General features: G+C 50.3%; 1 protein-coding gene across 1 annotated transcript; it reads right to left on the bottom strand.

Annotated features, from left to right (window-relative positions):
• Positions 1 to 31,580: 31,580 nt before the first annotated feature.
• On the bottom strand, positions 31,581 to 127,421 carry FOXO3 (forkhead box O3). Its single transcript, XM_038760775.1, has 4 exons — positions 127,242 to 127,421; positions 125,391 to 127,079; positions 43,498 to 44,977; positions 31,581 to 36,976 (listed from the first exon to the last, which is right to left on the bottom strand). Exons 2-3 carry the CDS (start codon positions 126,036 to 126,038, stop codon positions 43,532 to 43,534), a joined length of 2,094 nt encoding a protein of 697 aa, XP_038616703.1. The 5' UTR covers positions 126,039 to 127,079; positions 127,242 to 127,421; the 3' UTR covers positions 31,581 to 36,976; positions 43,498 to 43,531.
• Positions 127,422 to 144,179: the final 16,758 nt, after the last annotated feature.

Raw genomic sequence — 144,179 nt, 5'->3', positions numbered from 1 at the left:
CGTCAGCATAATTTAATCTAGATTGTAGAATCCTGCCCCAACAGCAGAGTTTCAAGTGATATTTCACTTTCTCCAATCCCTTTGGGCTTTCTGAGCTTCATTAGGGCCACGATCAAGCGTTAAAGTTTTGCATCTGCTCTTCCAGCTTCTGTCAGGGTGGTTTCAAGGCAGGAAACATTCTCAGAGACTTTTAGTGATTCAGAGTATGAGGGGTGGCCCTACCTGGATGCAGGGGAGGCAGCTAGATGCCCACCCGGCCCTATGGAAAGATGATAATCACCCTATGAATACCTGAAAAACGCTCAATAAATACTATTGAGTGAATGAAACTGGGGAAAATGTATTGTCAGTTCATTTGCAAACTGTTATTACACGTTCTCACCCGTAGCCGGCGGACTTCCTTCACAATCAGCGGCACGTTACATAAATTCTGGGGCCTCACACTGCAAGGAATTCGATGATCAGCTTGGATTTTCTTTCTCCTGTGGATAAGAGCACGTGATGTACACAAATATGGCAAGAGACCGAATCCAGAGAAAACAATGCTCACTGAACTCTCCCTCAGGGTTCACCTTCTCTCTGTTCTGCCAGACGGAGAGAGAGGAAAAGGGCCAAATTGATGCCAAGGATAATGACGCAAGGGTTTCAGAGACAAGAGTAGCAAGGGTTAATAATGCAAGAGTTTCAGAGACTGTAGTTGTAGTTTCCCTGGCAGGGAACATCTGTCCGACAACGCAACCCTTCCTGGATACACTGCGGCTTAGGGATGGAAGAAATGCCCTGTCAACCAGTGATATTTAATGAGCATCTCCTGTGTGCAAAGCACTATGCTAAGCTTGTGCTTGGCACACATATGGGCATTTATCATCATCATCAATCGTATTTATTGAGCGCTTACTATATGCAGAGCACTGTACTAAGTGCTTGGGAAGTACAAATTGGCAACATATAGAGACAGTCCCTACCCAACAGTGGGCTCACAGTCTAAAATTTATGTGCATGTGTGCAACTTTGAAATGGGTGAGTACCGCAGTGTGGGTTTTCCCTAATGAGGGTTTTGCAAGAAAAATCAAATGTATTTATCAAGCGCTTTCTAGGTGCAAAGCACTGTACTAAGTGGATGCAACACAGTATAGAGGGGGATACAGACATTAATATAAATTACGGATATGTACAAAAATGCTGTGGGAGGGGTGAATAAGGAATGCAAATCTAAGTGCAAAGGCCACACAGAAGGGAGTGGGGGAAGAGGAAATGAGGGCTTAGATGGGGAAGGCCTCTGAACACAACTCCTGGTTTGTGCTGAGGTGGAGAGAGGCTGAATACAGGGAGGCCAGTGAGAAGGCTGCCATGGTAGTCTAGCCAGGAGAAGAGTTGGAGTTTGAGCCAGGGTGGAAGAAGAGGCAGATCTGTCAAAAAAAGGTTTCACTTCTAACATGGGATGGCCAGGAGACCGTCTATTTGGGAAGGTCTCGCCCCATTTTCCCCCAAAAGCCCAGCAAGGCAGGGCATATCATTGCCCTGGATCTAAGGATTACAAACTCTTTCCCCTTCTAAAACAGGGGCAGGTGAAGCTGTCGTGAAGCCGTCGTGCCATGCTTTGCTCAAAACTGGAATCCGGAAACCCTCCACCAGATGGAGCTGCTCATTAGCACAGTCGAGGACCAGGCAGACCACAATCAAGTTTTTCCATGGACAACACAGAGCTGGCCTCTCAGTGAATTCTGCTACCTGGGCAGAGCCAAGCAGGAAAAAAACAATGCACTGTCTGACGTTACAGTGATGGGTGGAGAAGTTTCAAAGAAAGGATCACAAGGTCCTTTGGGAGACTGCTGGAGTGTGATCATCAATCATCATCAATCGTATTTATTGAGCGCTTACTGTGTGCACAGCACTGTACTAAGCGCTTGGGAAGTACAAATTGGCAACATATAGAGACAGTCCCTACCCAACAGTGGGCTCACAGTCTAAAAGGGGGAGACAGAGAACAAAACCAAACATACTAACAAAATAAAATAAATAGAATAGATATGTACAAGTAAAATAAATAAATACATAGAGTAACAAATATGTACAAACATATATACATATATACAGGTGCTGTGTGGAAGGGAAGGAGGTAAGATGGGGGGGGGATGGAGAGGGGGACGAGGGGGAGAGGAAGGAAGGGGCTCAGTCTGGGAAGGCCTCCTGGAGGAGGTGAGCTCTCAGCAGGGCCTTGAAGGGAGGAAGAGAGCTAGCTTGGCGGATGGGCAGAGGGAGGGCATTCCAGGCCCGGGGGATGACGTGGGCCGGAGGTCGATGGCGGGACAGGCGAGAACGAGGTACGGTGAGGAGATTAGCGGCGGAGAAGCGGAGGGTGCGGGCTGGGTTGCAGAAGGAGAGAAGGGAGGTGAGGTAGGAGGGGGTGAGGTGATGGACACACTCCAATGTTATGTTGCCAACTTGTACTTCCCAAGCGCTTAGTACAGTGCTCTGCACACAGTAAGCGCTCAATAAATACGATTGATTGATTGATTGATGACAAAGGGGCATCTATCTTCGTACCAAACGGAAGATGTACAAAGCAGAAAGTGTGTCCACTCTTCATTGTTCTGGGTTCCCTTCTATTTTCCATCTACTCCCGCTCCCTTGGAGAACTCATTAGCTCCCATGGCTTCAAGTACCGTATCTATGTGGATGATTCCCAAACCTACATCTCCAGCCCTGACCTCTCTCCCTCTCTACAGTCTCACATTTCCTCCTGCCTTCAAAACATCTCGACTTGGATTTCCAGCCGTCACCTCAAACTTAACAAGTCCAAAACAGAACTTCTTTTCTTCTCACCAAAACCCTGTCCTCTCCCTGACTGTTGACAGAAATTGAGCCCTTTAAGAGATCAGGGGGAGGAGAGCAGAGGACAGCAGAGAAACGCTGTTGGGCATATAGGGGGAATAAGCCCATGAATCTCAGTGGGAGTTACCCACCTCCCTCCAATCCTGGCAGGCCAGAGTCTGGCTTGCCCGAAAAGAGAAAGAATGTTGGGCACCACACATGTGGGCCACCCGGCCCACCCGACTGGGCTGTTCCCAGATTTCCACCCATGCAAAAGCCAGGTCTCAATCCAAAAGGGTCAATGAATAACCACCATGGGGTCAGTCTCCCAGGCAAAGTGGGTGCCAAGGGAGGGTCTCTGGCCCACCCTTGATCTCCTAACCGGCCCCAAGCCTGGCCGTCTGGGGACGGGGGCACCACTAACCCTGAGAGGCAGTGGCAAGAGCTCCACCTTCAGAAATCTGTCCCAACTCCACTCTGCACCTGCCCGGGACAGGCAGGCATGGCAGCGGCTCAAAACAACACTGGGACCCCAGCTCAGTGGAAAGAGCACAGGCTTTGGAGTCAAAGGTCATGGGTTTGAATCCCGGCTCCGCCACGTCTGCTGTGTGACCTTGGGCAAGTCACTTAACCTCTCTGAGCCTCAGTTACCTCATCTGTAAAATGGGGATTAAGACTGTGAGCCTCACGTGGGACGACCTTATCACCTTGTATCCCCCCAGCGCTTAGAACAGTGCTTTGCACATAGTAAGCGCTTAACAAACGTCATCATTATTATTATTATCTGGAGGTCCAGTGGGACCGTCCCTCAGGCAGGTCCGGTCATCTCGGTCTGGCTCCACCTCACGCGAGCTCATGGGGGGTTAACCTAAAGGCTCTGCCGTGACTGCCAGGCACCTCTGTCACATGGGAAGAGGGTCTGTGGAGGTCTCAGATATGAGCGAATCTTGAGCAAGGCTCATGATAATTAGCTCAGTGGAGCTTCACCTGGTCTTGGAATTTTTGGAAAAAAAATTGACTCCTCTGAACTTCAAGAATGCATGAACCATGGAAGTGCCATCTAAATTCCTCAGAACGCTTGGAGTCAGTGGCGGTTTAGGGCTCATAGTACAAGACCTTGTACAAAACCTGCACTTACTCAACTGATAACCCTGAGCTAGCAGTGACCCTGGCACCAGTCCAGGGCCAATATTTACAAAAGGATGAACTATTCTTGCACAATGTCTCCAATGTGCAAGGAACAAACAGGCTTTTCTTCAATTCCAGGCTTGCATGTCTTCTTGTTCCAGCTCTGCTCTCCTGTACAAAAGTGCCCTCAATGGGCAGGGGCTCCTTCCATTTATTGCTGAGCTTCCCTTTGTCCATATGACAGTGTCTCAGAGCAGTGATGCAGTCACTGTATTGGTCCAAGCCCTGCCTGCTTTTGCTAATCTCATTTTTAAAAGTCTGGGACAGAATAATGGAGGGTATTTAATGGCCTCTGCACCATTAATCCGGCCTTTTAGGCACTCGCTGAATTATTTTCCTCCTGCTAGTTAAAGAAGAGCTCAAACCTGTCTCTTTCCTCCCCGCCCCCCACTGCCCAACGCCCCACCCATGGTTCCAGGCTTTTTCTTCTCAAGGCCCCTGGCAGTAGAGGTTTTGGTGCCAGGAGCCTTTGAGGCAGTGTAAAAGGAAGCACCTGGACCCTGGGAATGAATAGGCCGTGCTAAGGCAAATCTCCCACGCTGACGCATGAAACCGTCCTGTTCATGCCTAAGCCCCACCAATAAAGGCCACTTCTTTGTTGACTTGGACCAGTTCCCCGGTGTGATCCAGAATCTGATGAATGGAAGGGTTTGAGGGAAGCCCCCTTGCCCAAAAATTCACTGGGAGCAGCAAAGACTATTCTGTATCGCTCCAACAGAAAGAGGCAGGCGAGGCAGACCCTCTGGACAAAGCCAGTTGCTGGCTGATGCCGAGTAGCGGCCACCGGCCCATTCATCCACCGCGTTCCCAAGCTCTCCTTCCCGAACCCTGTGACCGAGGAGACGAAAGCCACTCTTGGATCAGATCCCGTTGTCTCAAAATGCCTGGGTATCCTTTCTCCTAGTCTCAGCAGTGCCGGATTTTCAGCCTCTGCAAGCACCAGTTGTTTCCCTCCCTTAGCGGGGAGAGCTCCGGGGGTGAGCAAGCCCTGGCGGGAAATTCCGTTCCCCATCCGCTGGCCCGAGTGGCCAGGTTGGTTGCCCGGCAGAATGTGGCCAATTTAAGGCATGGCCAGTTTAGACTGCTTGAGCCTTTCCTTTCAGGCCGGGCAGCCCTCAAAAAGGAATGTTGCCCTCTGTCACACACACACACATAAGCCCCCATGAGCAGGAGTCGGTGGCTGTTTGAAGTCCGTGGGTGTTTGAAGGCTGAGCCCCAAGCAGCCCCAACAGCTTGAGGCCAGGTGAAGGAGAAAGGTGTAGTCTTCTAGCAGCCAAATGGGCAGGACCCTTGTGTGACCTCAATTCTTGGGCACCTTGTGGAATGGGCTTCGAAACTGAAACATGAACTTCAGTAAAATCTTTATATGGAACACTGGCACTTCTTCAGGTGCTCTGCCTATCAGCAGGAGCCTGCCTGTTGGTGGGGCCTGCAGAGCCTCTGTGTTCGACTGATTTCCGGCCCACGGGCCTGAGCCTGCTTCGATGACAGGGCCTGCCCCAGGGAGTCCTTATGGCCTTGGGGAGGGGAAAAAGAAAGGTGCTACAAACCCCCGGGAGGAGGGGAGGGGATCCAACTCTTTTTTTCCAGGCCGGATCTCTCAGGTGCTCGAGGTCTCTGGGTGCTCGAGCTCAGAGGCCCGGAGTCTTTGACACACCACTTTATTAGTATTCTCCTCAACTGCTCCAATCAATCAGTCAGTTGTCTTTATTGAGCACTTACTCTGTGCAGGGCAGCATACTGAATTCTTGGAAGAGTCCAGTAGAATAAGTAGAGACAATCCTTTCCCTCCAGGAGCTTACAGTCTAGTAGGGGAGATGGAGACTAAAATAATTACAGGACTACGGAAGCAACAGAGTTAAGTTTCGAGATAAGCAAATTAGTGTTGTAGGGTGGGGGGGTGGGGGAGAGGAAATAGCCGGTGGGGGGGGCGGAGGGGAGGTGGGGGAGGAATATAAAGCCCTGTAGCACCTCTCCAAAGCACTTATGTACATATTTAGGTACTCTATTGCTTCCTTCTAACTGTAATTTATTTTAGTGTCTGTCTCTCCCACTGCACTTGAGGGCAGGGATCATGTCTTGTAGTTCTGTTTATCCTCCCATGTGCTGAATACACAGTAGGCGCTCAATCAACACTAGTGATTGATTGAGGAGACATCCTCCCTGACCTCAAGGAGCTTGCAATTTAATGGGCGTGACAGAAAAGCAAAAGTTGCTTACAGACAGTGAAAGCAGAAGGACAAACAAGGATAAAGCAGGAAGCAGGACAGATCGATGATCACCACTGCAGGTCTAACAGGCTAGAGCTAGGGTGTCTACCAAGGCTTTTATATTATACTCTCCCAAGCAGTCAGCACAGTGCTCTGCACACAACAAGCACTCAATACATAGGATTGATTGACTGATTGAGTAGGAGTGGGTCTGGGCACAGATTTTGAAAAGACTAAGGGGAAAGGTAAGATTTCGGGCCAGCAATAAATCTGGTTTCTGCAACCACTTTCTCCCTTCTGAAAATCCATCTTGAACCTGGAGAAGAACTGGCAATGATAAGCTCTGCGTGGCTTGGCAGGGGGTTGAGCTTTTATTACTGCTGCAGAATAGTGTAAAAGTGAAGTCAGAAAGCAACCAACTACACTAGGTGGGGAGAGAAATGGGAAATTGGAGACAGAATGCTAGCAACTTCAGGCAAAAGGGAAAGAACACAACTATGCGATAAAACCATAAAGTAGAAGCATTTGAGCTCTTAGTTTAAAGGCAAAATAAAAGAAGAGTCCAAACAGCAGCCCGGCCGACCAGATGACAGAGACTGGCAACACTTTCCTTTGGCTCCAGGGATTGACTCAGCAGACAGACAGACAGCCAGTCAGCCAGGCTCCAACTACCATAAGGGCCGCTGCTCCAGCTTCTCTCGCTGCTGTTGGGCAGAAGCAGGAGAGCTGTTCACACAGTGCACTTCACTTAAAAATTTAAATTTAGAAACACCAAAGAAACCTCGATTTCACTCTGGGACCATTTTTCCTGAAGACCAGAAAGCGCTCCGCTCTGCTGCTCCTCGGGGAAGAGGGAGCCCCACCCGCCCACATGCCCCCACTGCCCAGCCTGCTGAAACAGGGCCACTTTGGCAGCTGCTGAACTTCAATCAATGATACTTGCTGAATGCTCACTGTGTATTATGGGAGGGGGAAGGAAGAAGGCAGGACAGGAGAGAGGTGCGAGACAAGTCAAAGGATACAGAGGAGCTTATTTGGGAAGTGGCATCAGAGGTCCCTTCCCATCCGGTTTCATCTTTCCTTTCCAAGATGATCATGTGCTTGTTGAACAGGAACCATGTCCAAAGGTGAGCCTGTGCTTGGAAAGAGTGGAGAGGAGGGCAGGAGAAGGAGCGGGGTAGGAGAGGGAGGGGGCAGGAGAGGGAGGGGGACAGGAGAGAAGGACGAAGTGGGTCAGCTGTCAGACCGCAGAAATGAGCTTGTTTGGGAAGCAGCATCAGAGGTCCCTTCCCACCCCTGGATCTATGGCAGGTCACAGCCATCCCCTGGGTGAGGAGGAAGTGCCGCTCCCTTGGCGAGCCTTGCAGTCGCCGGGGCCTGCGGGCACCCCAGCTCTCAGGAGGCTCTTCCCCTGCAGCCAGGATGCTGCCATCCCTCTTCCGGGGTGCACACAACTTTCGAAAACAAGGCTAGGAATAGCGATGGGACTCAAGTGGAGGGAATTTGAGTAAAGAACCAAACAAACCCACAGAGAAAGACAGTGAACATTAGCCCCGACACTCTGAATACTTGGTTACTGCTTCGAAGCAATCCGATCCATCAGGAGGCTGCACCTGGGTGGGAACCGGCAAGGCCCGAAGTTACTCTCGCCATTTGCTTACCATTAAAACTTTTGGCAACGTCTGGACTATGCCACTGGACCCTAAAAAGCTGGGAGCACCTTCATTTCTGAATAATCACATTTATAAGATAAACGAGGGCTAAGCATTGCATCAGCAAGATGAGGTTAGAAAGGAGGAGTTAAAAAATATGTAATTGGCATCAACAAAAGATCCACCAATGCTTTTCCCTAATTAAGATCAAAACTGTTCCTCTCTGCTGTAAGTTTAAATATGGGAACAAAAACAATCCCCATATCCACGCCAATTTATGAAAATATCCAGACCCGCTGCCTTGGCTCTATTTTAAATAGCAGATGGACAGGTGGGAGGGGCAGTGGAAACCAACAGGATTAAAAATCTGCACCCAAAGAGGGGAATGCCACTGGCCACGGTCTCCTGAAATATCCAGCTATTGCTTTGTTTGTAAGGTTCACAGAAGGCCCCCAATCGGCAAGTCTCACTGAGCTCAAGCACCTGTTCCACCCCTAGTGGAGTGACTGAGTGTGTGTATGTATGTGTCACTCCCTTGCATGCTGGTAAAACTAAGTAAAAAACTTTCCACAGTAACCTTGGTGATCAGAGGTGTGGTCTGAACTCCACTATATGTCACTGAGGCTCCCCCGGTCTAGGAAGGTTCTGGTTGAGACAAACTGGGGGCTCGCAACACACAAATCCCCACCCCTCGTGCAACCAATCCTCCAGGGGCCACTCTGGGCCGGGTTGAGCGGGTGGGTGGCTGGGAGGGCAGCAAACAGCACTATGGGGGCCCTGAGGCAGCAGGCCACAGCAATGGCCAACAGGGATGTAGGAAGGCACCTAAGACTGCCCTCGCCCACCTCCCCCTGGCCCCTCCGCCACTGCCCTGCTCACCAGCCCAGCAGTCTCGCAGCCCCACAGGTGTCAGATAACTCCAGGCAGCCAACCGCAGTGGCGGCAGCCCAGATGAGCATGATGATGGAAGCATCGGTCACCTCCTCTATTCCCTCATTCACTCAGTCAACTGTATTTATTGAGCGCTTACTGTGTGTAGATCACTGTACTAAGTGCTTAGGAAAGTACAATACAACAATAAATAGTGCCATTCCCTTCCCACAACAATCCACTACTGCTGTGGTTGGCCATCCGCCGCCAAAGACGTCAGGGAAATTGACCTCTTCCGTTTGTACCGGTGGCTCAGGTTTTTCTGTTGGCCTCTCCTTTTCCTGCTGTTTGGCCACTGTTCCTGAACCTTTGCTCTTGGTTCTGCCCCACAGGGGCCCTGCTTTAGTCTCAGAAAGGTGGTCACTTTATTCAGCTCATCAAACCTAATAATAATCATCATCATCATCATCATAATACTCGTGCTATTTGTTAAGTGCTTACTATGTGCCCAGCACTGTTCTAAGCACTGGGGTATATACAAGGTAATCAGATTGGACACAGTCTTTAGCCCCATTTTACCAATGAGTTAACTGAGACACAGATAACTTAAGCGACTTGCCCAAAGTCACACAGCAGACATGTGGCAGGGCGGGGATTAGAACCCACATCCTCTGACTCCCAGGCTTGTGTGCTTTCTATTAGGCCGTGGCTGCGTCTCAACCTACCAAATGTGACAGTAACAGCTGGGAAAACAAACATGAGATCTTGGCAAGACGCAATCCTGTAACCCTTCTGGGCCCATTCCACACTCTTGGCTGCCTAACCCCGTCACACCCGTCCTCTCTCTTCGAGTGGAGTCCTATCCCAACCCAGATTTCAGTCTTCGTGTTTTCCCTCCCCCTGGAACGTGCCACAGCTAGGGGACATGCCACTAGGGGTCACATCGCACTAGAAGAGTCCTAGTTCCTGACTCCCTGGAAGAAAGCACCAAATTCAAAAGGAGTTTTCCAGTCCCTGGGCTTTCCTCTCTTTCCCATGTCTCCCCTAGTTCAGGGGCTACAATATTTTCATAGGCCAGGCGCAATGCTAGGTTCCACGGCAGTCTGGCACAATTCACTTCCTGATGGGGTGATCTGTGCTCAGTCGCTGCCTTTGCAGAATCTCCCCATCAATCTTCACTGCCTTATCCCTATCCCTGCTTGCCTCCTCCTTGCCCCACCTGCCTCTAAGCCACTGGTGCAGCTTTTCTTCCCCCTCCCCCTGCCACTCCCCAAACTCATCCCCACCCCCACGGTACCTTACATCCTCACCACACTGGTCCAACACTCATATCCACCCTACCTTTTCTTTTTAATGCAGTGGTCACTACTCCCTTTCCCCTTCCCTGAGACTGTAAGCCACATGTAGATCAGGGGCAGGTCATTGTCCAGTCTTATTATCTTGTATCTATCCCAATACTTAGCACAGAGTTAGCATTTAAATATCCTAATTATTGTTATTATTCCCCCCTCTCTCCCTTGTTTGGAACATCCCCTCCCCTCCCCATCAATCCTCACTGCCTTATCCCTAACCCTGCTTGCCTCCTCCTTGCCCCACCTGCCACTGAGCCACTGGTGCAGCTTTTCTTCTCCCTCCCCCTGCCACTCCCCGAACTCACCCCCACCCCCACGGTACTCCACTTCTCAGCCAGGACACAGTGGAATGGGGGTTGTCAGGCAGAAAGGCTCTGCACACAGTAAGTGCTCAATAAATACGATTGATTGAATGAAAGTCAGGTGCAAGACTGAGCTGTATATTTCCAATTGGGTTTACTATATACTTTGAGTATCAATCCATTCCTTGCAGTGCCCCAGAGTGACCTTCTACTGGCTAAGGGGTAGAAATTTGGAGGGGGGGGGCGCCCAGCCTGGACCATGGACCTGGGCATGAGAACATGTTGTGAATGGGGTTCACTGCTCCTCATATCACTGGCCAGTGTTGGGCAAGGAATGGATTTCTCTGCAGTCCCTTAGGTCAACACCAACCTCACACCTGCTCATCAACAGGCAACAGTGGAAAAGAGATTAGCAACAATACAGGATCTGGAGAGTACATTTATGCCCGTGCGATCTAATCACCTTCACATCTGTTATCTTTTTTGCCTCCTCACCCTCCTTGCGAGGCCGAGGGAGACTGTGATCCCACCACGTCCTTTGTCTAGATGGGTCGAAGAAGCACGGTACAGAGGTGGGACTCAGAGCCAAGGACAAGAACCCAGAGCTCCTGGCTCCTCCCTCATAGCCCAGGGTACTCTCAACCTGACCAAATGCCTTGAAACTTAGCCACTATTCTGTGAGCCCAGCAGTCCAGTTCCTTTGGAGAACCGCAGGTCTCCCAGGCCTGCTCAGGAGGAGGAACTCTGTGTGTGTGTGTTGGGGGCGGGGGGGGTGGGGGGGGGGGAGCCTGTGGTCCAGGTCACCTATTCCGCCTGGGCCAGCCACATGGGCATTCTCCGAAAACGCCTTTGCTGGGGTACCCGGCCAGGCAACCCTGGTACATGAGCCAGTGGGAGGAAGGGGGCTAGGTCATCCCAGAGGCCACGCCAGCTTCACCCTGGGGTTCGCCCATGCCAGATCGCCTGGCAGTTCTACCGCCCCCTCCCCTTCCAGGCATCATCCTGCCCCACCCTGACCTGGAGCATGATTCTGGCGCCACCCCATCTCAATCCATTCAGCGTGGCTCCACTCAGAGAAGCAGCGTGGCTCAGTGGAAAAAGCAGGGGCCTTGGATTCAGAGGTCATGGTTTCAAATCCCAGCTCTGCCAATTGTCAGCTGTGTGACTTTGGGCAAGTCACTTAACTTCTCTGTGCCTCAGTTACTTCATCTGTAAAATCGGGATTAAGACTGTGAGCCCTACGTGGGACAACCTGATCACCCTGTAACCTCCCCAGCGCTTAGAAAAGTGCTTTGCACATAGTAAGCGCCTAATAAATGCCACCATTATTATTATTATTATGTCAGCTGGCAGGGGCACAGGGGAAACAGCTGGGACGGCAGCACAGGCCTTCAGTGGAGAACTTGGAAGATCAAGCCCAGGAGCCCAAGGCTCTTCCCTGCCCCCATGGCCCTCCCCCTCAGCAGAGGGATGTAGGACCACAATTGGCCAATGACCCACTCAGCTCGGCACCCGGCAGCCTCACCTCAGAGGGTGAGACTCTCTGCGGGGGCCAGATGGCCCTGGGCGGACTGGCCCGCGAACCCCAACAGGGTGCACGGTGAGGGTGGTGACAGCCCAGGGAACTGCTTCGACTCAACTCAGACCTGCTTGGTCAGGGCCTTAAGGGTCCACGCTGAGCGGTGCCAGGTTGCTCCTGGAGGACGTTCCCTAGTCATATGGCATCAGCCATCACTCACTGGATCCCGTCTCTCTCTAGTCCACACTTCATTCTGCTGCCTTTATCATTTTTTTGAAAAAACAGTTTAGTCCACATTTTCCAACTCCTCAGAAACCTCCAATGGTTCCCTCCCTATCCACCTCCATTTCAAACAGAAACTCCTCACCACTGGCTTACAGGCACTCAATCAGTTCTCTCCGTGCTCCCTCACCTCACTGATTTCCTATTACAACCCAGCCCACATGCTCCCCTCCTCTAACACCAACCTAATCTCTGTGCCGCCGACTCATCTATCCCGCCACCGACCCCTTGCCCAGATTCTCCTTCATTCCTGGAACTCCCTTCTGTTTCATATCCAACAGGCCACTACTCACTCCATCTTCAAAACCCTCCTAAAAATCACATCTCCTCCAAGAGGCCTTCCCAGGTATACCCTTCGAGCACTTGGATACTCACCCCTCCCCCACAGTACGAATGCAAATATTTTTATATTCTACTATTTCCTCTATCCCTAATCTATTTTATTGTCTGTCTCCTCCTATATAATGTAAGCTCTTTGTGGGCAGGGACCACATCTACCATTTGCTATTTTATTGTACTTTCCCAAGCACTCAGTACAGTGCTGTGTACACAGTAAATGCTCGATAAGTACCATTGATTGATCGGTGCTCGAATTACTATTTCGTCCTCCAAAGTACCAGGCGAGAAGTCAATCGACAGTGCCCTTGCCTTAATGCTTGGGGGACATGGGGGCCGGGACAAGCTTCTGTTTTTATTGACAACATCCACACCATTACTTCTCTCTCTGGGAAAACTTCTTGGCATAGAGATATAAAACTCCTGGAAACTGGCACATCCAGAACCTAATTTCCCATGCCAGCCTAGATGACGGATAGACTTATGAGGTCTTGCTCAGGTTGTTGCGGGAGATGCCCAAGGTCATCTTTTCCCCGTTCAACTGGCTTCCTCCCCTAGCACCATCCCAGGCTGGTGGCTGAAGGTGACAGGAGCTGCATATTGAGTTAGCATTTCTGCTTCTTTAAAATGAAGGGGAGGTCCTCGGCCCACTCAGAATTGGGGAAATAGCAAAGAAAATGCTGAATACCACCAAAATCACTGCTGAAAAGCCAAAGAACGCAACAGAGGCAAAGACTTCTCAAATTCAAATACTTTCATCATCATCATCACCATCAATCGTATTTATTGAGCTCTTACTATGTGCAGAGCACTGTACTAAGCGCTTGGGAAGTACAAATTGGCAACATATAGAGACAGTCCCTACCCAACAGTGGGCTCACAGTCTAAAAGGGGGAGACAGAGAACAAAACCAAACATACTAACAAAATAAAATAAATAGAATAGATATGTACAAATAAAATAAATAAATAAATAAATAAATAGAGTAAAAAAAATATGTACAAACATATATACATATATACAGGTGCTGTGGGGAAGGGAAGGAGTTAAGATGGGGGGGATGGAGAGGGGGACGAGGGGGAGAGGAAGGAAGGGGCTCAGTCTGGGAAGGCCTCCTGGAGGAGGTGAGCTCTCAGCAGGGCCTTGAAGGGAGGAAGAGAGCTAGCTTGGCGGATGGGCAGAGGGAGGGCATTCCAGGCCCGGGGGATGACGTGGGCCTACTGCAGCGTTGAAGATTAAAAACTTTTCAGGATACACTGGATTTTCTGAATGGCAGAGTTGTTTCCAAAAGCCCGGATGCATCCCCAGGAAAAGCAAGAATTAAGTCCAAACTGGTTTGTGACTAACAAAGAGTCCAGGAATAAAGGGAGCAGGAGAGTCAAAAATTCTCTAAGATGTTTGGGCTCCAGATGCCTAATTGAACAATGGTAACTTTTACCAGAAGAGAAACAAAAGTGAATCTCTATGTATCAATATTGTATCTATATGTAATGAGAGCGAGAGAGAGAGAGAGAGAGAGAGAGAGAGAGAGAGGAGAGAGCATAAGTGAGAGGAGCAGTGGGCCTAGTAGTAAGAGAGAGCATAGGCCTGAGAGTCAGTAGAGCTGGGTTCTAATCCTTGGCATCACCACTTGCCTGTTGTGTGACCTTGGGCAAGTCACTTAGCTTCTCTGGGCTTCAATCAATCAATCAATCAATAATAATAATAATAATGGCATTTATTAAGCGCTTACTATGTGCAAAGCATTGTTCTAAGCGCTGGGGAGGTTACAAGGCGATTGGGCTCACAGTCTTAATCCCCATTTTACAGATGAGGTAACTGAGGCACAGAGAAGTTAAGTGACTTGCCCAAAGTCACCCAGATGACAATTGGCAGAGCCAGGGTTTGAACCCATGACCTCTGACTCCAAAGCCCGTGCTCTTTCCACTGAGCCACCTTGCTTCTCTTAGCCACGCTGCTTCTCTTAATCAATAGTATTTATTGAGCACTTACTGTGTGCAGAGCACTCTGTAAGTGCTTGGGAGAGTACACCACAACAGACTTGGTAGACATATTCCCTGCTCACAAGAAACTTGCAGTATCAGTTTCCTTATCTGTAAAACAGGGGCTAAATATCTGTTCCCCCTCCCCCTCAGACTATAAACCCCACATGGGACAGGGACTGTGTCCAATCTGATTGTCTTGTATCTACCTGAGTGCTTAATACAATGTTGACACATAGTAAACACTTAAATACCACAATTATTATTCTGCTAAGAAAATAAAACATGAGCACTGAAAAGTCATGATAAATTAAATTCAAGGGAAACTCAAAACAGACAGTTCCAATGCCCAGTTCCACTGGTGGCTATAGGAGTTGGCAAAGCTGTTTGCCCTCCCAGTCCCACGCTCCAGAGCCAGGGAGGTGGACAATGACGAGGCACAGGACTAACCCAAAGCTCAACAGCCACCACCACATTCAAAATGTGGCTTAATGCCACTATTATTATTTTTATTATCATTACTATCATCTGAGAAATGCTTTATTTTCCTCCAGCCCAGGCCTGTTCGGGGCAGGTCAATCAATGGATCAATGGATCAAGAAGCAGCATGGCTCAATGAGAAGCAGCATGGCTCAATGAGAGGCAGCGTGGCTCAGTGCAAAGAATACTGACTTGGGAGTTAGAGGTCATGAGTTCGAATCCCAGCTCTGCCACTTGTCTGCTGTGTAACTTTGGGCGAGTCACTTAACTTCTCTGTGCCTCCGTTACCTCATCTGCAAAATGGGGATTAAGACTGTGAGCCCCATGTGGGACAACCTAATCACCTTGTATCCCCCCCAGTGTTTAGAACAGTGCTTCGCAAATAGTAAACGCTTAACAAATACCAATCATCATTATTATTATTACTATTATCTATAATATTCTAGAGCACCTCGTGTCGCTGGGTCCAGAGGCTGCCACCCTTTCCAGGGCAGCAGATTTGTGGTTTCCTGTCTGCTTTCCGGCCTGCATTCCCACTCCTGCCTGCCTGGCTGAATTTCTTCTTTCCTACCCGTCATTCTCCACAACTATTCTCCTGGGAGGGGGCTTCACCCTCCACCAGCCCAGCTCAACCTGGGATTATGCAACAGAGCTTCTCCACTCAGTGTCCGCTTCCTCCCTCCAGCTTCCCCACCTCACCGGGTTCTGACTCCTGCAGGACGCCTGGGGCTGGGTGGAGAGTGGGGAGGGAGTGCAGAGGTCATTCTGCCCAGTGACAACTGGTGGCATTGTTCACCCACGGGAGCCACCCAGGAGGTGGGCCACCCAGGAGGTGGGCAGGCGCTTCCAGGTGAATGAGCAGAGCCAAGAGGAAAGCTGCCTGGCCCATGGTGCTGGCCCAGCTGGCCTGGCAAATGCAGTCATTGTTTTAAAGAAACCACTGCACTCATGGGAGGGTAGTTCCCTAAGCCTTAGCCATGTGGCCAGTTGAGACACCATCAATAAGGCTCCAGACCTCCAAAACCTCTTGAAAAGTGCTATTCACTTGTTGCTGACTGCCCCAAGGGAAGCTTAGGTCCTGGGGAAGGGAAGTAAGTTGGGGGGGGGGGGGGGGAGAGGAAATGGAAGGAAGGAAAGGAAGGGGAGGAAGAGAAGTAAAGATTGCTGCTCCTAGGGGAAAAGCTGGGAGCCAGGAGGCCATTCACAGATTAGGCAGTCTGGGTCTACTTGGTTGGGAGGATTCTAAGAGAGCAGGAGGGAAGGAAGAAGAGGGAAAGGAGTGGGAAAAGGGAGCAAGAAGGGGGCAGGGAAATGGGAGGAAACGGGACAGCGGAAGAGAAGGGGAAGGATGAGGAAGAAGGCAGCATCATTTCCTCTGATGCCTTCAGAGGGCCCCGACCCCAGACCTCCAACCCTGCCCCAGTCCCAGGTATCTTGGGCTCCAGGGCTGGGAGAAGGAGGAACCTCCCGTGTCTGTGGATGGCCAGGAAAGTGGTAGAAATGGCATCCTCCTCCCCCTCCTCCTCCTCCTCTCCTCTTCCATCCCTGCCCTCCTGCTGGCAGCTTCTAAGCCCCAAAGGGTGAGAAGGGTGGGGCAGGCAGGGACCTCTGGCTATGGCTGCCCATCCTGCCTCAAGAGCTCCAGCCCCTCAGGGCCAATCCCTTGGTGGGAAAGGGGGGCAACGACCTTCCCCCACCCCCAGGAGTGGGCATCGACAGGGAGGGTGCTTTTAGGGCAGGTACAGGGGGCAGGGTGGTCTTGCAGGATCCTTGGGCTAGAGTACCTGTCTGGGAGGGGCGGGGAGGCAGGAAGTTGAGTGGCCGGTCCCTCTAGGGAAGGACAAACAGAAGGTAAGCAGGAAGTGACCAAAAGAGTCCAGAGATGGATGGATTTGATCTGTCGAATCCTGGCTGGGTGTATCGGCTGCACAGAAGCCAAGGTCCAGGAGGTCATGAGCAGTGAGGCCGGAGCCATCAGGGGGAGGAGTTCGGCCAGACAGTAATTGTGGAGTGTGGTGGAGCTGGTCATGCCCCGATTGTATCTCTGGCTGCTCTAAGAGCCTTTGACCAGCCACCACACTTGAGGTGGGTCATGTGGGCTTGGAATGTGTTTCCTGGATGAGTCAGGACTCTGAGGCAGAGAAGGGCTCAAGCCTCTGTGGAGCCTCTCGGAAGAAGAGAGACATGGGTGCAGGTCAGATTCCAGAGTGCTCAGCCAGGATACACCCAGGGGCTGCCTTGGTCATCGGCAGAGTGCAACTCCACACCCACCCCGGGTCACAATGCATCACACCACCAGTTGCATAACAGTAACCTGTGTCTCCACCCTGCACAACTGAAAGCACGTGGGTGGAACCACTGGCTGGGCAAAGGGGCAGGACTGGGTCGCCCCCTGGCCAAAGGTCTCAAGGAAAATGGCCCATCCCTTGGCCTTAACCTTAGCCACTCTGTCCATCTGCCAGAACCAGGCCCCTGCCTCCGCATCCCATCCCTCTGGGGCCCAGGCAGCTCAAAGTGGGTCCTGAGAAAGTGGGAAGATGAAGAAGAGCTAGGAGCTGGGGGCATCAGGGCTCTCCAGGGGCGGCAGGTTGGAGGCAGAAGAGGCTTTCTGGGTTCTGACTCCTCAAACTTTCGTTTCTCTGATCCACAGCTCCAATGCTCAAAATTCCTCCCCAAACTGAAGGAAGGTGAAAAAGAAATCCAAAGTGACTCTCTTCTCCTCAAACACCAATTAAGCTCCTCCACTTGATTAGGAGTTCCTTGAGGGCAGGGATCAGGTCTCCTAACTACCCTACTCTCCCAAGTGCTTAGTACAGCGCTCTGCACAGAGCAGGCCCTCAGTAAATTCCATTGATTGGCTGACTCTGGTCATGAGACAGGGGTAGTCTTCAGGAGGGGCTCAGCAGCCAGCGGAGGAGCGGGGCTGGGCGGCAGCAGCAGAAAGCTGGTACTATACAGGAGCCAGAGCACTCTACCCACCCTACCCCAGCTCACAATCTTTGCTTCTCTCAGGCCAACCTACTCACTGTTCCTCATTCTTGCCTCTCCCATGGCCAACCTGCTGCACATGCCCTTCCCCTCTCCTATCCGACAGACCACAGCTCTCCTATCTTCAAAGACCTTCTGAAATCACACCTGGTCCATTTTCAGTTCCCCATTCTAGATCCTCCTCCCATCTTCCACGTCAGCACTTCTGTGCCACCTACATGCTTGCATACTCACAACCTCCCGTAGCCCTTCTGTAAATGCATGGGGAAGCCTTTGAAGAGTTTCCCTCTAAGTTTGGGGGGTGGGAGACAAGCAAGATGACTTGGGGTCGGGAATATTATTATTATTATTGCTACTACTGATAGTAATAATAATAAACGTAGTATCTGCTAAGTGCTTACCAAGTGCCAATCATGATACTAAGCACTGATGCAGATAACTGATAGTCAGGTTGGGCACAGTCCTTGTCTCCCATGGATCTCACAATCGAAAAGGGAGGGAGAACAGGTATCCAAACCCCATTTTGTGGTTGAGGAAACCAAGGCACAGAGCAGTTAAGTGAACTGACCAACACTACACTGAAGGCAAGTGCAGAACTAGGATTAGAACCCAGGTCCCCTGGCTCCCAGGTTCATTGCCCACTGAGCCTGTCTTTGATTCTGAGTGTCAGAGTACAGATTAACAACCAGTCCCACTGAGGAACTTAAAACTGTGCAAGGGAATTAATTTAGTTGGGGGGGGGGGGGGGGGGGGGGGCGGGGTCAATAGCATTTGTCACAGCCAGCTAGTGACAGGGCTGAATTCAAACTCACAACCACAAGTATTCTTATCATTGAACCTGTTTGAATTCTCACAGCAGTCTGACTCCAGAGGAATTTTGCTTACAAGGACATTTTTCTGAATGGAACTGGTAAGTGTTGGGCACAATGAAAAACATTCATTCTGGATTAGGATTTTTATCCAATCCCTGGGTGTGCCTACACTAATAATAATGATAATAATAATAATCAATGGCACCTAGCCCTTTGTTAAGGCAGATGAAGAAAGGGGTAGACGAGCCCTGGGCACCTTGGAAAGCTGTACTGCAATTAACCGACAAAAACAAACTGCAGAGACGCCAGCACCTCTGAATCTCCCCACTTCAGTCCATACTTCACCCTGCTGGCTGGATCACTTTTCTAAAAACCCTTCCAGTCCACATCTCCCCTCTCCTCAAGAACCTCCAGTGGTGGCCTGCCCATCTCCACAGCAAACAGAAACTCCTTACCATCAGCTTTAAAGCACTCAATCAATTCGCCCCCTCCTCCCTGGCTTCAATGATTTCCTATTGCAACCCAGTCTGTGCACTTTGCTCCTCTAATGCCAACTTATTCACAGTACCTCCATCTCGTCTACCTTGCCGCTGATCCCTTGCCCATGTTCTCCCACTGGCCTGGAACTTCCTCCCGCTTCACTACTCTCCCCACCTTCAAAGCCTTATTAAAATCACACTGCTTCCAAAAGACCTTCCCATATTAGGCCACCTTTCCCCGCTACTTCCTCTCCCATCTACATTACCTGTGCACTTGGATCTGGACCTTTTAAGCACCTGATATTCACCCCGGCCTCAGCTCCAAACCACTTATGTACACACCCACAGTTTATTTCTTTTAATGTCTGTCTGCCACTCTAGACTGAGAGCTCCCTGTGGGCAGAGAATGTGTTTACCAACTCTATTGTTTTATCTCCCAGTACTCAGTACAGTGCTCTGCCCACAGTAAGCACTCAGTAAATACCATTGCATAATTATCATTTATGCACGATCACAAATTAAAACCTGTGTGCAATTCTAGTCCCTCAGATTGAAAGCTCCTAAAAATGCCTAGTACAGCACTCTGGGAGTTAACACTCAAGAAACCCCACTGAGAGAATGATGGTTAAAAGAGATCCAGTGACAAAATAACCACCCCCACCCCCCGACTCAAGGACCATTTTAGAATGAAGGTTCACGTCATATTTCACCAGGCCTTTCATGTATCCCAATAAATCCCAATCACTGAGTGACTGGACTCATTCTCCAAGCCTGGAACACCAGGTTCTGTTGCAAAATTGGTCACTTTCACCTCACTTCTGCTCTCTGCTAAACTGGGCGAATATCACCTGGAGGTGAAGGGAGATGGGACCGGGACTCTCGCCCAGCCCTTGTAGGTCTCTTGGATGGGCAGTGGAAATGTCTAAGGTCACCACAATGGGCACACATATATATATCCCCACTGAAACGGCAGCGCATCAGGGTCAAACGTCTAAAGGCCAGGTGTGCAGGCTCACTGGGACAACTCTTGGGCCAGGTGCAGCTGACTCACACCTATTAAATGCCAATCTCCCTCGCTCCACCACACTCCACCACATTCGGGGCAGCGGGAGAGGAATTAATGAGTAAACTTGGAGAGGACTTTGAGCAGCTTGGACAAAGGGGCTTTGTTTTCTGGGGAGACCAAATATTTTCAGATGGCTAATGGGCCCAGGCAACTGTAACTGATTGGCCCATGTCTGTGAAGAGTTGAAATGGAAAACTTAAAAAAGCAAAAGAGAAAGGGAAAACTACGAGGATATGAACTGGTGAGGAGAGAAAAACCAAAATCGGAGGAATCCATTTACGAGGAGGGGGCTTCTCAATTCTATTGGGAAACAAGCTACAGGAGGAGAGGAGAGATGGGACAGTTTCTCCATCAATCCTAGAATAATATGACCAAGAAAGGCAGGATTGGTATTGCCTGAAATATTGAAAATTTGACTTCAGTGTCGCTGGAGGGAGACCCCATTTGCTCCAGCAGTATTTGACCTTCAGACACTGCATGATCAATTCACGATTTCCAAATTTGGTCCTTTAAGGACTCAGAGCTGTGATGCAGATGCAGAAAACTCGGTTTGGCCATTTCTAGGAGAACAGGGAAGGTTAGAGGAATGCAGGTGCAGGTTTCCCAAGTCATTAGGCAGGACTTTAGGTCACCAAAGGGAAGTGGTACAGCCAACAATAAAAATAAAACAATTTCCATGGTGGTGGGATAACTCAGAGCCAAAAATCACCCCCAATTACGAGCCAGGTCAAGATCCCATTCTTTTACATGGGAGCCACAGGACCAAATTCAAACTTTGAAAACAAAACATTCTAGTTCAGACATTTTCCTAGCTTTTCAGATGATCGACATAAGACAATCTAAGAAATAAATTCTGAAACTAAGTTGAATAATTTTTCCACCTAATCTTCTTCTGTATTAAATACTGACTGCACCAGGTAACCTCTCTCCCCATAGGCAACAAAACCTCTAAAGGGATGACAGGGAGTGGGAAGACAGAAGGGAAGAGGGATGGAAAGATGGAAGGATGGAGGAGAGGGGAAAGAAAAGTGGGAAGGAGAAAAAGAGGACGGCCCGCCATGGACAGAGATGGCAGTGAGGCACTCAGCAGGCATCAGCTAGTGAAGGATGTCATCATAATAAAACACCTACACGTCTACAAGCTGCCCAGTCCTGGGAACTTCAAGGGGTCGAGGCCCCTTGTGACAACAAGGGGGGAGGGGGCAATACCTCAAAGCCGGGGAACCACCGTTCTCTGGTCACACACTGGGCCTGCCTCTGAATGAAGACATCACCCATTACATAGTCCATGAAGCATCCTCCCGCACCAGGGACTGCCTCTGAGCCAAACCATTACATATTCTATACGTCCTCTTCATACAGAACCTGCCTCTGAACTACTACATGACATGTAACACAGTACATGTCATCTTCACACAAACACCGTTCAATACATACTACACACGACATTGTCACTCGGCGGGAATTGCCTCTGAAGCACCGGTGGCAGTAATAATGGGCTTGCAATGCGCAGAACTAAGCACTTGGAAGGAGGAGTTGTGAATTTCTGCTAATCTCCTGGGTGAACCGGGAGGCCGAGGATTGTCTTGCAAATGTTGAAAGCAACTTCAGCTCCGGAAAAGAGCATACTGAAAGATTAAATACAGGTGGTGGCAGACCGAGAAAAATGACCGATCAATCAATGGCATTTACTGAGTGCTTACTGTGTGTAGAGCACTATACTAAGCACTTGTTTAAGTACTAGCTTTTATCACAGAAAATACTTAATGTGCCAATACTTGTGCTTTATCAGTGAATGGAAAAAGCCCCAAGAGAGGGGAGCCCTTTCAGTCAGTCAGTGGTATTTATTGAGCGCTTACTGTATGACAACTGAATTTAAGCATTTGGGAGAGTATAGTAACGTCTCCCCCTCGTCCCCCCTCCATCCCCCCATCTTACCTCCTTCCCTTCCCCACAGCACCTATATATATGTATATATGTCTGTACATATTTATTACTCTATTTATTTATTTATTTATTTTACTTGTACACATCTATTCTATTTATTTTATTCTGTTAGTATGTTTGGTTTTGTTATCTGTCTCCCCCTTTTAGACTGTGAGCCCACTGTTGGGTAGGGACTGTCTGTATATGTTGCCAACTTGTACTTCCCAAGCGCTCAGTACAGTGCTCTGCACACAGTAAGCGCTCAATAAATACGATTGATTGATTGATTGATGATAGAGCACGGGCCTGGGAGTCAGAAAGACCTGGGTTCTAATCTCCACTCTGTCACTTGCCTGCTGTGTGACCCTGGGCAAGTCTCAACTTCTCTGTGCCTCAGTTACCTCACGTGTAAAATGGGGATCAAGAGTGTGGGCCCTATGTGGGACAGGGACTGTGTCCAACCCGATTAACTGGTACCTACCCCAGGGCTTAGTACAGTGGGTGGCATACCGTAATCACTCAGTAAAAGCCTTTGATTGATCGGTCATTTTTCTCGGTACATGTACACAGTACATGTCATCTTCGCACAAACACCGTCCATTACATACTACACATGACATTGTCACTCGGTGGGAATTCATCATCACCATCATCATCAATCGTATTTATTGTGCGCTTACTGTGTGCAGAGCACTGTACTAAGCGCTTGGGAAGTACAAGTTGGCAACATAATTGCCTCTGAAGCACCGGTGGCAGTAGTAATGGGCTTGCAATGCACAGAACTCAGCACTTGGAAGGAGGAGTTGTGAATTTAGGGCTTAGTACAGTGGCTGGCACACTGTAAGGGTTTAGCAAAGGGCGTAAAAGAATCAAATCAAACCAAACTAATCCAGACAAGGCGCTTACGGTCTAGTGAAGCGGTCCGCGGGGTGGGATGGGCCCACTCCTGCCCACAGCGGCGGCCACAAGGCGGGATCCGTTCCCGCTTCTGGGAAAACTGCAGAAACTGGGAACCGGGACATGGACGGCGCGAAGCTGCCACAGGCCGCCAGGGGCGCTAGGGAGCTGGATGGAGCGGGGCTCTCGGGACTGGGCGGGGAAATGACGGCTCCCCCTGGAGGCCACAGAGAGAATACACCGCCCCCGGGCCCGGGCCCAGCCCTCATTCATTCATTCATTCAATCGTATTTATTGAGCGCTTACTGCGTGCAGAGCACTGTACTAAGCGCTTGGGAAGCACAAGATGGCAACATATAGAGACGGTCCCTACCCAACAGTGGGCTCACAGTCTAGAAGGGGGAGACAGACAACAAAACCAAACATATTACCAGAATAAAATAGATAGAATAAATATGTACAAGCAAAATAAATAAATAGAGTAATAAATCCGTACAAACATATATACATACATACAGGTGCTGTGGGGAAGGGAAGGAGGTAAGGCGGGGGAGAGGAAGGAGGGGGCTCAGTGTGGGAAGGCCTCCTGGAGGAGGTGAGCTCTCAGTAGGGCCTTGAAGGGAGGAAGAGAGCCAGCTTGGCGGAAAATATGGAACGCTTCAAGAATTTGCGTGTCATCCTTGCGCATCTCCTCATTCACGACCTTGAGGGACCTTCCGACGGAGAAATGGGTTCCTGGTGATGGGGGAGCGGAGGGGGAGAGAGCGTGAGTCTGAGCAAGGAGCAGAAGCGTGTGTATGTTTGTGCGTACACATGCACGCAGGCACGCCCACACTTGTTCTCTTGCTCATGCCCCTCAGCCCCTTGGGCTTGTGGAACATGAGCCCTGCGCTCCCTCCCTGACAACCAGGAGGCCCCGGCCCCGCCACTGGCCACGGGCCTGCAGGGGCAGTTTCCAAGATGAGGCCCTCCGTGATCCGATCCCAACGGCGGCAGTCCAGGTTATAGGCTTGTGGGATAGGGAGGAGAGTGTTGTTCTCTAGGGATGGGAAAGCCAGGAGAGCGCACGGTTTGGGTGGAATTGATGAGGAGTTTTGTTTTGGACACGTTAAATTGGAGTTGTCAGTGGGACGTCTAAGTCGCGATGCCCGATGGCAGGAGGAAATGCAACACTGCAGAGAAGGTGAGAAGTCAGGGCCGGAGAGGGGATTTGGGTACCCCGGCTAATCCCGGCTCCGCCATATTCATTCATTCATTCAGTCATATTGATTGAGCGCTTACAGTGTGCAGAGCACTGTATTAAGCGCTTGGGAAGTACAAGTTGGCAACATATAGAGACGGTCCCTACCCAACAGCGGGCTCACAGTCTAGAAGGGGGAGACAGACAACAAAACATGTAGACAGGTGTCAAAGTCGTCAGAACATATAGAATTAAAGCTAAATGCTCATCATTAACAAAATAAATAGTAAATATGTACAAGTAAAATAGAGTAATAAATCTGTGCAAATATATATATACAAGTGCTGTGGGGAGGGGAAGGAGGTAGGGCAGGGGGGATGGGGAGGAGGAGAGGAAAAGGGGGGCTCAGTCTGGGAAGGCCTCTTGGAGGAGGTAGAGCTCTCGGTAGGGTTTTGAAGGGAGGGAGGGCATTCCAGGCCAGGGGGAGGATGTGGGCTGGGGGTCGACGGTGGGAAAGGCGAGAATGAGGTACAGTGAGGAGGTGAGCGGCAGAGGATCAGAAGGTTCGGGCTGGGCTGTAGAAGGAGAGAAGGGAGGTGAGGTAGGAGGGGGCGAGGTGATGGTGAGCCTTGAAGCCAAGAGTGAGGCGTTTTTGCTTGATGCGTAGGTTGACAGGCAGCCACTGGAGAATTTTGAGGAGGGGAGTAACATGCCCAGAGCGTTTCTGCACACAGATGATCCAAGCAGCAGCATGAAGTATAGACTGAAGTGGGGAGAGACAGGAGGATGGGAGATCAGAGAGGAGGCTGATGCAGTAATCCGGTCGGGATAGGATAAGAGATAGAACCGGTAAGGTAGCGGTTTGGATGGAGAGGAAAGGGCGGATCTTGGCGAAGTTGTGGAGGTGAGACCGGCAGGTTTTGGTGACGGACTGGATGTGTGGGGTGAATGAGAAAGCGGAGTCGAGGACACCATATATCTGCTGTGTGACCTTGGGCAAGGCATTTCACTTCTCTGGGCCTCAGTTCCCTCATCTTTAAACTAGGGATTAATATGTGAGCCCCATGTGGATCAGAGACTGTATTCAACCCAATTATCTTGTATCTGCCCCAGTGCTCGGCACATAGTATGCTCTTAACAAATACCACAATTATTATTAATTACTATTACCTTTCTTAAACTTCAAGAACCCTTCTTGGTTGGAAGGCCATTCAAGAATGGGGGATGGGTGTGAGTACTTCCCCCAAGAGCTCACTCTTGGCCCCACCCCTTCTCCCCTACTCATATCTTTCATTCGTTCATCCAATGTCGTATTTATTGAGTGTTTATTGTGTGCAGAGCACTGTATTAAGTACTCTTAATACAACAATAAACATATTCCTTGCCCAAAATGAGTTTACAGACTGACAACTGTCATAACCTCATAGTCTCCTTGCTAAACTGGTCTGAGTCCAAGTCCCCAGTGATCTCCTTCTTGCCAAATCCAAAAACCTCTACTCCACCTTAATCCTCATCAATCTCTCTCCTGCTTCAGACACAGTGGAACACCCTCTTCTCCTGGAAACATAGCTAACCTTGGCTCACTGACACCATCCTCCTCTGGTTCTCTTCTTCTGTGGGAGTTCCCCTGTTGTAGATAGAGCCCAGGCCTGGGGGTCAGAAGGTCAATCAATCAATCAGTCGCATTTATTGAGCGCTTACTGTGTGCAGTGCACTGTACTAAGCGCTTGGGAAGTACAAGTTGGCAACATATAGAGACAGTCCCTACCCAACAGTGGGCTCACACTCTCATGGATTCTAATCCCAGCTCACCATTTGTTTGCTGTGTGGCCTTGGGTAAGTCATTCCATTTCTTTGTGCCTTAGTTCCCTCATCTGTAAAGTAGGGATTAAGACGGTGAGCCCCATGTGGGACAGGGACTCTGTCCAACCCGATTTGCCTGTATCCACCCCAGTTCTTAGTACAGTACTTACAAATACACGTCCTCCCCCCCAAGGGGGCGGGGGACCCAGAAGTGCCCTAGAGCACTTATGCCCATATCCATAATTTATTTTAATGTCCATCTCCCCTTCTAGGCTGTAAGCCCCTTGGGCAGGGAACGTGTCTGCCAAGTCTTTCAAGCTCTTAGAGTGCTCTGCCCACAGCACTTAATAAATATCATTGATGGACCAAAGCAGGAGCCCACCACCTGACACAGCCCCGAGCATCTCCAGACCAAGTGTTCACAATCACTTCTTCTGAGAGCTCAGTCAGTCAGTCTTCGTATTTATTGAGCACTTACCGTGTGCAGTACTAAGCACTTGGGAGAGTACAATATAACAATATAACAGACATTCCCTGCCCACAATGAGCTCAAGAGGGGGAGAAAGGCATTAATATAAATAAATGAAATTACAGATAAATACATTGAGAAGCAGTGTGGCTTAGTGAATAGACCACCAGCCTGGGAGTCAGAAGGACATGGGTTCTAATACCAGTTCTGCCACTTATCTCCAGTGTGACATTGGGCAAGTCACTTCACTTCTCCATGCCTCAGTTACCTCCTCAGTAGAATAATGCGAGCCCTAAGTGGGACAGGGACTGTGTCCCTACCCCAGTGCTTAGAACAGTGCTTGGCACATAGTAAGTTCTTAACAAGTATCTCATTATTAATAAGTGCTATGGGGCTGTGAGGGGCAATGAATAAAGGGAGTAAGTCAGGGCAACACAGAAGGGAGTGGAAGAAAAGGAAAAGAGTGCTTAGTAAGAGAAGAGCTCTTGGAGGAAATGTACCTTCAATAAGGCTTTCAAGGCAGAGGAGAGTAATTGTCATATATGAGGAGGGAAGGTATTGCAGGCCATAGACAGGGTGTTGGCGAGAGGTCGATGAGATAGATGAGATCAAGGTAAAGTGAGAAGATTAGCATTAGAGCAGTGAAAGATGCGGGCCGGGTTGTAGTCAGAAAGTAGCAAGGTGAGGTAGGAGGGGGCAAGGTGATTGAGTGCTTTAAAGTTGATGGTAAGGAGTTTCTGTTTGATGTGGAGGTGGATGGGCAATCAATGGAGTTTCTTGAGGAGTGGGGAAACATGGCCGGAATGTTTTGGCAGAAAAATGATCCGGGCAGCAGAGTGAAGTATAGACTGGAGTGGGGAGAGAAAGGAGGCAGCGAGGTCAGCAAGGAGGCTGATACACTAATCAAGGCAGGGTGGGATAAGTGCTTGGATTAACATGGTATCAGTTTGGATGGAGAGGAAAGGGTGGATTTTAGTAATGTTGTGAAGGTCGAACTAGAAGGATATAGTGATGGTTTGAGTGAGAGAGAGGAGTCAAGGATGATGCCAAGGTTATGGACTTGTGAGACAAGAAGGATGGTGGTGTCATCTACAATGATGGGAAAATCAGAGGAGGGACAGGATTTGGGTAGGAAGATAAGGAGTTCTGTTTTAGACATGTTAAGCTTAAGGTGACAGCAGGACACCCAAGTGCTGAGTATCTCTCCTTCACCATTGATCCCTCCTCCATCTTGGCTGTGGACAACACCTATTCCCCTTCATCTTGGAAAATCCTGATTTCCTGTCCAGCTAGAACCTGTCCCTGGAAGGCTGCTCTCTCTTTCCTCCCCACCCCCAACCACCACTCCAAAGAAGGCAGGCATCGCCAATGACATTCATTCATTCAATCAATCGTATTTGAGCACTCACTGTGTGCAGAGCACTGTACTAAGCGCTTGGAAATGGCAGGACTACATAAATAAGTTCAAACATAACAACTCCCCTCTGGGCAATGGCACCAAGTTCAAAAGTAAGAAAAACAAAGTTCCTTACCAAGTTTCTTTCAGGCGGGCGGCCTACCCAGTCCCACCTCACAGCTGCCAGCGGCTGCTACCTCCTCCTCAGGGGGATCCTGGTTCCTTCCTAATGATCTCCAGCTGTGCCAGCTCCCTGGGCCAGGGACCTTAACCCCACGACTGCCAAATCCACTTGTGAGAAGAGGGGATGGGCAGGCAAGAGGGGGGAGGAAGGGAAAGGCGAGGAAACGAAAACGGGGGAAACGAAAAGAGAAGGAAAGAGGGGGAGAGGAGGAAGGGAAAGGGGCACAAACGAAGTAAGGGATTGTAAATTCCTTTAGAGCAGGGATCAACTCTCTCGCTTTTTTGGGGGGCCCCAGGTGCCTAGTACAGAGTTCTATTCTGAATAAATTATTTTCACATTGCTGCCAATCCCCTCTACTTTTCTTCACCCAGCTCACCGTTCTCACTGGCTGCCTGGGGATTAGCTAGGGCAAAACTCAGCCAGTGGCCGGGACCTGAATTTTGCTCCTTCTCCCCATCCACCGGGGGCTTCAGGATCCTATCTAGGCTCTTGGAGGTTACACCTTCTCTATAGTCCTGTGTTCTGGCTCTGTGCCAAGCAGAGGGTACCAACGGGCAGAAATGGGGCAGTGGGAGAGGGGAGAGCTGTGACAGGCACGATCACAACCCGGCCAAGTTGGAGTCGTAAGCCCAAGGTCCCCAGGCAGTTGAGCCTCTTCTGTCGGGGAACTAAGACTTTCTGCCACTGTCATCACGACAGAGTCTTTGTAGCTCCACCTCCAGCTGCTTTTAGGCCCCTCCAGGGTGGGCAGCTTCTCCCTGCCTCCGTTTCATCATCTGTAAAATGGACAGTCAAAACCTGTTCTCCCACCTATGAGCCCATGTGGAGCAGAGACTGTGTAGGATTTGAAGGTCTGGTATCCACCCCAGCCCTTAATACAATGCTTAGCACATAGTAGGTACTCAACAAATACTATTGCCATTATCATTATTATTACCATTCTCTTGCTTGCTTTCTGCCTCTGCCTCCTCCTCACAGTCTCTGTCTCATTCATCCCTGCAGACCTTTCCCCTATCCCTTTTGCTCAGGAGGAGGAAGTGGCTACAGACAGCCTTGCCAGGAGAGCAGGGGACAGCAAGGGTAAAGTAGACAGATGGGTTCAAGATCAGAACCCATATAGATGAGACGTAATCTCTCCCTGCTTTGGCTTCTCCACATGAAAAACGGATGCAACAACATTAACTACCTTCCTAGCACACAGAGATGGTGTGAGGGGTAAAGCCATGTCGGTAATGTGCCTCAGAATCCATCAGTAGCATTTTCTAAGCACCTACTTTGTTCAGAGGACTATACTACCAGCATGGGAAAGTACAATAGAGAGACCTGGAGGAAGTAGCACCACCGAAGCCCACAATGATAGATAGCTTCATCAAGTGAGTGGTCTCATGTCATTGGTAGTTAAAAATGGGAATTTTTTTATGTGTTGGCCTGACCCACCCCTGACACTCAGCTTGTGGGCATTATTTGCACTTCTCAATGCTCCTCCATCCCCAGCGGACCCAGCCATTCCTGGAAATGTTATTTCCTCTCAGCTAGGCTTGAGCAGCTCATTCTTGCCACAGGAATATCTCAGCGCCAAGCATGTGTGGACATTCTCCTGCAGCCTTTTGTGATTTGTGTGGACAGTGACCTGAAAGGGAAAGTCCCTCCTGCCTCCTCAGTAGAGACAAACCCTAGACCTTTGGGCTGAGAATGGGTGAGGCTTCAAGGGCAGGCCAGGCTGGGAACTAAGAAATGCCTATTTCAGTGGCACTGATGTCCCATGTCACTATGCCACCAGTGTCCCACAGCCACCCCCTGGACCCTCCCTTCACACGCCACCTGGCATCAACAAGTCGGAGGGCCTGGAAGAGGGAACTGTGGTGGGGGGCAGTGACCTGCAGGAATCAGTAACTAAATCCAGCACCCAGGGCTGGCAGAGTTTGCCCGGCCTGGAGAGTTCACCTTGGAATGGCCAGGTTTCTGCCCAGCCTGAGAAGAGGCTGCTGGGCCAGAGCCTTCCACTAAAAACCCACACATGGAGCACAAGACCTGCTGCATTGCTTTGTGATCGTTTGTTCGTTCAATCAGTGCTCTGTGCACAGTAAATGCTCCATAAATACCACTGATTGATTGACTGACTGAGCCACAGGGACTGAAGTCAGTTTGCCTTGATGGACACAGCAGAAGCTGCTCAGGGCTGAGTACCCTGGGTTCGAGCAGTCCCGTCCTATGAGGGTTCCACGAGCTGAATTAATTTTCAATGAATCTGCCTGTTCAGAGAAAAAGAGTGAGGTTTCTAAAAATAGTTTTTACAACAGGGTGGAGCTGAGCCACAAGGTTAGCATAGCCCTAAATAGACCAGGGGAAATATTTATGCTGTCACCCCATAACCTGTGGTTTTGTGTTTGAGCTAAAATATGCCCAAGTTCATAGTTCACAGCTAGCGTGAGCTCTTGTTCCAGGTCAGAGACTGTAAGCTCCTCAAAGGCCAGAACTTTGCCTTTCCCTTCTAGTCTATGTTCACCAAACACATAGTACTGATGGCGGTGGTTGTTCTGGATGGCCACCAAGGTCGCCGGGCAACTAAAGAATTAGTCAGACAGCATGTGACTACCAAGTTTTAATAAAGTTTTATTGGTAAGGCCGAAGACCGAAAAGGGGGTAACGCAACCAGCAGGCTCATTTCCTTGAGGGAAAAGGCCCCGAGTGCCCAATGCAACGAGCTTATATACCACTGTTGCTGATCACAGTGATTGGTAGGTTTGAAAACAGCGGGGACTGGATTGGTGCAGATTTGGTGCACATTTGGTGCAGAGCTGGGCGGAGTCTTATCTCCGTATTTGGTTTGGTCCCCGGACCCAGCCCATGGGCTGCAGGGTCTAAGGCCCATACCAAATATGGCGACAGGACCGCGTACATTCAAACAATATCTGCAACCTTTCCATGGTACATGGGGTCCCCATCAGTACTACAAACAGGTAGTACAGTGTTTTTTCTGTCCACAGCAGACACTCGGTAAATGATGTCAAAGACTTCCCTACTTCAGTGTTTGCAACCCCAGTCTTGGGGCAGTGACAGCTCACCATCATTCAAATGCACAGTGCCTTTCAGCACAGGGTACCCTCACCTTCCACTCCGTCAACATGGTCTACTTGAGTTGTGCGAGTCTTCGTGATGGCCAAATCTGGCCCCGTGAGAAAACTGGCTGCCTTCTGGTCGGTTCAAAGATTCTGGCCATCCCCTCCTGCGTTTGAGGTCTGGGCACAAGGTTGCACCCGGTGGGTTACAGCTCACTGGGCTGGGGGCGGGGAGGGCAGGAGAGGGAAGGGGGATACTAGCTCTGGCATCACTTCAATTAAGTGTCAGGCCTAACCCTCAGGTACCTCCCAAACAAGACTTCCTTTTGCAAAGTAGAGATCCATTATGCTTTATTTACATGCGTCACCATCTCGTTTACAAACTAGATTACAATTGAAAATGGAATACACGGGGTGGGGGTAGGGGAAGGGGGCAGTATCTACAAACACGAGGGCAGTCAGCCCTGTGACTCTACTTCATCTGGAGAGGGACGAGTCCCAAAAATCAAACTGGTTTCCAACTCTGTGAAGAAAGGTCATCTATGGATCCACGGCAGCGACTGGTGGGGCAAGAGCCTGAGGAAGAATGCTATGACAATGACGGCTCGACGGAACGAGGGTTTATAAACTTCCCCCAAATGTGGGCCAACCTGGGCACTCAGACTGGCCCAAGGTCACCCTGAGTGGCGGCCTGGCTGGGCCGGGCCTGTGATGGGGCCTCCGCGTCTTCTCACAGCTGCTGGTCACATTTCCCTGTAGGCAAAGCATGGTCTCCCGAGGCCCCCCAACCCCCAACCTCCCCAGCGGCCAGCCTCCGGAGAAAGGCCCAGACAGCACCAAGGCAAGGCAGAAACCGCTCAGCTCTCGGGATGGCAAGAATGGCTGCCAAACACTGAGGCTGAGAGTTTCAGATCCTTTAAATTTTTAGGAGTTGTTAGCAAGAAACTGAAAGAGATAAGACAGTTTTACAGATACTGTATACATAGCTTTTCCATTCATGCAACTTTTTTTAAAAAAAGTTTAACATGTGAAGCCAAAATGCACAATACATTTTTTAATATTGACTACTTTATCTGGTCCTCCTTCACATCTGTTAACATTTCCAATGTACATAATGTACTATGATGATTATGAGGAGACTGACTGCCAAGCAATGACATCATTTTAGAGAAATAAATGTCCTAACATATAGCTTTTTAAAGCAGTGGTACAAATATTTCTGGAGTTAGGCGAGGGCCTAAAAACCAATCGTTCATAAAAGCAAATAAACCACAAAATTAAATAAGAGGAAAAGTATACAATCATTCAAACAGTATACATGTTATCCATTTTTATAAGTTTGTTTTGTTTTTTTGAAATAGAACACTACACTCTTTCCTGTGTGCCTGCCCTTCAATTTCATTGGATGACTTGATTTCAGAAACTTTTCATCTCTGCTCAGTTTTTCGATCCTGGAGACATTGTTTAGGACCTCCCTGCCATTGGTTGTTTCTGAGAATCAATTCCCTTGTTTGTAAACACTTCTGTTCAGGCATATAGTGTTCCAGAGCTATCCTCAAAGAAATTACAATTTAGAATTGTGATAAAAAAGAAAGGCTTTGGGGTAGGAGAGATCATGTCACATTTTGTTGCCTCCCTCTTCACATGCCCAAGAAGTTCCTGCCTACAGCAGTGGCTTGGATATTCTACGACCATAGGATCCTAGCTCCAAGCATCCCTGTGGGTAAGATCATGTTTGGTAGAGGGTAGATGTGTTCCTACTCATGATCAATATGAAATCACTCCCCCCCACCCATCTCCCATGAGTGGGACTGTCAGCTTCTAGGAACAAGCCAGGACCAATCCTCTCCCTGAGGGCAGAGAGGGACAGGTGCTACACACACACATTACTTTTAAACCCCCCAACAAGCACAAAGCCTGCTCTGTACTGTATGTGGGCATTATTTTCCCCATTAAGAGGAGGAAGAGACTTTCAAAGTGGAAAAAAGGGTATTCGGCAAGGAAAAGGGACATAGCATAAGAACCACGTCTAGCTGAGGATGGAACCCGCCCGGCTAGAGCCTCGGCACCACGCTAGGGACAGCAAAACACGTTAAAGCTCTTGTCTAACTTTGGTAAAGGTAGGTGTCTGCATCTGGACTCAGGTAGCTGGGGGGAGCTGTTTCCCACAGAGTGCAATCAATCGCCTAATTCCCCCTATACACACCTGCCTTCTGGTGGGGGTGGGGGGAGGATGGAGAGAGGAAAGGAGGGGAGAACAGAGGGAAGGAAAGAGGAAGGTAGGGAGAGATGGAGGGTGAGGAGGGGGAGGAAGGGAGGGAACGAAGTGGCGAGGAAGACCCTAGGTCTGCTTTGGGTGGTTTCGGAACTCAAAAATTACTGGTTAGGCCAGCTTGACTTAGGCACTGGGCTCTGGACACCAGCCTCGAAAGCCACATGAGACTCACCCTGGCCACACTCTACTTCCATGCCTGGAGAAGGGCGACTGGGACACTCTGTGGTGGGGGGGGGGGGGGGGGGTGTCTGTCCACCTGAGTGACCAATGAAAGGCACAGGATTCCCCCCACATGGGGCCCATGCAGCCACCTCTCCTCCCCTATCGCCCTTACCGGCACAGCCTGGGGCCTACGGTGGGCACGGAGGGTCCAGGAGTCACAGATGGCTCCTGACTGACTTGAACCCCAGCCCCTAGCCTCTGTCCCAGGGGGTCACTGCAGCCCGGGGAAGCAGGGGAGAGATATCTGTGTCTGTTCCAAAGAGCTTGCTTCGGGTGGTGTCACTGAGTGTTCTCTCCTCTCCTACACTGCAGCCCAGGCTCCATGTCCTTCCTTAGCTCTGGGAGATTGAAAGCTCTTGGAGGGCAGGGTTGAGTCTACTTACTCTATTGTTCTCTCGAGTGCTTATTATAGTTTTCTCCACATCACCACTGATTGACTGACTGATTAGAGCACACATGCTAGCCTGGGCACAGGGCACAAGGAGCATAATGGGTGGAGAAGGTTCCATTCAGTGGCATTCCCAGGTCCGCCTTTTCCCCTTTCAGGCCTGAAGCCCCTCACTCAGGAGAGGCCTCCTTCATCCAGGGGCAGTTGCTGGCTCAGCAGCACAGCTGAGAAAAAGTGCAACTTTGTATCTTTGATTTACGAGGAGGAATTTGAAATGTGAGCCTTTCCATTGGCCACTGGCCCTCCTCTGGAGGTGGCCACCTCTACCCCTGCCCCCACCTGGCTCTCCTCCCACTCCAAGGCTCCCCACTTTTTCTGTTCTCACCCCTTTACCACCAGAACCACCCTCCCCTGCTGCCACCCAGACCGCCTCTGCCAGAAGAGTTACCTCTAGGCCCAGCATTAGCTTCTGTCATCTAAGCAAGGGCTCTGGGGGAAGGGAAGGCAAGAGGGAGGAGGAGGAAGGGGATAGAGGGAGGGAGCAGAAAAACAGGAAAAGTAAGGGAAGAAGAGAGGAAGGAGGCTGAGGGAAGTTCTCCTCTACTTATACCAGATCTTCCAGTGATTATATTTACCCAGGTGGCTAGCAAGAAATTAGATTTGGACTAGCACCTACTCTCTGGGCCACGATCATGACAAAATAACGTACACAAAGCAGATCTCTGCCACTGAGAGGCCATTTGAATACTTTAAAAATGATACATACATACACACACACACACACACACACACACACTCCCCCCCTTTTTAATGAAAGTGAGAAACTTAGTTATTCAGGGAGTTGACATGCTACAATGTTACATGACCACAACTGCACAAGTTTGCAGATTCAGGAAAACGCACAATGCAGTGAACTGGACTGTCACTGAGACCGGGGAGCTGCTAACATCACAGATGAAATTTCCCCTTTCCTAGGCCCACTCTCTCAATGTGTGGGCCCCTGGGGGGCTGCAAGCCGGAAATGCCCCTGTCCTGACCACTGATGGCAGGTGCAGGCAGAGAGTGTATGTCCGCTGGAGGAAACACACATACACACACACACACTCTCTCTCTCTCTCTCTCTCTCTCTCTCTCCCCCACTGCTTCTCCCCGCCACATAGGGTGAGGAGGGCATCCCCCCCCCCAACACAGTGACGCTTGGGGTTGATGGGAGTCTGTACTCCTACAGTCCATGCATAATGATCCATTCTGAGTTGTACACCATAAAAGCTATTTATATATTTATATGCAGAATGTTTTATGCAAAGAAAAAAGGGCTTCCCATAGTTCTGGAGAAGTGTGCAAACTCTGCGCACGTCATTCCAAACTCTCATGTACCACTGTGGTTTCCTTTCACCTCCCCGCCGTGGCAAGTCTAGTGGAATAGTCACACATTCCAGGTGGAACAGAAAAGCACCGAATCAGCACCATCTTTTTTTTTTTCATAGAACCAAAATAAAGTCCTTAAAATCAGGTATAACAAAATGGAAAACCCTTAGCTACTGCGCCTTGCGCTTCCACGGCGTTGGTCGTCCGGTTACGATCCAAGCTTATCCCCAGGTCACTCGGTTCTTCATATGCCCTCGTTCACTCCCAGTGGGAGGCTAGATTACTGCCACGAGTTGGGAAAAGAACCACTGGAAGTTGTTGAGAAAACTCTGAAGGAAGAACCACCTCTGCAGTGACTGGGGTTTGCCCTCCTACCTTCCTGATTGTTTGACTGCTAGTTGTGCTTTCAGCTCATCTACATCATGCACAGAGATGATCCTTCTTCCTCCTTCAGAACACAACTCCTCTGGACTCCTGGCTAGGAGTGGACAGTTTTGTTTCCATCTCTCCTTGAAACGGTGTAGTCTCCTTATTTCCACTGCACAGACTGGCACTGTTCACCACACCGACTAGGAATTACCGACCAGAGGCCCCAGCCGGGCCGACCTGAGCATTGGCCAGCCGGACCCCTGGCTGGGCTGACCTGAGCGTCGGCCAGCTGGGCCCCCGGTCGGACCAACCTGAGCTTTGGCTGGTCCCCGGGCAGGTAGACCGTCCTCCAAAGAGCAGGCCCTCCCACAGAACCAGTGAACCAGCATACTTGGACGGCGGCAGCTTCATCTGTTTCTCCTGTGATGTATCCAGTTGTGAACTGGTGCTTACCGAAAACATCTGTGCCACTGTTCAAGCTTCAGAAAAGGAATTTTCTAAAAGAAAGAAATAAAACGAGACACACAATTCTCCTTCGTCTATGCCCTTGGTTAGTCCTCGGAGTATGGCAGGCTCCAATGCTTGTGACGTCAGTAGTGGGGATGGCAACTGGCAGAAACTCCCCTCCAGGGACAGGAGAGTGAAAATATCAAACAGAAAAATACTGCACATGGGTGAGTGAGAGAAACCCAAAAAATCAAAAACAAAAAACTTAAAACATCCCATAAACCATTGATATATTAAAACACCACATACTCTTCAACAAACAACTACAGTTAGAGGCTACACAGTGTGTTCTCGAAAGGATGGCATTGAGTGCTGTCTTCACGCCCTGCCCCGGGGAGGGCAGGCGGGTGGGTGGGCGGGCAGATATGGGGGGGAGAAAGCGCGAGGCCTTCCCGCAGGAGAAGATGTTGCATACTTCAGAGTCCAGGTCCAAGGAGCACAGTTGTCTCACTGTTTGGCTGGGAAGGGGAGGCCATGACCAGTCTCTGCTTGTTAGGGAAACGATGCGGGATTCACAAAGGTCGTTAAGCTGTAAACGGTCGCACTGTCCACTCGCTGAAAGCAGATTTGGCAAAGGGTTTTCTCATGTCAGTTTCAGGGTCTGGGGAGAGAAGGAAGAAAAGCAAGAATTTTAAGGCATTTTCACGGCTCCACAGGACTTCACCCTAAACCAATTCCTGGTGTTCCTCCCTCTACTGGAATTGATCAGTCCTCCCTTTCCAGGAGGAAACCCTCGTCCACTGAACCTGTCTCGGCGGGGCTCAACTTCATCCCATGCTCCCTTCTTCTGCCACTGCAGAAGTGGCCGGCCGCTACCCATTCCCAAGGGGCTGGTGACAGCCTATTCTAGTGCCACCAAAAGAGGGCAGTCAGACCCATGGGCCCAGTGCAAGTACAAGATCAGCATCCGGCCTATTCCTAGGAGGAGGGGAGGAAGGACATATCAGGGTAGTGTGGTCGGGGGAGGCGATCTTAAGGACAGGCTGGGATTTTTCTGGAGAGGAGTTTCTTCTCGAGATAGGATTTCACTGTCCCTGTCCCCCATGGTACCACCTTTCAGCCTGTGCCTGAAATGGTCTCGTTTGGGGGACAGGAAAAGGTCTGCAGGCCTTTCCAAATGGCCACATTGGTCACTGCTGAAAATGTGGGTCCTGAAAATACAAGCCCAAAGGCAGATGAAGACCTGCTTTAGTGGACACTCCTCCACCCATCCTGGAGTGCCAATGTGAGAACAGAGAAGATACGTTCATTGAGCATTCATTCATCATATATATGTTGCCAGCTTGTACTTCCCAAGCGCTTAGTACAGTGCTCTGCACACAGTAAGCGCTCAATAAATACGATTGATTGATTGATCTTACCAACAGCCCCACAAAATTCATGTAACTATTTTTATACTCTTCTGTTTCCCCGGTCTTTAATCTATTTTAATACCTGTCTCCTCCTTGTAGACTGTCAGCTCCTTGTGGGCAGGATCACATCTACCAACTCTGTTGTACTGCATTTTCCCATGTGCTTAACAGTGCTCTTCACACAGTAAACAGTCAAGAAATACTATTTATGTGTAGCAAGGGATATCCTGCCTGGATGTGAGTGGACTGTTTCAGGATTGGGTTGGCGGGGTGACATGCTGTGCGATGAAGGTGAAGGGGGTGACCGACCAGGTGGTTGGCCTGCTCCCCCAGTCTCTGGGTTAGGTCTACTAAGTCGATTTTCTCCCAAGCACTGAGTGCAGGGCTCTGCACAAAATATTCAGTAAATACTACTGATTGATTGGCCAAAATGAAAGAGAGGAAAGAAATATGGCTCCAGGCTCCACCCAGTTGTCTTCCCCTCTTCTCAGCCACTTAAGTATAGCTCCTGGCAGGAAATGCCACACCAACCTGCCCCCCCACCCCGGGTCACAGGATGAGCAGTATCTGGGGGTCCTGCAGGTCTGGGTAAGAAAGAGGGGTGGATTTTGATCTGGACTCCACCCAGAGCTTCCAGGGATCAGCTTTCCAAAAGCTTTCCATGAGCCCTCAAGGCAGGAGGCTTGATTAATATCAGGATCATTTGGGGAGACGAGGCCATCAATTGACCATTGGGATTTCCTGAGTACTGACTGCGGGCAGGGCACTGTACTATGCGCTTAGGAGAGCCATATAAAAGAGTTGGTAGACATGTTCCCCGACCACAAGGAACTTACAGTCTACAGGGTCTCCAGGTACCTGAGAGGAAAGGAGTCTGTGACTGCGGCTCTCGGCACCAATACCAGCTGGGCTGGGCCGGCCATGACCCCGAGGTTCCCTGCTCCCTCCTACCAACTGTGGAGCTTTCTGCAATTCCATCTGACCATCCGGTGGCAGGGACCTCAATTCTTGCAGGTCCCCCCCCAGGTCCCCCAGCTGCTTTCTGGATTGACTCCATGGGCTGCTGGCCCTGGGAGCCCCGCCCCCAACACCAAAGGAGCAGGCGGAGCTGCGAGCTTCTTGCAGGTCCTGCCCAGGAATTCTGCTTGGTCTGGCTCCCATCAGCAGACAGACAGTATTCTCCCCTTCTTTTCATTAACTCCCTCAATGCCAACTGTCTGGGAACTCACCATCCTCATGGTAGATTCTGCTGGGGAATCTTAGCTCCCTGAACCATGGGGTTAATGATCAGAAAAATAGTTATTTTTAGGAATTTGATTCTCCAAATGATAACTATTAGATACAAAGCAAAACAGTCACCCAACACAAAACAGTACATGCTAACAATGAATGTTTTGGGCTTTCACCCTTTCTCAGTGGGCATTAGTGAGAGCCAGATCATTGGAGCTACTCAGTTTCAGCCTCAGCATAACAACATAAAGATGGGGAAGAGGAGCACATATGGAGAGGAGAGGAGTGTGGGTTATGCCCGGGGCTGGGGAGACAGACCCAAGGCACTCATCTTAACAACAGCTTACAAACTCTACAATCCTCCCAACAAAAGTTTTGGAGGACAAGAACACTGTAAAGGAAATGGGAGAGAAACTCCACTAACTTAACTCTTTTCCCTAGTCTATAGGAGGAAGGCGATTCAGTGCAGTCACACACACAGTACACATATTACAGATAAGACCCCAAGGAGGTTGCAGATGCATCCTGAGTACACCTGGAATTGTCACAAAATAACTGGTGTCTTTGCATGTTGAATGTTCAATGCTGGCCCCTTTGAAATGGTTTTCCTGCTGAAATCTTATCCTGTACACATTCCAAAAACCTCCTTTTTACTATCCATGGCACATTTGCTGTCACTAGCTGCCTCCCAGCCTAAGGCAGAAAAATTGGGGGTCTTTTCCTGGGGAATAAGACTGAAAGTAAACTGACCTTTTCTTCCCAAGCAGTTAAACAATTTCTCTAACCTAGGGTTGTTCAACATGGCAGAAGTAACTCACAATATTATCTCTGACTCTAAAGTCTGGGCTCCATTGATTGTACCAAGTGAAAAGGAGAAAAAAGGCATACGTTTTCTGTGACCGCAAATAATTGGCCTTGCCCTTTTGTGACCTAGTATATTGCTGCCCAGTGAGAAGAGTGTGTGGGTGCACATGAGAGAGAGAGAGAGAGAGAGAGAGAGAGAGAGAGAGAGAGAGAGAGAGAGAGAGAGAGAGAGAGATAAATCCCCCAGGACTTCCAAGCAGCTCTGGCGGAGAGGAACTGGGTCCTAAATCGAATAGACGGGGGTCTGGGATCTGGGGTCTGCAGCAGGCCGGGAAAGGGCCCAGGATTGGACTCAGGTCCCTCTGGGTTAATGACGCAGACCAGGGATGGGTCTGGAAAGGAGAGGCGGCACCCTGTGCCTTCCACAAGGAGCGAGTTGGGCTGGGGGCTTGGATTTGTGGAGGGTGGAGGACCGGGCTGATGGATTTCGGGGAGGTGGATTGGGGGGTGGGAAGGTCTCGGGCGAGACCTCAAGTCCCCTTACCACAGGAGGTAGGCATGGGGGTGCAGGGCACAGAACAAGTGCTTAATCAATGCAATTATTAGTAAGAGGGTCTCAGTGGTATAAATATAATGCTGTAAAATACCGGGAATCTAGGGAGACAGGAAATATGTTAGCACATAATCCAATCAAATTGACAATGTGAAAACACCAAAGTCAGTTAAGGAGGCCTGGAATCTTAAAATGAGAGGAGTGAACTCTTTGCCAGTCTACACCAAGAGTTCAAATCTCTCTTTTTCATTCAATGCTCACACTTAGACATGGTTCTTTGACTCAGGCTGGGGCTGGAAGAACTGAAAAAAGGATGAATATTCAATTTTGGTGACCTGGGAATTTAACAATACCTGGAGTTGTGTTTATATTTGAGATTTTTAATGAGGCAAAAATTTTTCTTGCAGTTTGCAGTTTTTAAAGCGGAATGTTAAGGCCACGAAGAGTGAATGGGTGGTGTTCCTCTCTCTCTCGCTCTCTCTCTCTATATGTGTGTGTGTGTGTGTGTATATATATGTACATATATAAATAATATCTAATATCAGATTCATCCCACGACATTACTGTTATAGGAACAGAAACTGCTTGCTGAAAAACAATTCCATGCCAATAAGCTGTCTCAGAATGAACACCAACCCTGCTCCAGTCCATTCACAAGGAAAACCTCCCACGTGTTCCAGGCACACATTCTTTCCACCAAAATTAGACAAGTGTTGTCACAAAGACACAACAATGGGGAGACCAAATGATCCCACCTGTTCTCAAAATTCCACCCTGAGCTGTTTCTGGGGAAAGCCTACCCTCTCAAAACCCCGATGGCCCATTACCACTCCTGAATCTCATGACGAACCTCAGTGCAAGGGAAAAACCCTGAATAAGTTACCAAAACCCTAAACCAACCACTCAAGCTGAAGAACATCAGACCACTAATGTTCTAATGAGGTAGGTGTGCATTTTTATGGGGTTTTTTTGTAGCGAGAGGAAAAGCGGCAGCAGTTGCCAAGGCCCTCAGCTGGTGCGAAAGTTGCCACAATCCAATGGTCACCCAATCAATAGTATTGACCAGCACAAGACTGTGCCAGGATATATGAGAGCAGTCGAGGAATGTTTACTCCCATCCAGAAACCAACAGTGACCCCAGCTCCCATGAGAAAAACAACTGGTATCCATAGAATCCCATGCCAGCAGCAGCTGCTCCCAAATGGTGAAGTGGGGGAAGTCACGGAGGAAAGGCAGGGGAAGGATCCTATAACGAGAGGCATTTAATAAGGGGACAAAGAGCTGAGGAATGTTTCCTTCCTCTCTGCACCCACGCCCTGACTTCACCTCCCGCTCCCACTGGGGACAGCTTCCTCCAGGCTGGCCCAGCAAGCCATGAGGCAGGGATGGCTCTCAGGCAAGGATGGCTCTCCCAGGCTCTGGGGGACTCTCTTGGGAGTGGTGGGAACACATGGCCTCTCTCCCAGGCTGGGCTCCACTCCCTGAGCTATGATCTCTCCATCACTTGCGGGGGAGTGAGGGAGAAGGGGTGCGGAGGCGGCTGATCCTGACCCAGAGAAGCCTCCCATTCAGGCAGGCTGCAGTCAACTTGCAGCAGCTGCTGCTGAACAAACTGGAAAGTCGAGGAGGCTCACAGAAGATCACAAACCCGAGAGGCAGAACTGGAAAATAAGTCGAGCCTGCGGATGCCAAAGGTCGATCCCTGAAGGCTCTCAGTGATGGAGAATTTGGAGGGCCCATATCAGTCTAGTTGGACACACACACACCCCCACACACACCCACACCCACACACACACCCAAAATCAGAAGTGTCATTTCTTGGTCCCAACGGCCCCCATGAAGTGTGATGGATTGGCATTTTCTTGAATTTCTGTCCTTGGGGATTCTGGTTCTTAATCAGAGTCTACTGGGATGGAAACAAACTCAACCACCCAATTAACTGTTTTGTTTTGTTTTCAGTCCTTAAGACAAGCCTCCTCTTTCTCATCATTTCTATTCTTTTCCCCATCTATTTGTACAAAAAGCTAAGCCTAGAGAGTCCCATACCTTCTCCTATTAAAGTTAACAATCAATCACGGGCCCAAAGGAATGCCTTGGGCCATAAAGCCTCTCCTGAAATATCAGGATGCTATATTCTCTGGGTGGCAACTCAAACAAGACCTCATATCAGCACATCTTGAGAGAAATTCCCTCCCCGCACCTCACATTTAGCGAAATTGTGGCTTCTGGGTGGGGAGGCCAGGGGACGAGGCCAGAAGGAGAGACCAGGAGTATCCCCCTCCTGTGGGCTGGGGCTGGGCCTTTTGGTCACCCAGCTCCAGGAAAATGATCTTTGTCAAGGGGTCTAGGATACACATTACGTTTACACATGCTGGAGCTTGAAGAGGAGGAGAGAAGGGAATAGGCCGAAGGACTGTTAGTGAATAGCCAGGGGTAGGGTATGGCCTGTGAATAAGGACTTTTCAATTTCAACTTTTTCCTAGGATTACGAACACCTAGTGAGAGTCTCTTCTAATAGCTTCCAAACAGAGGATCCACAGTTGTTGTGGGTATTTTCCCCATTCATTTGCTGCGTGTATGTGGCATGCCCTGGCCCAACAAGTCTCTCACCGGCCAGGAAGAGAAAGGGAGGCACCGACGATCTCAGATCAAACCAATCCTAAGCCAAATGCAGGACGACAGCCACGGGCCACATGCCTTGTGCACGAGCCCCTGGCCCCAGGCCCCCTGGAATTGGTTCACATGGTACCACTCTGGACAAGGAGGAATCAGCTCTCTGAGGATCCTTTGGAAGGCATACCAACCCCAACCTGCTAATTTTGTAACCCTTTAAGCTCTCCAACCCACCCTCACATCATTGGGCAGGCCTGGCTTAACAAGAATACAACTACTACACAGCTTCCCAAAGACTCCAGAATAAGTTTCTGACACCCAGAGCTACCTGTTTCCCAGGATTCCCGAGCTGGGGATGGAAGACAGTGACCCTCCCTTCCTCCTTTCCTCTCCCATCTCTCCCTCCCTTTGTTCCTCCTTTCCTCTCTCATCTCTCCCTCCCATCTCTCACTTCCTCTTCCACCTCTCCCTCCCTCCCTCTCCCACTTCTCCTTCCTATCTCTCTGTACCCCCTTCCCTCCCTTCCTTTCCTCACTTGACTTTATCCTCCTGTGGCTCTGGGGCACTGACCTGCTCGCCCATTCTCCCTTTCCTCCAAGAGCCTTCAGCCCGGCACCCAGCTCTGGGAGGAGGCCTGCGCAGCACCAGTGAAGTTTCCCACATTCAGACTGACAACGTTCTGAGCGGAGATGAGGGAGTCAAAGTTAAAATCCAAGCCGTCCGCGTCCATGAGTTCACTGCGGATGATGGACTCCATGTCACACTCCAAGCTCCCATTGAAAATATCCAGATCCAAATCGCTGGGGAATTTCTCATGGCCCAGGACTGGGAGGGACACGCTCGAGGAATACAAAGAGGAGCCTGAGAGGGAGTCGGAAAGGGTTTGCATAGATTGGCTGACGGGGGACTGCGGTGGCTGTGGCGTCTGCTGCTGCTGCTGCTGTTGTGGCTGCTGCGTTTGCTGCTGCTGCTGCTGCTGGTGCTTGCCCGACCCCAGGCCACTGGCGGCACTGGCCAGGGCCCGGCCACCGCCCAGGGAGCCCTGGGCCGGGTGCTGGTGGTGGAGCAGGTTCTGGTGGACCAGGCCGCCTTGGCCAGGCGGGGCGGCGAAGGACATCATTGGGTCGCTCCGGAGCATGACACTCCGGCGGGGGTTCTGGGCAGACACGGCCGTGCTGGCTTGCGACATCAGCGGGTCCGACTGCGTCATCATGACGTCGCTGTGGCTCAGCGAGTCGGATGCCAGCAGGTCCTGCAGCGTCTGGGTGCCGTAATGAGACAGGGACGAGAAGGTGGCCGGCTTGTTCTCCTGGATGGTCTGCATGGGGGACTGGCGGAGGGAGTTGAGGGGGGAGGGGCCGAAGGCTGCGGGGCCGAAGCCGCCCGGCGGGGAGCCGAGCCCCGAGCCCTTGGGGCCGTAGGGGAAGGTGGCACTCCGCTGCAGGAGCCCCGCCGAGGGGGACGGCTGGCTGGAGGGCAGGGAGATGTCATCCAGGAGGTCATCCATGAGGTCGTCTGCCGCCAGCCCGTCGTTCAGGTTCATGGTCCCCGCCATGTCAGTCAGCCGGGGCAGCTCCACCATGCACGGGGTGCCTCCGGCCGGGGACATGGTCGTGGGGCTGCTGTACAGCATGGGCGAGGGTGGGCCGGCGTCGTCCTGGGCCTCGTCCAGCTCCGCGCTTGCCAGGATGGGCGAGAGACGCCCACTCACCGTGCTGGCATTGGAGTTGGTCCGCGAGCGGAAGTCCGTCCACGCGTCCAGCTCGTCGCTGCTGCGGGAGGTGGGGCTGCCCGGCCACTTGGCCAGCTGTGACCCTGGGCTGTCCTCCGTCCCCTCCTGGGCGGCCTGCAGGGTGGCCTTCTTCTTGGCCGCTCGCCCGCGGCTCTTGCTGTACTTGTTGCTGTTGTCCATTGAGACGGCCCGGCGCCTGGGGGCCTTCCCGCCCTTGCCCCCATCCGGGTCTATCATCCACCAGGAGCTCTTCCCAGTCCCCTCGTTCTGGACCCTGATGAAGCGATTGTGTAGGGACAGGTTGTGCCGGATTGAGTTCTGGAGGAAGGGGAAAGAAACATACACCTTTAAGTGAGCGTGCTCTCCGCGTCCCCATCTCCTCCACCAGCCCCTTCCCACACTCCCCATGAGCACCCCGGAGTCATGCAGGCAGCGGAACTCAACCGGCCCTGGGAGCTTGGGGTGTGCTCGTTGTGGGTGGGGAATGTGTCTGTTAGATTGTTGTGTTGTACTCTCTCAAGCGCTTAGTACAGTACTCTGCATACAGTAAACGCTCAATAAATACAATTGCCTGAGTGACTGACTGCTCTCGTCATAGGCGCTCGACCCCTCTGGATGGGAGGTCATTCCCCCATGGCCTCTCCGGCTCTCGCCACCCCACCCCACCCCCCGCCCCCCGAATCTCGGCCTGCCTGTCCTGGGAGAACAGAGCATGTGCATCCTTGGAGGACCCTGGGGCCCACCTCAGGGGACAGACTCCCATCAGCACGACCACAGCCTCCCACACAAACAGTCCCACACAGGGGGGAAGAACTGGGCTGATACTATGGTTGTTACTCTAAAGCACCACATTTGCAGGGGAGATGCTTCTACTCAAACTGGCGAATGTGGAAAAGATCACAGAGTCTTTCCTGAAATCAGGAGGATGGAGCTGTTCGCCTTAATGGCCCAGCCATTAACAGTCTGAACTAAAAGGAGCAGCCTAACACGACTACTACTACTACTGCTGCTGTTAACAGTAATAATACTTGTTAAGCGCTTACTATGTGCCAAATGCCATACTAAGCACAGGGCTTAGATACAACATAGTCTGGTTGGACACAGTCCCTTTCCCTCATGGGGTTCATAGTTTAGACGAGTATAAACTCGTTGTGGGTAGGAAATGTGTGTCTGTTCATTGTTATACTCTCCCAAGCACTGAGTACAGTGATCTGCACAGAGCCCCCATTTTAGAGATGAGGAAACTGAGGCCCAGAGAAGTTAAGTGACTTGCCCAGGGTCACACAGCAGGCGAGTGGCAGGGCTGCTATGAGCACCCAGGTCCTATGACTTCCAAGCCCATGCTCTTTCCACTAGGCCATGTTGTTTCCCACGGTGCATGTGCTTAACATGCACGGGAAAGGGCAAGGACATCGGCAGCAGCAATAGGCAGGGTTGGAGGTTCCCTCCCTCACAAGCCTGCACCATGTCGGCTCTGGCTGGCCAGCTGCCAGGCTTCTGTGTCTCCAAGTGCAAAATCACACCTCCTCCAAATGGACTTCTCTGCCTATGCCCTCATTTCCTCTATTTGCCTAGGCACTTGGATCTGTACCCCTTAAGCACTTGATATTCAATCTACTCTATCAATCAATGGCGATTGAGGAGTTACTGTATGCAGAACACTGAACTAAGCACTCAGGAAAATACAATAGAGCTGGTTGGCATGTAGAAGTTTACAATCTACAGGGATATTCATCCCAACCCCAGCCCCACAACACTTGTACATATCCATTTCCCCCTCTCTGTAATTTATTTGAATGTACCTCTCCCTCTACCTCTTGTAAGGTCCATGAAGGCAGGGTTCATGTCTACCAACTCTGTAGTATTGTATTCTCCCAAGCACCTAGTACAGTGGTTGGCACACAGTAAGCACTCAATAAATACCACTGATTGACTGATATTAAATACAGACTTAAAATTATCCAATTGTTTTAAAAATTGGCAACCATCAACTCTCTATTTACAAAGACAAAACAAATACATGTGTTTCACTGGAATGTCTTGAGAAAATAGGAGTCAACAAGAGTCTATGGTAACAAAAAACCCCGAACAAGTGCTCTCCCGTTGGAATGCACTGAAGAAGGGATTTTTGTTCTCACTGAACAAAGAGCAGAAATACGTAGACCCTGGGGCACTTACACAATTACAATAAAGGGGGAGGGGTAGTTGGGAGTTGGGGGGCAGTCAGAGCTCAGGGAAGGTTGGCCAACTTGTACTTCCCAAGTGCTTAGTACAGTGCTCTGCACACAGTAAGCGCTCAATAAATACGACTGATTGATTGATTCTCAAAAGACCTACCCCCTTCCCTTCGATGAATGGTCCCATTCCTGGTTAAGGTTCTGAAATTGCAATGAATCCGGGTAAGCAAAAGCGAAGAGGCCAATCCCGATTGCACACCAGAACAGCTTTCCACTGCTGATGTCCCAACCCTGTCTTGCTCCCCGCTACCTCCCCAGCATCCTTCTGATCACGGTGTCCTGACTCTGTCCTGCCGGGAAAACTGGGTCGGCCAGAGAGGACAGGCCGGGCTCTGGGCTTTCAATGGATCGAGAGGACCTCAAGCCACATCGGAACAGATCTGGGCAATGGAACCTTGGAATTCTGATGAACCCGGAGCCTGCCGGAGCCCATGGATCAAGACCTGCTTCCAAGCTTCCACCAAAAAGGAAGCCCTCCAATCCCAGGGATCTAATTTTGACAGAGGAGGTCACAGAGGCCATTAATTTCCTCTGCGAGAGCTCCCACCCCAAACGCCCAAAGGGGCAGGCCAATCAGAAATCTTCACACAGATGAACAGAAAAGATCCCAGACACAATGTGATTTCAGTTTTGCAAAGTTCAAGCCACGGTACTGAGCTCCAATGGCCCCTTTCTGGGTTTTCTGTTGTAGAGAAGGCTGGCACAGAGCCCTGGTTGGAGAGCCACCTCTCGTGGAAAGAACACACTACAGGGGGAGCTCATTGTGGGCAGGAACTGAGTATGGGGGCTTCTGTTGCACTTTCCAAAACTCTCAGGCCAGGGCACTGCAACCCATGGGAGCTGAGGAAAATACCGTTACTTCCTAAAAGGTGAGAACACTGTTTTCCGGCAGGCAGGGAGGGAGTCTGGTGCAGGGGCTGGAACTAGGAGGAAAGTTGGCTGGCTCTCTCCTAGCTCCATTCCTTGACTTAGTCTAATCTAGGGCAAAAGGTCCACCATGGAATTTTTCAGCCTCATTTTTCCGTCACTCTCAGGGTCTCCATTCCATGAAACACAGGCCACAGCACTGCCAGGGGTTAGATACTCCAGCTCCTGTTTGGGTGGGGCAGAGGAAGCAGCAGTGGGAAAGGAGGCAGAAGTTAGACTACAGGAAAACCAGCTTCACACGTGCTGGTTCAGAGCTCAGACTTGAACAATCAACGGCATTTATTGAGCACTTACTGCATGCCAAGGCCTGTATTGAGTGCCTGGTTAAGTACAATACAGTAGGGCTTGTAGAGCCGAGCCCTGTCCATAAGATGCTTACAGTCTACACGGGCAGACAGACAAGCTGGGGCAGCTTGGCTCTGGACGATTCCACCGGAGCCCAGGGAAGAGGCTGTGCTGCACCTAGCATCCGTGACTTCCTGGAACCGATTTTGAAATAAAATCCACTGGAACTCTAGTGACATGGAAGAGGATTGATTTCCACGTTTTTTGTGGGGTTGCTGGGGACACAGTAAATTTCCTTAGGCTTGTCACTAAGTGTGTTGAATCAAGCCACAGACAGGTTTTTCCAGTTTCTTTAACATAACAGAAAACCAAACCAGGAGCCCCACATCTGCACAGCTCTCCCCCAGCAATGACCTCCTGTTTAGGTGGCCTATTAGCTGTTTGTCCAGCTACCTGCAAAACCCTAAGTGGTGGGTGCCTGATATTGGCAATGGGGAGAGGTAATCTTTACGGTGGGTACAAGGGGAGCTGGCGCCCCACTGACCGCAAGAATCCCAGGGCGGGGCCACAAGTCCATGGGCAGAGGCACAACGAGCAGGCTCAGAGTGTCCACCGTTGTCCGTGCCCGGAAAATGTTCCCACAATTATCCCATCTGGGAAAAAGTCTCAAACTTTAGTATCTTCTGGGTAGTCCTCCACTGGGCGGGAGTGCGAGCGGGCAGCCCTACGACTTCCTCTGCGGAAGGAAGCCCAGGGGGACCCCTGCCTACTCTGTACCCCTTCCAGCCCCTTCAACACCCCAGCTACCTCCTGGGGCCAACCCTTCCCCCAGACACCAGCTGCATGGGCTTCCACGGCCTCACAGAGACGTTTTTGTCTGGAAGCAACATGTGGTATCAATTTATCATTCTCAACAACGCAACAAGGAATCCACTCTCTTTAAAAATAAAAAGGGAGTTGTGTAACTGAGCGCATAAAAGCCCCTGTTTAAAAAAGGGAGAGGGTGGAGGCGGGGAGGGGGGAGAAGCAGCCTGAAGATTAGCAGGATGAGGCACAGCTGCAAACTCCAGTCTGCACCACCCGCAGGTCTGACGACTGAGATCCATCCGTCTGTCTGTCCATCCGTCTGTCCGTATCAGGCGACTGGGGGACAGAGTTTCCACATGACCCCATGCGTGCAGTGAGTGTGTGTTTCCAGGTGTGGTACAGGGCTGGGCCAGATTCCCGGAAAATCAGACCCCAGCACTGCAGTGACTGGAAACACCGACAGAACCGAGTGAGGCAGCAAAGTGCCACCCACTAGCTACAGACAGACAGATGCTTGGAGAGCAGGGGTGAGTACCCCAGTCACGGGACTCCATGCACAGAGACTTCTGCTTTGTACCACCCTCCACAAGGGCTATGTTCTGCCTTTGGCACTGAGGTTTGACCCGAGCAGACAGCCAGCTGAAACTACTTCAGAAAAGTGATTCCTTTACTCTGAAACCAGCTGAAGCTCTGGACAGGTAAAGGACCACTCAGCCAATCAATCCACCAATCAATTCATTCAATCAATCATTTTTATTGAGTGCTTACTTTGTGCAGAACACTGTACTAAGTGCTTAATAATAATAATGGCATTTATTAAGCACTTACTATGTGCAAAGGACTGTTCTAAGTGCTGGGGAGGTTACAAGGTGATCAGATTGTCCCACGGGGGGGGGCTCACAATCTTAATCCCCATTTTACAGATGAGGTAACTGAGCCCCAGAGAAGTTAAGTGACTTGCCCAGTCACACAGCTGACAGTTGGTGGAGCCAGGATTTGAACCCGTGACTTCTGACTCCAAATCCCGGGCTCTTTCCATTGAGCCATGCTGCTTCAATCAATTAATTAATCAATCCATGGTATCTGTTGGCACTTATTGTGTGCACAGCCCTATATTAAGTGCTTGGGAGACTGTGACAGATTCAGTAGACCTGATCCTCATCCTCAAGAAGGATCTAGTAGAGGAGACAGACATTATAATAAATTACAGGTAGGGCCCAGGAAGACAGTCCAAGACATAGGAGGTCCCAGACAAAATTTTCACATTTAGCTTAGAAGTAGCAGTAGTAATAGTATTTATTAAGCATTTACTGTGTGCAGAGCACTGTACTGAGCACTGGGAAAGAGGATTCATGTGGGAAGGAGGCCAGGGAGATGTTAAGAAGGGGAAGGAGAGTGTGAGAGGGAAGTCAAGTGAGAAGGGTTAGGCCCTGCGGCAGGGCCTAAGGCCCAGGTTTCCACCATGCCTTATCCCCACGACAGGTTAAAGTGTTGGCATGAATGTGGGGAGGGTTTGGAGTGCATGAGAAAGATAAACAGAGAAACCAACTCAGCCCTCACACAACAGGCAGCGCAAAAACAGTCCCCTGAGCAGCCTGGCTCCCAGTATTGCCCAAAGCACTGGAAGGTCACAAAGCGCCACATCACAGGGAAAGTGACGCTCTGAAAGCCAATACTGTCGGGGTTTGGCTGGGGGCATCATATTTCCAGGCAGAAGCAAGATTTCCAGTTAATTTGCAGACAACAATCCCAACCCACAAAAGCTCCTTTAATAACTAACATTTGTTTTATTTCTGTCTGTGGGGCCAGGCAAGTGGCAGTTTCTGTTCCTCCACATGTAAATGAATCCTGGCAACTGGAATAATGAAATGGCTCTCACCAAACAACAAGATCAGTGGATGCTTTGGAGGGAGGTTAAGGGAAGGTGAGAAGGGTAGTCAAAAACACACCCACAGAGGAAAGATTCTCTTCCAAGTTGAGGTGGGTGGTTGGTGAGGGAAGGTGGGAGAAGGAGGGATAGGAGAAGGAGGAGGAGGAGGAAGAGAAGGAGTAAGTGGGAGTGGTGGAGGAGGAGGGAGGGGAACAGGAAAAGGGTGGAGGGGGACAAGGGGAGTGAAAAGAGAAGAGTAGGGAGAGGAGGAAAAAGAAGAGGAACAGGGGGAAAGCTCTCTGAAATACGATGAAAATAGTTATGACCATGACTGTTTGCAGTTCAGTTTTTCCTCGTTTTTCTAATTAAGAATTTCCCAACCTCTCCTCCAGCTGTTTCTGCTCTTGGGGGGGGAGAGAACATTCCAGTTCCTCCCAGCCAACCCTGCACTTCCAACTTCCAGCAGCCACAAGACACGAGAGGAGCAGCAGTGCTCAGCAGCACATTTCTCCTATTTGCTCTCCCTCCTGCATCACCTATGCATTTGAGTCTGTACCCCTTAAGAACTTGCTATTCACCCCACCTCCACTCCCACAGTGCTCAAATACATACCCTTCTGCTCGGCCATTCCCCTCTCCGTACTTTGTTTTTGTCTGTTCCCATGAGAAGCAGCGTGGCTCAGTGGAAAGAGCACAGGCTTTGGAGTCAGAGGTCATGGGTTCAAATCCCGGCTCCACCAACTGTCAGCTGTGCGACTTTGGGCAAGCCACTTAACTTCTCTGTGCCTCAGTTACCTCATCTGTAAAATGGGGGTTATTAATAATAATAATAATACTGGAATTTATTAGGCGCTTACTATGTGCAAAGCACTGTTCTAAGCACTGGGGAAGTTACAAGGTGATCAGGTTGTCCCAAGGGGGAGTCACAGTCTTCATCCCCATTTTACAGATGAGGGAACTGAGGCACAGAGAAGTTAAGTGACTTGCCCAAAGTCACAGCTGACAAATTGGAGTCGGAATTTGAACCCATGACCTCTGACTCCAAAGCCCGTGCTCTTTTCCACTGAGCCACGCTGCTTTTCAAGACTGTGAGCCCCCCGTGGGACAACCCGATCACCTTGTAACCTCCCCAGCGCTTAGAACAGTGCTTTGCACATAGTAAGTGCTTAATAAATGCCATCATTACTATTATTACTGTGGGCAGGGATCACGTCTACTTTATTGTTTTGTATTCTCAGAACTGTGTTTGGCACACAATAGGCACTCGGTAAGCCCCTAGCCTTATCTACTACCTCATCCATCCATCCCTCCCTGCTTGTGCAAGCTGGGTACCATCGGGTTTCTGCCTACACCAAGTGGCCACAAGACCCAGTGGAACAGGCCACTTTCACTGGGTCTGTTCTAGATGGTCCTCCTGCTCCCCCTGTCCCAGTCCCTCTAGCCTCCGCTCCCTGCCCATTGCACCTCCAAAACCTTGTGGCTCCACATCCCCACGTAATCCTTGTTCCCCACCCCTCCCAGTCCCCAAGCCCAACCTCATTCATTCATTCAATCGTATTTATTAAGCACTTACTATCAATCAGTCAATCAATCGTATTTATTGAGCGCTTACTGTGTACAGAGCACTGTACTAAGCGCTTGGGAAGTACAAGTTGGCAACATATAGAGACGGTCCCTACCCAACAGTGGGCTCACAGTCTAGAAGGGGGAGACAGAGAACAAAATAAAACATATTAAAAAAATAAAATAAATAGAATAGATATGTACAAGTAAAATAAACAGAGTAATAAATACATACAAACATACATACAAACATATATACATATATACAGGTGCTGTGGAGAAGGGAAGGAGGTAGGGCTGGGGGGATGGAGAGGGGAGGAGGGGGAGAGGACGGAGGGGGCTCAGTCAGGGAAGGCCTCCTGGAGGAGGTGAGCTCTCAGTAGGGCCTTGAAGGGAGGAAGAGAGCTAGCTTGGCGGATGTGGGGAGGGAGGGCATTCCAGGCCAGGGGGATGATGTGGGCCGAGCACTGTACCAACCTCAAACCCAGCCCCAGCCCCCCTCACCAAGTCATTTCAGGAAACACTTAAACTACACTCAAGCCCACACAATGCCCATTACAGTCCTCATCCCTGTCCTACCACGAATCATCCTGCGGCCCAGAGCCTCACCGTGGGGTCCACAATGGCTCATTCCTCAGAGACACAAAGCTCGAAGCCTCGGGGCCTCTGGCCCTGATTCTTCCGGAATGCTCTCTCCTCGCCACCACAGTTGGGGATTCCCAACTGACCTGCTCAAAGCTGGGATATCCAGAGGCCAAAGTTTATTACTAACAGAACCACCTGCCATCTTTAAAAGAAATCACTGAGGTCAGTGTTTTCCTCATTCATAGTCTCGTCCAGGGTATGAGATTTTTTTTTTGTATGGGGGAAGAGGGGAGTAGAGTGAATTGACCCACATCATCTACACACCAGGTCCTCTTTGCTCAGAGAGGAAGGTCATGTGGAATGCTATAACATTTTCCTAGGACTCAAGTCTGGGCTCTGATCCCCGACCTTAGGAGGAGCGCCAGGGGCTGCGATTCCAAAACCACCTTTGGGCAGGCCTGGCTGGTTCCAATTTGGGAGCCTGAGGTGCAGCCAAAGCAGCACTGGACCCTGCAAACAGAACCACCTCACCCACCCCCATCAGCAGTCAAATTGGGTTGTCCGCCTAATAGACTGCACTCCCCAGTCAGTCCAGCCTCTCCATCTTGCCCAATGGAGTGCATGAAATGGAGCTTAGGAAGAGGAGGAGGAAGCCCAGCACCTTAGTGCTTTGAGGTGTGTTTGGCTTCACTCTAGGATACTAGGTTGGCCTTCAGTTCCATATGCATCATTTTCAAAACCCCAACTAGCCTGATAAATGGTTAAATTGGTTAAGAATGTGTACTAATGTTAAATTAGCACCAGGGGCTTGGCGTAAAGCAAATTCAGAATCCACTCCAGGTGGGTTATTTTCTCCAGCAAGACCAGCATTCTGTGCACGGTTGGTACCTAGTCTAACACTCTGTTGATGATGAGGAGAATCAAGGGAAGCATGAGGTTGAGGAGGAAGAGAAGCATGAGGAGGAGGGGAGGGAGGAAAAGAAGGAGAAGGTGGATCAGGAGGAGGATGAGGACAAGGAAGAGGAAGACAAAAAGAGGAGGAAAAAGAGAAAGGGGGTGCAGCAGGAGGTCGGTGAGAATGAGAATTAAGAGCAAGATGAAGATGGGAAAGGAAGTGGAGCAGGGAGATTTCAGAGGGAGATTGCTGACTGGCGGTGAGTATAAGGTAGGTGGGCGGGCTCCAGCCGGAGCTGGGGAAATGCCAGGCTGCATCCAAGAATGAGGCTACAGGCAAAGGCATACATCCAGGAAACACTCAGGTGCTCTGGAGACACCATCCTTGGGATCCTTCTGAGGAGATTTTATTGTTTTATTCCCCCTGCCCTCCCCTTCCTGCCCCGCTGCTTCCTGGGGCTTTCCGCTGTCTCTTGGGGACAAGGATGGGAACAGGCCTGGTGGGGAATGGTCCGACAGCCCCAGGCTTGATGACCAGCTGTCCCACACCACGTGGGGTATCTAAATGTCCAAATGTTGACCACTGTGTTTTCCAAGTACAATCCCCACGACTGTCCCCTCCCACCTGCCATTGGCCAGCAGAAGGTCAGTGGTCCACAGAGGCATTTCCACCATGGAGGGACGGTTTCTGGGCTATTTAAAACCCTAATTGGTTTATTCTAGCATCATGGGAACCTAGCTGACGTTCACGGGATGGGTGGGGAGTTCCAGCCGGCAGCACTCGGCACCGGAGCACCCTCATGCTGACCCCCGACAAATTGTGGTAGGCAGCAGATTCCCCCCCGATGGCAGTGAGAGACCTTTCGGGGGGGCAGGGCTGAGAGCGGAGGGAGCAGCAGCAGCCCATGGAACCAGAACGGGCTGGTTCTCAGGCGAGAAAGAGAGCAAGCGAGCGAGCCAGCTCAGGGCATAGCCACAGAGGGCTCGAAAGGGTGGATTCAGCAGCTTGAAAATCCAATGGCCGAAAAACCAGGGACATCAATGCCTCTGGTTTGCAGTGTCCCTATTCCATGCCACACTCTCTGGTTCAAGCATTATCCACAGTCACGACCAACCTTTCCAACCCTTGAGCAAAGCAGCCTTCCTCCTCCCTTGAAGAAAAGAGCTGCTCTTGTCTTTCGGTAGGTCGGGACCCCCTTGCTGCCAGGGCCCATCTATCTGTTCTCTGGTGCCCGCCCCCCTACCCTCCGCTACCAAGGGCAAAGTCGGGTAGATGTGTGCATACTAACAGAGCTGGAAAAGGATAAAAACACTTTTTTTGTGTTAAAAGGGGAAGTTTAGAGAAAGACGGTGTCAATATTTACCAAAGGCATATGTAAACTGATTCAGAAGCAGTCCGCCCCTCACACTTCCTATTTGGTTCATTTAATAATCTACTTGATGATGTAGGAGGAAATGGAGAGGAAGAGTAGGAGGAAGGGAGGGGAAGAAAAAGGGGAGAAAAGGATGAGGGGAGGGGACGAAGGGGGCCCAAGCTCTCGATGCTGACCCTTTGCTCTGAAGAATAGGAGTCACTGGGCAGCAGGGTTTCAGGCTCCAGGAGTTATACCAGAATTGGAAGCAAAGGAGGCCTTGGCACTTGCCCGGATGTGGTACCAGTGACAACAGGCAGCAGGGTCCATTGGACTGCAACAAGGCCTCCTCCAAGCACTGGGCTTGTGTCTAACCTCCAGGAGAGGCCCAGGCCAGAGCAGCAGAACTCACTCCAAGAAGTCAGATACTGCCCACCTTCCCTGTTGCCACCCCTCTGTGTCGGAGCCTGGGCTGCACAGCCAGGTGGCAGAGCCAGGAGTTGGGCTGGGCCATTCCGACTGGCTGCCATTCCTTGGGCCTCCAGTCCAGCCCGGCACAAGGCGGGGCGAGAGAAAGAACACCAGGTCTCCCTGCCGTCTGACCGACTGACCCTTTGGCTGTCTGATCTGATCTCCAGAGATAACGAAGGAGCAGGAATGTGCTGAGCAGCCGGCAGGCCGCTAGGCCCACCCAGACACAACCGGCGGCCTGAGAGAGAGTGCCGATTCTCAGAGGGGTAGGGAGGGGTCTTCTGGTAAGTCCTCCCAGGGCGTGGCAGGGGTTATTACACAGGAATACCTCAGTGAAGACTGCTCTTTCGGAATCCCTTGGCCAAGTGTGGTGGGGCCTTCTCATTGCTGAAGATACTCCCTTCACTCTGGTCTCCTTTGGCTCCCTTTCCCCCAAGTTAGAGCCTCCATTAAGGGCCTCTTTGAGCCAGAGGGATGACCTATAAAAGCTAAGGGCAACTACTACTGCAAAAAAAAGCCCAAAACAGCATACAAACTGGGCACAGGGACCAGGGCGATGGAGGAAGTCGCAGGGGCAGAGGGGAGAGAGAGCCTTCATTTTCAGGATCGAGAGGCGTTTCAAGGATTGGGGGCCAAAGCCCCGCGGCCTCGGGGATGGTGAAAACACGTCATGCTCATCCTGCCCCCATTAAAACAAACCAACAGGCTTCTCCCAGTCTCAGACGCCACCCCATAGGCCGTTGAGTCACTAATGCTAAATTAGGGACCAGAAGAGAAGTGAAGAAACATCGTATGAGGAACCGGAGATGGTCTTTACTGCCACATTCTTACAAGGTTAACAAGTCAGCTGCTTCAGCTTATAAACTGCCACCACCATCATAACTCCAACTCGACCACTCTGGGTGGTTCATCCATAATCAACTCTCTTGTTCCTGTGACACATGGACAGAGAGGAAGGGGGAGAGAGGGAAGGAGCGAGAGAGGGTGGGAGGAAGGAGAAAGCAGGAGAGCCTGAAAGAGAGAAAGGGAGGGCAAGAAAAGGAATGAGACCCAATTGAGCATTTGGGGTCATCGGAACATTATCCCACCATCTCTGGCAAAAGGTTGCTGTCTACACCCAGCACTGCTGCTGTCAACAAAGAGGGGAACAGGGAACATCCAGGCGGGCACTTTTCCTGGCTCCACAGCTGTAGACTGCCACCTTTCCCCGTTGCCCTGTGCGGGGCATACGAGGGAGTGGCTCTGGGCCTGGCTTTGCCACCGGGGAGTGGTGCCTTTTCTTCCTTGTCTCCCTCAGCGATTTGTGGCAAAAGCTGCTTGTACCAACAGGGTTCCTATCCACAACTCCTCTCCCTAGCTCTGACGAAAACTGGGTGACCAGATCTCAGAGCACCGCTAGGAGGAATTAATATTCATTACGTGATAACAGGCAGCCTGGCCAAAGAGTAGGCTTGGGGGTTCTGAGGGAGAAGAATTTCTTCTCTCTCTTCACCCCACCAGCCTGTGTACTGCCCTCAATTTCACCTTGGTCAGCCTGCTGTGCGAGCTTTCTCCTTACAGTCCAGTTGTGCTGCTCTCTACGTTAAGGCAAAGACAGAACTGTATGCAATTCTCTCCCTCCCCCTCCCCCTCCTTCTCCTCCTCCTCCAACTCTTGTAATCGAGTAGGGACACAATGTTCCTTTCATTTCTTGGAGTCTGGAACAGACCTGTGACAAGAAAAACAAAATGTGCAAATTCCATGTGCACATGGAGAAACGCAGGGAGACACGCACACACGTAGACATGCGCGCACACACACAAACACAAATCCACTCCCCCCAACCAAAAAAGTTTAAAACCCAAAGTCCCTTTGCCAATTTATCTCCCACCCACCCCCAGCGCCCAACAGGGGACTATCACTAGAAATTGGAATCCGCTACTATTAACCACTAATGTGGGCTAAATGGGTCCAGGATAATGACTCGGGCATTGGGTCCCGTTCGAGGCCCTGCTAAGGGTACCCTTATACCAACTATTCTCAGGTACCCCCACTTCTGGAATGTTGGCCTGGGCTGGGGGGGAGCTGAGCAGTCCAGCAGATCCTCCTCAAGGGGATCAGCAGTTCAGTAGGGTTCACCTTCGGGGAACTCAGCCCAGACCACACAACGGACTAGACTAGGTGTTGGAACATTCGCTGTAAGTGGTGTTCTTTGTGGTCACATGTGCAAAACCAGGTTGGGGGTGGGAAAACAGGCGATCAGCCCTGGGGTGACCCAGACCCCAAAATCGCTCAGCCGGACGTGCTGCCTGTGCTGCCTGGCTGCAGGCACCAGGAGCCAGGCCTAATCCAGCCCGCAGCAGTAAGTTCCAGACCATCACTTCGGAGAGCGGCCGCACGGAGTGTGTGTGGGAAAAGTTGGGAATCTGAGCAACAGAGAGGCCACTTTTTGTGTTGCTATTTGAAGGCTGAGCACCACCCAAAGGGTGATAGTTGTTTCCTTTCAGAACTATTTAAAATGAAAAGGGTGTCTCAGTCCATCTGCAAGAGCGTGAAGTTCCACAGTGCACCGTGGCTGCGAGCCTGCGGCTCTGCTGCCGCCGGGACAAGGGGCCACGGGGGCATGGGGGGCACGTTCTCCTGACAGCGTTTGTCCGATGGATCCTGGCGTGGCCCACTATCAGAAGCAGTCGTGCATATGTGTGCGGTGGTGATCATGGCCCACCTCTTTCAGTGCAAGTTTTCCTTTGTGAGGAGTTCACTGAGAATGGGACCCCCACATCACCAGAGAACCAAGGGTCTCTGCCCATCTCCCGGGGCTGGTTCTTGGTTGAGGGTTCGACAAGTCGTGACCCTTATTGGCTTTTCCAATCCCAGGATGCTGGCAGACACTGGCTTCCTTCCACTCTCTCCCCCTCAGTTCTAGCCAAACTAGATGTGATCCATAGGGATGGGTGAGGAGAAGGCCTAAAGGCAGGTCCCTCCTTCTCCTCTCCCTCCTGCGGAGAGCACCACCTGCGCCACTGAGCCCACTTACTCTACCACCACACAGGGATGGTGACAGAGCACGGAAACTCTAGGCTTGGGCAGGAATGTCTGATGAGCAGCAGCTTGATGCTCCCTCACAGGAACAAAGCCAGGTCCAGCCAATCTTGGGGTGAACCTGTGGGAGTTTGGGGATCTGGGCTGGGGAGGACACTAAATCCGACTAATCTCAGGGTGCAGCTGTGGGAGCCGAGAGGGCTGGGGGAGCTGGCGGTGCCTGGAGGAAAGCCAGGTCTGGGCAATGTTGGGATGGATCTGTGGGGGGTCAGGAGGGCCCGGAGGGGGCCACTGGGGAGAGAGCCAGGTCCGGCCAATGCTGGGCTGGAGCTGCAGGGGGCCGTGGGAGGATCTGGGGGAGCTGGAGTACTTGGGTGAGAGCTGGGTGCAAACCAACCTCAGGCCCAGGGTGGGGAGGTGGGCACTTCTCACCAACTCTCTCACCTCCTCTTCTGCCAGCTTCTCTGTCCTCACTGCAGCACACAGACCTATCTGGCCCTGGCCTGCTGGCACCTGCAGGACACTTTCCACCCCCTTTTTGAATGGTATTTGTTTAGCGCTTACTAAATGCCAGGCACTGCACTAAGCACTGGGGTAGCTACAAGTTAATGAGATTGGGCACAGTTCCTGTCCCACATAGGGCTCACAGTCTTAATCCCCATTTTACAGATGACGAAACTGAGGCACACTGAAGTGACGTGATTTGCCCAAGATCACACAGTAGACACATGGCAGATCTGGGATTAGAATCCTGATCCTTCTGACCCCCAGGTGCTGTGCCAAGGTGCTTCTCAGCCCCTCTCTCCTCTCTGGGTTTAAGGGGTGGAGAGGGCGGAGGCAGGAGAGAGGACCCGCTGTTTTCAGCACGTCAGCTTCCGACTTCACTTAGCACAGCGGTATAGATCCAAATAATAATAATAATAATAGCATTTGTTAAGTGCTTACTATGTGCAAAGCACTGTTCTAAGCGTTGGGGAGGATACAAGGTGATCAGGTTGTCCCACTTGGGGCTCACAGTCTTAATCCCCATTTTACAGATGAGGTAACTGAGGCACAGAGAAGTTAAATGACTTGCCCAAAGTCACACAGCTGCTTTTAGACTGTGAGCCCACTGTTGGGTAGGGACTGTCTCTATATGTTGCCAACTTGTACTTCCCAAGCACTTAGTACAGTGTTCTGCACACAGTAAGTGCTCAATAAATACGATTGATTGATTGATTGATTGATTGACAATTGGCAGAGCTGTGATTTGAACCCATGACCTCTGACTCCCAAGCCCATGCTCTTTCCCACTGAGACACGCTGTTTCTCTTCCAAATGTGGTGACGAGCAGGGATCGAAAGGCCCGAAACTTTTACTGGTGTAGTGGAGACAGAAATGATTGTGCGCTAAAAAACTGAAGGTGCAAGGCATTGCCATTGCAATTTTGTGACTACGTATCACAAAAAGTCTTCAGGTTATTGACTTTTACGATTTTGCAGTCATTCAAGTTCTGATCTTGATTCCCTGGGACTCTGCTAGCCAAGGAATGAAAACACTATGGTCCATTTTAGTCATTATAATTAAAATAATTGGACTATGGATCTTAAAAATGATTTTATTCCAACTACAGAGAGACTCTGGGTGTCTTCTGTTCCAATGTGAAATTAAAACTAATCCATCTGAAGGGAGCAGGTTGGCAGTCAGGGTGCATGTGTGTATGTGTGTGCATGGATTGACATTGACAGTGTGTGTGTGTGTGTGTGTGTGTGCGCGCACAGGCTAACAGTCCATGTGTACGTGTGTGTGTGTGAGTGGGTTGATGGGTGTGTGGGTGGTTTGACTGTGTGTGTGTGTGTGCGCGCGCGCGCCTGTGTGTGACAGAGAGCAGGTTGACAGGGTGCTTGTGTGGGAGCAGAGACTTTCATAACGTTGTTCACACTGTTCAGAAGACAATCCTGTCCATCATAGCTCCAAAATTCATCATTACACCAAACTGCTTGGCTAATCTGAGCAATTCCTTTCTTTTTAGTTAAGATGCTTTAAGGCACCCACACTGAATAGTCTTTTAGGGGCAGAGATAAAAGCAACAGCAGGAGAAAGGAAACCCTTTTTCCTAGAAGCTGAAGAAAAAAGTGGAATATAAAATTAAGACCAAACCCAGCGAATCTGGTACAGAGCAGCAGCAACTCAAACATCTCATGTGACAACAACACTCCAGTTGAAAAGAAAACTCCTGGCTAGGGCCTGGGGGGTTGGGTGTGCTGATGGACGGGAGCAGAGGGAGCAAGCTTTGTAACGAGGTCAAAGCTATTCCATGCTCAAATTCCAAGGAAGCCTGGGGTTTGGGAAATTGTGACACTGTGACATCTCAGGGTTTCTCACCTCCCTAACTCAACTCTTGAACATCCCCAAGCACACGCTGGCCTCAAGCTACTTCCCCAAACTAGCAGCATGGCCTAGTTGAGAGCACACAGGCCTGAGAGCCAGAGAACCTGGGTTCTAATATCACTCTGCCACTTGCCTGTTGTGTGTCCTTGAGTAAGCCACTTCACTTCTAAGGGCCTCAGTTTCCTTATCTGAGAAATGGGAATTCAATACCTTTTCTCTAGTTCTCCCTTTGATCGTGAGCCCCATGTGGAACAGGGACATCATCATCAATCGTATTTATTGAGCGCTTACTATGTGCAGAGCACTGTCTATCTGGTATCTATCCCAGTGTTTAGCATAGTGCTTGGCTCAGACTAAGCACTTAAATACTGTATTATTAATATTACCAGCATTATTATGCTACCAGTCAAGTGGCAAATATCAATCAGTCAATGGTATTTATTGTTTACTCTGTGCCAAGCACTGTACTAAGCACTTAGGGGAGTAAGATGCAACAGAGTTGGCAGACACATTCCCTGCCCACAACGAGCTTACATTACAGTCTAGAGGAAGCACCGAGGAAGGGGAATGCTGAGAGTTGAGTTTTGCTCCATCCTCCATCCCAAGCACTTAAGTACATATCCATAATTTATTTATTTTATATTCATGTCTGTCTTCCCCTCTACACTGTAAGCTCGTTGCAGGCAGGGAATGTGTCCACCAACTGTACTCTCCCAAGTGCTTAATACAGTGCTCTGACACTCAATAAAGCATTCGATAAATACCACTGATTGATTAATTCATTGACCTCAGCCCTTCCTGAATCCAGAAGCCCAAATTGCTGGGAAATCCCAACTGAATGGTGAGGAGGAGAGTTAAGCACATGATCTGGGGCTGTTTCCTGAAGCTGGCTCTGTTAGACATTATTGATCTGTGGAATGTCACCTACATGAGGGAGAACAACCACTCCACACTTCCTCCCTGCAGGACATCTTTATTCAAGGAATTCACATGATCCTTGTGAGATAGATGTGGGACACACCCATTATAGAGAAGGGTAAAGTAACTGCAGCTCAAAAATCGGAAGGAGGAGGGCCTTTTCAAGGGAGGCCAATGGTTTAAGTAGGGGCATAAAGGGGAGGGCAGGGAGAGATAAAGAAAATGACAAGAAAGATTCCCCTGGCCTGGAATGCCCTCCCTAAGCGCATCCGCCAACCTAGCTCTCTTCCTCCCTTCAAGGCCCTACTGAGAGCTCACCTCCTCCCGGAGGCCTTCCCAGACTGAGCCCCCTTCTTCCTCTCCCCCTACTCCCCATCCCCCCCGCCTTACCTCCTTCCCCTCCCCACAGCACCTGTGTATATGTATACATGTTTGTACGTATTTATTACTCTACTTATTTTATTTGTACATATTTATTCTATTTATTTTATTTTGTTAATGTGTTTTGTTTTGTTCTCTGTATCCCCCTTCTAGACTGTGAGCCCACTGTTGGGTAGGGACCGTCTCTATATGTTGCCAGCTTGTACTTCCCAAGCGCTTAGTACAGTGTTCTGCACACAGTAAGCACTCAATAAATACGACTGAATGAATGAATAAATGAAGCCAGAAGGTGATAGACTCTGAGATGGACAGAGACCAGCAGAAATAAAAACAAAGCGGGGGGCACTGTGGGAGCAGGGGATGAGGGGAGGGAGAAGAGACAGACTTGCACAGACATGCATGATTGCAAGTGTGTGCACGTGCGCACACACACGCACCCACATTCACCCAGACACACACTTAACATCAACAGGGGGAGAAAGAAACAGTAGCTGCAGCAGGCACCAGCTGCCCAGATCACAGGCATTTCCACTCAGGGCCAAGCACTCAGCATCCTGAGGTTCTCGGGAAGCTCGATCTGCTGCGGTTCCACTCCACTCAACCCTGCTCTGTCTCTCTGCTGCCTCCCCAGCCAAAGGGGAGGCTTTGGAGGGCTTGATGACCTTCCTTTGAGGGGCAGAGCCAAGGGGCAAACCGGAGTCTACTTGATATATAATCCCTTCAGTTTGGACGGCAAGTACATCCATGTGTCAGAACCTGACTGACCACGTCACAGCTAGACAGAGAAGACAGAAAAGCTAGCCTCAGTGAGCTGCCACCCTCCACAGCCATGCGAGGCACCAAAACAAATGTGGACTCTCCCTGGATTCTGTTTATGTCTTGTCATCAGGACCAGCACCAGGAGGTTGTTTCTGGCCCATCGTTCCTGAATTCTGAACTCCTTCAGACCTGACCTGGACCTGTAGGACCAGATACTCCACCACTCTACTGCCACCAAGGGGAAGAAAACAAGTCCACCAAACTCTCAAAGAGGGCTATTTCCATGCAGTAATAATAAAAAGAATAATAATAACAATAATATGTGCATTTGTTAAGCTCTTACTATATGCCACTGTACTAAGCACTAGGGTAAGCAGAACAGACACAGTCCCTGTCCCCCATGGAGCTCACAGTCAAGGAGAAGAACTGGCATCTTATCCCCATTGTACATATAAGGAAATTGGGGTACAGAGAAGTTAAATGACTTGCCCAAAGTCACACATCAAACAAGTAGCAGAGCCAGGATTAGAACCCAGGCCCAGGCCCCTCCCACTAGGCTACACTGCACTAAGCAACCAAGACCCTGAGGCAGGAGTCTCAAAGTTCCCCACCCAACAGTAAGGACCAAGGGCTGGATGGGAAGACTGGGGCAGTCAGTATGGCGTCATCAGCCCCTTACTCAACTTGCGCTTCCCATCAGTTTCTAGAAATGATATCGGTGGTGAGGCTCAGACCCGTGGCTGGCTGAGCTCTCAGACGGAGGGACCCGCACACCTCCCGCTCCGGGTGACTGTTGGGGGCAGTCTAAGAGGGAAACCCTGTGGCATTTACATATAGCAGCCAATGTATCCCAGGCAGCTTCCTGATGGTCAAGACCTTGCTATCCACCAGCTGGGAATGGAAACATCACTGCAAACTGGAAAAATACCCCAGCTTTGGGGAAGAAGCTATTTTACAGTTCTACACTTAGGACTGGCCAGTGCTTAGAACAGTGCTTGGCACATAGGGAGCGCTTAACAAATACCATCATTATTATTATAATTACAAACTAACCTGACACTCAAGAGGATCAAGGAGATTAGGGCAACCGAGGGGACCGATCAATGTCCAGTCGATTCGCTGTGACGCATGAGGGTTGGATCAGTCCATCAGTGGTATTTGTTGAGCCCTGACTGTGTGCAGAGTAGTAGGCTGGACACTTAGGAAAGTACAAAAGAACAGAGTTGGAAGACCATTCCCTGTCCCTGTCCACTAGGAGCACACAGTGTTACTTAGTGTCTAAGACAGGGGGCTCTGTTTTCTGGGTAAGAGCGGTGAACGCTGTCTGCACCGACAAACAGAATCTTTCCATCAGGTGGACCCAAGGCCAGCCATCCCAGCCCAAGCAACTCAGAAGAAGGGGGAGAAGGAGCAAGAGGGGCTGGGCAGCATATGGGAATATAAGATATGCCTGCTATCGGCCCAGGCAATCTCAGGCAGGCCGGAGTGTGGGAACCACCTCCCTGCCCTGGTCCCAGCCCCATGGCTTGATGGTCCCAGGAGCCGGGGGTGGGAGGCCGCGGGAGGGGGAGGACCCATTGGGGGCCGGGGCAGAGGACTGGGTGCTTGCGTGCTCACCAGCCATCAGAGTGGTGTGACGGAGAGACACCAAAAAGTCAGGTCTGCCAGCCTGCTGCAGTCCCGGCTGGACTGAGGTTTTTGAGGACGGGGATTGAATCTTCTAAATTTTTTGTACTCTGCCAAGTGCTTAGATCAGGCGATCAGTCAGTGCTACTGATTGGTGAATTGGTACCCACACGAGGCTCCAAACCAAGCAAATGATCTAGAGAGGGAGGTGGTTGTTACTTGTTAAGCGCTATGTGCCAAGCCCCTTACTACGCGCTGGGGGGTACAAGCAAATTGGGTTGGACACAGTCCTTGTCCCACATCAGGCTCCCAGTCTTAATCCCCATTTTCAGATGAAGGAACTGAGGCCGAGAGAAGTGAATCAAGTTGCCCAAGGTCACACAGCAGACAGGTGGCAGAGCTGAGATTAGAACCCAGGTCCTAAGCACTAGGGTAGATACAAGTTAATCAGGTTGGACACTGTCCCTGTCCCACATGGGGCTCACATTCTTAATTCCCATCATGCAGATGAGGTAACTGGGGCATGGAGAAGTGAAGCAACTTGCCCAAGGTCACAGAGCAGACCTGTGGCGAAGCCAGGATTAGAACCCAGGTCCTTTTGCCTCCCAGGCCCGTGCTCTATTCACTAAGCCACGCTGCTTCTGAAGCTGCTTCTTCCAGGGACAGGCAGGTCACGAACACTGAAATCCTGACCAGTGGCCCCAAAGCAATGCTCACCCCAAAACAGCTCTCCAAGGGGCAGGTGAGGCACCCACTGTCAAGAAAGCACTGCTTGGGAGCGGGGGCAGCAGGCAGAGCCCAAACAAGTTGGCATGATATCGGCTCCAGTGCCCCTGCAGCCCACCCTCGGATGATCCAGGTCCACCTGGCTCTGCCACTTGCCTACTGTGTGACCTGGAGCAAGTCACTGAACTTTTCTAGGCTTCGGTTTCCTTATCTGTAAAAAGGTGGTTCAACACTGGTTCTCCCTCCCTCCTACACTCTGAGTCCCACGTGAGACAGGGATGGTGTCCAACCTAATTATCTTGTATCTGCTACAGCTCTTCGTACTGTGCTTGACACATAGTAAGTGCTTAAGAAAATGCAATTAAGTTACTGTTGGGAAACCAGGACCTGACTGGAGGCTAAAATGAAGTTTCTGAATAAGAATTCGTTTTGGGACTCAGTTATCGTTACTACTGGACTCAAGAGAACCTCTGTAGGGTGAGGTAGCCCACTTGACCCCAAGGCAAGATAGCCACTGATGACCACCAGGTCAACCTCTCACTCAGCTGGGCACAATGGAAAGCCCTTAGGTTATTTCTAAGATGTTTGAAAGTTCCCGAAAAGCAGGGCTAAGTACCCGGCCCCGCCCCAACCAGTGCGTGTGCCTACAGAAACAGAATCATGTTTTGTTTTCTTTTTGAACCTCTTTCCCAACCCAGTTTAATTTACAGTAAGTTTGAAAAGGTCAAACTTGTCACCGGTATTGGACTTACTTGAGCAATGTTTACAGAGAAGAATAACCAACAGGAATGCAAAACCCAGTAATCCACAGTAGAATGCCACCTCGGGAAAATCTGAGTGCAGCCAAGCTTCCTACCCAAAGGAAGGGTTAGTGCATCCGAGTTCAGTTGGAAACAGGCCAAGCGCCTGTCCAGGAAGGAGCCCCTCTTGGGGCACAAGTGCCTTGAGGGCCCAGAGCAGAGTGGGGAGAGAGGAAAATGGGACGACTCAAACATCAAAGATTCCATTTCCCAAGTTTTTGTGGTTTTAAACATCAAACAAGTCATACTTTGGCAGGGCTGAAGCTCACATAGGCACAAGGAAATCCAATGACCCCCTTGGCATCAAAGTAACCCCATATCCACCAGGCATCAATGAGAAGCAGCATGGCCTAGTGGATAGAGCACAGGCTTGGGAGTCAGAAGGACGTGGGTTCTAATCTCCGCCCCACCACTTGTCTGCTATGTGACCTTGGGCAAGTTGCTTCATTTCTCTGGGCCTCAGTTCCCTCATCTGTAAAACAGGGATTAAGACTGCGAGCCCAATATGAGACAAGGGCTGTCTCCAACCCGATTTGCTTAGTAAAGTGCCTGGCATATAGTAAGCATTTAACAAATTCCACAATTATTATTATTATCATCATCATCATCAATGGCATACAGGGACCAGCTCTTTCAGAACTGAGGAAACTGCAAACAGGACAAAAGGCCCTGAACAACTGCACTGTGGCAGCTCCTCAGAGTTGGCTTTTATGAGCTACGCACAAAAGAGTGCAACCTCCCACCAGTGAGAAGACGAGAATAAAGTCTGGTCTCTTAGAATACCTCTGGGGCTTGGGAGGAAACACCAAAATAGTAAGGGCCCAAATAATGGCCCAGTTTCTGTGTTCCAAAATGTGTGTGCCCCAAACTCTCCTGCGCCCAAGGGGCCTCCGAGGTTCCCCAAGGAAACAAGGGTGGGGAATGAGCACTTAATCGTCACTGCTCCATCACCCAGTAAGGTGTCTTTCCAGAACCTAGCTGGCTTCAGAGGATTGAGCATTGAAGGAACTCTGCTAAAGTTGGCTTGCTTTAAAAGTTTCCAGAAGAATTTTAACAGTTTTTAGAATGGCATGATTGGACCACTTGGTACAAGGGAAATGTTTTCTGGCTGCCTCTGCCACGAAAAGATGTCTCTTTGTGGACTCCTACATCTCTCCCTCTTTGAACGGTCTATGGTGGAGCTATTCCCACACCTTAGAAGGCTGGCCCAGGTGAGTCACCGTCCTCCTCCATGGGACAGTTCTCAGGGGGACCCACTCCACGGATTCCCTCCTCACCCCACCGAGTTCCCTGCCCCTGACCAGGGCTAGAAACACACTTTACAACAGGATGCATCGGGTTGGCCAGAGAAGGAACAAGAAACCCAATCTGTCCCTTCAACATCAGCCTCGCCCCTTCCCCCGTGGAGTCTAAATGGGTAGCACTGCACTGGACCATGCCCTGTGGAGACTTCCTGTGAGGGAAGCCTCCAAAGCACGGGGAGGACCCAGCCCTCTTGGAGTGCAAAAGACAAGACCCAGGGAATCAGATAGATAGTGTTTAGCTGCAGGAGACAGGAAGCAAAGTTTATTTAAAAAAGCCCAGAATCATTGCCATGCTGTCCTTGATTCTTCTGATGGCTGGTAATTTAATGTCAAATCTCAGGCTGGGTTTTTTGGGGGGAGGTTTTTGTTTGTTTGTATTTGATGGTATTTGTTAAGCACTTAATCTGTGTCACACACACCGTTCTAAGCACTGGGGAAGATACGAGTTAATCAGGCCGGATACAGTCTCTGTCCCACAATGGGCTCACATTCGAAGTAGGTGGGAGAACAGGTACTGAACCCCCATTTTGCAGTTGAGGAAACTGAGGCACAGAAGTCAAGTGACTTACCCAAGGCCACAGAAGAGGCAAGTGGCAGTGCCAGGATTAGCACCCAGGTCCTCTAGCTCCCAGGCATGTACTTTATCCATTAGCATGTTTCTCATGTTAGCATTGTTTCTCAGGGTTTGAAGAATACCTTGAAGTAGAAGGAAGTGCCCAAGTGAATGGAGAGTAATGGACTTGACCAGCAGGAGGAAACAGTCAGAAAATACACCCTGGGCCCACCTCCCACCTCCCGCCTCCCCTCTGAGAGGGTGCAGGAATGCTGCCTGGGCCCAGGGATGCAGTGTGGGGCAGTGGAAGAACTGCAGCACTGGAAGTCAGAGACCCAAGTTCTACTTCTGGATCCACCACTTGTCTACTGTGGGACCTTGGGCAAGTCACTTCACCTCCTCATCTGTAAACTGGGGATCATAACACCTGACCCTGCCTCACAGAGGCACTGTTGTGAGGGCTAAATTGAAATAAGTACTGTAAAGTGCTTTGGTAATAAATGCACTAAATAGGCCCAGCATGGGGACCAAATATCAGCTCAGGCACTGACTGGGAGACCTGGACTTTTGTTTCAAACGTGGACACCAAAGCTGGAGCTGGCCTGCAGCAACATGGCGGCCACAGCCAAGATGAGCCTAAAAATGGGGGCAAGAGGGGGGCAGAGGGGCAGGGAGAGAGAGCTCTCTAACTTCCGGCTTCTGCCCGCTGTTCCAAGTGTTGGCTACTTATCCCTGAAGTAACCGAAACCAAACATGGATGGAGAGGACCTTGCACACTCAACCTCAAATGGTCTTCAGTGGATTCCAGTGGAGATCATAACATTCCTAGCTCAGGTACAGTAAAGTCTTCCATAACCCTCATTTGGCTATAAGAAAAACTGTTTTAGGTTTTCCGGCTGGTGACAGGGTGGAATTGCTCAGAGATGGAAAAAACAGCAGTAAGTACCAGTGATTCTTGGGAGGAGAAAATGAAGGTGGGAGAGGGACAGAGGAAAAGAGGGATGGAAACTTGAACTACTGCAGTCAGATGGACTGATTTTATCTTTACCCCCTAATCCCAGTCTCTGGACATTCAAACTTTTGGTCCTCTGGCCATTACTGATTTACAAGCAACATCAGATCAGTAAATTCCAACAGAAGCTGTCCCAAGACATCTGGACACGCTGGACTTGCAGGATAGCATTTTCTTTAAAAAAAAATGGTACTTGTTAAAGCACTCACTATGTGACAGGCACTATACTAAGTGCTTGGGTAGATTCATGCTAATCAGGTTGGCACAGTCCATGTCCCCCATGGGGCTCACAGTGTTAATCCCAATTTTATGGATGAGGTAACGGAGAGTTAAGTGACTTACCCAACATCCCACAGCAGACAGGTGGTGGGGCTGGGATTAGAACCCAGGTCCTTCTGACTGCCAGGCCTGAACTCTATCCACTAGGCCACACTAGTCCTCTGCTAATTGGGTCTCTTTTCCATTTTTATCATGCTATTTGGGAGCGGATTTACTGTGGACTAACCTCGAAAAAGAAGGTAAGGATTCTGCATTTGCTGAGAATTTTTTCACTTGCGAATTGGACCAGCCCTCGAGGTGAATGGGTAAAGGAAAGACATAGGATCGATCTGTTCATCACTTGATCTGGAATGACCCACGCAGCCAAACACACAGCCATTCTGAGCAAGGGTGAACTGTGATTCGGTTCACATTCTGGAGGACTTGGGTTTTTACTAATGATGACAAAGTGTAAGTCTTTTTTAAGAAATGCAAAAAACTTCCAATATCTCTGTAGTTGATTTATAGTAATATTTGTAAGGGAACCCAGAACTGAGCCTTGATGGTCTCCCACAGTCAGGGGGTTGGAAGACAGAGGAGGAGCCCACAAAAGTGACTGAAAATGAGAGGTCAGAGAGATGGGAGAAGACCCAGGAGAGGACGGGGGCTGTCAAGGAAAGGAGACGGAGTTGGTGTTTGCACTGGTCCTTATTTGTTTGAAGAATCCAAAGTAGAGGACGAACTTCCCATCTCTGACTGACCATTTTGATGTTAGTGATGCGTGTCTACTTTTTTTGTTGTTGTTGTCTGTCTCCCCCTTCTAGACTGTGAGCCCGTTGTTGGGTAGGGATTGTCTCTATCTGTTGCCGAATTGTACTTTCCAAGTCCTTAGTACAGTGCTCTGCACACAGTAAGTGCTCAATAAATACGATTGAATGAATGAATGAATGAATGAATGAATGAATGAAAAGGGAAGCCAAGGCTAGATAATGTTTCCAGGAGAATGGGGAGACCCACGGTGTTGAAGACAGGTGAGAGGTCATGGAGGATCAGGATGGAGTACAGACTCTTGGATTTGGCAAGAAGGAGATCGTTGGTGACCTATGAGAGGGCAGTTTCACTGTAGTGAAGGGGGCAGAAGTTTGGAGGCAAGGAAGCGGAGACAACAGAGGGGTAGATCACTTGCTCAAGGAGTATGGTGTGGGGGGACTGGTCTGAGGAAGATTGGCCGATAACTAGAGGAAGCCCTGTATTATACTGTTGTATTGTACTCCCCCAAGCACTTAGTACAATGCTCTGCACACAGTAGGCACTCAATAAATACCACTGATTGATTCCAAGATACTCCCATGTGCTGACTAAAATATAGCTCCAATTGTTAGTGCTCAATTATTTCATAAACGTGAAAGACAAGTTTCAGCCTCCGCCCGGGTGAACACAGGGGTGCCTGGGCCCCTGCGACTCTTGAATTTCTTTAAAGTCTTTATGCAGGCTCCTCCCTCCTGCGGTGTTCCCCTTGCAATATTTTATCAGGTGAGCACCTTGCTGCCACAGCCTGGCCCCTCCACCTTTCCAGATAAAAATAGAAAACTTAATCCCCACTCAGCCTACCTTGGACCTATGCCAGAACATCAGTATCTTTCCAGGGCAGAAACCCAGCCAGGCATCTTACTTACTGTGGTTGGCATGAAGAAAAATCTTACAAAAGAATGGAAAGAGGAAACTCCTTCTCTCATATTCCTTGAGGGGACAAGTGGTCTTCAGTTTGGGAGCATTTTAGGAAAGGCCAAGCAATGAAAGCAGAGCTTGTGAGTGGTGAAATCCTTCTGCCCCCTTCCGCTCCCCAACCTCTCCAGGAGGCCCCCCACCACCTCCCCCAGGTGACACCCTCCTTCTCTCCCCAACCCTTCCCCCTCACCCCCCAAACGAAGCTGAGGATGGATAATTCTCATTCCTAATCCCACACTGCTCCCACTCCACTTCCTGGTTCCCATGCTCAGTCAGGTTAGGTTGAAGCTTTTCCCCCCATCTGCTCGGAACCCAACTCCAGTTCAGATTTTTGTTTATTTTTATGGTATTTTAAGAACTTACTATGTGCCAAGACACTCTACTAAGCACTGGGGTAGATACAAGCTAATCCGTTTAGACACAGTCCATGTCCCACATCGGGCTCACAATCCCCATGTTACAGACAAGGTAACTGAGGCCCAGAAGTGAAGTGACTTACCCAAGGTCACACAACAGACAAGTGGTGGAGCTGGGTGAGAGCCTAGGTTCTTCTGATTTCCAGGCCCGTGTACTACCCACTACATTTCCAAGAAAACTTTGCTGCTCACCCCTAGCTTCTGCCAAACTGTGGCATACACTCATCAGGAGGCTGGCTCCCAGAACAAACCCTTAGATTACCTGTCTGGGAGAGGGAAATGCTAACGTGGTTTTGTTTGCCACGAGGAAAAACTCGGTTCTCCTTAGCTCTCCTTCCCCTCCCCCTCGGCTATTGACCTGAATTTCCTTCCTTCCCACTCCTCCAGTCTATAGTGGAGATTACTCACTTCTAATGACACCACCACCTGCCAGACGGCGGGGACAGGCGGGGGATTAATTACACTAACGAGATACCCGGGGCAAACCAACGCCACTTTCCTGCTCCAGCTGCCAGTTGTCTCCGGGGCTCTGAATCCTACAGGAACTACAACGCAGGCGGGTCACACTGCTCCACCTGGACAGCAAGGGAGTTATTCTGCCTTTCTGGGGAGTGGAGGGATGACCCAGAGATGGGTAGCAAGGGAAAGAGCAAGAATGGAAAACGGCCCAGCAGGACTCCACTGGGAGAAATGCCTCCTGGCACTTGCTTGGTGGCCTGTGCAGTCCAAGCACCTTCAGGTGGGGAATCAGAAGCCATCCAGTGGGAGATAGGGAGCAGTAGCCCCTTTCTGCCTCCATCCTTCTGAGAAGAGAGAAACTACTGGTTTCTGAGAAACAGAGAAAGAGAGGGAGAGGGAGAGAGACAGAGGGAGCAGTAGGGCCAGGCTTGGGGACAGGGGGCTCACTAAGGAGCACCTGCCCTCAGTTGCTAATATCTTCCCTGGTCAGCTGGATTCCCAATGAGGCCTGCCACGTTTTCCATGTCCAGGGGTGAGAAAAGGAGCCTGCTTGGCCTGGCCAGGCGGTGACCTCAGCCCCCTGGGCAGCCTCTAGGACCAGCTTCCCTGGGGTCAACTTAGCATCCAGCACCAAGAGCCAACTGGCTGACTTGGTCTGTTTCCCACCCCTCGGTCCCACCACAGTGAGCAGGAACAGGCTTTCCCCCTCCCCCTCGCACGTGTGTGCGCGCGCGCACACACACACACACACACACACACACCACACAGAGGGACCACCCACCCCAAGCTGCCCTGCTATGAGGGAAGGGGGAGTAGGAGGGTAAGGGTGTGAGACCAAGGGGTTCAGCAAATTTCCTCCAAAAAAGGTTCTGGGTGATCCCAACAGATTATGCCGCAGAACCCAATTCTCATTTAACGTGCGGCACACTTGGTGCGCCGGTGCCTTCCGGATCAGCAACCACACTGCTGGCGAAGTCCCCCCAACCCCGGTGTCGGGCCTTGGTTTTCGGTCTGTCCAAGGCTCTGTTGTGGATGGCGGAGATGTGCTTTGGGGTGTAGACACAAGCACAGAGGAGTGCTGGGTGGACGAATTCCACCTCCTCAGGCCCACCTCTATGGGTTCACCCCTACCTCACCCTTCCCGGTGCCACGTGCCACCTGGGCCAACCCTGCCCAGAGCACACCCTCACCCCACCTGCCCGCGGGGCCCCAGCATCATCCCTCCCTTGGAAATGCTTGCCAGGGTTCTGCAGGCCCACCGGGAAGGACAACCAGCCTGAGACCAAGGGAGATCGAGCAGTTCTCTGGGCCTGGGGCAACGATTCAATTCCTCGATCCCACTGGACCGAGCCATTCTCCCGGTGGCTGCAGGCGTGCCGCCAAGAGTCCCATCCAATCCTGGGCCCCATTCTCTTGTTCTCGGCTTTCCACTGGCGCGTTCCCCGGACATCGGGGAGCCTCCTGCTGCGGCCCCCAGAAGGTGGAGCTGTGCCCCGACCGGCTGGACCGGCTGCTCTGGCCAGGCCCCAGGCTGGCGGTGGCTGTCCGGTCCAGTCCGGTTGGGCAGGCTGGGTGTGCTCAGCCCTGCGCGTGGAGCGGCGGTGCAGGATGACACACGGGGTAGGGGCGCGACGCATCGCGGGCCAGGCGGGCACAGACACCAGGCCCAGATGGCTGCTCACCTCCCTGCTCGGGTGACTCACTGACTAACACAGGATGTGCCCAATTACCAGCTGCATTTTCCCCATGGTGCTGCGTGAGGCCTAAACTGCAACTGCACAAACAGAGACATCGTCCTTCATCAAAGCCAACGCACTTAGGGGCCTCCACTCCAACAATGAAAATCCCAATGGGCTGTGTCAATATTTTGGGTTGTGCTATTGTGACAACAGAATCTTCTACTGAGGGCTAGTGATATAAAGTTACACTGTCGAGTAACCAGTTTGGACTCAGATACCAAGTTACCTTACCGATGATACAAAGAAAAATATCTGAACACGATTTCTACTCCCTCTCCCTTCCCCCTCCCAGACTGTGTGGTGGTAGCGGCGGCGGCAGCTGCTGTGTGCTTGGGGAAAAATGCAATCCAGAATTGTTATTACTCAAAACACAGGATTATTTCTTTCCAAGATAAATAATTGCTCAGTGCTATTATAATCAGCCTCAGAAGTGTGGCTCCTGACATAAATTGCTTCGGCAACAGTAGCTAGATGAAAAGGGAGAAGAGAAGGGCTCAGAGTTTCAGGGAGACAGCTTTGGGTGCACACACAGATAGGTCTCTCCTTTTGCTGTTTCCTTCCAAACTCTAGGCCGTCTTGGGAAATGTGAGAAGCAGTGCTGCCTACTGAATAGAGTGAGGTCCTGAGAATCAGAAGGACCTGGGTTCTAATCCCAACTCTGCCACTTAATAATAATAATGATGGTATTTGTTAAACGCTTACTATGTGCCAAGCACTGTTCTAAGTGCTCGGGTAGATACGAGGTAATGAGGTTGTCCCATGTGGGGCTCACAGTTTTCATCCCCATTTTACAAATGAGGGAACTGAGGCACAGAGAAGTGAAGTAACTTGCCCAAGGTCACACAGTTGTTATGTGGTGGAGTCGGGATTAGAACCCACGATCTCTGACTCCCAAGCTTATGCTCTTTCCACTAAACCATGCTGCTTCCCCAACTGTCTGCTGTGTGGCCTTGGGCAAGTCACTTCACTTCTCTGTGCTACAGTTATCTGTCAAAGGAGAATTAAGACTGTGCCTAATGTGATTATCTTATACCTTCTCCAGCATTTAGTAGAGTGCCTTAACAAATACCATTAATAATAATTACACTGTGTGTGTGTGTGTGTGTGTGTGTGTGTGTGTGTGTGTGTGTGTGTGTTGAGTACATGCATGTGCACATGAGCCAGGTCCTCAAAGGAACATTACCCAGCCACCCAACGAGTAACACAGTGGGGACTTTGAAACACCAGCTACTGGAGAGAGGGACAGAGGACCAGGGAATAATTCACGGGACCTTCCTCTGCACTAAGCCCTCCCAGCAACCATAGGATTTCCAGGCCCCAAACTCATAGCCTCTGGACTGTGAGCTCGTTGTGGGCAGGGAACGTGTCTACCAACTCTGTTGTACTGTACTCTCCCAAGCGCTTAGTACAGTGCTCTGCACATAGTAAGCACTCAATAAATATCACTGATGATCCATACCGGAGCCAATTCTTTCATGGCTGTCAGGTGTCTCTCCCGATAAGAAGTCCCCTGTCAGGTGGGGCCACTTGATCCAAGGGTCCAAGGTCACACAGCAGACCTTGGGTCTGGGGTCCAAGGACAGCACCCGCCGCCCATCCCAGATGGCAGAGATGTGCCACACCTGGGTTGGGGAGGGTTAGCACCAGAGACTCATTGATGACTTTCGGGAAGCTGCTGAGGTTCTTACATATAAATTAGCCAGAGTTAGCCCTTCAAGAGAAAGGTCCAACCCCCAACACCCCTCCGCCCCCCCAAAAATGTATTTTGGGTTTTCCTGGGCAGCAGTGAAGCTCCAGATCTCCTGACTGGTCAAGGTGGTGGCAGACTGGACTGGAGATCAACATGGCAACACCGGGGTTCTCTGTGGTTCTCACAGGGTTAATTCTATTCACCCCAGCCACCTAACTAACCTACAAGATAACTGTCCAGAATAGAACTGGCCCCAAGTCAAGGTGAGGTTGGGACTGGCTTGGTCAATAAAGCTTACCTTTGGACCCCACTGGTGTCTAAGTCCACGGAGCTCCCCACCCCACCTGCCAGTCTGATGGGGGACACTGAGCCAAGACTGGGGTGTGGCTCTGAGATGAGCATGGGCCCAGCTGGCCTCAATCAGTCTGGGGGCTTCACCTGCCAGAGGTCAAAGGGACATTTGATAAGACCCTGTCTACTTGTTTTGTTTTGTTGTCTGTCTCCCCCTTCTAGACTGTGAGCCCGTTATTGGGTAGGGATTGTCTCCATCTGTCGTTGAATTGTATTTTCCAAGTGCTTAGTACGGTGCTCTTTAAGCGCTCAATAAATAGGATTGAATGAACGGTTGACTCGAGACCATTATTAACCAGTGCACCTTCATTCATTTATTCATTCATTCATTCAATCAATCGTATTTATTGAGCCCTTACTGTGTGCAGAGCACTGTACTAAGAACTTGGAAAGTACAATTCAGCAACAATAGGGACTCATGACATGCTGGGTGAGGCCATGGTAGCACATGCTCATGTCAGCCCCTCTGGCCTCCAGCGGACCTCTCTAGGACCAGGCTGGTGCTTGCTGCCACCCCCGGGAAGGGATGGACCTCAACCAATGGAGAGAGAGAGAGAGACCAGGCCAACGCCTCAATGGAGTTAAATTAATTCATAATAGAGAAGGCAACGACCTTTGAAAGGATACTTGTCCAGGCACCTAAGGACAGGCAGGGGCAGGCGGCTGGGATGGGCGGCTTCATAGGCAAGATGGTAGCCAGGATGGTAGCTAGGCACACATTTCAGTCAGGTGAGTTTCAGCTGAACCCTAGAGACTTTAAACACTCTTTGTCCCTTGGTGGTTTCCCCAAGACTGAGCTTGCGTCCCTGGTGCCCATCCAGTTCCGCTACTCCGGGGGGGGCCTCTTTATCTGCTGGGAGGACAATTGGTTTTCCAGGGTCACACCATCTGACCGGCTTTCCCTCAATCTCCTCCACCCACCTTCTGCTTCCTCTCTCATTTCCGCCCCTCGGGCCTCCAAGCCTGCCCACTCCGGGTCCCACCACCCCAGGGCCACCACTCATCCTCCCTCACACTGGGGCCAGCAGGGTGTTTCCAAGCTTCTCCTCACACCAACTGGAAGAAGCTTCCCCGATCACAGCTCCTAAATCGGGGAAGGGCCCCAAGGGAGACGTGGGGGCTTTAGAGGGCTCCCTGTTCTACAGAGCTGGGCTCCGGGGCCTTCCGCCTTTCCTTACAGCCCAGTCTTGGGGCAGGCCTTACCCCAGGGGAGAGCAGACCGAATCTGTTTTTTAGTGTCAAGCGTGGAGTGGAGTTCAGTTGGGGCCGAAGGAGGAAAATTATTGGACATTCACCTGTTTGGTGTCACCTGCCTAACACAGCCCATGCTCCAGTGGGTGGCCAGTGTTAATTGACTGACTGGCAAGGGCGGTGGGAAGGACCAATTACTCAAATGACAGCTTAAACCAAGGAGGCTCCCTTGAAAGACGGAAAGGCCCTGAGTCAGAGGATAGCAAGTGCCACCCTCCACTCTTTCCCAACACACCCACGTTACCATTTACACTCTTCAAAAGGACCCGACATCCCAACCCTCTGCGCAAAGGCTCCCCTGGGAGTCATAGCACCCTATCCAGCATGCTACAACTGTGAGCACAAAAACCAAAAATGCAACTTTGGAACAATGAAAGTTTTAGCACCATTTCATTATTCACCCCAAAGCCTCCTGAGACAGGGAAACTGTGGAAAGAACACCCTCTCCTTGGGGCCTAACGATGGGCCGTGGTGGAGTGGGCATTCAATGGGTCTAGTGACAGATGGACAGTGTGTGTGTGTGTGTGTGTGTGTGTGTGTGTGTGTGTGTGTGTGTGTGTTTTGCGCATGCACACACGCTTCTGTGTTTGTATGGGGGGGGGGGGGGCGCTTACGCACTCCTCCCTCCATTTTACCACGAATTGCATGTAGGCACCGCACCTACCGCACCTAATCATTTCCGAGCTATTACTGTGGCCGCCATCCCTTCCTCGGCATTACACACAGTGCCTGCCCGTGAAGTGTGGGTGCCATGCCCACCCTATGAGTCACCTACAAAGTCTCAGAATCAATCCATCAATGGAATTTATTGGGCACCTTCTGGGTGCCTGGGAAAGGGAGACCAAGTAATAATGGTATATAATAATGGTATAGTATTTACAGTTTATCAGGGCACTGGGCTAAGCACTGGGAAAGTAGCATGACGAAATGGATAGAGCACAGGCCTGGGAGTCAGGAGGTCATAAATTCTGATCCCAGCTCCACCACTTGTCTGCTGTGTGACCTTGGGCAAGTCACTTCACTTCTCTGGGCCTCAGTTACCTCATCTGCAAAATGGGGATTGAGACTGTGAGCCCACATGGGACAGGGACTTTGTCCAACCCCATTTCCTTGTATCCAATAGTAAGCACTTAACAAATACCACAATTATCATTACTCTTAATATTAAAGTATACAGAGGTGAGAATTAACTCCTCAAGGGGTTCCAATCTTAGACTATAAGAGGGAAGAGGGGGATGGTGACCAAGTCTCCCATTACTTTCCCACCACTCCCATGAGCTCTATGTGTCTGCTTTACAGTCCCTAAAAATCAGAAGGAACACAAATTTAGAGTTCTGGGCCCTTTCATTCTCCAGTCCAGGCCTTTGGATGGGTGCAGGAGGGGTCTGGGCCAGAGGGAAGGATTGGAGCACCTTGGTTTCCACCTGCCTGAACTTCCTACGGTGTGGAGAGAGTGATAACAGTATTTAGTGAGCACCCGTGGGGTGCAATGCACTGCTTATACTAAGCTCTGGGAAGTCTAAAACCAAAAAGTGAGAGGATAAAGCAGAAATGTCTAGTGAAACGTGGTGGAGGCGGGACAGAGAACAAACAAGTAGGAGCACCAGCCACAGATCTGCTGGGGTCTGGGAACTGGGGTCTGGCCTGGCCCCCCAGTCAGCCTCCTGACTGCCTAAGCAATTACTTGCTCTGACCTTGATTGCCTGAATCAGTGTTCTTATTCTTGTAGGTATGCTTACAATTTAGGTCGGCTTGTCCGCCTGACTGTGAGCTTCTTGAGGGTAGAGACTGCGTCTTTCATCAGGTCATTCAACAGCATTTACTGAGAATTCACTGTGTGCATAGCTCAGCTCTTGGAAAAGACAGTAAAAGTTTCAAAGTGCCCAGCAGAGTGCTCAGCACCAGCGAACACTCCATACATAGTGACGAAAATGAGACTGTACTGTATTCTCCCAAGTGCTTAGTACATTGCTCTGCACAAGCAGCATGGACTAGTGGATATAGTACGTGCCTGGGGGTCAGAAGGACCTGGGTTCTAATCCCTGCTCTGCCTCTTGTCTGCCGTGTGATCTTGGGCAAGTCACTTCACTTCTCTGGGCCTCAGTTACCTCATCTGTAAAATGGGGATTGAGACTGTAAGGCCCATGTAGGACAGGGACTGTGTCCAACCTGATTATCTTGTATCTACCCCAGTGCTTAGAACAGTGCTTGACACATAGTAAGCACTCAACAAAAACAATCATTATTATTATAATTATAAGGGTTCAATCAATCAATCAACTGTACTTATCGAGCGCTTACTATTTGCAGAGCACTGTACTAAGCACTTGGGAGAGCACAATACACCAGAATTAGCAGCCAGGATCCCTGCCCATGCATGACGAGCTTATGGTCCAGAGGGAGAGGCAGACATTAATATGAATAAATACCACTGATTAATTACCCAGAAACTCAAATAGCCCAGATTAACTTTAACTTGAAAGGGGTTGGCATTTGCATGTCATGCTATTTAAGGGTCAGCCGATTATTGCAACTAACAAGTCTCTAAAGGAAGAGGTGGCCTTCTCAATCTCAAATCAGGGTATCCTCCAAGGTGGCTTTGCTCAATCTCAAATGAAGGTAACCCCCAACTTCCCTTCTCCTGGTCCCCATTCCCGCCCCCACCCCCATCCCCACACCCATCCCCACCCAGAAAGGCAAAGCTGCCTCTGTGTTTTAGGAAGTCCAGGAGAGGAAGGGGTGGGCTTCTGGAGGAAGTTGTTTATTTGGAACATCTCCAGTTTTCAGGCAGAGGTAGGAAGAGGGAAGATGTTCGGGGGGGACTCCTCCTTTCCTGAAATTGCAGTGAAATGTGAGTAGTCTTCTCCAAGCCATCTATAACCGCTCCTTGAGTTTACATGCGGTTTCTTCCAGAGATGGCTCCAGGACAGCTCCAGGGCAGCTCCAGGGTGGCCCTGGTGGGCTTGAGAGTGAGACTTCGGTGAGACCCCAGGGTGGCTCCAGAGTGGCTCCAGGTGGCCCTGGTTTGCCTCCAGGGTGGTTCAGGGTAGGAAGCAGGGCAGCCCCAGCACAGTTTGGGACAATGTAACAATAGTAATACTAATAATAACAATAATTGTGGCATGTGTTGGGGGCTTACTTTATGCCCAGTGCTATATAAGACACAAGATAATCATGGCTCTCCATGTGAGGGAAAAGCTCTCACAAGAAATGACTCTTGGGCTCCCAATCCTTTTGCAGCCCTTCCCCATAATAGCAGGTCTTAGGGGTAATCCAGTCACGCAGCTTCCCGATTAGGCTCTGTCCGCTGAACCTGAGCTGCTGACCTGTGCTGACCTCCACTGGCGCAGGTTCTGTGGTCCCCGCTGGATGGGTCGGGGATGGCAGCAAAGGCCACGGACATGGCTGCCTTCATTGCCACCAGCTCCACCGCCCCCAGACACCCCCAAGGCTCAGTGACAAACCAAAATCAACTCTTTCCCTAATGACCGTTAACTCCTTCCCAATCACCCTCAGTCCGAAAAACCATCGGATCCAGGATTCAGGGTGTTGAAAAAAAGCCCCAGAGTGGTGACCCTGGGCATGACCATTCTGAGACCGCTGCTCCCTCTTAACTCCTCCTCTGGACAGGGCCCCCTTCCCCACAGGTTGGTCCCTCACCGCTGCAGGTGGCACAAGGCTTTCTCTGCTGCCCCGCTGGTGGCCAACAGCATCGGCTACTGGCCACTGGCCTCAGGGTCTCAACCCTCAAGATCCTTGCCGGCGGCCAGTAAGCTGGAGGCAACTAAGCTGGAGGCAATGCCATCCCATCACGCAGCTGACTCCCATCGCTGGGCACCGCTGTCCTGCTCTCACTGCCGTCACTCACTATCTGGCTTCCAACTGCGGCATGTTATCTCAATCAATGGTATTTACTGAGTGCTTACTATGTGTAGAGCACTGTACAAAGCGCTTGGAAGAGTACAATACAACTGGATTAGCAGACACATTACTTGCCCAGAACGGGTTTGCAGTCTAGAGTCTCGCCCTTAGAAACCCCAGGAGACTTAACCAAAAAAGAGGCTGCCAGCCGTAACCCCGGAGATGTGCCATGGGTCCTGAAGACCGCCCACCCCCAACGATGGATGATCCAGCCCAAATGATCCACAAATCAGGGTCACTGGAGATCTGTGGGTCCACATCGGTGTCACCTTCTGACAGCACAGCTGCCTCCCCGAACAAGGCGAGCTCCATCTAGGTTTGATTTACTGCCAGAGAGCACCCCCGACCTGCTGCAGAATGCGTAACTAAGATGCAACAACAAGACTCAGGGCAGCTAGCTGCACAGAAGGAAGAGCAGAGCACAATGCTTTACTCCCTAAGACAGACGTCTGGCAGCAAAGAGACTGTGCTTCACTCAGAAAAGAAAAACACACTTTCCACTTTTTGGTGGGAGGGTAAAGGTTTCACTTCTCCCACTTCTCCAAAATCACAACCAGCACTCACAAGAAATCCAAAGAATTCAGAATAAGGGATGGAGGGGAAGGAAAAAGGATAATTTCACCTAACTTCCCACCTCCCCACCTGCAGTTCCCTCCAAACAAGCCATTTTAGTTCTCAATACTTAGCAACAAAGATATTAAAAGCCTGGAGTATTCATGAGAAAAATGAAGTTGCTTATGAATATGTAACCCTCCAGGGTGCTGCACATTTGAAAGGGATTTTATCGCAGAGTCCTGCTAGCGAGGGTCTGGTTGGCACATCAGAACCCTCAGCCCCAGATCACAGGGACAGTGAGGTCAACTGCCCTGTCCACTGCTCTCCAGCCAGACAAGGCCACTGTGCTCCAAAGTTTGTTCCGGGAGGCACTTTGAGCACACCAAGCACCCGGAACACAGGAGGCCCTCGGAGAGCACCCCACTCTCTCCTCTCCCTCTGGTCCTTGGACCTTGAAGTCTCAGGATGATGTGGGGGGGGCGGGGGCAGCAGTCCTCAGGGGGTACCTCCATGGGGTACCCTCCCCCACCCCGATTTTCACCTCCTAGGAGGCTTGCCAGCATCTGGTGCCCAGCCACTTTCAGAGTGAAAGCCTGGGGCCAAGGAGGGTTCCCCTCTCTGAGAGAGAGCTCCAGCAAGCAAGGGGCAAAGGAGCAGCAGCTGAGGGCAGCAGGAAAGACCCTGGCCTGAGATGAGGATCTCCAAGAGTGGGGGAGCACGTGGGCAGTGGGAGCCTGGCTCACTGCTTTTCCTTTAGCAAGCCAGGCTTTCAGAAATGTGATTCCCGAAGATTAAACAATGGGGAGCGGGGGTGTGGAACAGGGAAAAGTCTAGTCCATTCTGCTGCTTGGTAGCAGCCATAGTGGAATGTGGGGGAAGGGATGAGATTATGGGCTGAAATGAGGATTTGGGATTAGGTGTTGATTCTAATTATCCAGGATCTCTACCCAACCTTCCCAGCCTCTCTCCCCCAGTTTGGGCCACAGGTTGACTGTTCTTAGAAAGACCCCTCCCCACAAGCTCACAGAGTATCTGTGGGGGGGCCGGACTGGCTGCTGAAGAGCGGGACGGAGGAGGAATCGGCCCCAGAAACGTCCTAAGGGCGGCTGCAGGATAGAGAGATTGGGGCAGCCCCCGCCATGGCCCTCCCCATCATCATCATCAATCGTATTTATTGAGCGCTTACTGTGTGCAGAGCACTGTACTAAGCGCTTGGGAAGTACAAATTGGCAACATATAGAGACAGTCCCTACCCAACAGTGGGCTCACAGTCTAAAGGGGGGAGACAGAGAACAAAACCAAACATACTAACAGAGCGACTCTGTGGGCAATGAGCGTTTCCCCAGAAAAGCTATTCTCCCTTCACAAACCTCCCAGTTTTCCTCCCATCAGCCTCTCTGGGGACTTCTTGGGGCCAACCCACCCAGCCGACATTTTGCGCCATGTCACATCTCCATCCCTGGGAAGGGCTACTTAATCTCTAAAGTCCAGCATGGCTCCGGTTACCTGGTTGGCCTCCACTCAGTTACATGGTCTTCCACCCCAGCAGTGCTGTAATACCCCATCAGATCGATCTTGGTGGCTGTGCAGAATTACTGGACCAGACAGAGTGCTTAATGGCAGCACAAGAACAGCATTGTGCTTTATGCTTTCTCTCCTTGGAAATGAATATAAATCGCTACCCTAACGACAAGGGCAATTCAGATAATAATAATAATTGTGGTATTTGTTAAGCTCTTACTATGTGCCAGACTAGTACTAAGACCAGTGTACTAAGTGCTGGGGTGGACACAAGTAAATCAGGTTGGACACAGCCCCTTTCCCATATGGGGCTCACAGTCTCAAGCCCCATTTTACAGATGAGGTAACTGAAGCCCAGAGAAGTGAAGTGACTTTCCCAAGGTCACACAGCAGACAAATGGTAGATCCAGGCTTAGAACCCATGACTTTCTGACTCCCAGGTCTGTGCTCTATCCACTCTGCCATGCTGCTCTTCTGTATGGTGGGCCACCGTGGAAAGGCACAGGCGAATCACGTCTACCATAGATGAACCACTGACCAACAGTCATCACCCCCGATGCCCCAAAAAGCCCTTATGATGGATTCTTAAAATTGCGAATTGTACATATGGGAAATGTGTCAGACTGCACATTTATCATGAATACCGTCCCACCACCGGCTGAAGAATCCACAAGGAAAAAAATCAAAATTTGATCAAGCAGAATGTAAAAGGTGGGAGTTTAAAGGGAATTATTTTAATTCATTCAAAACCTGGCAAAAGTTTTCCACAGGAGGACACATCAATCAACAAATCAATCAATGATATTTATTGAGCATTATGCTAAGCTCTTGGAAGACTAAAATACAACTCAGTTGGTAAACACATTCCCTGCCCATAAGGAGCTTACAATCTAGAGGAGGAGATACACATTAAAATAAATCGCAGACGAATTGCACATAAATGCTGTGCAGCAGAGGGTGGGGTGAATATCAAGTGCTCAGAGGGTACAGATCCAGGGTTCATTTGAGTGGGGAAGGTGAACCTTCCTAGAGATTACCTCTTTAGGTCTTTCCAAACCCCTAACAAACTGATTCATTCACATGCTGCCACCTCTGAAATGTTGACCTCTGCTGACTAGGCAGCTACGCCTTCTCCCCTACCCAGCAGTAGCAGTGGTAGTAGTAGAAGAAGTAAGTAGCAGTAGTAGTAGTAGTGGTACTGTGCTAAGCACTGGGGTAGAGAACAGATACAGGCTAATGCTTTCGATGAACAACAGGCCCCAGCTCCCAGCAGGCAATCTGCTGCCTGACCCTGGTCAAGCTATCGGCCATGCGGGTGGCACAGCAGGTTTCCTGAAGGCTTTGGGATTCTCACCTATCAATCCATCATATTTACTGTGTGCAGAGCACTGTACTAAGCGCTTGGGAGAGTACAATATAATAGAATTGGCAGACATGTTCCCTGCCCACAACGAGTTTACAACCTAGAGGGAGGGACAAACATAATATTGTGGGACTGAGGGAGGGGTGAATAAAGAGTACACATCCAAGTGTGAGGGAAGCACAGAAAAGAGTGGGATAAGAGGAAATGAGGGCTTAGTCAAGGAAGGTCACTTGGAGGAGATGGACCTTCAGTGAGGCTTTGAAGGTGGGGAAAGTCAAGAGAAGCAGCATGGCATAGTAGATACAGCATGAGCCTGAGAGTCAGAAGGTCATGGGTTTTAATCCCCACTACAACATTTACCTGGTGTGTGACCTTGGACAAGTCACTTCCTTTTGCCTGCGTGACCTCAACTGTAAAATGGGGGTTAAGACTGCGAGCCCAATCTGGGACACGGACTGTGCCCAATCTGATTATCCTGTATGGATCCCAGTGCTTAATTACAGTGCCGGGCACAGAGAAGCAGCGTAGCTTGGTGGAAAGAGCACGGGCTTGGGAGTCAGAGGTCGTGGGTTCTAATTTCGGCTCTGCCACTTGTCTGCTGTGTGACCTTGGGCAAGCCACTTAACTTCTCTGTGCCTCAGTTACCTCATCTGTAAAATGAGGCTTAAGACTTCGAACCTCACGGGGGACAACATGATTACCTGTATCTATCCCAGTGCCTAGAACAGTACTTGGCACATAGGAAGCACCTAACAAGCACTTAGTAAGCCAATGGTGAGGAGTTTCTGTTTGATGAGGAGGTGGATGGGCAAGTACTGGAGGTTCTTTGAGGAGTGGGGAAACATGGACTTGAATATTTTTGTAGAAAAGCAATCCGGGCAGTAGAGTGAAGTATGGACAGAAGTGGGGACAATTTGCAACAATCTACTTCTCACTTGGGTGGCCCTGCGGGAAGACCACAAGCCTGGGAGTTAGGAGACCTGGGTTCGAGTCCAAGCTCTGCCACTGGCCTGATGTGTGATCTTTCGGCAAGGCGCTGAACCTTCCTAGGCCCCAGTTTCCTCATCTGTAAAATGGGGATATGGTAGATTGTGAGTCCCATGTGGGACAGGGACTGAGTCCAATTTCATAACCTTGTATGTATTCCAGTGCTGAGCACAGAGTGAACTGTGCTGGATAAATACCATACTTATTAATTAGCGAGACAGCTCAGAGAAGGGGCCAAACTCTTGGCTGCTAACAGGGAAGGTGCTTCGGGGCCAAGATCCCAAGGCCTCCAGGACTCTTTCTGGGGTTCCAGCACCTGGATCACTAAGACAAGGCAAGGTCGACAGACAGACAAGCAGGCAGACCCTGGGACATATTGATTCTGCTGGCTGAAGGGCTCCTGGATGAATGTCAGATTAGAATTAGTGGGAAGTCTTTGTGGGAAGGCCAGGGGGTAGGGAGTAAAGGAAGGAAAAGGGGAATTCATGGGTCAATTTTTTAATTCTTTTTTTTTACCGGAAAAAGGACATACCTACCATCTTTCTGGACTTTCCCTCTTAAATTGTCTTCAACCCTCAATCTTAGCCCATTGTTTCTGGGCTAACAAAGCTACTTTCACAACAATGAGAGAGGGAGAGGGAGAGCGAGAGAGGGAGAGGGAGAGCGAGCGAGAGAAAGAGAGAGAGAGAGCATGTACCTGTGTGTGTGTGTGTGTGTGTGTGTGTGTGTGTGTGTGTGTGTGAAAACTGCATGAATTTGAGTCAGTTCCCTGTGGCTTTTTATTAGTGTGTATATTCTAACCCCACTCCTGATTATCTGCCAACATGCACGGACCCAGAATTCCAGGACCCACTCTGTTTGCTGGTTCATTTTCAATGGAAAAAACCCAGAGCTGAGAGAAAGGGGCTTCGAGAAATCATTAAAATGAAGGTTTGGCCTATTGGAAAACACAGGAAACAATTTTCACTTGTTCACAGGACAGCACCTCTATCTTCCTTAAAAAGGAAAGTCCGTGTGCACATGGCACATACAGGCACCGAGAGACAAGCGCACAATCCCAGGCACACGCACATACATACATACATGAGAACTCATCTAGTCACTCAGTCACACAACGCTGGCCATCTGCTGATCTAGATGGGTTTCCAGAAGGAAGGAAGAAGGCCCTGGCCCGTCCGAACTCTGCCACTCCCTCTGCCGACTTCAAATGGCCCCTCCCATGCAGGCCCCACGCCGGCTTCTCTTGTTCAGCAAAGCCCACATTCAGGTGCGCCCACACAATCTATTTCTGTCCATGTTTATACTTCAGCCATTTCAGTAACCACTGTGTCTACATTTCTGAAATGCCTGTTTCTGCCCTGTTGAATGTCCACATAAAGTTACAGCACAGAGTTTAGGTTTAAAACTTCAGTTTCACTTCTAGTGAAAAACTGGAGTTGCAGAAGGGCTTGCATGATTTCCTGAATGTTTCAAAGAAAACAACGCTTTGGCATTTAAGCAACTCCAGCTGACACGACAACCAAAACTCTAGCATTTTGCTAGTCTCCCTGTCTACACCGTAAACTTATTGAGGGCAGGGAACGGGAATGCCACTGCTGTATCGTCCCCTCCCAAGTACTTGGTTCAGTGCTCTGCACATAGTAAGTATTCAATACCACTGATTGATGAAACCGAGAGAGAGAAAGAAACTAAAAACAGAAAACCAAAAATGAAAAGCAAAAATGAATTTCCACTTTGAAATAAAGTATTGCAGTGTGAACCAAAAAGAGCAAAAAGAATGATGATGATGATGGCATTTGTTAAGCGCTTACTACGTGCAAAGCACTGTTCTAAGCACTGGGGCAGATACAAGGGGAACAGGTTGTCCCACATGGGGCTTACAGTCTTCATCCCCATTTTACAGATGAGGCAACTGAGGCACAGAGAAGTTAAGTGACTTGCCCAAGGTCACATAGCTGACAATTGGCAGAGCTGGAATTTGAACCCACGTCCTCTGACTCCCAAGCCTGTGCTCTTTCCATTGAGCCACGCTGCTTCTCTGGAATGTCCTGGAAACTTTTTGAAATCTACTTTACAAGTAAGAATGAGAAGCAAAGCGAAACAAAGCTAACGTCTATTAGCCTTTATCACTATGGAATCTTTACCAAGGGAGAATGGCTTCAGCATAACTTGTTAAGAGTTCAGAAGAGCCTGAACTTAATTTGACTCATGGGACTCGAGTTTGAGTAGACTCTATCTTGACCTCTTTTGTATGGTTGCATATTTTCCAGTGACTTACTTGTTTATTAGGGGAAAAGGAAAAGGAAAACTGTGCGGGGAGGCCCTGGAGAGAGTCAAAGAGGGTCTGTCTTCACTTCTCCTGAGCCATCCTGTAGCTCTACCTCATTCTCGACTCTCAAGCCTCCATCACCTTGCTGACACTGTTTTTCTGGCTTGGAACTCCTTTCCTCCCCCACACATCAGGCAGATCACAGGTCTCCCTACATTCAAAGCCCTCCTGAAATCCCATCTTCTCCAAAAAGCCTTCCTTTATTCATCTCTCAGCACCCCAAGCCATAATGATGATGATAATGGCATTTGTTAAGCACTTACTATGTGCCAAGCACTGTTCTAAATGCTAGGGCAGATACAAGGTAATCAGGTTGTCCTACGTGGGGCTCACAGTCTTCCCCATTTTACAGATGAGGTAACAGGCACAGAGAAGTGAAGTGACTTACCCAAGGTCACACAGCTGAGAAGTGGCAGAGCTGGAATTAGAATCCACGACCTCTGACTCCCAAGTCCGGCTCTTTCTGCTAAGTCACCCTGCTTCTCGTATTAACCACATTAGCCATATTAGCCCACCTGTCAATTCTAGCATTTATAAACTTAACTGTACCCATCCTCAGCCTTCATATGTGTATGCATATTCAATTATTTCTTTTCACCACTCTAACTGTAAATATTTTTGTACCTGTCTCCTCCATTAGAGTGTAAGCTCCTGTGGGCAGAGAATGTGTCTCCTCTTTATTCTGTACTTCCTGAACACCTAGGACAGTGCCCTGCACCAAGTGGGAACACAATAAATAGTACCACCACCACTTCTACTACTGCTTCTATTACTGGCACTAACAGTCCCCTCACTGGTATAAGGTGCTCTCGTTTCATTTTCATGTTCTAAATCACTTGACCTCTGGGCCTCAGTTTTCTCATTTGTAAATTAATAAAAATAATAACTATGGTATTTGTTAAATGCTTATTATGTGTCAGGCACTGTACTTAAGCGCGGGGGTAGATATGAGATAATCAGGTCCCTCGTGGGGCTCACGGTCTAAACGGGAGGAAGAACAAGTACTGAATCCCCATTTGGCAGATGAGTAGACTGAGGCACAGAAGTTAAGTGATTTGGAACCGGATGTGATGGTGGAACCAGAAGCCAGATGTTCTGACTCCCAGGCCTGTGCTTTTTCCACTAGGCCACGCTGCATCTTGACAGATAGGGATACAATACCTGCTCTCCCTCCCTCTTGGACTGTGAATCCCATGTGAGATAGGGACTGGGTCCGATCTGATTATCTTCTATCCAACCTAGTGCTTAATACAGTGCTTGCCACATAGTAAGCACTTAATAAGTACCATTCCCATTGTTATTACTATCATCACAGGAAGCTGCTGAGCTTCAGCCCTTTTTTTTTTGCAGAAGTTGCTACTGCCTGGCTCCAAAGCTTTATAATTCTGGCATCACGCTGCAGTCATAGAAGGGAGGTGTAATTTTATTCATTCATTCAAACGTATTTTATGCAGATGAACATACATACACTCTTAGTACAGTGCTCTGCACACAGTAAGCGCTCAATAAATACGACTGAACAAATGAGTACACACGCGTGCACACACACACAGGTACACATCATAAAACCCTAAGTGTGGGTGCATGCGAGGATGGGTCTCTGTCAGAGGAATTCTTTCCGCAAACAAGAACCAAGGGCGAGCGGAGGTGGGAGGAGCCTGGGGACGAGGTTGTGAACTGCCCGGACTGGCCAGATGGGGCAGGAATAAGAACAGGGGGGGAAAAAGAGCCAGGATGGGTGGGGTCAGCAGGCCTGAGGGCGGTTGAAAGCCGGGGGCAGGGAACCCTGGGGCCCAGAAAGGTTGGGGACGGTGCACGGTGGCAGAGACACACCTCGCGTCACTCTGCTTCTACGTCAGCCAAGTCAGCTGCCTGGGTGAGTTCGGGCACCCACACTTCCAAATGGGCCCCAGTGTCCACCCTCGAAATGGGCAGGGGAACACCCCTACCCAATCCGGTCCCACAGGGCCCTGCCTTCACCACAGCCAGGCCTGCTTAAGGATGGTGGGTTTCCTCAGGTCTACTCAGTTGCGTGTGTTGCTGCAACTGTGTGTGCACGTCATTGGGTGTGGATTCCATCTGGAAGAGTGAGTACAGGAGAGTCATCAATCTCTCCCTCCCCCTCCTCCCCCACCCCTACAATCTGTGAGTCTCTAGTGTCTGAGGGCGACAGAGTGTGAGGGCCAGTGAGGATGATGGGGCTCGCCAAAGGGGAAGGGAAGAGGGAGGTTAGAGAAAGGGAGGGAATGGACAGCAGAGCAAAGAAAACACAAAGAAGTTCCAAGGCAGCATAGAGAAAGAAGTAAGGGAGAACGACAGAGAAAGGAGAAAATAGAAAATATGGGTGCCCTCTTTTCATTCTGGGGTGGGGATGAGCCCAGGGTGAGTTGTGGAGGGTGGTGCCCAAAGGATGGAGCAGTCATAATAATATCTATGGCTTTAATTGGGCACTTACAGCATGCCAGGGGCACCCCAGGGGTTACAGCCCACACCTGGTCGCCTCCTACCCTGGAGGGCAGAGAGGGACAGAGGGCAGGGCAGAGCACAGGCCAGGGCTGAAACTCTGCTGGAGCCACCTTATTGGGAAACCTGTCAGGCCCCCTGGGAGTACACACACACACACACACACACACACGCGCGCGCGCACACATACGTGTGTGCGTGTGTGTGTGTGTGTGTGTGTGTGTGTGTTGGGGGGCAGCAGGGAAGGATAGTCAGGGGTTTCTTTGGCAGCAACTCCAGGCCTTGCTCTTGCACCCTGCTCTCCAGGGGTAAACTCCACCATCTACCCATTAAGGAACCGCACCTCTGATGGAAAAGATGGAAAAATCCACCTTTGGCCTTCACAAGGTTTGCACCTGGCTAAGCACCAATCCCTATAGCCTATCTGATTCCCAACACCCCCCTCCAATTCTGTTTTTTCTAGGTCACCACTCTGTCCCAGTGACCTCTGCTCCCACACCTCCCAGCTCCTTCGATGCCACTCTGTAAGGGCACTGGAAAATGAGGGGCCATTTCTTTCTTCTCTCTCAGGTCCCCAAGATGTCACAGTGCAACCGGCGGTGGGGCAGGGGGTGCCCCAGTGCTATCAGGCAAAGCCCAGTTCAGACCCGTGTGTGGTCAAGGGGACTTGGAGTGGCCCAGCCCTCGCTTTTAGGTTCCCTTGTAATCTCAGGAGCTCAGTGCCCTGGGCATATGATTTCTATTATGCGGATGGGAAGCGGCATGGCCTAATCAAAAGAGTATGGGTATGGGAGTCAGAGAACCTGGGTTCTAATCTTAGTTCTGCCACTCATTCATTCATTCATTCAATTGTATTTATTGAGCATTTACAGTGTGCAGAGCACTGTACTAGGCACTTGGGAAGTACAAGTCGGTAACATATAGAGATGGTCCCTACCCAACAACGGGCTCACAGTCTAGAAGGAGGAGACAGACAACAAAACAAAACATGTAGACAGGTGACAAAACATGCAGACAGGTGCAACTGCCTCCTGTGAGGCCTTGGGCCTCTCTGACCTCTCACTTGACCTCTCTGTGCCTCAGCTTCTTCATCTGCAAAATGGGGATGAAATACCTGTTCTCTTTCCTATTTAGACTGTGAGCCCCAGCTGGGACAGGGACTGTGTCTGACCTGATTACCTGGTATCTACCCCAGCCTTTACAGCAGTGTTTGACACTGCTTAAAAAATACCGTAAAAACAAAAGTGACGTCTCATCCCAGCAGTCACGACTCCGCTAAACTACCAAACGCTTCACTGTGAGCCCACTATCTTCCCCTTGCCCATTTACCCTTGGCTCACGGGTCGTGCTCCACTAACCCTCCTGGAAGCGGGCAGGTGTGGCTGCCTTTCTATTTCTCCTTCAGGTTCAGATTCCTCCTCTTCACCTTTCAGCGTCCTTTAACTGCCCTCACCTACTCCTCCCTCCTCACTGCTCCTTTGTTTTGCTTCCCCTCCCCCTCTACCCACCAGCTCCCCTCACCAACCCCTTTGTTCACCTGAAGAAGACAGGCCTCGGCAACTTCCCTTCACTGCTTGCTGAAAGAGCAGAGAAGCTTCTCACTGCCCAGACACAAAGTTTCGAAGGCCTCGGCCACCCAGTTCTCCTCCCGGCAGGCCGGCCCCAAGAGCTATGTGCCAGTGACCTCACACCGAGCACTCTCACCTGAACTTTTTTTATCTTTGTGTTTGCTCCCCTGAAAATTTAGCTTCATTAACTCAGAAATTCAACCTGTGTAAAAGCAGAAAATCCAAGTCTGCATCAGTGTTCTCCCATGACAACACAGTTCAGATTTCTTTAACTCCTAAAATGAGCTAGCAGTGTTCAGGTTGTCGCTCTCTCTCTCTGACCACACAGGAGGAAATCCAGGAAGTCCCAGCCCCAGGGAATTCTACTGGAAGAGCAGATGGGAGCCACCAGAGTCAAGTCACTAATCCCGACCATTATGGCCACACTTGCTGGCATTCACTGGGCACGCACAATGCTCCAAGCACTGTACTAAGTGCTGGGATAGCATCAAGAGAACCAATTTGGACTAGTGATTAGTAAGGGAAATCCAGCCTGTTGCTTTTTATAATGATATGAATTGTGTGTTTAATTCAATTATGTGCTCAATCCCTATGCTAAGCACTAGGGTAGATATAAGGCAATCAATCATATTTATTGAGTGCTTACTGTGCGCAGAGCACTGAACTAAGCGCTTAAGTAATCAGATCATTTAGATAATCTGACTGGAAACAGTCCCTGTCTCATAGAGGGTACAAATTTAAGTGATGAAACTGAGGAACAGAGAGGTTAATAGACTTGCCCAAGGTCCCAAAGCAAAACAATGGTCTCCCAATTCCCAGACCCGTATTCTTCTCACTGGGCCACAAGACCTCCGTCACCTAACAGGGCTGAGCAATAATGCCAGCTCACTTCCAAGTTCCCCCATTCCCAGCGAAAGGCCCATGGGGTGCCAGAGGGCCTGGGCCTGCGCTTGGGCCTGCAGCAGCAGCTGGTGTGGGCGGCGAGGGATGGGATTTCGATAGCAGCCATGTTACCCCAGACACAGGGCTGTTTCTAAAGCTCTGGGAGTAGGCCAGGCGACTTGACCTCCTAAACTTTCCTAGCTTAAGAGCCTTCCCAACCACAAAGGACCATTCCCTTCATTTACTACAAACTCAGACTTTCCAGAGCAGCTAGAAAGAATTATTCCCAGCAGGGAGCTAACCAAGAGGGTTACATGAAATGAACAAATCACCCCTGAAAAGGGTTTGATTTTGAAAAACAATCACTGGATCACTTGGAAGTAAAAGTTCTCTGAACACCTTTCTTTGGTTCTAAAGGCACGAGCTTTCAGTTTGCTGCTTCACTGCACTGTCTTTTACCTGCCACACAGATTTTGCTGGGTAAACTTGGAATTTTCACAGGGTGTTTGATCCATTTAGATTCCCTGCAAAATAAACCAAGACCAGCTTTATGAAAACTCTTTCTCCTCTTCGTGGCGTACTCCTGTTACTTGGATTTGCATTTCACACTAGTGCCTACAAATGTGCTGTGGGATGTATGCTGCGTGTGTGGTGGTGTGTTTGTTGCAGGCTGCAGGAACTTAAAAACTAAGAAAGCCAGCAAGACAAACAGAACTAGCCCTCGGCTCAGGCATCAGCCTCGGCTTTGAGGGGAGGGAAGGGAGGGAGGGGTCACTCGGACCCAGAACTGCATAGAGATACAGCGTGGCTTAGTGGAAAGAGCATGGGCTTGGGAATCAGGGGATGTGGGTTCTAATCCCTCCTCTGCCACTATCTGCTGTGTGACTTTGAACAAGTCACTTAACTTATCTGTGCCTCAATTACCTCATCTGTAAAATGAGGTTTAAAAGTGTTAGCCCCATGTGGGACAACCTGATTACTCTGTATCTATCCTAGCGCTTAGAAGAGTGTTTGGCACATATTGCTTCGCACACAGTATGCGCTTAACAAATACCATAATAATAATAATAATAATAATTTGCTCGGGGCTGCATGGGGCAGAACGGGTGGAGAGAGACTCGTGGGGCCTGGCTCGGCTCCGGTCAAAGCCTTCCTCCTCTGCACACACTTGCTTTTGGGGGGTTCGCGTTTTGTCTCCTTCAAAGAGCAAGGCGGGTGGAGGGGAACGGGAGGAAGGCGAAAAATAAACCCTCCTCCCATTGTAGTCGGGCGCGCCCCACCCCTTCCCAACAGTGGGGTTGGGCTCTCCCCCTCGTCCCCCTCTCCATCCCCCCGTCTTACCTCCTTCCCTTTCCCACAGCACCTGTATATATGTGTATATGTTTGTACATATTTATTACTCTATTTATTTATTTATTTATTTTGCTTGTACATATCTATTTTATTTATTTTATTTTGTTAATATGTTTGGTTTTGTTCTCTGTCTCCCCCTTCTAGACTGTGAGCCCACTGTTGGGTAGGGACTGTATATGTTGCCAACTTGTACTTCCCAAGCGCTTAGTACAGTGCTCTGCACGCAGTAAGCGCTCAATAAATACGATTGATTGATTGTACATATTTATTACTCTATTTATTTATTTATTTATTTTACTTCTACATATCTATTCTATTTATTTTGTTCATATGTTTGGTTTTGTTCTCTGTCTCCCCCTTCTAGACTGTGAGCCCACTGTTGGGTAGGGACCGTCTCTATATGTTGCCAACTTGTACTTCCCAAGTGCTTAGTACAGTGCTCTGCACACAGTAAGCGCTCAATAAATGATTGATTGATTGTACATATTTATTACTCTATTTATTTATTTTACTTGTACATATCTATTCTATTTATTTTGTTAATATGTTTGGTTTTGTTCTCTGTCTCCCCCTTCTAGACTGTGAGCCCACTGTTGGGTAGGGACCGTCTCTGTATGTTGCCAACTTGTACTTCCCAAGCGCTTAGTACAGTGCTCTGCACACAGTAAGCGCTCAATACGATTGATTGATTGTACATATTTATTACTCTATTTATTTATTTTACTTGTACATATCTATTCTATTTATTTTGTTCATATGTTTGGTTTTGTTCTGTCTCCCCCTTCTAGACTGTGAGCCCACTGTTGGGTAGGGACTGTCTCTATATGTTGACAACTTGTACTTCCCAAGCGCTAAGTACAGTGCTCTGCACACAGTAAGCGCTCAATAAATACGATTGATTGATTGATTGTACATATTTATTACTCTATTTATTTATTTTACTTGTACATATCTATTCTATTTATTTTGTTCGTATGTTTGGTTTTGTTCTCTGTCTCCCCCTTCTAGACTGTGAGCCCACTGTTGGGTAGGGACTGTCTCTATATGTTGCCAACTTGTACTTCCCAAGCGCTTAGTCCAGTGCTCTGCACACAGTAAGCGCTCAATAAATACGACTGATTGATGATTGTACATATTTATTACTCTATTTTACTTGTACATATCTATTCTATTTATTTTGTTCGTATGTTTGGTTTTGTTCTCTGTCTCCCCCTTCTAGACTGTGAGCCCACTGTTGGGTACGGACTGTCTCTATATGTTGCCAACTTGTACTTCCCAAGCGCTTAGTACAGTGCTCTGCACACAGTAAGTGCTCAATAAATACGATTGATTGATTGTACATATTTATCACTCTATTTATTTATTTATTTTACTTGTGATTGATTGACTGTACATATTTATTACTCTATTTATTTATTTATTTTACTTGTACATATCTATTCTATTTATTTTGTTCATATGTTTGGTTTTGTTCTCTGTCTCCCCCTTCTAGACTGTGAGCCCACTGTTGGGTAGGGACTGTCTCTATATGTTGACAACTTGTACTTCCCAAGCGCTAAGTACAGTGCTCTGCACACAGTAAGCGCTCAATAAATACAATTGATTGACTGATTGTACATATTTATTACTCTATTTATTTATTTATTTTACTTGTACATATCTATTCTATTTATTTTGTTCATATGTTTGGTTTTGTTCTCTGTCTCCCCCTTCTAGACTGTGAGCCCACTGTTGGGTAGGGACTGTCTTTATATGTTGCCAACTTGTACTTCCCAAGCGCTTAGTACAGTGCCCTGCATCATCATCATCAATCGTACTTATTGAGCGCTTACTATGTGCAGAGCACTGTACTAAGTGCTTGGGAAGTACAAATTGGCAACATATAGAGACAGCCCCTACCCAACAGTGGGCTCACAGTCTAAAAGGGGGAGATAGAGAACAAAACCATACTAACAAAATAAAATAAATAGAATAGCTATGTACAAGTAAAATAGAGTAATAAATATGTACAAACATATATACAGGTGCTCAATAAATACGATTGATTGATTCCCAAGCGCTTAGTACAGTGCTCTGCACACAGTAAGCGCTCAGTAAATATGATTGTATAGATGTATATATGGTTGTACATATTTATTACTCTTTATTTATTTATTTTACTTGTACATATATATCCTATTTATTTTATTTTGTTGGTATGTTTGGTTTTGTTCTCTGTCTCCCCCTTTTAGACTGTGAGCCCACTGTTGGGTAGGGACTGTCTCTATGTGTTGCCAATTTGTACTTCCCAAGCGCTTAGTACAGTGCTCTGCACATAGTAAGCGCTCAACAAACACGATTGATGATGACTGATTATGCTGGTCTAGCGTCCTCTGCCAAGCGCTAAGTACAGTGTGCTGCACCACGGCAGGCATTTAATAAATACGACTGACTGATTGATTGATTGACTGGTGGGGCGGGGGGCTTGCGGAGTGGAATGGGTCCGGGGCGTGGTTGGGAAAACGCTGTCGCCGGGCCCGGCGGGGCCAGGCCGGATCGGGTCGGGCATCGGGGCGGCGAGGCATCGCCCATGGTTACCGGCCGGGGCGCGGGGGCCAATGGCGTGAGGGGGCGGGGCCGGCGCCAGCCTATAGGAGGCCGGAAGGACGGCCACGCGATCGGGGCCCCGCCCCGGGACCTTTCGGGCCGGAGGAAGCCGACAGCACAAAAGCGAGATGCACCGAGGAGCTCAGTGCAGTGGTGGGGGGGGGGGGCGCTCAGCAAACGGCCCACCCGGCCTAGCCGCAGCCCCGCTTGCCGTTTGCGGGCCCGACGCTGCACAGCGCGGGGTCCCGCGGGACATAAGCCTTTCATTCCGTTTAAGACATGACGTCTGGAAACCCAAGTCCAACACAAATCTTGAAGTTTGGGGTGGGTCGTTTTTTGTTTGCTCTGGGTTTTTACGATTAACAAAACGACTTGCCTTCAATCAATCGATCGTATTTATTGGGCGCTTACTGTGTGCAGAGCACTGTACTAAGCGCTGGGGAAGTACAAGTCGGCAACATATAGAGACGGTCCCTACCCAACAGTGGGCTCACAGTCTAGAAAGCACTTGGGCAGTACAATTTGGCAATCTTGTTCTGAAGAGTGTTCAGGTAAAAACAACAAAAACAATATTAGTGGGATTGCTTTTATGATTTGGTAGTTTCGGATCATTGATTTTTCAATCAATCAATCAATCGTATTTACTGGGCGCTTACTGTGTGCAGGGCACTGTACTAAGCGCTTGGGAAGTACAAGTTGGCAACATATAGAGACATCATCATCATCAATCGTATTTATTGAGCGCTTACTGTGTGCAGAGCAGTGTACTAAGCGCTTGGGAAGTACAAATTGGCAACATATAGAGACAGTCCCTACCCAACAGTGGGCTCACAGTCTAGAAAGCACTTGGAAAGTACAATTTGGCAATCTATTCTGAAGAGTGTTCAGTTAAAAACAACAAAAACAATATTAGTGGGATTGCTTTTATGATTTGGTAGTTTCGGATCATTGATTTGTCAATCAATCGTATTTATTGGGCGCTTACTGTGTGCAGGGCACTGTACTAAGCGCTTGGGAAGTACAAGTTGGCAACATATAGAGACAGTCCCTACCCAACTGTGGGCTCACAGTCTAGAAAGCACTTGGAAAGTACAATTTGGCAATCTATTCTGAAGAGTGTTCAGGTAAAAACAACAACAACAATATTAGTGGGATTGCTTTTATGATTTGGTAGTTTCGGATCATTGATTTTTCAATCAATTGTATTTATTGAGTGCTTACTGTGTGCAGAGCACTGTACTAAGCGCTTGGGAAGTACAAGTTGGCAACATAGAGAGACAGTCCCTACCCAACAGTGGGCTCACGGTCTAAAAGGGGGAGACAGAGAACAAAACCATACATACTAACAAAATAAAATAAATACAATAGATATGTACAAGTAAAATAAATAGAGTAATAAATATGTACAAACATATATACATATATACAGGTGCTGTGGGGAAGGGAAGGACTCCCTTTTCTTCTCCCACATCCCAAAAGAAAAAAAACCCGGTGTTGTCTTTTAAACTTTTCGCAAGCCCACCCTCTTACTAATTTTTCTACCCCGGATGCTACCTCCCGGTTCTACTTCTGGCAAGCGGTTTAAGAGAAAGTAGGCCTTAACACATGACAATTAAGTGTTTCTAAACCACACACGGAAAAGCAGAACAACAATTTACTAAAATATTCTAAAAACATTTTACTTCTCGAAAGAATCATTTCCATGGCCCACACAAGCCCTCTCTGATCGGACCCATAACGATCAATCAGTAATAGGTAATTACTGAGTATACAGCAGAGTAGGAAGCACTTAGGAGAGTATGACAATGGGGGTAGATTCGATCTCTGCCTCCAAGGACCTCAGGATCTTCTGCGGGAGACAGATATTAAAATTAAGGATAAGTACAAAATTGCTGGAGGAGTGGGGTGAGCATCAAAGTGCTTGGGGGTGTGGATGGACTTCAGTGCCTCTTTGAGTGGTAGTGGGAAGGGGAGAGATGGTAAGTTAGGAGGGCACGCTTCCTGAAGGATATGGCTTAGTGGAAAGAGCACGGGCTTGGGAGTCAGAGGACATGGGTTCTAATTCCACCTCTGCCACTTGTCAGCTGTGTGACTTTGGACAAGTCACTTAATTTCTCTGGGCCTCAGTTACCTCGTCTGTAAAATGGGGATGAATCCTGTGCAGCCCATGTGGGACAACCTGATTACCTTGTATTTACCCCGGCGCTTTGAACAGCGCTTGGCACATAGGAAGTGCTTAAGAAATACCATCATTATTATTATTATATATGATTTTAGTCGGATTTTGAAGATGGGGAGAATTATGGTATTTAAGTGTTTACTCTGTGCCAAGCACTGTGCTTCATTCTGACATACAGGATAATCGGACTAGACACAGTGAGATGATTCTCAAGCCCTATTTATATATGCAATACCCCTTTTTGATAAATTGGGGAAGGAAAGGGAAAAGTCTGCAGAAGGGAAAATGTATCCTCCCTTCCAAGAATTACTTAATGGTCAGCAAAGCTTGGAGTGACACAGAATTTACCAACTGGGTTAAGAAGTGTACCGTTTCTAACCAAGACACCATTCAATCACATTTTTTTAATACTCCGTGAAGTGTATTGTTCTAAGCATTTGGGAGAGTACAATAAGAGTTGGACACAATCTCTATCCTGAGACATTATGTCCAGCAACACCAAAATGTGGTCAGTCAGTCAATCGTATCTACTGAGTGCTTACTGTGTGTAGAGCGCTGTACTAAGCACTTAGGAGAGTACAATATAACGTACATTTCCTGCCCACAATGCGCTCATGGTCTGGAGGGCGCAAAAAACATCAATATAAATAAATTAAATTACAAATATGTACATAAGTACTATGGGGCCTGGCTGGGGGGGGAGGGGGAGGCAGGCGGGGGGATGAGTAAAGAGAGCAAGGCAGGGCAATGCAGAAGGGAGTGGGAGATGTGGAAAGGGGCACTTAATCAGGGAAGACTTCTTGTAGATGTGCCTTCATTAAGGCTTTGAAGGTGGGGAGAGTCATTGTTTGTCAGATATAAAGAGGGAGAGTGGGGTGTTCCAGGCCAGAGGCAGGACATAGGTGAGAGGTCGGCGGCAAGATAGATGAAATCGAGGTACAGTGAGAAGGTTAGCAATAGAGGAGCAAAGTTATGAGGGCTGGATTGTAGTAGGAGAGTGGTGAGGTGAGGTAGGAGGGGGCAAGGTGACAGTACTAAAATCAAGGTCCAAAGACCTAATTACATTGAATTTTCTCTTCCTCATCACAGGCCTAATTCTTCTTGAGACAGCTGTAGGAAAATATGCTTCCCCCAGTCCTGAGGAGCTTGAGACTTGGCATCATGAAGGGCAGCCATAGTACTGTCCATTCTTATCCTCCTCCAGTTCCTGTCCATTAGTCATCCAATCGTTTTTTCATTCAATTGTATTTACCGAGCGCTTACTGTGTGCAGAGCACTGTATTAAGGGCTTGGGAAAGTACAATGCAACAATTAACAGTCACATTATCTTCCCACAAGAACCTTACAGACTGGGGTGGGGGGGACCAGACACCAAAACAAATAAAATTACAGACGCAGAAGGAAGTGGGAAATGAGGAAAGTGGGGCTTAGTGTGGAAGGCCTCTTGCAGGAGGTGTGCCTTCAATAAGTCTTCAAACGGGAAGAGCAATTATCAACACGTTTCCCCCTCAGTAACTGGCCAGCTCAGATGGCCTCAAATTTACAACAAATGGTAAATTCTACTAAGAGGCTCAGCTACAGCAGACAAGTGCCGTGACCAAAATCCGGGACCCACTTTTTTTGGTGGAAACACAGAAGCTCTAACAGGTGTGTGAGGAGCTTAAGCAAAATTTCTAGAAGGAGAGGTATCTGAGGATGATTCTCCCATTGAATATTTTCTTCCCCAACCTCCCCACACCAATCCTGCACCACCCCACCACAACTGGCACATATCTTTACAGTCTACTACTTCCTCTTATCTGTAATTTAGTATCTGTCTCTTTGTCTTGATTGTAAATTTCTCGAGGTTAGGGATTGGTCCACTAATTCTATTATACTCTCCCAAGTGTTGAGTACAGTTTTCTGCATGTGGCTCAGTGGAAAGAGTCTGGGCTTGGGAGACAGAAGTTATGAGTTTGAATCCCAGTTTTTTCACTTAGCTGTGTGATCTTGGGCCATTCACTGCACTTCTTTGTGGCTCAGTTCTCTCATCTGTAAAATGGGGATTAAGACTGTAAGCCCCACGTGGGACAACCTGATTACCTTGTATCTACCCCAGAGCTTAGAAAAGTGCTTGGCACATAGTAAGCACTTAACAAATGCCATCATCATCATCATCTGCACACAGGAATGGCTCATAAGCGGGGATCACGTCCAACTCTATTGTAATGTACTTTCCCAAGTGCTCAGTAGAGTGCTCTGCACACATTAAGTGCTCAATAAATACGATTGAATGAATTGCTCCTGAATTTAACAAATACAGTTGGTCCTGCCAGCCCGCCAATTTGCACTGCACGTATTGGCTAGGGAGCTGGTCGGGAATTGGAAAATGTTTAAGCCAACAACACATCTGTTTGGCCTCAGACTGCACGGCAGGGTTGAAGACACTACTTGTGCGCATGCAGGCAGTGTCAGAAGGGGTGAGTGCTTCACAGTACAAGTCTTTCCCTCAGCACAGGGTTTCGCAAGAATGCAGCTCCTGCCCTCTAAGAGAAGTGGGGAAATTGTGTGCTTCGATGGCTGTTTTGAGTGTCTCAGGGGAGGGCAGTGTAAGTTTCCATCTCTCTGGAGCAGTGACTTCTTCTTCATCAGGAAGATGTGGCATAAAGGGGTGGCTGGGATGGGTTAGGATGACTGTCGGTTACAAGCACTGAGACGGCAACTGGGAAACATTGAATGCAAGGAGGAAGACCTCCAAGTCGCAGCATAGAGGCTGGTTGATGAGGACAGGAGTTAAAGGCCAAAGCCACTGCCAAATGACCCAGCCATTTTCAAAAACATGTTTATTCCCACAATGATTTCCTACATAGAAGAATGTTTACTGAGACCCTCCAAGATGCAGTTTTTAATTTCACGAGAGAAATCTTCTGCCTACAAGTCACATCACATGCCTCACTAACTCCTTGGCTCTGAGTCCACAATTCACCTATTGCTTCATCTTGTTCCTCGTTCTATTTCCAGACTATTTTGTTATTCTCTTTCTACAACAACTGTTAGGACTTTAATTTGATGGAAATAAAGAAGTGAGTTTTTGTTTCCTGCCCGAGCCCGCATTTTATTTCAAGCAGACAGAGGAGTTGGCTCTGAGGAAACACTGAGGCAAAGATTTCACGAGCTGCTTCCTGAATTCCTGACCGACCATGAACTTGAGTCCTCAGTTTAGCTTGGGTTCTGATTCTTTGGCCTTCTTGCAATGAGCAAGATGATGATGATGATGATGATTATTATTATTATTATGGATATCTAGTAAGGGCTCACTGTGTGCCAAGCACTGTTCTAAGTACTAGGGTAGAAACAAGATAATCAAATTGGACAGAGCTGCTTGCCCCTCATGGGGCTCCCAGTCTCAGAGGAAGAGTGAGAGAACAAGTAGTATATATCCCCATTTTATAGATGAGAAAACTGAGGCCCAAAAAGGCTGAGTTACTTGCCCAAGGACAGGTGGCAAGGCAGTGGTGGAGCCGGGACTAGAACTAGAAAAGCAATGTGGTCTAGTGGAAGGAGCACAGGCTTGGGAGTCAGAGGACCTGGGTTCATTCATTCAGTTGTATTTCTAATCCCAGCTCTGCTACTTGTCTGCTGTGTGACCTTAGGCAAATCACTTCACTTCTCTGTGCCTCAGTTCCCTCATCTGCAAAATGGAGATTAAGACTGTGAGCCCCATGTGGGTCAGGGACTGCGTCAAACCTGATTACCTTGGATCTCCCCGGGCTCCTAGTACAGTGCCTGGCACATACTAAGCACTTAGCAAATACCATTTAAGTTAAAAAAACAACAACGAAAAACCCAAAAACAAACAAACCAGTGTCTTCTGACTACTGCTATTTAGGACTGCTGTTCCCCACTGAAATGTACTAACTGGATAAACAGGGGAATGGCTTTCGGAAATCCAAACTCTCCCGGGCAATCATGGAGGGGCGTTGTGTGGACCACAACCACTGACGACTCCTCCTCTCCCATCTTGGAAAGTTTTTGTGCCTTCAGCTCGGTTAGGGAGAAGGGTGGGGGTGGGGAATGAGAGGGAAAAAGGACTGGGGAGCCCAGGGCTGGGAAAGGGGAGGGGACGGTGCACATTCCCCACGTGGGAGCCCAGCACTGACCCTGAGGGAGAGGTCCTATTTCCAGAACGCAGTGTTCCGACTTGCTTGTAAATTGAATACTTTTCTGGCTTGAGCAGGGAGATTAAGCAGCATACATTGGCCCCTTTTCAAATGTATTTTCAGATTAGAATTCCAGGGCCTGGAGGAAAATTTACCCTGGAATATGCTTGTCTCTGCCATCAAATAGTCCAGTCCAGCTATTCCTCCGAGTTCCTCTTGGCCACTTGCACCCATTTTCCTTAGCCAGAACCACCCGCTCTCGCCCCTCCCCCCCAAGCACAAGTAAGAGATTGGATGGATCGGTAACTATGGCTTGTTTTCCCTTCCAGGTCACTGCCTCTCTGGAGAGAGGGCGAGGCAAACAGGCTGCCTGATCTAAAAGTTAACCCTATTCCCTGAACGGAATCTACCCTCTTTTTAGCTAGACATTTGGACCTGCAGAAAACGTGACACATTTCTAAAATCGATTTTAACTAAAGCTTACACCACAACCAGTGATGCCTGTCTGCTGTCTGACCTTGAGCAAGTCACTTCACTTCTCTGGGCCTCAGTTACCTCATCTGTAAAATGGTGATTGAGACTGTGAGCCCCATGTGGGACAGGGACAACCGTATTACCTTGTATCTACCCCACCACTTAGAACAGTGCCTGGCACATAGTAAGCACTTAACAAATGCCATTTAAAAAAAAAAAACTACTCTTGACTGTCAGGGGGTACCCAAATCTGACCAGTTTTCTATCTTTCTGCTCACTCATATTCTAAAGCCTGACAGGCAGGGGGGCAGGAATGAGTTTTGACTGTTCGTGGAGCTGATCAAGGATACCCACCCACTCTTGGTGGTGATGGACACACCAAGGAAAGAGGCTCCTAAGGGCTCACTCTTCTCCTGAATTGGTGAAAACCAGAAAAAGTCGACTCCAAGTTACTTTGAACCTCGAAGTTACTTCACGGTTGCAGAACAGCTACTACGCAGACCCAAATAAGGTAGTAACACTAGTTTCAACTGCCTGGGGCAAGCTTAGGGAAGGAGTGGGGAAGACAGGGAAACAGTAAGCTCTCCCTTACCCCTCATTAACTCATTCAATCGTATTAAGTGCTTACTGTGTGCACAGCATTATACTAAGCGCTTAGCACTATACTAAGTGCTTCCCCTTCCCCAGGAGGGACCACCTCCTCCAGGAGGCACACCATGATTGAAATATGAAGCACTTCCAGGGCTCCCTGCCAATGAGTAGCCCTCAGACTAGAACACATCTCATTAAGCAGAACCCTTGCTCCTAGCTAGAGGCCAGCCAACAAGTCCCTAGGGAAAACAAGAGCAGAAAGGAAAGATCCTGATTCCACTCTCAGACTCTCTGTCTCGGTCAAAAGTTTTGCCGAAACAGCTTTGAGGAAACAGGGCCTTGTCCTTTGGTTCCCTGTTCCTTGCAAAGCAGCAACTGCCCAAATTATAGCCTGAGTTGAAAAAAGCTGTCAATTTTCTGCTCTTTATGGAAATTTAAGGTCTTCTAAACTGTAAGCTCACTGTAGGCAGGGAACATGCCTACCACCTCTGTTCTAAATCTAAGCTTTCCTAAATCAAAGCTCTGGCTGTAGTAGTAGTAGCAGTAGTAGTAATAATAATAATAATAATAATAGTAATAACAATAATGACTGCATTTATTAAGCCATCATGTGCAAAGCAATGTTCTAAGCGCTGGGGAGGTTACAAGGTGATCAGGTTGTCCCACAGGGGGCTGACAATATTAATCCCCATTTTACAGATGAGGTAACTGAAGCCCAGAGAAGTGAAGTGACTTGCCCAAAGTCACACAGCTGACAATTGGCGGAGTCGGGATTCGAACCCATGACCTCTGACTCCAAAGTCCGGGCTCTTTCCACTGAGCAGTAGTAGTAGCAGTAGTAGTAACATGTCTGTACCCCTTAAGCACTTGATAGTCACCCCACCCCCCTCACCACATCTCCTCTAAGAAGCTGCCCTCACTTTCCCTACTCCTCCTTTCTGTGTCAACCTTGCACTTGGATTTGTCCCCTTTATTCAGCCCACCCTCAGACTCTCAGGACATATACATATATACTTGTCCATATTTTAATGTCTGTCTCCCCCACTAGACTGTGAGCTCCTTATGGGCAGGGAATGTGTCCACCAACTCTGTAACACTGTAACTCTCCCAAATGCTTAGTACAATGCTCTGCACACAGTAAGGACTCAGCAACTACCACTGATTGACTGACTGATTAGGTACCTGTTCTTCTACTGTCCCACTTCCCTCTCGGTAAATTCATTTTAATGTTTGTTTCCCCCTTTATACTGTAAGCTCCTTGTAGGCCGGGTTCATGTCTACTAACTCCATTGTATTGTACTGATAGTAGTAGTATTGTTTATTATTTCTACTACCCACCCCGCCCTCACCACCAAAGCCACATATTCATGACTTTAATCTGTTGCTTTCCTCTGCTTGCAATTTATTTTAGTGTCTGTCTCCCCGCTGTGCTCACTGAGGGTAGGGATGGTGTCTAACTCTAGTGTTTTCTCCTAGATACTTAGTACAGTGTTCTGCACAAAGTAAGCAGTCAATCAATACTACTGAGTGCCCACTGTACAAAACATGTGGGATGTCCACAATAAAGAAGTGACAAGTTCCCTGCCTGTAAAAAGCTTACACTCTGCTGCTGCAACTACTACTATTACTACCACCACCACCACCACCATTTGATAAATGCTTACTACCTGCTGAGTATACCATACTGAGCACTAGGGTAAATACAAGTTAATCAGGTCGGACACAGTCCCTGTTCCCACATGAGGCTCATGGTCTAGAGGAGAGGGAGAACAATTATTACTGAATCCCCACTTTACAGGTTAGGCACAGAGAAGTTAAATGATTTTCCCAAGGTTGCACAGCAGGCAAGTGGCAGAGCTGGGATTAGAACCCAGGTCCTCTGACTCCCATGCCCATGTTCTTTCCATTAGACCACAATGCTTCATAACAGGGGAGACAAAAAAAATTATTTACAACTAGAGTAGTCGACATTAAAAAAAATTGAGCGCATAGCACACAGAACTGCAAATCAGGAGACCCGGGTTTCAGTCCCAGTTCCGCCACTGGCTGCCTTGGGACTTTGGGCAAGTCACTTGAACCTTTCCGAGCCTCGGCTTCTCCTTCTGTAAAATGGGGGTGAGCTAGAATTGAGCCCCGTATGGGGCAGGGATGGTGCCTGAGTTCATAACTTGCTGTCTACCCCAGTGCTCAGCACATAGTAGTGCTTAAAAATAAATTCTGTTTACATATAAACATGAGGTCTCAGAGAGAAGGCTTGAATAAATTGGAGGTCAGTGTCCTTCCGTCCTGCTTTCGGCTCTTCTGGGGACTCACTGGCTAGGCTCTGCCTTGACGTTTTGGCCACTTAGTTTCAACAAACAACCCCTTTCCCTCTCCTAGCCACAATCTCCTCCTTCCTTCTATCCACTTTGGGAATGAGCACAACAAAACTTAAAGTCAGGAGCTCAAAGTTAAAAGTCTTCAACCAAGTCCAATATTTACATTTAACTTTGCCTGAATTTGCACTTCAGATTTTCTCTTAACATTGACTTTGCCTGAATGAAGTTTTACTAGGATTAAGTGCTGTAGGGAACATAATGCCCTTCCTAGCTCTCTCTCTCCCTGTCTTTCCTCTCCTCTAAGTCAGGCCTCAGTATGCTCTGGGCAATTTGAAGAGTAAAATGCTGTTCACAAAGCAGAAATGTTAGGGCAGGGGTGCATCCACATCCTGGGAAAGCTTGGGTAGGGGTGCATCTGCATCCTGAGATTGGGCTTGGGCATAGGTGCTTCCTGGCATATCCTGGGAACACGTGGGCAAAAGTTCGGGGCTGGAGTCAGGAGCCCCAAGGTTCTAGGCCCAGTTCTGCCACTAGTCTGTTATGCGACCTGGGCCAGTCACCCACTCTGGGCCTCAGTTTCCTGATGTGTAAAATGGGAATAAGGAATCTGTGCTCTCTCTCTCTCCCCCCCCCCCCGCCCCCCAGACTGAGCCCTTGGGGGACTCTGTGTCCAATCTCATTATTCTATATTGAGCCCAGTGCTTAAGCACAGAGCTTGGCACCTGATACACACTTAATATATAAAATGATTCGTTGTGGTTTGGTTTTGATTTTCTGTGATCCTGCATAGATCCTCAATTTATGCCAAATCTAGAGTAAATACCCCTGACATGCTTTTATGAATGAGAAATTTTCCATTTAAAAGACAAGAAACAACATCAACAGTAGTATGCAGCTCCAAAGCCCCATCCCTGCTACCACACACAGCGGGTAAAGAGGGCAGCCCAAAAGCCAAACTTGGCTCCAGGGGGACGCTCTCTCAGGCTCCTCCCCCTCCTTTGCTTTCTCCAACAGAGGGCTACAGAGAATACCACAGCCCACGTCGGCCTGGGGAAACGGCATGGAAATGAGTCTGCAAGTTTGTACTAGACTCCAGTAAAACTAAACCCGATTGCTGAATAAAACACTGCACTCGAAGAACAAAGTGTGTGTCGCAGATTAATCACTTTCCAAGACTGGAGAGAAAACATAGGATTGACAGATAAATCTTCTGGCAGTGTTGGTGCATACACATCACCCGTCTTAGGACTGAATGTCCCAGTGCTCTCAGAGGAAATAAACAGAGAGAGAGAGAGAGAGGGAGAGAGAGAGAGAGAGAGAGAGAGAGAGAGAGAGTGTGTGTGTGTGTGTGTGTGTGTGTGCGTGCACGCGCACTGATCTAAGGCAGGCTGAGATAGCTGAAGGAGAATTCCAGACTTTCAGTTATGAAACTGTGCGTCAGAGGGTTCCCAAACGCAGGCTGCAGCCTCAAGCCCAGGCAAACTCAACAAAGGCCACCAGCTCGGCCCCCAGGCCCACTCTGCTCTCTGCTCCCCCTGAGCCATCTGCACTTCTTAACCCAAGGGGGAAACCGGAGGGAGGGGCAGAGCAGAGGAGCTGACACTTCTGATCAGAGAGTTGAACTTCCAGCTCCAGAAGGTTTTTACTCTCACACAAAACTACAGTACATTCACCCCACAGCTAAGAGGAGAAAATAGGTTTTGTCATCTTCTTGGGCAAACCAGCCACGGGACAAGGCTGGGCCCGCAGCTGCCAGATGAAACCCCATGCTCACACTCTGGGAGATAATAATACAATAATAATAATAATAATAATGGCATTTATTAAGCGCTTACTACATGCAAAGCACTGTTCTAAGTGCTGGGGAGGCTACAAGGTGATCAGGTTGTCCCACAGGGGGCTCACAGTCTTAATCCCCATTTTACAGATGAGGTAACTGAGGCACAGAGAAGTGAAGTGACTTGCCCAAAGTCACACAGCTGACAATTGGCGGTGTGGGGATTTGAACCCATGACCTCTGACTCCAAAGCCCGTGCTCTTTCCACTGAGCCATGCTGCTTCTCTGGGGGCGGCAGGAGGGAAGCACAAGACACTGGAGATAAACTCATGAGCACGCACATCCACACACACACACACCACCCCCTCCCCTCTTCTCCCCACCCCTCCCTCCCCTCCACTCCCCCCACAGACAGGCTCTTTGCCTGGGCTCCCATCCCAGTACGGAACTCTGGTCCTCTGGATGATCTCCTGCTCTCAGCCTCCAATCTGGCCCAGAGCCAGTGAGGGGGTAGCGGAGACCACGGGCCCCGGGAAGGAGGGGCTCCCCAACCCAGAGGCTCTGAGGACGGGGTCCATGAACAGGGGAGGGGATGACCTATGCGAGTCAGTAAGACCACGACCTGGGCATTTTTAAATTCGGTTCAGACCTTGAAACGTTACGGGGCAACTTAAACATTTCACTGGCAGCAACATTTCTTCTTACTGAAAGTTGGTTGTGATCTACAAGACTTTCCCTGGTTTACCAGAACAAAATATTTTGGTCTTTTTCCTTCATTCCACCAGCTGCCTCCTCCTGCCCGCCTCTGAAACTCAGCCTCTTCCAACATTTTATCTCCTTGCTTCTTTTGCAAACACAAAAATTACTTTCTTTCTGCTAATTGAAAATAAGTTCTGGCTAAATCTTTTTTATTTTTATGATTAGTCTCAGAAAAGTGGGAATGTTTCTCATTTGTGACACGGATGAGAAATACCCAAGCGACTACGTTTCTCGTAACTACAGCCCTGCACAGTGAGTTTCTTATTAAACGTTGACTGTGACAAAATAATTAATGAACTTGGGTGAAGTTTCCAATTTCTTCATTCTTCCTTTCTTACCCCAAACTGATGGGATCTCTGATTGATACATTAAAACTGCAACTAAGCTCCAAATGCAGCAGGAAGGAAACCATTAATAACTCTGAACTCTGGAAGAAAAAGAGTTGTTTGCAAGAAAGGCACTATTAAGGCACAAAGCTAATTCTCTCACTCTCTCATGTCACAACTGCCTGTTGGCATTTTACCATGTTTCCTTCTGGCTCTTAGACGAACAGGAGACCAAACTCAAAATTTCTTCCCTTCCAGATTTCTCCTTCTTCATGTCCTTGGGGAGCCAGAGATGAGATGGGAAGAGAATGGGATTCCTCTGTCCCTTTGGGGGGCTATCGCCCTGTCTTTGCCAACTTCCTCCCTTCCTCCAGGAGTTTATGCAAGAGAGAGGAGCAGGTGCTGTGCGCTCACTAGACGCTCAATAAACACAACTAATGGATGGGTGCAATGATGGCGAGAAGAGCCCACCTACAACCCAGTCATGCTAGGTGGTTCTGGATTCTGTGGCATCCCCGCTTGCCACTTGGGAGCTCAACTCTAGCATGGTGGGCGGGCACAGCTGGTTGCAAGGTTTGCAGAACAATCCCCCGGCCCACACACTTCAGTGAAACAACTGCCCAAAGGTATCTTCTAGCTGCAGGTCACCCCTCTGCACATCACCAAGCCTCAAGAAACTGACTTGTTCAGATTCAGCCACAGGTGGGCCCCACTGGGGTCATCACAAGGCGAGAGGGCAGCAGACAAGTAACTGGTGGGGGGGGCAGAAGAGGAGACAGTTCCATCCACAGTTCTCCAGTCCAGCTCACATTCAATCTATCAGTGGTATTTATTGAGTGCTTACTGTGTACCATACAACAGCCTAAGTAGAAACAATCCCAACCCACAAGAAGTTTAAAATCTAACTGGCACTAACACACATAAATATCCCCTTCTCCTTCTTCCTCCTAACTGGAAGTGTCTGTCTTCCCCACAAGAGTGCATGCTCCATAAAGGCAGGATCACATCTACTAATGCTACTGTGCTCTGTATGGTGCTCTGATTGACTGCCCCTGTTCCTGTGCCCGCCCCATTCTGTCCACTCACCCCTCCCTGCCACCCTGGCACACAGACCCGATTTCAGAATGCTACAGGTGGGGACAGATCATGAAGCACCTACTGAGAAGTCCTGAAATGACCTAGTGTTGATGGCCAACATGGTGTTCCTTGGGCTAATTATATTCCCCAGCCACCAGCCATGTCTGGTGAGGCAGAGCACAAGGTTCTCTGTACTGGACCACACGGTTCATCAATAACAAGAGGCAATAAAACTGGCTCTGGGATCTGAAACTGGTCCAAGACTTGGTCCAAGAGGGAACTTCCCCTGGGCCCACCCACCAGTCTGGGTCCAGTCCTGACTCTATGCCTTGAACTTTGGGGGCTTCTTGATACCGTCGTTCCACCCGACCACTTTGGATCGCTTATTCCTCTCTTGCATGCCCCAAATACATCCAGGCTGACTCCAAGCTGCTCTCGGTTCAAACCACAACCAGTATAGAAAAGGAGACAGAGAGAATGAGAGAGAGAAAGAGAGGAGAGAGAGAGAGAGAATGAGAGAATGAGGGAGTGAGACAATAAGGGAGTGAGACTGAGAGAGTGAGACGATGAGAGAGAGAGTGAGAGAGCGAAAGGCAGAGAGAGAGCTTAAAAAAATCAAAGAAACAGAGAGACAAAGACAGTCAGTCTCTGGTACTCCCCATAAAAGCCAACCCCGCATCCCAGTGCCCAAGGTCCCTACAGGTCTCCTGGGGCGAGCTCATCGGGCCACCCACCCCTGTTCCACTCTCCCCCAACCCCGTGGCCAAAAGCCCATCGAAGTTGTGGTTCCACTACTTGTGAACATTTCCAGGTCTGCCTCCTTCATCGGAGGCAGGGAAAGAGCCCTGCATGCCTGTTGTACTTTCCCAAGCGCTCGGTACGGGGCATCACACTCGTCAGGTGCTCGGCAAGACCGTTACCACTACTCAGAGCAGAGAGTCTACTACAACTCTGGGACCCTTCAGTCCATCGCTGCAGCTCAGGTGTCCGCTCTGTGAGGTCAAGGGTGAAGGAGGCCACACAGTTAGGCCTTGGATCCTTGGGTTGAGATGGATGAAATCGGGCATGCCCAGTGGCTAGTTTGGAAGCCCAGAGGACAGTGAAACCTCTAGACTAGCATATTGAGTTGCACAGAGGAGGGATGGGAAGTTCACAGATCTCAGTTTACACGTCTTGTGTGATGATTTGAAACAGCCACATCTCTTCCTATGAATTCCTGGAAATTTCAACGTTTTGAAGCGGAGAGCAGAGCAGAGCAGAGGAGAGAGTGGTATTAGTCGGGAAGCCCTACCCCCACCCAATGCCTCTCCTAGACAGCACCCCACTTTACCAGAAGAAACCAGAAGAATATTAGAAATGAGAGGTAAAGTGCCCCCTCCCCACTCCTGGCTGATTAAGGTTCTCAGCAGATACCTGTGGCGTGGCTGGGGGTGGTTATGGGGTGATGGTAGGGTGGTCATGGGTCCAGGAATCAGAATGGCCATGCTGCATCTCTCTGGAGCAGGTGCGGTTGGTCAGGAAAACTAGGGCAGTTGGCCTGGGCTCCACGGTAGCCAGCCTGCCTGCCCAAACCCAGCGGAGGGCCCGAGACTCTCTCCTGGCTGAATTTTCTGCTCCATCCCCGCCCCTGCACCATCGGTACTCAGGCTTGGGCGGGGCAGCAGGGGAGGACAGCCACAGCTCTTCCCATCTCCAGAGTTGTTCTACCACCTTACCTCCTCCAGGAAGCCTTCCCTGATTAAATCACAACACCTTAGTCACATCAGTCCACAACCCGCCCTCGGTTAGCTCTTATGTACCTGACTCCCAGCCTCTGCACTAGTGAACGTATGGATATTTTTCTTTAAATTTCATCTGTACATTCAGTTACTTGTTGGTCCTTTGTCCTGACGGAGTGGAACTACTTCCTGCTTTACCCTCATTCTTCCCCCCACTTCCGCTTCACTATTTGCAAATATGTCTTGCTTCTTCTCCCCATTACACCGTTACACAGTTTGCCCTAGAGGCGGGGAACATGGGTCTTGCTCTTGCTGTAACAACCCAAGTGCTTAATGTAGTACTGAGCACTGAGGAGTAACTCAGTAAATACCAGTAACTGATAGACTGACTTCCTCTTTCCTAATTTTAGGCCTTGGACCCATGGACCAGTTCGGCATAGCCTAATGGGAAGAACAGTGCTTGGCACATATTAAGCTCAACAAATACCGTTAGTAGTATCATTAACTCAGGACTATAAATCAGAGTCCTGGGTTCTAGTCCCAGCTCTGTCACTTACCAGCTTCGCTACCTTGGGCAAACCACTTAACTTCTCTCAGCCTCAAGTTCCTCATCTGTAAAATGGGGATAAAAATACCAGTTCTTCCTCTTAAGCTGAGCCTCACATGGGACAGGGTCTGTATTCACTCTGATTATTTTGGCACACAGCAAGTACTTAAACAAATACCACAATAACAATTATTATTGTCCTCATTTCTGAGCTCATCTAAACTCCCAAGTATGAATGCAAGTTCTCCCTGAGAGGCCAACTGTGGGTAATGACCCCCACACCCCAAACTTCTCCTGCCACCAGGCAAACACCTGATTTCCCTGCTGGACAGATGCAGCCAGATTCCCTCAAATCTCCGTCAGGGAGAGCTCAGCCGGCTGGCCCGACTTGATAAAATGAAGTGCAGTCATTGGAGCTGAGCAACACCGCTCTCGGCATGGAGTGAGATGGGCTGGTTTCAAGGCAGAATCAAGGAAAGCCACTTGGTCTGGGAGAGCTGCTTGGCCAGGATCTGGCTCGCCCTCACACTGACAAGTTTAGGGGAGCGTGAAATTAAGTACGCCGAAACAAAGGTCTGATAGAATCACAGCAGTGCCCGGTCTAAAGTACACCCCATTTCTTCTGAAGGCTTGTCCACAGGACTCCCATACAGGAACGGATCCCAAGAGGACACTGGAAACCCTCCCCAAGAGAGCCAGACACTGCTCCCTTGGGGGTGACAAGCAGAGGGACGTCTCAGAAGGAAAAAAGAACACACAGAAAAGATATCTGATAAGCAGCAGCATGGAGTAAGCACTGGAATGGGAGTCAGGACACCTGGGTTCTAATCCCAGCCAGGTCATTTCAATCAGTCAACTAACCAATCGTATGTACTGCATGCTTAATATGTGCCGAGAACTGTTCTAGGTGCTTGGCAGAGTACACTCTAACAGACTTGGTAGATACATTTCCTACCCACACCTGTGGGGTGACTTTGGGCAAGTCGATAACTTCTTTGTGCCTCAGCTTCCTCATCCGTAAAATGGACTTAAGATATCCATCCTCCCTCCTCCTTAGACTGTGAGCCCCATGTGGGGTAGTGACCATGTCTACCCCAAGTGCTTAGCAAAGTGCTTGGCACACTGCGTTTAATAAATACTACGAATAGTCCTCTTTTGTTATTTGTTTTTGAACAGGATCACAGGCTACACATGTAAAGAGCAATGGAGAACTGAAACAACTACCTGGGAGAATTCAAGACAGTGGGCAGGGAAACCCTATTCAGGTCCCAAACACCTGTAAGGGTCCTGCGATGCATCCTGGGAGCCAAATTCTCTGGCCCGTTCATCGCAGCCTCCCAATTCTTCCTTTTCCCTTGCAGGGTCCTGGACCCACAGGTTAAGAAGAGGTCGGCAGCATCCCACTGCCAGGCTGATGCCCCTCTCTCCCTAACCGAGAACGACCTCTCTCTCCAGGTTCCACAGACAGAACAGGAGGGCGTTATCGGCGGCACCAGCCCGGTTCCTCCAAGGTTATCATCATCAGGGCATTCACGCTGCCGTCTGCCCTGGGACGCTGCCAGGCTCCCACCCTTTCTCCAGAAAGGTCACGAGCTTGTCTGCGGATGACAGATAGGTCCAGGATTGCTCAGCGATAATGGGTCGGTCCACCCCATGGGGCAAGGCTTGTTTCTGGCCAACAGGGCTGGTTTGGGCCAGAAAGCACCGTTCCGCTCGAAAAGCCCCCCCGAAGGCCTGCAGTCGCCTGGGGTGATCGGCCTCTCGAGATCACTGTGGTGCAAGCAGGCGGGGAGACCCAACACAGCAACGCATGGTGGGCAAAGGGAGCAGGTGGCAGGAAAAAGGCTCCTACTGCCAGCTTCCCAGCTCATGCAACTGGAGCTGCGGCCCACTGTGGCCCAACTGGCATCGGGAGGCACAGGCACGCCTCTAAGGAGGTGGCAGGGCCCCTGGCAGAGAGCCGGAACCAGAAGACCTGCCTTCAAGTCCCAGCTCTCTGCCACTCGCCTGCCAAGTCACAATTCCCTGGAGCCTCAGGCTTCCTCCTCTGTAAAATGGGAATAAGATTCCTGCTTTCCCTCCCTCTATGTCCGTGATCCCATGTGGGGCAGGCACTGTGTCCTATCCGATGATCTTGTATCTCTACTACTAAGAATAATAATTATGACACTCATTAAGTGCTTACTATGTGCCAAGCATTGTTCTAAGCACTGAGGTAGATACAAGTTAATCAGGTTGGACAGGTTGGGACTCACATTCTTAATCCCCGTTTTACAGATGAGGTAACTGAGGCCCAGAGAAGTGAAGTGATTTGCCCAAGGTCTCACAGCAGACACGTGGCAGAGCCGGGATTAGAAACCCAGGTCCTTCCGACTCCCAGGCCGATGTTCCATCCACTGGGCAACACTGGTTCTACTCCAGCACTTAGTCCAGTGCTTGGCAGCTTAGAACAGTGCCCAACGCTTAGAACAGTGCTTCGCACATAGTAAGCACTTAACAAATGCCATCGTTATTATTGTTATTATTATTACACCCCATGATTACATTACTGAATACAACCCTGAATCCCGAGTACTGAATTTCAAATACCAAGTCCCGGCCCACATTGATGCCCACCTGCACCCTGGGTCCGGAGCCACCCTTGCCTGCTTGGGGGCAGGCACGGCAGGCAGAGGGTGGCTCTGCTCCCTGTGTCGACCACTCTGGCGCCCCTGAGGGAGGGATCTTTATTGCCTTGGGAGTTGGCCAACTAGAAACTCAGCCTTCACGACCCCTCCTCCAGGAGCCAGCCCCACTGACCTAGATTTCAAGTTCTCTTTACTTTTCAGCCCTTGGATCTGGGAGAACCAGGGAAAGGTCCATCGGTGCGGAAAAGAATCCACAAAACTGGCACACAACACACCTGTGCCAGCGAGTGTGGGCCAATCCCCTCCCGCAGCAGAAAAGACCCAGAGATGACGGCCAGCCCACTGCTCTGGAAGACCAGCTTCCTGAAAACCGGGTTACCTCAAGAGCCTCCTTACATGCCAACGTTTCCCTTTTTTAAAATGCCATTTATTAAGCGCTTACTATGCGCAAAGCACTGTTCTAAGCGCTGGGGAGGTTACAATGTGATCAGGTTGTCCCACGGGGGGCTCACAGTCTTCATCCCCATTTTACAGATGAGGTAACTGAGGCACAGAGAAGTGAAGTGACTTGCCCAAAGTCACATAGCTGACAATTGGCGGAGCCGGAATTTGAACCCATGACCTCTGACTCCAAAGCCCGGGCTCTTTCCACTGAGCCACGCTGCTTCTCAGCCAGGTTAGGCCAGGATCGCACTATACTTGGACCTCAAATCTGGTATCTGTCCGCCATCCTCCCCCGGGACACGCCTGTGCTCCCCACAACTTGGAGGGGAGGGGAAGTTCCCTCCGGACCTGCCCCCCCACAGGAAGGAGGCCAGCCAACACTGATATCAATGCTCTGAGTGCAATTGCAAGTCAAGAAGAATGGGTCACCTCTGCAGTGTTATCAAAGGGAACTTTCACACCCAGGGCTTAGAGGCTACGTCCACCTCTCCCTCGGGCTGCCCTGGCTGCCAGGCCTGCACAGAGGCCCTCCTCACTACCACCAGCTCAAGGGGCTCTCCAAGCCCCCTGACATTCACCTTCCTGGGCCCTGCGTTGAGGGACCCACATGTGGAGGAAATCTGGGCCCGAGTCTGGTGAGGACGGGCTGCTTGCTCACTGTTCTCAAGCATTGTTGCTATAAGGCGCGAGATGCCAGAAAGGCTCACGTCGACCCACCCAAGGCATTTGTGTTTGAACGCTTACTCTCCAAAAGCGGCATCACTTCCCTCGAACCCCGCACCATCGGCCCACATGCGTGTCTCTATCGCTTGGCCCTGAAACCCATCAGCATGTTCATTGGCCAGTCCAATGTGCTCTTCCTCCTCCTCGCAGATACAGCACGGTCAGCCTTTCCAGCTCACCCCTCCTCGCCATACAGACCCTGGATGGTCAGCCCAACCAGCTCATTCCTCCTCCTCCTCCTCACACAGAGCTGGGACTGTCAACCTGTCCGGCAGACTACTCTTCCAACTCCTCATGCACACCCTAGCTGGTGGGGCACTAACTAACTGAACTTTGAAAAAAGGGCCTCAGCCCTTACAACCGGTTTATGTGGGAAAATTCACCCACCTACACTCCAGGCCCTAAAGGCCCAAAGGGAAAAGCATTAACCAAATTTTCCCCTCACAGAGGCCTCAAATGCAAACAACGGCCCCTGGGGTACTGCACACTGGGGGAAAGCAGTGGTTCATCTGAGCCAAACCCCTACAGCCTGGAGTCGAATCATTGGTCATCTGTGTGGCTAAGACAAGAGCAGGCTCAAGGCCTGAATCGGCCAGATAATTGCTATCTCAGTCGGCCAGCGACACCTGACCCTAACTCCCATAAAAGGAAGGAACTGCACACGGTTTACAGAGTATCACCCTTGCTCTCAGAGGATGGGGAACCTGAACGGAGAGAAATGATCAATTCTGCCCTTTTGCCTCAGACCCCAGAAGCATCTCTCTTACCCAGGCTCCACAAACACATCAAACCGACTGTGGCTTGGCCATGCGGGCAGGGTGGGGCGGGTCCTCCACATCCGTGGCTGCCTCCTCTCCGGTGCTCCCGAATCCTCGGGCATCCTCCTCTCCTGATCATTTCTGCCGGGAAGAGTCCCGGCTGCATGCACGTGCTGGGTCGTCGCTCACTCCGCTGAGGGAACGTAGTCCCGGAAATGCACTCACACTTCGGCCATTGCCCATACAGCCTCTGGGCTAATGCTAACCCATCTTTCTTTTCCTCATCCTCCATTTTTCCCCACCCCCTTGGCCATTCCCAGGGCTCCTTGGGCCAGCATCGCCCTCTTTTTTTTACTTACACAGGAACTGAGGAAGGAGACAGACAAAAGAACATTAAGGATGGGGTTGTAATAGGGCTCCACTGAGAAATATCAGCCAGAGGCTCTAGCCACGGAGCATCTGAAGAGATTGGGCCTTTCAGCTTCTCTTCTGAGCAATGGGCCAGCACACCAGAGACAAGAAAATGGGAAGGCTGGTGGGATAAGGGACAAAAGTGGAGCTAAAGCTTCTCCCTGCCACGTCACACTTCACGTGCTGTCTTCACCACTGCCAGCAGGGGGCAAAAATAGATAGCTTTAAACCCAGCTGGGGGGTGGGGGTGTGCCTCGGTGGGGCTGTACTCCATCACCCACTCCACTAGCACCAGCTCTGGCCACTTGAACTCTACCCTCTTGGTGGTCCCCAGCCCAACCCCTTTCCTTCCAAGGCCAATCTCTAGATGCCAGTTCAGCCTCGACCCATCACCTCGAGAACTTCACCTCCTGTTTCTTGGCCCAGTTCCTTGGGGTCCTTGGGTGTGTAGCCCTGGAGTGCCCTCATCCCCATTACCCAGCAGGGAAAGAAAAACACCTGGAGCTTCATGGAGCTATGGAGCCCCAGGTTGGAACGCTGGAATGACGGGCCGGAGCTACACCAGCAGCAGCAACAGTTAGAGTACTGACTGGGCACGAGGCATGGCGCTAAGCACTTGGGAACACGCTGGAAGCAAGACCCATGTGCCCTGTTCCCAAGCAGCTTATACTTTAGTCGGGGAGTCAAGTGGAAAGAGAAGCAGTGTGGCCTAGCAAAAAGAGCACATGCCATGGGAGGTAGGGGACCTGGCTTCCAATCTTGGTTCTACCGCTTGCCTACTGTGTGACCTTGGGCCTGTATCTCAGTTTCCTCATGGATCAAATGGGAATGAAACACATGTTCTCCCCCACTTAGACTGATAGCCACAAGTGAGACAGGGACTGTGTCCAACCTGATGATCTTGTATTTACCCCAGCACTTAGTGTGGTACATTGTAAGTGCCTAAGAAATACCACAATTATTCATATGATTAGTATTATTATTATTTCCAAACCACAGGAGCAAGGGGAACAGTGCCAGCCAGAGACTCCAGGAGCTGCCCAGCAGCACCTCAGGGCAGGAATCAGGGTAACTGAAGGAGCACAGTCCCAGTGATAGAAGTTCACATACACTCTCAGTTACCCACCCATTCACTCACACACAGCCCCTGCTAGGGGGAAATTTCAGAATTTCCTGCTGGTGCTTCTGGAAGGGGAGGAAGGAAAGTTTGACATGGGCAGGGGCAAGTGTGCTGGGATGCACTTTTGCCCAGGAAAATTGGGACTGACGGAGAGAAGAGGTGACAAAAACAGCAGGCGGCCTGCTCACCGACCCATCTGCTCTCCAGGCTGGCGTCGGGCCAGACCAGCCAGAGAGCAGGGGGAGGAGTGAGGAGGCTAAGGACACAGCCTTCTGAATAGAAGGAGAACCACACCTTGATTCCTCATGTGAACACCCTCAACCTCATCCTTTGAGTTTCTAGACCCCCCCAAATCAACCCTGCTTTCATGTTTCAAAATCCAATGAGCATTATATGAGATTTCTCCTAGATATTTCACCTTGTCTGTTTTATCGGGCTACGAAAACCAGGAGGAATCCATTGCAGACTCGTCAACTCCCTATGCCAGCTGTGCTTTTGGGCCACTGAAAAGCTCCCACAAGGATCGGCTGGCTCCCCCAGGGCTGTGCCGGCCCCCGCTAGGGATAGCCGAAGACACCTGGGCATAAGGCACACCCAGAGAGAAAGGTCAGGTGACAGAGACTTCCTGGTTACCTTCATCCACAACAGAGGCAAAAGAGCGCCTAGGAGACTGGACCCTGCCATAGCAAACAGGCCTGAAGACTGCAACCAAACTGAACCGTTGGGGGCTCTAGGCTCTGCGCTGTGCTCCGAGGCATTTAGCTGCAGTTGGAACGGTCTTTATGGACTACTGTCTAGGCCACTGCACAGGCAGGCGCCAACAAGAACCGGTGATATCACTGCATTCCTGATGCTGGACCTGGATGTCGCTTTGAGCACCAATGGCCAACAGCAAGACCCCGGAAAACAGTGCTGCCCAGGACCAGGCACCAGGTGTAAGGGGCGCCAAAGGACAGCACCATATTCCCCTGCAATGTCCCTGCTACCTCTTGACATCAGAACAGGGTGCAGACAGCAAATGAAGCTAACTCACCTGCTGTGGCCTGGGCTAGGTGCTTGGGGCACAGAGAGGGTCGGTTCACAGATGTGCTGCAGGCTGGACCAGGTTGCCTGGGCAAAGAGCGGGGCAGCTCAAGGATGTGATGTGGCCTGGGCTAGTTGCTCGGGCCGCAGAGCAGGACAACTCATGGATGCGCCTTGGCCCGGCCTAACAGCAGAACAGCTCATGGATGCGCTACTGCACGGGCAAGGTGCCTGGGCGCCGAACAGGACGGCTTGGGACCTGGGAGCGACAGGCAGCGCGGAGTCAGGCGCAGAGAGGAGACGAGCTGAACCTACCCTCACTCCCAGGAGGACAACCCTGGCTCACCCTGGGTGGTCCACTTTGGACTGCAGACTCCCCATTTCAGAACAGCCCAACACTGAAGGATACTGGTATACGGAGTCCATTCTGGAGCCCAACAGAGGCCCCAGTGTGCTTAGGAGCATGGAGGTGGGGGCAGTTCCTAAGAGGCTCCCAGCCCATTCAGCCTCCTGGGCCCAATCACAGACCAGTCTGGCTCCTTGAGAAGTCAAGGATTCAGACCCATGGCTACACCTGGCTGGGCCCATTCCCTCTCCTGGGGTCAAGTTGGGCTCCTTTTTCCCTCTGCCCCAGGAGCAGGTGGGTGTGGAGGACAGCCCCTGAGTTTGCCTTGGCACTTCCAATCCCGGCTGGAGCTATGCCTAAGGCACCCACTGGCTTGGCCCCTCTGGAATGGTCAGCTCAGGTGGCCGTCAGAGGCTGCTGGATCAGAAGCTGGTGTAGAGTCCAACCCCTTGCTCCCTCGTGGGGCCAATCCCAGGCAGTGATGATCCGGAGCTGTCAGCCACCAGACAAGAGTGCATGCCCACACTCTACAAAGAAAGCAACTGGCTTTCAGGTTCAGGGCTTGCAAAACGTCCATGTGGCTCACCACATTTTGAAATTTTATCACTGTGGGCCTTTGCACTAGACCACTGTCACGGGGGCACTAAAGAGAGACATGGAGAAGAGCAATGAGCAGACAACCGCTCGGGGCCCAGCCCCCTACTGGCCCCGTTTCCCCTCCTGGTTCCCCCAGCACAACACTGGAGCAGACGAATCCCCCATCGAGGCCCCAGTGTGATGGAGGGGCCGCCGGAGGAACAGGGAGCTGAAGGCCAAATCCACCTGCAAAGTTTCTATATGGGCTTTTTCCCGGTTCCTCGGATGGGGCATTTTTCAAGACCTTCGAGGGAAGAGCTTGCCTCTGGAAAACACGTCCGCATTTCCCAAGTGGAAATAGCTTTAGCTTTCAAGTGGGAATTACAAACAGTATAAAAGGTTCAGTTACATAATGTTCTTTCAGGGTGTCACTTTCCTAAAATAGAACCTTCCTAAAAATCTCCTAAAAATAATTCTACTGAGGCGGCACTTTAACTTCCACCAAGGAGACAGATGCGACAAAGAGGTGACAGGAGGCGCCCACTTGGTTGTCCTTTGGAAAGAGCCACGTGTCAGCTCATAGTGGGCAGGTGTGAGTGTCAAAGCTCCATCATGTCTCTTTTTTGGGCCCAGGCCACGCTTAAGAAAGAGGAAAAGCGAGGATGGGTTGGGGAGAAGGGGAAGGACGTGAGTTGAGAATCACTGACGGGTACTTCTGGAGGAAGTTACAAAACAGAGCATTTTAGCAAGAAGGGTCAGGGCCCGAGACAATCTTCAGATGGCCTGGGAGGCCTCTCTCTGCTTGAGCTACCACTTGAAAGCAGAGGGAGACCAAGAAGAGCTGGGGCAAACCCCAGCCGGCCTGGGATGATGATGATCTCACCCCGTTTCTGTAGTGCAGCCGTGCAGGTGGGGAAGATGCAGACACCACAGAAGCCCCAAATGGCAGGCACGAGAGGGTGGGTTGGGGCTTCCATTCTGGGTCTCATTAACTCCCTCTGACAAGAGCCCAGCACAACCGGGCTTTCTACCAGAGTGCCCACGTCACCTCGGCCAAGCTCGCTTGCTTCACTCAAGCAGTGGCTCCTACTCAGCTTATGAGGCGTGCTCCGTCTGGAACGCGGGCAGTGCAGTGGGAGCCCGAGGCTCGGGGTGGGTAGGGGCGCTCAGTTAGAGCAGGCAGATTCTGCACTCTGCACACAAGCCCTGTTGAAAAGGGACATGAACAAATGAGTGAGATCACCTGGAGGTCTGGCCACACTGCCCTGAGGGGTGACGGTGAGGTTAGGTGGTGCTGGGAGCCCTGTGGGTGTCCAATCTGAATATGCCTGCATGTACCCTGGGCTTCGTTCACCGTAAGCACTTAATACATGCCATCACTAGCATTATGATCATCCTCGCCTGGCCAATCCCTCCACTGTCTGGCTAGGGTTAAGGAAACCCAGCTGTTGGCCTTTGTGCAGAACCAGTCCAGTCTGGAAAAAAGCAATGGAAGCGTCTCTCCTCTTCACTGCCTCCAAATATCCAGGCCCACTCTCCACCATCACTGAGGCTTGAGGCAGAGGCACCATCTGGACCTACAAATATGGCTAGGGAAGCCAGACAAAGCTCGCCTCACCCTTCTGGGGACACCTGAATCTTTTCGGTGAATAATTCTACAGCCCTGGGCTACTACCTCTCAATTAACATCGAGGCGGCTTTGCAGAAAGCACTCCGCCTCAGTCAATCTAGCAGCATTATTTCCCAGACCGTGTTGGCATCGAAGGCCAGGGAGAGGCCAAAGGGACTCCCTGAGGACAGGACTGGTGCTGTTTAAAACGGTCCAAATGGTGCCTAGCAGACTGAGGCCAAGTGCCTTCAGCAAAGCCACCTTTACTCACATCGGCCCCTCCCAGGAGCCACCGCCACAGGGAAACCCTTCCTCAGACCAGGCAGCGAGGAATGAGATCCAGTGGGAGCTGTCTGGAACGGGCACACCAGAGCATCTGGCTTGCCATCGATCCGTTCATGGAGACAACACCTGCGCTGGGCCCGGCGGGGTCAGCGACTAAGCAGCACAACTGACGTGAAACCCCCTCCAGTGACTAACAGAAATATTACTACTCCTACTCCAGGGCTACTTACCAATAAATGTGGGAGACTTGGTCACCTGAAGTGGGTCACAAACAGCTCTCAACCTCCCCGCTCTTGGCCTCCCTGTCCTCCTCCCCTGTGGGTCCCAACAAGCCATGCAAAGCTGTTAGTCACAGGAATGCTAAAGACCCTGCCCCCCACTTTCAAAGGGCTCACCTACCCATCAAAGGTAACAAGTTTGGTAGTTCCTGCATGTTTGCATCTTTTGATGACAGTCCCTCTCACCGAAACTTTTGAACTAAATTATATCCCCAGAACCTCCAAGGATCAAAGTTTTCATGTGGTACATTAACCTAGGTTTCCAGTTAGTGAAAGAGAGAATTGTACTCAACAGAAGACTACAAATATAAATGGTTAGCAATCTGCCTCTCTATATTAGGCATACTTAACCCTCTACCACTTCAACTTGGAGGATGTTTCATAACTTTTCAGAAAGATACATAATCTAGCAGGAAGGAAAACTGAAACCATAAGACAAAAGATTGGCCATGACAATTATATGAAGTTTAGGACTGGAATTACTGTCACTCTAAACTGTGAAAATCCAGGGCTTGGCCAGATCAATTTGGGAATGTGACCTTCATTGGTACAAGTGTGGTGGAAATCGAGGATACTATTGTGTGACTGACACCTGAACACTCACTTGCCTACGTGGTGGTAGTTTTGAACGGCTTTAAACTAGCCCTTTTTTAAATCTTGATCAATCAATCGTATTTATTGAGCGCTGTGTGCAGAGCACTGTACTAAGCGCTTGGGAAGTACAAGTTGGCAACATATAGAGACAGTCCCTACCCAACAGTGGGCTCACAGTCTAAAAGACTGTGTGATAAGCACAATTCACTACTCTTTCCCCAAAATCTGGATTTGGAAGAAGAAAAAAAAAACCCTCTCATTAGCAGTAATGTTCCAAACAACAGAGATCAAGTCAAAAGCCAAAAAACACAAAAAAGGGTTTCTTATTTGAGGAGGCTCCCCGCTTATCAAACTCCCAGCTCATCTGTTTCTTAAATGATGTGAGCTCTTTTCTCCACGCCAAATATAAGGAGCTTGGGGAGGAGGACAGAACTCCTGAAGTTATTTTTAACGACTAATACCAGTCTCTCGGAAACTGAGTGCCGATCCCACTCAAGCCTCCCGTCCTGGGCAACTGGCACTTACATCGGGCAACTCAAACCATTTTGCGAAGATGGAACACTTCATCCCATTCAAAATATCATCATCAGTCGTATTTATTGAGTGCTTACTGTGTGCAGAGCACTGTACTAAGCGCTTGGGAAGTACAAGTTGGCAACATATAGAGACAGTTCCTACCCAATAGTGGGCTCACAGTCCAAAATACGTAGTGCCAACGTTAGCGGATGGCGAAAGGGTAGAGAAGCGGGCGGATTCAGGGCGCTGGAGCCCTGCTCCAGACCCTGCGGGAGCTGACCGCGCATTGCCATTGTGCTTTCGCGGAAGGAGCCCGGTGGGCTTACCGCCCCCTCGGCCAGGCCGGAGGGGAAAAGCTCTGGGGCGGCTGGGGCTTCTGCACCCTGCCCCCCGAAAAGCAGGCCAGCCCCACCGGGCCCCCTGCCTGGGCACCACCGCCCGGCGTGGCTCAGTGGAGAAGAGCCCGGGTTTTGGAGTCAGAGATCATGGGATCAAACCCCGGCTCCGCCAACTGTCAGCTGCGTGACTTTGGGCGAGTCACTTAACTTCTCTGGGCCTCAGTTACCTCGTCTGTAAAATGGGGATTGAGACTGTAAGCCCCACGTGGGACAACCTGATCACCTTGTAACCTCCCCGGCGCTTAGAGCAGTGCTTTGCACATAGGAAGCGCTTAATAAATGCCATCATCATCATCACCCCGCGGGGGTCCGTCCTCGGGGATCCTCGACGGGGCCCCGGCCACCGCCTCGCCGATGACGTCACCTGACCCCGCCCCATCGCCCCGCCTCCACCATGTGCCCCAAGCCGGTGGGCGGGGGGGGGGGGTGTCCCGCGGGGGTCCGGAGTTGGCAGGCCCCGCCCCGCCCCGCCCCGCCCGCACTAGACGGCCAGCGACGGGCGGTTGCAGGTGCTGCAGACCCTGGGGGCCGGCCGGGGGCCGGGTGGAGGGGTCACTATAATAATAATAATGGCATTTGTTAAGCGCTTACTATGTGCAAAGCACTGTCCTAAGCGCTGGGGGGGGGGGGATACAAGGTGATCAGGTTGTCCCGCATGGGGCTCACAGTCATAATCCCCATTTTACAGATGAGGTAACTGAGGCTCAGTGAAGTAACTTGCCCAAGGACACACAGCAGACATGTGGCGGAGGCGGGATTTGAACCCATGACCTCTGACTCCAAAGCCCGGGCTCTTTCCACTGAGCCACGCTGCCGAGGGCGGCGCCGCCCAGTAATTGGCACCGCGGAAGGGCCCGTTTCCGGCTGGACACCGGCCCTCTGCGCCCGGGCCCCAACCCCAACCCCACCGCCTCCAAACGTAAACCGGGTGTCCCCCGGTCAGTGCCGCCGCCGCCGCCGCCGCCGCCGCCGGCCGGGGCCACTACATCACCCTGGACGGGGAACCGAATGAACACCGCTTTCGTCCTCCGAGCCCACCGTCCTCCCCGTCCTCCTCCCCTCCCCACGCTGATGGGCCGCACCTCCCCTTGGCTCGGAGGGGTCCGAGGCCCTCCTTGCCACGGACATCCCCCCGACCGCCTCCTCCTCCTCCCCCTCCAACCCCCGAGCCCCCGTGCTCCTAGGAGAGGCTCGCAAGTGCCCGAGTCCCCCCGGCCCCCCGACCCCCCGGCCCGCACCTTCCAGCCCGCGGAGCTGTTGCTGTCGCCCTTATCCTTGAAGTAAGGCACGCTGCGCACCATCCAGTCGTAGATCTGGGAGAGGGTGAGCCGCTTGTCCGGCGAGCTCTCTATAGCGCGGGTGATGAGGTCCGCGTAGGACAGGTTCCCCCACGCGTTCCTGCGAGACGAGCACTTCCTCGGCTGGCCGGACGCCCCCGCCGCCGCCGGCTGCGGCGCTTGTTGCTGCTGCTGCAACTGCTGGAGCGGCGGCGCCTGCTGCTGCTGCTGCTGCTGCTGCTGCTGCTGCTGCTGCCCCGCGACCAACCCGGTTGTCGGCGGCGGCGTCGGCGCTGTCCCGGACGCGTCCTGCGCCCCGGGGGCCGCCAGCCGGGCCGCCCCCTCGGGCAGGAGCAGAGCCACCACGCCGCCGCCCGCGGCCCCGGCCCCGGCGCCCCCGGCCCCGCCGCCCTCGTCGTCGTCGTCGTCCTCCTCCTCGGGGATCATGGAGCCGGCGGCGACGGCCGCCTCCCCGGAGGGCTTGGCCGGACTCGCCTGCAGCTCGGGCCTCTGCAGCGGCCAGGTACAGGAGCGCGGCCGGCTCTGGGGCTCGAAGTCCGGGTCCAGCTCCACGTCCAGCGGGGACAGCGGGGCCGGAGCCACCGCCATCCTGCCCGCCAGCCCCGCCCGGGGGGAGAAGGAAGGCTCGCCCCCCAACCGGGTCGAGAGATCCCGCACTTCGCCGCCGCCGTCTCCTCTCCTGCCCGGTCCGGTCCCGTCCTCCTCCACTAGGCCCCCGACTAGTTCCTCTAGCGAGCCCGGGGCGCGGGCATCCTCGGCCGGGCGAGCGTCCCGATTCTTCTCCGCCGCCGCCGCCGCCGCCACCGGCTCAGGAAATGTCCAGGATGAGGTCCGGAGGGGGCGGCCCCTCCCCCGGCCGGGCCAGATGTGCGGGCTCTCCGGGGCCTCGCCGGGCCGAGGTGGGAGGGGGCACAGCGACGGAGGGGCGGGGGGAAGGGAAGCGGAGGGGGAGGAGGGTGGGGGCCGTCCCTTTAAAACCGGGAGTGGGGCTACTCCTCGCCCGCTCTTCGTGTGTGTCTGCGTGCGCGACTGTTTGTTTATGTTTCACCCCGTGCAGCTGCAAAAGCGCTTCGGTGGCAAGAGGAAAAGTCAGCGGCGTCTTCCGCTCCGCCTCCGCCCCCAAACCCCCAGCAGAGATCACGCTGGATCTGTCGAGCCTCCAATCACCCGTCCCTCGTGTTTCTGCAGTTGGATGTTTGGCTCCGGAATCGGATCGAGGACTTTTTCGCCCCCCTTTTCCGTGCCGGGGCCAGGGGAGGGTTAACGTGCATCCGATTTCATTTCAGCCCTCGCCACTGTCAGGGCGGAGGGCAACGAGGGGGAGGGAGGGAGTGGAGGAAGAGGAGAAGGGAATGGAGGAACGGCGTTTAGCGGATCGCCGAGCCGGGCTAAGGAATCCACCCTGGGACCGGGGCTGGAGGTTTTCGTGCTATTCTTGCTCGTCCCCCGGGAAAGGAGAGCCAATCCCCAGATCCCACAGGCCGGGCACCTCCAAACTCTCCCTGAGGTTGCTAGTGGATCCAGGATCGACGCACTCATAACCTTCTGGCTGCCGCCGCCGCCGCCGCTGCTACTCCAACTGCTGCCATCTTGACAGCCGTTTCCCTTCGCTCAGATCCTCCAGAAAGCCTGGCAAGAGAGACGGAAAAAAGAAACCGTCAAGGGGGGCGGAGGAAGGGGGAGAGGGGAGGGCCAGCCGCGAGTTAAGCCAGCAGAAGGCAGATGCGGACTCGGGGCGGGGGCGAGGGGCCACGACGGCGCCCCCGCTGCACCGGCTCCTGCGCCTCCTACCTCGGCGACTTCCCTCCCAGGTGGCGGCGGAGAAGGCGAAAACCCGCAGGTCCCGCGAGCGGGGGGCGCCAAAAGTCGGCCTGCCGGGGGGCGCCGCTCCGGGCCCGCTCCCGGCCTGCTTACCGCCTGCCCGCCGCCTGCCACCGCTTTCGTCCACACACCCTTTCCTAACAACCAGCGGCCGCGGCGGCAGCAACACAAAGTTATAGACGCACGCAGGGGGGGGGCCTCAACCTAAGCTGACAGTAGCCCGGCCCCGCCCCGGGGAGGGACGGGTGGGCGGGCAGACGGACCGAGGGACCGGGTGGGAGGGGAGAAGAGGGCGGGCCGGGGCGGGGCCGGGGAGCTGCGGGGCCTTGGCTGACTCGGCGGGGGCGGGGGTGACTCCCCCTCATCCCCCTCCACCCACTCCTCTCCCTCCCCCTCCTCCCCCTCCTCCTCCTCCCCCTCCTCCTCCCCCTCCTCCTCCCCCTCCCCCCTTCCTCCTCCCCCTCCTCCCCCTCCTCCTCCTCCTCCCCCTCCCCCTCCCCCCTTCCTCCTCCCCCTCCTCCCCCTCCTCCTCCTCCTCCCCCTCCCCCTCTTCCCCCTCCCCCTCCACCCCTTCCTCCCCCTCCTCCCCCCGCACCCGAGCAGTAACTCCAGGAAACGCGCGGCGTTAGGAGGCCGAAGTGGGCCCTCAACCCCCGGGAAGCCCAAATTTGCGGGCGGCGGCGGCGTGGGCGGGGGGGCCGCTGAGGGAAAGAAGCCTCTTGAGGACCAAACCGGGCTCTGAGACCGACCGACTGCTCTTAGGTCACCAGGCCGGGAATTGGCGACCTGCCCGGCGAAGGGGATGCCAGCCCCACGACTTCAGCAGAACTTGTGAAACAGGACTCCCCGAGCGAGCCTAGAAACAACGCGTGGCCATCCAAACCTTCACTAAACACATTGCTTCTCTCAGAGAAGTATCTTCTTTTTAAAAGAAAAAAAAACTAATGCGGGAGGAAATTATTCCTCATTCTTCAATGGACCTTAAGTTGATAATCAGGAGTGGTTGGAAATGGTTTTCTTTTAGTGAATACACCTTAACCGTGCATTTTAACTACTTCAAAACGGCTGTTTGCCTACAGGAATCTTTTACCATTCCATTAGGTTATGAGACCAAAAGTAGGTGATAATTCAGAATGCATCATCTACATTATACATGCATTTCTTTTCTTTAAAAGGGGGTCGCAGAACAGTTCATTCTTTATTTTCTTTAGCCTGGACAGGAAGTGGTTATGGACTTGGATCCCAGGGGAAGATATGAGTTCCAGATGCCAGCCCATAGAGGGCCTTGGACCCATAGCTCTCTCTGAGTTGGACTGCCACCCTTGCTGACCACAGCTCTGACCAGATTTGAGAGTTGGTAATTGGGTCTGGAACAGCCCAAAATAGTGGCTTTCTGACCTGTTCTCCTCTCTCTCTCTCTCTCTCTCTCTCTCTCTCTCTCTCTCTTTCTGAAATCTGTCCCCCTCCTCGACAATACTTGTCCCTCTTTTGCCCCCGCACTCACCAGGAAAAGCTGGCACCTCTGATAGGGAGCATTTTCTGATAAGCCTTGGAATGTAATAACAGCAGAGGTTTGGCATCCCCTGTGCCCATGTTTAAGAAAGTTTGCCACTCCTTTATAGCAGGCAAACTGCCTCTTATTGAAGTTTTTCAGCCCTAACCAGGCTCTTCAGCAGCATGGCATAATGGATAGAGCACAGGCCTGGGAGTTAGGTCATGGGTTCTAATTCTGACCCTGCCACTTAATAATAATAATAATAATAATGGCATTTATTAAGTGCTTACTAGGTGCAAACATTGTCTGCTGTGTGACTGTGGGCAAGTCGCTTCACTTCTCTGTGCCTCAGTTACCTCATCTGTAAAAAGTGGGGATTAAGAGTGTGAGCCCACTGTGGGACAGGGACTGTGTCCAACTTGATTTGCTTGTAATCATTCCACTGCTTAGTACAGTGCCTGGCACATAGTAAAAACTTAACAAATACCATCATCATTATTATTATTATTTTCAGGCATCATGCCCATGATAGGCACTATCCAACTCCCACCATTTTTGCTTCTCACCCCCTTCTTCCCTTCCCCCTAAAACACTGAAATGCTCCCACTTCAAATCACTGTTCTTGAAAGGGTAAAATGCAGACTGAAGAATCAGAGGCTGGAAGAAAGTTAATGGGAGGTGGGGGGCAGAGAAGTTGTTCTTTCTGAATGCCAATTCTGGTGTCTAGATTTGCTCAGTTCTGGAAGTTTGTCTAGTGAATTCTCTGTCAAACTGATGATATTCTTGGCCTCCTGGGATCTATTGCACAATTTTTACACAACTACTTACCAAAAGCCCTTTGGGCAGTTTTTAAGGTCCCTCTTTCCTGCACAGTGGTCCATTAGAAACTCAGTGTTTCCTAAGCCATTTTGTTGAAGATAAGTATTAGTACCAGCAGAAACTGCCATTTTGCTACACTGGCTTTTGGGAAAGTCAACTGGGGTTTGGGGGGTTTTTTCCCCCCAGATCTTCAGTTTCAGAGGAAAGGACAAAAGACCCTGTCTTGGGCTTTGGGTTGATGATGGCAGCTCCAAACTATATAATTTTATTTAGGGAATACACATCAACCCAGCAGCCGACTCTATGATTTGCATACTTATTCACATTCATCCTTAGGATTTGTGTCTATCTGTATAATCAGTTGTACCTTTAATTATTGATTCTGATGACCCAATAATAACTGTGGTATTTGTTAAGCACTTACTGTGTGCCAAGCAATGTACTAAGTGCTGAGGTAGATCCAAGGTCATCAGGTTCCGCATGAGACTTGCATTGTAAGTGGGAGGGAGAACAGATATTGATTCCCCATTTTACAGATGAGGGACCTGAGGCTCAGAGAAGTTAAGTGACTTGCCCAAGGTCACACAGCAGGCAAGTGGTAGAGATGGGATTAGAACTCAGGTCCTCTGACTCCCAGGCCCAGGCTCTTTCCACTAGGCCACGCTGCTTCCATGCTGCTAGTGGGAAGCCGCACGGTGTAGTGGATAGATCCCGGACCTGGGAGTCAGAAGGTCATGGGTTCTAATCCCTGCTCTAATGCTCTGTGACCTTGGGCAATTCACTACTTCTCTGGGCCTCAGTTACCTCATCTGTAAAATGGGGATTAAGACTGTCAGGCCCATGTGGGACAGGGACAGTGTCCAACCTGATTACCTTGTATCTGCCACAATACTTAGAATAGTGCTTGGCACATAGTAAGTGCTTACCAACTACCATTATTATTATTAGTCCATGCTTGAGGAAAATACTTTTATGTCTCTGATCCCTATTAGAGTATTAGCTCCTCCTGGGCAGGGGACCGGCCTTGTGCTTCTCTTGTACTTTCCCAGGAGCTTCGTGCTCAATAAATTCCATACCTACTACTACCGTGGAAAGACAAATTTGATTTAGTAGGTGGCTTTCCTGGAAATATGTGTCCATTCTGTCTTTCATACCCGCACGTCCAGAGACCCAAGTTTGGAGACCAACAGTTTTTGAAGTCAAATAGTTTTGGGGGATAGAAATAGTCTGCAATAACAGCAGGACTGGACCTTTACATTCTAAGTGACTTCCCTGGCATCCATACCTAAAACAGAGTGGGCTGAGCTCTGAGAATGATCAGATGACATTCACACATTTCTTTATCAAAACAGAGTTATCTGAAAATTAAATGGAGAAAAGATGTTTTAGAGGCCAGTATTACCAAAATGGCTGGGTAGGGATTCATTCGATCGTATTTATCCAGTGCTTACTGTGTGCAGGCCACTCTACTAAGAACTTATAACCTACCGAGAGAAAAGCTGGCAGTTTTTGCTTGTGTGCTTTCCATTTTAGAAATTTTATTGTGTTTCTCGGCTTACTTACAAAAAGTGTAATAGGCTAGATTTTCCCCTGGCCACTGTACTAAGCGCTTATAACCAACCAAGACAAAAGCTGACAGTTTTTGCTTAAGTGTGCTTTCCATTTTAGAAATTTTATTGTGTTTCTCGGCTTATTTATAAAAAGTGTAATATACTAGATTTTCCCCTGGCCACTGTACTAAGCGCTTATAACCAAGACAAAAGCTGACAGTTTTTGCTTAAGTGTGCTTTCCATTTTAGAAATTGTATTGTGTTTTTCGGCTTATTTATAAAAAGTGTAATATGCTAGATTTTCCCCTGGCCACTGTACTAAGCGCTTATAACCAAGACAAAAGCTGACCGTTTTTGCTTAAGTGTGCTTTCCATTTTAGAAATTGTGTTTCTCGGCTTATTTATAAAAAGTGTAATAGGCTAGATTTCCCCTGGCCACTGTACTAAGCGCTTATAACCAACCAAGACAAAAGCTGACAGTTTTTGCTTAAGTGTGGTTTCCATTTTAGAAATGTTATTGTGTTTCTCGGCTTATTTATAAAAAGTGTAATCATTATCATCAATTGTATTTATTGCGTGCTATGTGCAGAGCACTGTACTAAGCGCTTGGGAAGTACAAATTGGCAATATATAGAGACAGTCCCTACCCAACAGTGGGCTCACAGTCTAAAAGGGGGAGAATGCTCGAATGTAATACGCTAGGCTTTCCCCGACCACTGTACTAAGCGCTTATAACCAACCAAGACAAAAGCTGGCAGTTTTTGCTAAAGTGTGCTTTCCATTTTAGAAATTTTATTGTGTTTCTCGGCTTATTTATAAAAAGTGTAATAGGCTAGATCTTCCCCTGGTAATTGTGTGACGAGGATGGATGGGACGGCACAGCAGGGGACACAGCGTATCCCTGAGGCCCGGGCCCGCCCATGTGCACGGGAAACGGCGGTTTGTATGGTGTAAACTTTCGGGCTGCGCGTTCGCTCGGGGCCGGAGCGTCGCCCGGGGCCGGGGTCCCGGAGGAGGGAGACTCCCCGCAGCGCCCCGCACCCGTCCGGGCCCCTCCCCCTCTCCCCCGCGGCGGGCGGCGGGCAGGCGGGCCGCCGGGCCGTCACTCAACTGACGTCACGCCCGCTCCCCAACCAAGCTTGGTCGACGCTGACAAACAGATGATGTCATTGCCTCCACAAGCGCGTGATCGGCGACCCCGCCACCGCGTCCCCATTGGGCCCGCCGCCGCCTCCCCCTTCCTCCGGGCCGGCCGGGGGCCGGTTGGCGGGGCCGCGGGGACTCCCGCCCTCGCCTCCCCCGCCGCGAATAATAAACAATCGAGTAAAAGGAGGAGGTGGAGGAGGAGGAGGAGGAGAAGGAGGAGGAAGAAAGGGAGGGGAAACAGTGGTTACTGCGCGCCCCGCTCCAGGGTCCGGGGAGGAACGTGGAGCTCGGCCGCGCGGGAGGGAGCCGCCGACACGTGCTGGAAGGGGGCGGGGGGCGCGCATGCTCCCTCCGGCCTGACGGGACGCGGGCGGCGGTGGGGGGGGGGGGGGCGCGCGCGCGCGCGCTTATTTACCGACGCACGTGGGCCTGGGCGTTGAGCAGGCGCCTCGCGGAGGCGCCGTCTCCCCGGCAACTTGTCCCGCGCAAGCGGAGGCCGGTTCGACGGCTGGACAATCAACCAATCAATCAATCAAAAGGATTTATTGAGCGCCTACTGTGCGCAGAGCGCTGGACTAAGCGCTTGGGAAGTACAGGTCGGCAACACACAGAGACAGTCCCTACCCAACAGCGGGCTCACGGTCTAGAAGGGGGAGACGGAGAACAAAACCAAACATACTAACAGAATGAAATAAATAGAATAGATATGTACAAGTAAGATAAATAATCAATCAATCAATCGTACTTATTGAGCGCTTACTGTGTGCAGAGCACTGTACTAAGCGCTTGGGAAGTACAAGTCGGCAACACACGGAGACAGTCCCTACCCAACAGCGGGCTCACGGTCTAGAAGGGGGAGACGGAGAACAAAACCAAACATACTAACAGAATGAAATAAATAGAATAGATATGTACAAGTAAGATAAATAATCAATCAATCGTACTTATTGAGCACTTACTGTGTGCAGAGCACTGTACTAAGCGCTTGGGAAGTACAAGTCGGCAACATATGGAGACAGTCCCTACCCAACAGTGGGCTCACAGTATAAAAGGGGGAGACAGAGAACAAAACCAAACATACTAACAAAATAAAATAAATAGAATAGATATGTACAAGTAAAATAAATAGAGTAATAAATATGCACAAACATATATACATATATACAGGTGCTGTGGGGAAGGGAAGGAGGTAAGATGGGGGATGGAGAGGGGGACGAGGGGGAGAGAAAGGAAGGGGCTCAGTCTGGGAATAGTGATGGCATTTATTAAGCGCTTACTATGTGCAAAGCACTGTTCTAAGCGCTGGGGAGGTTACAAGGTGATCAGGTTGTCCCACGGGGGGCTCGCAGTCTTAATCCCCATTTTACAGATGGGGTCACTGAGGCACAGAGAAGTTAAGTGACTTGCCCAAAGTCACACAGCTGACAACTGGTGGAGCCAGCATTGGAACCCGTGACTTCTGACTCCAAAGTCTGTGCTCGCCTCCTGGAGGAGGTGTGCTCTCAGTAGGGCCTTGAAGGGAGGAAGAGAAGCTAGCTTGGCGGATGGGCAGAGGGAGGGCATTCCAGGCCTGGGGCATGACGTGGGCCGGGGGTCGATGGCGGGACAGGCGAGAACAAGGCACGGTGTGGAGATTAGCGGCAGAGGAGCCCGGGGACAAGCCTTTCTCTTCTTCCTTCTCCTTCTCCACGGCGGATCCGTGCAGCGCCTTACCAGCAGCCGCCGCAGCCGTGGCCCCTGCTCCGAGCCGGGGCTCCGCTTGTTTGAGGCCGGGGGACGGGGAGCGGAGGACTCGGATTTGGCCCGGATAATAATAATAGTAATAATGTTGGCATTTGTTAAGCGCTTACTATGTGCAAAGCACTGTTCTAAGCGCTGGAGGGGCTACAAAGTGATCAGGTTGTTCCACGGGGGGCTCACAGTCTTAATCCCCATTTTACAGATGAGGTAACTGAGGCTCAGAGAAGTTAAGTGATTTGCCCGAGGTCACACAGCAGACATGCGGTGGAACCGGGATTCACACCCATGACCTCTGACTCCAAAGCCCGTGCTCTTTCCACTGAGCCACACTGCTTCTCTAGATACAAGTTAATCAGATCGGACACAGTCCCTGCCCCACATGGGCCTCACAGTCTTAATCCCTATTTTACAGATGAGGTAACTGAGGACCAGCGAAGTAGTGAATTGCCCAAGGTCACAGAGCAGACAAGTGGTTAGAGCAACATTGCCCAACGTGCCCCGCGTGCCCTGCCCCAAGCCCCCGGGGGGCCAGTGGGCCACGCTGTGTCCCGGAGAGGGATAAGGGCAGGGCTTTCGGGAGTGCCTCCACCCGCCCCTGTTCCCTGGCCTTCGATGATGATGATGGTATTTGTTAAGCACTTACTATGTGCCAAGGGCTGGGATAGATAATAATGAGGGTATTTGTTAAGCGCTTACTAGGTGCCAAGCACTGTTCTAAGCACTGGGGGAGATACAGGTTTATTAAGTTGTCCCAGAGGGGGCTCACAATCTTAATGCCCATTTTCCTGATGAGGTAACTGAGGCCCAGTGAAGTGACTTGCCCAGGGTCACACAGCTGACAAGCGGGAGAGTCGGGATCAGAACCCACGACCTCCGAGTCCCAAGCCCGGACTCTTTCCACTGAGCCACGCTGCTTCTCTAGATACAAGTTAATCAGGTTGGACACGGTCCCTGCCCCACATAGGACTCACACTCATCCCCATTTTACAGATGAGGTAACTGAGACTCAGTGTAGTGACATACCCAAGATCACAGCAAACAATTAGCAGAGCTGGGATTAGAACCCAGGTCCTTCTGATTCCCAGGCCTGTGATGTAATAATGATAATAATTATAATAATGATGGTATTTATTAAGCGCTTACTATGTGCAAAGCACTGGGCACTGTTGTTATTCATTAAGAATTTGCTATGTGTCAGGTACTGTAGTAAGCATCGGATACAAGCAAACCAGGTTGGACACAATCCCTGACCCACCTGGGGTTCACAGTCTCAATCCCCATTTTACAGATGAGGTAACTGAGGCACAGAGAAGGAAGTGATTAGCCCAAGGTCACACAGCAGACAAGTGGTGGAGCAGAATTAGAACCCATGACCTGACTCCCAGGCGCGTGCTCCATCCACTATGCCATGCTGCTTCTGTACATAGTGCTGTGTTGTGGGGTGAGAGGGAGAGAAGGGGTGGCAAAAACAATATAAATAGGATGGGGTAGGGTTTCCCTCAGTGCTGTGGTGTCAGCAAACTGCAGGGCCAGGGGAGCTCCCATCTGTGCCCCCTTCCCTGGGCAGTGGGCCACCCCTGCTCTGCCAGTGGCTCAAAGTGGGCGAAATGTGCGTGTGGACTCTCCGTTCGTTCATTCAATCGTACTTATTGAGCACTTACTGTGTGCAGAGCACTGTACTAAGCACTTGGAAGAATACAATACAACAATAAGCAATCACATTTTCTGCCCACAAGGATCTTAGAGTCTAGAGTCTACAGGCATCAGTACAAATGAAATGACAGATATGTACAAAGAAGTGCTGTGGGCCAGGAGGGGGGAAGAGCAAAGGGAGCAAATCGGGGTGACACAGAAGGGAATGGGAGATAAGGAAAAGTGGGCCTTAGTCTGGAAAGGCCTCGTGGAGGAGAAGTGCCTTATTGAGGGGCGGGGAGCTTAGCTGTCTGTCGGATTTGGGGAGGAAGGGCGTTCAGGCCAGAGGCAGGATGTGGGATAAGGGTCGGTGGCAAGACAGGTGAGATCGAGACACAATGTAAAGGTTAGTAACAGAGGAGCAAACTGTGCAAGCTGGGTTGTAGAAGGAGAGAAGCGAGGTGAAGTAGGAGGGGGTAAGGTGGAGTGCTTTAAAGCCAATGGTGAGAAGTTTTTGCTGGATGTGGATGGGCAACCACTGGAGATTTTCAAGGAGCGGGGTGACATACCCTGAACATTGCTGTAGAAAAATGATCCGGGCAGCAGAGTGAATTATGGACTGGAGTGGGGAGAGGCTGGGAGGTCAAAAGGGAGGCTGATGCAGTCATCCAGGCAGGATAGGATGAGTGATTGTATTAATGTGGTAGCAGTTTGGATGGGGAGGAAAGGGTGGATTTTAGCAATGTTGTGAAGGTGGGACCAAAAGGATTTAGTGATGGATTGAATATGTGGGTTGAATGACAGAGAAGAATCAAGGATAACGCCGAGGTTACAGGCTTGTGAGATGTAAAGGATAGTGGTGCCATCTACAGTGATGGGAAAGTCGGGGAGAACAGGGTTTGGGTGGTAAGATAAGGAGCTCTGTTTTGGACATGTTAAGTTTGAGGTGACGGGAGGACATCCAAGCAGAGATGTCTTGAAGGCAGGAGAAGATGTGAGACTGCAGAGAAGGTGAGAGATCAGGGCTGGAGATGCAGTTCTCCACACCTGTATGTGGGGTCGTGGGTTGCCCAGGGCAGCCAAGGCTGTGGTGGTGGTTGGGGTCAGGGAGATGGTTGTGGGTGGAGGTGGTGGGGGGATACCTAGCTTGCACCAGCTGCAGCTCTTAAATGGGTTGGCAGAGTCTGAGGGGGGCTGTAGGTGCTCAAAGATTGAAATATGTGCAAATCCATGCAAAGCAAACAAATGAGCTAGTGGTCCAACTATTTGATTCAGCCCTAGTCCCTGTGTTGGACAATGACTCTCCCCCCTTTCAAAGCCTCACTGAAGAAGGCCCATCTCCTCCAAGAGGTCTTCCCAGGTTAAGCCCCACTTCCTCATTCCCCACACCCTTCTGCATAGCCCTGACTTGCTCCTTTTGCTCTTCCCCCCCTCCCCCCCCCCCACAGCACTTATGTATATATCTATATATCTGTAATTTTATTTATTTATATTGATGTCTGTATTGATGTCTGTCTTCACCCCTTTAGACAGTGAGCTCGTTGTGGGCAGGTATTGTCTGTCTTTATTGCTGCATTGTACTTTCCCAAGGGATTAGTACAGTGCTGTGCACATAGTAAGCTCTCAATAAATACTGTTAAATGAATAACTCAGGGAGTGAAGAAACAGTTGTGTGCAAGCAGCTGAGGCCTCAGACCCAGTGTGTACAGTGGGGAGTCTCCTCAGTGCTGGTGCAGGGAATGTTGGGAATGCAAACTCCCAGGTTCTCCAAGAACCAGATGTCCAAGTGACTAAGAATGATTAGACTTATGGGCAAAGGACCAAGCCCAGCATCCTGGGCAAGATTGCCCCCTGTTGGCTCAAGCTTCTTGATCTCCCAATCCCCAAGGCCAGTCTCATTCATTCATTCATTCATTCATTCATTCATTCATATGTATTTATGGAGCGCTTACTGTGTGCAGAGCACTGTACTAAGCGCTTGGGAAGTACAAGTTGGCAACATATAGAGACGGTCCCTACCCAACAGCGGGCTTACAGTCTAGAAGGGGGAGACAGACAACAAAACAAAACATATTAACAAAATAAAATAAACAGAATATGTGAATATGTACAAGTAAAATAGAGTAATAAATCTGTACAAACATATATACAGGTGCTGTGGGGAGGGGAAGGAGGTATGGCAGGGAAGATGGGGGGGAGAGGAAGGAGGGGGCTCAGTCTGGGAAGGCCTCCTGGAGGAGGTGAGCTCTCAGTAGGGCTTTGAAGGGAGGAAGAGAGCTAGCTTGGCGGATGTGCAGAGGGAGGGCATTCCAGGCCAGGGGGAGGATGTGGGCTGGGGGTCGACGGTGGGACAGGCGAGAACGAGGCACGGTGAGGAGATTAGCGGCAGAGGAGCGGAGGGTGCGGGCTGGGCTGTAGAAGGAGAGAAGGGAGGTGAGGTAGGAGGGGGCGAGGTGATGGATGGACAGCCTTGAAGCCGAGAGTGAGGAGTTTTTGCCTGATGTGTAGGTTGACTGGTAGCCACTGGAGATTTTTGAGGAGGGGAGTAACATGCCCAGAGCATTTCTGCACAAAGATGATTTGGGCAGCAGCGTGAAGTATACATTGAAGTGGGGAGAGACAGGAGGATGGGAGATCAGAGAGGAGGCTGATGCAGTAATCCAGTCAGGATAAGATGAGAGATTGAACCAGCAGGGTAGCGGTTTGGATGGAGAGGAAAGGGCGGATCTTGGCAATGTTGCGGAGGTGAGACCAGCAGTTTTTGGTGACGGATTGGATGTGAGGGGTGAATGAGAGAGCAGAGTCGAGGATGACACCAAGATTGCAGGCTAGTGAGACAGGAAGGATGGTAGTGCCGTCAACAGTGATGGGAAAGTCAGGGAGAGGGCAGGGGTTGGGAGGGAAGATAAGAAGTTCAGTCTTGGACATACTGAGTTTTAGATGGCGGGCAGACATCCAGATGGAGATGTCTTGAAGGCAGGAGGAGACCCGAGCCTGAAGGGAGGGAGAGAGAGCAGGGGTGTGTGTCTCCTCTCTCTCTGTCTCTCTCTCTGTCTCTCCCACACACACCCCACACCTCCCCCCACCACCCTTCAACTATTTACAACTGCCCCTGGTTGAGGGACTGGGTGTGCGGGTGGTCCCCTGACCATGGGGTGAGGTCCTGGGCATGTGGAAGAGCCCTTCCCCAACGACTCTTGAGAAGCAGTGTGGCCTAGTGGAATGAACATGGGCCTGGGGGTCAGAGGACCTGAGTTCTAATCCTGGATCTGCCAATTGTCTGCTTCTGTGACTTTAGGCACATCACTTAACTTCTCTGAGCCTGTTTCCTCATCTGTAAAATGGGGATTAAGACTGTGAGCCCCATGTGGCTCAGGGGCTGTATCCTGTATCAACAGTGGTTGTCACACAATAAGTGCTTAACAAATACTATTATTATTATTATTATTATTATTATTACTCTTTGACTTCGTTCTGCTGCCCAGATCATTTTTCTACAAAAACATTCAGTCCATGTTTCCCTACTTCTCAAGAACCTCCAGTGGTTGGCCATGCATCTCTGCATCAAACAGAAACCCCTTGTCAACGACTTTAAAGTGCTCAATCACCTTGCCCCCTCCTATCTCACCTTGCTACTCTCCTACTACAAGCCAGCCCACATACTTCACTCCTCTAATGCTAATCTACTCACTGTACCTCAGTCACATCTATCTCGTCGCCAACCTCTCACCCACATCCTGCCTCTGGTCTGGAACATCCTCCCTCATCATATCTAACAGACAATTACTCTCCTTCCCGTCATAGCCTCAATAAAGGCATATCTCCTCCAAGAGGCCTTCCCTGACTAAGTATCAGCAACAACTCCTCAAAAAACTGCTCACTATTGGCTTCAAAGCTCTCCACTTTGCCCCCTCCTACCGCACCTCCCTTCTCGCCTTCTACAGCCCAGCCCACACACTTTGCTCCTCTGGGGCTAACCTTCTCACTGTACATCATTCTTGCCTTTTCCCACCGTCAACGCCTGGCCCACATCCTTACCTCTGGCCTGGAATGTCCTCTCTCCGCATACCTGCCAAACTAGCACACTTCCCCCCTTCAAAGCTCTACTGAAAGCTCACCTCCTCCAGGAGGCCTGCCCTGACTAAGCCCCCTTCTCCTGTGCTCCTCCTCCCCTCCCCATCGCCCTGACTCGCTCCCTCTGCTCTATTCCCCTGCCCCACAGCGCCTGTGCATATATGTACATATTTATTATTCTATTTTATTAATTATGTGAATATATCTATAATTCTATTTATATTGATGCTATTGATGCCTGTTTACTTGTTTTGAAGTCTGTCTCCCCCCTTCTAGACTGTGAGCCCATTGTTGGGCAGGGATTGTCTCTGTTGCTGAATTGTACTTTCCAAGTGCTTAGTACAGTGCTCTGCACACTGTAAGCACTCAATAAATGTGATTGAATGAAGTCCTCTTTTCCTTTTCTTCCACTCCGTTCTGCATCGCCCTGATTTGCTCCCTTTATTCACCACCCCCCCAGCCCCCCAGCACTTAGGTATATATCTGTAACATTCATTTATATTAATGTCTGCTTTCCCCTCTAGACTGTGAGCTTCTTGTTGACAGGGAATGTGCCTACTAATGCTGTTAACTGTACTCTCCCTAGCACTTGCTGTATTGTATTTTCCAAGCTCTTATTACAGTGCTGTGCACACAATAAGCACTCAATAAATACAACTGAATGAATGAACTTAATACAGTGTTCTGCACAGAGTAAGTGCACAGTGAATACCACTGACTGATGGATTGATCGAGTCTCACCCAATCAAGCATACCTTCTCTCTGTAGGGGCCTGGTTCTGTCAGTTGCCAGCGTGGCACGGGGTTGAGAGTCAGAGGTCATGGGTTCTAATCCCGGCTCCGCCACCTCTCAGCTGCATGACTTTGGGCAAGTCACTTAACTTCTCTGTGCCTCAGTTACCTCAACAGTTCTTTGCACATAGTAAGCGCTTAATAAATGCCATTATTATTATAAAATGGGGATTAAGACTGTTACCCCATCTGGAAAATGGGGATTAAGACTGTGAGCCCCACCTGGGACAACCGGATTACCTTGCATCTCCGCCAGGGCTTAGGACAGTGTTTGGCACATAGTAAGAGCTTAACAAATACCAAAATTATTATTATTATTATTATTATTATTATTATTATTATTATTATTATTATTGCCCTCCTCTGCCCCCTGGCTTAAGTCATGTTCTCACATAAGCAGTTGCAGCTTTCCAAGGGCCCCATCCGTGGTCACTATTCACATTCTCAGCTCTTCAGAGCTGTGCAAGGTAGAGGGCTCTGTATTCAGTCACAGAACTCTGCCCCACGGTAGCCATCATTCACCTTACCCAATCAAATGGAGCTTTCCAAGGCAGGGGGTTGTCAGTTAACCCGACTTTGCGCCCTGGTGGCCATTAGTCACGTTCTACTACAATTCTGGAGAAAATATATAATAATAACGATGGCATTTGTTAAGCGCTTACTATGTGCCAAGCACTGTTCTAAGCACTGGGGGGGATACAAGGGGATCGAGTTGTCCCACGTGGGACTCACAGTCTTAATCCCCATTTTACAGATGAGGTAACTGAGGCACAGAGAAGTTAAGTGACTTGCCCAAAGTCACACAGTTGACAAGTGGCAGAGCCGGGATTAGAACCCATGACCTCTGGCTTCCAAGCCCGTGCTCTCTCCACTGAGCAACGCTGCTTCTCAAGTACAAATACAACAATAAACAGTGACATTACCTGACCACAATCAGCTTACAGTCTAGAGTAGGGGAGACAGGCATCAATACAATTAAAATCACAGATATGTATATGTGTTGTGGAGCTGGGAGGGGGGAATAGCAAAGGGTGCAAGTCAGGGCGCCGCAGGAGGGAGTGGGAAATGAGGAAAAGTAGGGCTTAGTCTAGGAAGGCCTCTTGGAGGAGATGTGCCTTCAATAAGATTTTGAAGTGTTGGGGGGAGTCATTGTCTGGGGGATTTGATGAGGGAGGGTGTTCCAGGCCAGAGGACGGGACAGGTAGAAATCGAGGCACAGTGAAAAGGTTAGCACTAGAGGAGCAAGCAAAATGTGAGGACTGGATAATAGGAGAGAAGTAAGGAGGCTGAGGCAGTAATCCCGGCGGGATATGATGAGTGATTTTATTACAGTGGTAGCAGTTTGGATGGAGCGGAAAGGATAATCAATCAAGCAAACCTTTCCAAGGCAAGGGACTGTCAATGAACAGACGCCGTCCTGCCCCCTGGTGGCCGTCATTCATGTTTTCACCCAACAATTCCGAGCTTTTCCGGACAAGGGGTTCCAGTGTTGAGCGCAAAAGTCTGCCCCCTGGTGGCCATTTTTCAAATTCTCATACGATCAAGCATAACTTTCCAAGGGGAAGGGTTTAGTCAGGGACCTTGTTCTGCCCCCTGGTGGCCACTATCTGCTTTGCCACACAATCAAGCCTAGCTTTCTAAAGCAGAGGGCCGTGAGGGGACAGACACTGCCCCCTTGTCGTCATTATTCACGTTTTCACCCAAACAGCTTTCCAAGACCAGAGGGTTGTCAGTTACCCTGGTGACCATAATGTGGCTTTGTGAAAATAGCACGCGCTTGGGAGACAGAGGCCGTGGGTTCTAATTCCGTCTCCGACAAGTGTCAGCTGTGTGACTTTGGGCAAATCACTTCACTTCTCTGTGCCTGTTACCTCATGTGTAAAATGGGGATTAAGACTGTGAGCCCCACGTGTGACAACCTAATGACCTTGTATCTACCCCAGCACTTAGAACAGTGCTTGGCACATAGTAAGCTCTTAATAATAATAATAATAGTAATAATGATGGTATTTGTTACGTGCTTACTATGTGCCAAGCACTGTTCTAAGCGCTGGGGTAAATACAAGTTAATCAGGTTGGACACAGTCCCTGTCCCACATGGGGCTCACAGTATCAGTCCCCATTTTACAGATGAGGTAACTGAGGCCCAGAGAAGTGAACTGACTTGCCCAAAGTCACAGCAGACAAGTGACAGAGTCAGGATTAGAACCCATGACCTTCTGACTCCCAGGCCCGAGCTCTATCCACTACATCATACTCCTTCTCAATAACAGTAGTTATGGTATTTAACAAATACTTGACAAATACCATTAATAATAATAATAATAATAATAAATCAAGCCTTCCCTGACAAACTCCCCCTTTTCTCTTTTCCCACTCCCTCCTTTGTCGCCCTGACTTGCTCCCTTTATTCATTGCCCCAGCACTTATGTACATATCTGTAATTTATTCGTTTATATTAATGTTTGCCTCCCCTTCTAGACTGTAAGCTCCTTGTGGGAAGGGAATGTGTCTGCTTATTGTTGTATTGTACTCTCCCAAGCGCTTAGTACAGTGCTCTGCACACATTCAGCGTTCGATAAGTACGACTGAATGAATGAATCAAAGCATAGCTTTCCAAGGGATTGGGCTGTCAGTGAACAGACACTGCCCTCTGGTGGTCATTATTCATATTCTCACCCAACTATTCCGCCCTTGCGCAGACTGCTGTATTGAGCGGCAGAACTCTGCCCCCTGGTGGCCATTATTCACATTCTCACACGATCAAACCGTTTTTCAGGGTCGGGGAGAGTTCAGTCGGGGACCCTACTCTGCCCCCTGGTGGCCATTATCTGCTTTGTCACACAATCAAGCGTAGCTTTGAAAAGCGGAGGGCAGTGAGCGAGCAGACACTGCCCCCTGGTGGCCTTTATTCACGTTCTCACACGATCAAGAATAACCTTCCAAGGCAAGGGGTTAGTTCTGTCAAAGACCCTACTCTGCCCTCTAGTGGCCATCATTTATGTCCTCACAAAATCAGTCGAAGCTTTCCAAGGCAGAAGGTTCTGACGGTGAACCGACGCCCCCAACTGGTGGCTCTTCTCTGCGTTCTCAGAGCTTTCCAAGGTTCCGTATTCAGCTACGGGACTCTGCCCGCTGATGGTCATTATTCATGTTCTCACACAATCAAACGTAGCTTTCCAAGACAAGGGGTTCTGCCCAGTCAAGTGCTCAGTACAGTGCTCCGCCCACAGTAAGCCCTCAATAAAAGCGATCAACTGACCGATTGACCCTACTCTGCCCCCTTGTGGTCATTGTATCTGCTCTGCACACAGTAAGCCCTCAATAAAAGCGATTGACTGACCGATTGACCCTACTCTGCCCTCTTGTGGTCATTCTCTATGCTCCGCCCACAGTAAGCCCTCAATAAAAGCGATTGACTGACCGATTGACCCTACTCTGCCCCCTTGCGGTCATTCTCTATGCTCCGCCCACAGTAAGCCCTCACTAAAAGCGATTGACTGACCGATTGACCCTACTCCGCCCCCTTGTGATCATTCTCTATGCTCCGCCCACAGTAAGCCCTCAATAAAAGCGAGTGACTGACCGATTGACCCTATTCTGCCCCCTTGTGGTCATTCTATATGCTCTGCCCACAGTAAGCCCTCACTAAAAGCGATCG

Source organism: Tachyglossus aculeatus, chromosome 19, assembly GCF_015852505.1.
Source record: "Tachyglossus aculeatus isolate mTacAcu1 chromosome 19, mTacAcu1.pri, whole genome shotgun sequence".
NCBI lineage: Eukaryota > Metazoa > Chordata > Mammalia > Monotremata > Tachyglossidae > Tachyglossus > Tachyglossus aculeatus.
The sequence above is the reverse complement of the archived record's forward strand: the minus strand, read 5'-3'. Positions and strand labels throughout refer to the sequence as shown.

What these genes read in the sequence shown, in the direction of transcription:
- FOXO3 (XM_038760775.1), bottom strand. Translation starts at nt 126,038, where the DNA reads ATGGCGGTGGCTCCGGCCCCGCTGTCCCCGCTGGACGTGGAGCTGGAC. An exon ending in ACAGCTCCGCGGGCTGGAAG is followed by an intron (nt 44,978 to 125,390) that starts GTGCGGGCCGGG and finishes CCCTTCCTCCAG; the next exon opens with AACTCAATCCGGCACAACCT.